Source organism: Physella acuta, unplaced genomic scaffold (assembly GCF_028476545.2).
Source record: "Physella acuta isolate Inbredline_101_S28 unplaced genomic scaffold, ASM2847654v3 ptg000549l, whole genome shotgun sequence".
Taxonomy (NCBI): domain Eukaryota; kingdom Metazoa; phylum Mollusca; class Gastropoda; family Physidae; genus Physella; species Physella acuta.
The window spans coordinates 371,814-515,992 of record NW_026732068.1 but is presented as its reverse complement, the minus strand read 5'-3'; the positions used below and the strand labels follow the sequence as shown (position 1 = coordinate 515,992).

General features: G+C 35.9%; 6 protein-coding genes, 7 long non-coding RNA genes, 1 other non-coding gene and 1 pseudogene across 15 annotated transcripts; 10 read left to right on the top strand and 5 right to left on the bottom strand.

Annotated features, from left to right (window-relative positions):
- The first annotated feature begins 1,067 nt into the window (after nucleotides 1–1,067).
- Nucleotides 1,068–6,576, top strand: LOC131946278 (uncharacterized). Its single transcript, XM_059306969.1, has 3 exons — nucleotides 1,068–1,139; nucleotides 2,458–2,588; nucleotides 4,185–6,576. Exons 1-3 carry the CDS (start codon nucleotides 1,068–1,070, stop codon nucleotides 6,574–6,576), a joined length of 2,595 nt encoding a protein of 864 aa, XP_059162952.1.
- Nucleotides 6,577–15,275: 8,699 nt separating this feature from the next.
- Nucleotides 15,276–26,732, bottom strand: LOC131946282 (proton-coupled zinc antiporter SLC30A9, mitochondrial-like). The gene is made up of 18 exons (XM_059306976.1): nucleotides 26,664–26,732; nucleotides 25,467–25,575; nucleotides 24,369–24,695; nucleotides 23,569–23,671; nucleotides 23,374–23,466; nucleotides 22,980–23,065; nucleotides 22,616–22,737; nucleotides 22,259–22,326; nucleotides 21,750–21,852; nucleotides 21,503–21,558; nucleotides 21,072–21,207; nucleotides 20,748–20,787; nucleotides 20,470–20,541; nucleotides 20,052–20,262; nucleotides 19,256–19,318; nucleotides 18,830–18,956; nucleotides 18,131–18,244; nucleotides 15,276–17,769 (listed from the first exon to the last, which is right to left on the bottom strand). The coding sequence occupies exons 2-18, from the start codon at nucleotides 25,564–25,566 to the stop codon at nucleotides 17,725–17,727; spliced, it is 1,866 nt and encodes a 621-aa protein (XP_059162959.1). The 5' UTR covers nucleotides 25,567–25,575; nucleotides 26,664–26,732; the 3' UTR covers nucleotides 15,276–17,724.
- A 460-nt stretch (nucleotides 26,733–27,192) lies between these two features.
- Trnaf-gaa (transfer RNA phenylalanine (anticodon GAA)) lies at nucleotides 27,193–27,265 on the top strand. Its single transcript has one exon. It is a non-coding gene; the product is annotated as a tRNA-Phe (tRNA).
- A 3,807-nt stretch (nucleotides 27,266–31,072) lies between these two features.
- Nucleotides 31,073–36,771, top strand: LOC131946254 (ATP-dependent (S)-NAD(P)H-hydrate dehydratase-like). The gene is made up of 10 exons (XM_059306959.1): nucleotides 31,073–31,254; nucleotides 33,986–34,133; nucleotides 34,467–34,512; nucleotides 34,655–34,743; nucleotides 34,853–34,961; nucleotides 35,098–35,148; nucleotides 35,275–35,379; nucleotides 35,575–35,695; nucleotides 36,151–36,271; nucleotides 36,474–36,771. The coding sequence occupies exons 1-10, from the start codon at nucleotides 31,212–31,214 to the stop codon at nucleotides 36,634–36,636; spliced, it is 996 nt and encodes a 331-aa protein (XP_059162942.1). The 5' UTR covers nucleotides 31,073–31,211; the 3' UTR covers nucleotides 36,637–36,771.
- A 9,626-nt stretch (nucleotides 36,772–46,397) lies between these two features.
- On the bottom strand, nucleotides 46,398–50,211 carry LOC131946277 (uncharacterized). The gene is made up of 3 exons (XM_059306968.1): nucleotides 49,796–50,211; nucleotides 47,653–47,834; nucleotides 46,398–46,783 (listed from the first exon to the last, which is right to left on the bottom strand). The coding sequence occupies exons 1-3, from the start codon at nucleotides 50,209–50,211 to the stop codon at nucleotides 46,398–46,400; spliced, it is 984 nt and encodes a 327-aa protein (XP_059162951.1).
- A 21,418-nt stretch (nucleotides 50,212–71,629) lies between these two features.
- Nucleotides 71,630–84,663, bottom strand: LOC131946253 (nicotinamidase). The gene is made up of 9 exons (XM_059306958.1): nucleotides 84,503–84,663; nucleotides 82,554–82,683; nucleotides 82,284–82,340; nucleotides 81,406–81,463; nucleotides 80,592–80,773; nucleotides 79,523–79,654; nucleotides 78,806–78,974; nucleotides 76,591–76,733; nucleotides 71,630–75,629 (listed from the first exon to the last, which is right to left on the bottom strand). Exons 1-9 carry the CDS (start codon nucleotides 84,589–84,591, stop codon nucleotides 75,519–75,521), a joined length of 1,071 nt encoding a protein of 356 aa, XP_059162941.1. The 5' UTR covers nucleotides 84,592–84,663; the 3' UTR covers nucleotides 71,630–75,518.
- Nucleotides 84,664–86,610: 1,947 nt separating this feature from the next.
- Nucleotides 86,611–88,101, top strand: LOC131946264 (uncharacterized). Its single transcript, XR_009387681.1, has 3 exons — nucleotides 86,611–86,785; nucleotides 87,603–87,684; nucleotides 87,982–88,101. It is a non-coding gene; the product is annotated as an uncharacterized LOC131946264 (long non-coding RNA).
- A 5,868-nt stretch (nucleotides 88,102–93,969) lies between these two features.
- On the top strand, nucleotides 93,970–96,867 carry LOC131946271 (uncharacterized). 2 transcript variants are annotated; one of them, XR_009387687.1, is made up of 3 exons: nucleotides 93,970–94,129; nucleotides 94,889–94,968; nucleotides 96,762–96,867. It is a non-coding gene; the product is annotated as an uncharacterized LOC131946271 (long non-coding RNA). The 2 variants fall into 2 exon arrangements; XR_009387688.1 differs by lacking the exons at nucleotides 93,970–94,129; nucleotides 94,889–94,968 and adding an exon at nucleotides 96,031–96,088.
- A 3,584-nt stretch (nucleotides 96,868–100,451) lies between these two features.
- Nucleotides 100,452–104,365, top strand: LOC131946263 (uncharacterized). Its single transcript, XR_009387680.1, has 3 exons — nucleotides 100,452–100,631; nucleotides 101,505–101,587; nucleotides 104,278–104,365. It is a non-coding gene; the product is annotated as an uncharacterized LOC131946263 (long non-coding RNA).
- Nucleotides 104,366–107,826: 3,461 nt separating this feature from the next.
- On the top strand, nucleotides 107,827–109,840 carry LOC131946259 (uncharacterized). The gene is made up of 3 exons (XR_009387676.1): nucleotides 107,827–107,976; nucleotides 109,351–109,414; nucleotides 109,762–109,840. It is a non-coding gene; the product is annotated as an uncharacterized LOC131946259 (long non-coding RNA).
- Nucleotides 109,841–114,323: 4,483 nt separating this feature from the next.
- Nucleotides 114,324–117,533, top strand: LOC131946267 (uncharacterized). The gene is made up of 4 exons (XR_009387684.1): nucleotides 114,324–114,450; nucleotides 115,625–115,720; nucleotides 116,758–116,836; nucleotides 117,280–117,533. It is a non-coding gene; the product is annotated as an uncharacterized LOC131946267 (long non-coding RNA).
- A 2,089-nt stretch (nucleotides 117,534–119,622) lies between these two features.
- On the top strand, nucleotides 119,623–120,228 carry LOC131946258 (mediator of RNA polymerase II transcription subunit 18-like). The gene has a single exon (XM_059306961.1). It carries the CDS (start codon nucleotides 119,671–119,673, stop codon nucleotides 119,992–119,994), a length of 324 nt encoding a protein of 107 aa, XP_059162944.1. The 5' UTR covers nucleotides 119,623–119,670; the 3' UTR covers nucleotides 119,995–120,228.
- A 774-nt stretch (nucleotides 120,229–121,002) lies between these two features.
- Nucleotides 121,003–121,487, top strand: LOC131946257 (small ribosomal subunit protein eS17-like; annotated as a pseudogene).
- Nucleotides 121,488–133,563: 12,076 nt separating this feature from the next.
- Nucleotides 133,564–136,116, bottom strand: LOC131946265 (uncharacterized). The gene is made up of 4 exons (XR_009387682.1): nucleotides 136,052–136,116; nucleotides 135,562–135,712; nucleotides 134,476–134,535; nucleotides 133,564–133,698 (listed from the first exon to the last, which is right to left on the bottom strand). It is a non-coding gene; the product is annotated as an uncharacterized LOC131946265 (long non-coding RNA).
- A 4,872-nt stretch (nucleotides 136,117–140,988) lies between these two features.
- Nucleotides 140,989–143,151, bottom strand: LOC131946261 (uncharacterized). Its single transcript, XR_009387678.1, has 3 exons — nucleotides 142,989–143,151; nucleotides 142,483–142,574; nucleotides 140,989–141,135 (listed from the first exon to the last, which is right to left on the bottom strand). It is a non-coding gene; the product is annotated as an uncharacterized LOC131946261 (long non-coding RNA).
- Nucleotides 143,152–144,179: the final 1,028 nt, after the last annotated feature.

Below are 144,179 nucleotides of genomic sequence, written 5' to 3'. Positions count from 1 at the left end.
CATTTTCAAATGGTCGCGGGCCCTAATATAGCGAGATATTTTTAAAATAATTTTTCCAATCCAGATTTTTTGATTATATGAACCAAAAACCTTGTTCACTTACTGTTCCGCCCATTATCCGGCGCAGACGATGAAACGAATGTATCGACATAAAATCTAAAACATGTTATGCGTATCATTTTCATTAAGGGTCAAAAATTTCCAGACACAAATTACGTTTTCCATAACACAATATTTATTTTTCCATCAAATGTATTTTAGCACAAATGTGAGTTATCTTATACATTTTTTCTAGTTATATTGACAAAACAAAAAATATAAACAAATACAAACACGTAATATTATTTCCTATCTATTGATTTACAGCTTTCCTCGCTAATATTCACAAGCAGATGAACGTGTCTAACTGTTTACTTTAGCGTTTCGTGGGTTTTTTCCGGTAGTTTTTTTTTTTTTTACAGGATAAAATTATTATGGTGAGCTTTTCCTTGCTCAAGTAATGATGCAATCAAGGAAATTACATTTATAAATTAATCAATACAGAAAGCTCTTTATCAACTGGCCGTAGTGGGAGGGGTGGCCGCGGTAAGGGTGTTCTATGTGGGGGTGGGAGGGGTGTTCTATGTAGGCCTACATGATAAGCTCGAGATAAACTTCTTTTCTAATTCACGTAATTAACCGGTACACTAAAGATAAAATGCCTATGCTCAGACATTTAGACATGCACAATATACGATATATATAGATACTATATATATATATATATATATATATATATATATATATATATATATATATATATATATATATATATATATATATATATATATATATATATATATATATATATATATACATATATATATATATATATATATATATATATATATATATATATATATATATATATATATATATATATATATATAGTGGATCTTAACCTGGGTTCAATCAAACACCATGAGTTCGGTGAGTCAGTCTCAGGGGTTCGACGAAGGTCAAGACACACACCCGACTTATATGATTCACGATCAGACTTTGTCAGGACGGACGATAGTACTAATAAGATGGGTTATGTGAATGCGGATATTAAACGGGTGGGGTTCGGTACCTCCATGAAGGAGTTAAGAGCCAATGCTGTAATAGCTGTACAAGAAATGCAAATAATAATTGACAGGGAGCTTCAGATTCTGACTAGAGCGAGATGACAATCTTCATATGGAAGAAATATGTGAAACCTACTCCTAGCCAATTGAGGTTATGACATAAATCGTTGAGATAATTGCCTCCTTTTGTATTGTATAATACATTTTTTTTTTTGGGGGGGGGGGGGAATTTTCATACCAGTGTCCGATAATAGAATCTTCTTTCGAAAGGGTTGTTAGGTTACTGATAGTTAAATGAAATACGCAAGCCTTGCTAATATCAATTCTAACGCTAACGCTGACCACAACCCTAACCCTAGTTTTACCATACGCCTAACTCTAATTTCTAACCATAAAACTAGTCGAGATTACAATACTCCTAACAACCTAACACACCTATTTTTGGACGAGTCTATTATCGGACCGGTATCCTCAATCATCCTAAATGTGTATCTAATGCATTAATTATCAAAGAAAAACTAGAGAGGGGGGAAAAAATGAGTAGAGAAAAAGATATGGAGAAATCAGCACGAGCTAAAGGTTAATTCCCGGGCACCAGAAAACCTTTCTACGCCACTGCTTATGACTTATGACACATGCAACTGCGTAGAAACGTCACGTGATCAAGGCTGATACACGCACGAGTTGATGCTGTTGGGTGCTAGGATCACTGTTCCAAACTAACAAGCTCTTTGTAGCCATAGTGTTAGGTATCACCATCTCAAAATTACTACTCCGTAGTTAGAAGCAGGAAAGTAAATTTCAAATTCTAAACCCGTAGTTTAAAGCAGGTTACCAAACCTCAAATTTTAAATTCATTTTGGTAGAAGTAAAAAACCTGAATCCCTGATTATAAATCTTTTCTAGAAGTATCATCCTAATGTAAGACCCCGAAGAAAATATTTAAAGCTATTCGTTGTTTTGGTCTAGGCCTCACGGATATTAAATATCGAAACTAATTCTGTGTCGAACATAAGCTACTCCGTTATCATGCTGACTATATACGTTACAAAGTACAAATTACACTTCGTTATGTCCAATTTAAATGTATAGTGGGTAATTTCCTTTCGTTGTGCGTCATAATCGATTTTTTTCGAGCATCGCTAAAATTACCCTAGCCTATCAAGACATCAAGTATAGTATCGATAATTACTATACTAGATATTCGATTACATGTGTAAGTCCGCAGTAAAAGTACCAAAACAAATTACGATCGATTGATTATGTAATTATGTTACATCTGTAAGTCCGCAGTAAAAGTACCAAAATGAATTACGATTGATTATGTAATTATGTTTTTGTTTAATTAAAGGCCCATGACGTAATGAAAAAAGCTCGTGGTCCCCATGACAACGCACCAGACGACCACGAGCATGTCACCGGGGACATGCTGTCTCCTGCTCTATCGGGACACAACCCTCCCTATGTGAGCAACAGTACGGGGTGAGTACCAAACGTCTGTCCACTTACGTTTTGTGTGCATGTTTTTAATTCAGGACTTTAGGACCTACATTCTGTGTGCATGTTTTATACAGGACATTAGGACCTACATTTTGTGTGCATGCTTTATACAGGACTTAAGGAACCATCTTTTTGTGTGTGTGTGTTTTTTTATTCAGGACATTAGGACCTACATTTTGTGTGCACGTTTTTAATTCACGACATTAGGACCTACATTTTGTGTGCACGTTTTTAATACAGGACATTAGTACCTACATTTTGTGTGTACGTTTTTAATTCAGGACAATAGGACCTACATGTTGTGTGCACGTTTTATACAAGACTTAAGGAACCATCTTTTTGTGTGTGTGTTTTTTAATTCAGGACATATAGGACCTACATTTGTGTGTTTTGTTATTTTTAATTCAGGACAAATAGGACCTACATTTGTGTGTTTGGTTTTTTAAAATACAGGACAATAAGGACCTACATTTGTGTGCACGATTTTTTTAAAATTCAGGACATTTGAACCTACATTTATGTGGGTTTTTTTTAATTCAGGACATTAGGACTTACATTTCTGTGCACGATTCTCTGTGCTTGTTGGCTTCACTAGTTCAGGAAAATTCTATCTTTAGAGATCTATTTTATTTATCGAGATCTAGATCAGATTTTTTTTTTTCAGGCAGTGCCCAAACTCCACCACATCACATTCCCTTTTCCTCCTCCCCTCCCTCCCCCGAGCGCGTCTATCGCCTTGGCAGACGAAATACAAAAAATATTTCATTATATACATTTTTCGAAAATAAATAATCAACCCCCCCCCCCCCACCCCCCAACGAAAAAACGAAAAATATCTGAAAATAACAACATCAATTATTATTTTTAATAGATTTTTCTACTTTTTTGGTGCGTGTTTCTTATATTTTAAAGTATTCTGCTCATATAGTTTGACTTGTACGTGTTTCTTTTAACAAAACAAAAATGGGATCATATTAAATTTTGTTCTATTTTTGTAAAAAAAAATTTCGCGACTTTGTTGTTCTGTTGTTGTTTTTTTTTACCAAAATTGAAAAAGAAATACCTTCCGGACACTGGTTGAGGTAAAGTTCACGTGTTTCAGTCAATTAATCTGTACGATGATCTGGTCGGTCGTTAGAATGCACATCAACTCATATTTTACCACAGTTAAATTTGATTTATTGAAGCTACACAGACATTGATACTTTCGAATAGCTGTACTGCTCGACCACACAGCTCCGTTTTATATTAACTCTATAAGACAATAGTAGACTCATGTATTATATTCTAATTTATACAGTGTAAACTTGAGAATGGTATTTGGCTCAAATGTTTTTAAAATTAAATCGTCAATAGAAGTATAAGGAGCTGATGTATCCAAAATCTCATTTCTTAGTTTTTATAATAACTACATGAGTTTTAATTTGATAACAAGAAATTTAAAAGTACCTTAAAGTAAGTTAAATTATGCGGTTTATGTATGCATAATTGCACACATCAATGTACTGCCCCCAATGTTTGCTCACATCTGTGTATTGCCCCCAATACCTGCTCACACCTGTTCTCTCTACTCCCCAGAACGGTGATCCTCTCCATCAATGGCACGCCCACGCTCCCCCTGGAGCTCAACATAACCGTCGACTCCGGCACCAGCGCAGACAACAGCAGCGTCTCCAACCTTGACCTTGAGCGTGAGTTCTACCGCTCCTACGACCCGGCCATCGGCCTGCACACGGCTGCCGTGCTGGGCGGCATCCTGGTCTGGTTGGTCCTCTACGTCATCTACCGGACCAAGATCCGGAAGTGCGTCATCAGACTGGTGAAAAAGAAACTACTGGTCGAGGAAGACGAGATTAGTAGCAAAAAACTCTCCGACTCCGAGGATAAGGATTCTTCAAGCGGAACAAACCCTAATATGGTTCGACCGTTTATAAACCCTAGTATTATAATCGAGACTACCCCTCCTGAAAGTTTAGCCCAGACGCCGAATGTTTACAACAACACATCCGGCCCGTGTGATTGCATAGGCCCGTACTCTATTCAAAGCGGCTGCGGCAACGACGACGGGACAGTTTTCCAGTTCCCTTACACGGGCGGCCCGCAGGCCAAACTCCACATCTACCACCAACAGTTCTGTCAGGAACAGCAACATGCGTGCACGCAACACGACAACTACTTCCATCAACTGCCAAAATCAGAAATGGATATCCCAACAGCTACAGCGCAGTGGGTTCAGAACATGCCACTTGCCGCAAGAAGTCACCAGGACTTCGCTGGGCTTATGCTTGCCATGCAAAGCCGGGGGCTTCTTGCCATGAACAAGCCCTGCAGCTGCCCTTTAGTATGCCCAAGATCCCCCCAGCCCCTGCCTCTGCTTGACCTCCCCAACACCTGGAACAAAAGCCTGCCCGTCTTGTCTAACTCGCTGTCCAGCCAACTTCTAAGTGCCTACGAGACTGCCACAGGCAGCTACAACAAACACAAAGACATCAAAGACATCATCAACGCCAAACGTAAACTAAACAAGAACAAACAAGAGAAGCAAAACGCCCGGGATTACATAGAGTATACGAAACTAGAAGAAAAATACTCCCCGGAAAAATCAGACTCCAATGTTGGCGAAGCTCAGTCCGGGTTTAGAAATAAAACGAGTAAAAGGTTGAACAAAACACCGCCGAATTTAACGATAAGAATTCCCGACGCCACGGAAAGCTCGGCGTTGTTAAGCGGGACGGATCCTAACAGATCCGCAGTCCCGATCCCCGTGACCCCAACTGTCATGATCCAAAACCCCAACTGTCGACGCCATACCGGCTGTGACAGCAACACTTCCGTTAGTTCCAGTTCTTCGTTGGATTTGAACCCGAGTCAGCGGCATATGACCATACCCAACTACCGGAACATACCCTCGCCGCATCTTCTCTCCCCCGCGTGTGAGAACCGCCGAAAGGGAAGTAACTGTCATTTTTCTTGGAGCCGTGAGGACGTCAACAGATACCGTAGCAGGCACGAGCTCCAGAGGTCAGGGTCAGCCAGCCCGCATTCTCATCTGAGAGATCACAGGCACCAATGCTCTTTTAGTAATTCCGGTCACTCGGACCCAAAGAGCGAATGCTCGAACAAGCGCCACAACAGCTGGACAGGCAGCGACAGCGTGGCCTACGCCGGGGTACAAAACGCCCCGCGCAACACTGCCTGCAAACACCAGAACGCGGAGAACGCCAAGCACCACAAACGGACGTTAAGCGACTACAACCGGTACTACGCCGACCTGATGACCCCCAGCTCCCCATCCCCGACGAACAAACACCGACGAAGTTTGTCAGCCGACGTGGCTTACATGTTAAACCTCCAGCGTGAAGTCTGCAGCCCGACGTATTCCAACGGGAGCAACAAAAACTCTCTGGGCACGTCCTCCTACTCTCATTCCCCCTCCCCGCATTTACTCCAGGTGCCCGATTACAACAATCTCCTGCGGCCGATCACACCGGAAGTCGTCATCACCAACAACAACTGCCAGAGCCCCGTCGACGCCAACGGAAGTCAGAACGCCGTCCGACACTGCGTTCATTCGGATAGCAACATCGCCTATTTCGGCGGGTTGATGTGTCCGGGGTTTCAATCCGTCGAGAACCCGATCGTCCGGCGCCACAGCACGTACGTCCCGACCACCGGGGACCTGACCCTCTCCTGCTGCGCCGAGAACTCCGTGCGGGCCACGTCCTCGTTCGGCTCAGGAAACTCCTACAGCTCCTCGCAGTACCCGCACCAGCACGGCGCGAATCCCCACTCGTCCCACCCGTACCGCCATGAGCCCCACCAACCCCACCACCACCACCACCACCACCACAGCACGGGGACGCTGCCCAACGACGCCCAGAACCGCAGCTACAACGCCCAGTGTCTGCGACACGCCCCGGCCAACTTGAACCGTTCCTACTCGGCCGTTGTCATGGAGACCAAATTATGATTAGAGACGCTGACCTCGAACTTTCAGTATTTGAGTTGTTCATTGCGTACCGTGGAGGATTCGCCATTAGAAGATGTAGGCACCCACTTACGAGCCTTTGTCATTCTTAAATTATTATATGTATTTATTGCTGGAGTAAGAACGACCTATTACATTTTTTGGCATGTTTTGTTAAATCACGTGATCATCGTTGAGGGGTCACCCCGACTGTACCTGGACCTCGAACTAGCTTAATCCTGTATAGATTTTTAAATATTCAGAGGTCAAGCAATCGATGAAGTGCCTTTTTGTGGGTTGTGATCTAGCTTGTGCAGTTGGCTTGTTAGTTGTTTTTTTTTTTGCCATGTGTTTTAGATGGAATTCGGAACGGAACAATGATCGCTGTAGAAAAGCAAAGAGTAGCAGTTGATTGGTCTTTGCTTTTGTGTGTTTTCTAATCGTAATGTCACAAAGATCTACATCGGAAAATAAAGCGTGAGTTATTGTGCAAGTCGTGAAAAAAGTTCAGTATGATAAATGAATCTTAACAAGCCATAAATAAAACAGTGCTTTTGGAAAATTTAATAATGCATTTATCACTACGTGTTATGTAACCTATCAAAAAATTACATGTAATGTGTAAGCCAGTGTATAATATACAATCTGTCTCAAACTGTGTTTATTTAGTTAGACTACTTTGTGAAATTGAAATGTAACTTTCAGTTCGAAAGTGATTAACAGCGTAAATTTGTTTTCCTGTAAAATAATTGTTATACGTTATTTATTCTCTAACTTTGTGTATTGTATAATATTGTTACGGATTCAAGCTCGTTATTTGTTTACTTTAGTACACCTCTACCGGTAAACTGTTGCTGTGGTCTTTAGAACACTTTAGATGAGTGAGCCAATTCATGCAAACAAAATGGGTCTTTTACAGTTGTTTACAATGGAAAATGTTGATATAAGCCCCTCCCTCCTTCCCCATTTGGGCGAATCCTCCTGTTGTATATAACCAGAGTTTCTTTCGGGCATCTCTTCAGTTAGGGGGAGGTATTGCCCCCCCTCCCTCAGTAGCACGTTTACTGCCTCCACCCCCACCCCACCCCTCGATGAAATAGAAAAAATATAACATATAGAAAATATATACGCCTACTGTTCCCTGTGTCCGCCCCCCCCCCCCCTTCCCGAAAGTAGGCTCTCCCAAAGTTTCAAGTGCCCCTCCCCTTCCCGGAGAAAAATATCTGAAAGAAACACCCAATATATAGGCCCTACCTTAAAGTAGCATAGCCCGTGAAGAACCGCCTCCCCCTAGTTACGCCATTTGTTAACTGTGTGCCAATTTCTCATGAATTGTGATAAGGCCTCCACTGTAGTGTTTTGTTAGATAGGAACCAAATGTTTGAATGTAAGAACTCCACGAGTACCCAAGTGATGGTTAGTCTTAGTCAGTAGTAACTTAGTGTCAGTTCTGGTAACTGTAGGAAATTGCCTTCTTTCCACACTCAAGAAAAAGTTAAGATTTGTATCATGTCGTACACAAATAACGTTTTCAACTATTTTAATTTTATTGAGGTAAAAACCAATTTCGATAAACTTATAATCATCATTTAATAATTTGTTTTGTATTATAAAAAGAATTAATACATTATGATTTATCAGCGGTAATATTAATAAAATAAAACTTATACAGAGACACTTTTTTCTCTAGTCGATTGGACACTCATGTTCACATACATCCCCCACCCCCACATCCCTCCACCCCAAAATCAACATGGAACCTAATATAAATAACGCCGTTTTAAAAAATATTGGGTATTATTATGAGCTAATTTATTATTGTGATGTTTTAGATGTTGGATAATAAAATGATAGGTCGTTATGATAAAACTAAATCTAACACAGCGAAATAATTTTGTCACATAGGCCTACTTCATTGACCTATATCAGGCTCATTGTTCGGCTAGTTTTCGATGTTTTCTTTAACAATACACCTGTTGTCCTTTCGTGACGGTTTGTGTCAAAGCAGCTGTGGATAAGTTAACGATTAAATAATTTCAAGATGCCAGTTACTACATCAGATAATAGAATTACTTAAGGCATGGCCCAGACCGATGACATGGATCAAATTAGAACTTGATTATGATCATACATGTTGACATGGATAAGAACATGTTTTTGGATACTTAGTCTTCTGAGTAAGGGGGTCGTCCATAAATTACGTCACACTCGTAGGGGGAGGGGGTCCGTAATTTTTTGAATGTGTGATGAGGGTGAGGGGGAAGATTCAGACGATGTGACGTCACACTTTCGCACTGTAAAAAAAGCAATGTTAGAAAACTAATTTCAGCCGTTATTTCGCGTTATAGTAAACTTTTTAATAGGAATTGATTAAAATACTCTATGTTGACAAGATTTTGGAAAAGTATCGAATTTTAAGAAAAATTCAACTGAAACTTTGAGTGGGGGAGGGGTTGTAGGCTGAGGTGTGCCGTCATTTTAGGGGGGGGGGGGGTGGTCTGACTTTTTGTGACAATGTGTGGGGGAGGTAAAAATCGTACCAAAAAGCGTGACGTCATTTATGGATGACCCTCCTTAACCGTAAACGTCAACAAAAAAATTAAAACTAAAGCTAAACTAAAACCAATGAAGAAATTTTATAAATATTTTTAAAATGCAGAACATTTAAGACCACTTTTCTTTTTAGACTTACAAAAACCTTTGATCAGGACCGCCATTATTTTTATGCTAAATGCTCCCGTGTCTACCACTAAGTAATTAGTTCCGTTGGCATTTGAATGAGCTCGTAGACACATCCTGCTTTCTAATGGTGTAATAACCTACAATTTTTGAAAATTAAAAACTACAAGAATTTTCGGTAATTCTATGTAATTGCTTGTATTGAATTTTATCATGCCCTAGTTAAGCCTTGTTTGTTTACATGCTTTTAGGCGACAAAAAAATTGTTTTGGCTTTTTTTTTTTCAATTTTCTTCTTCCCGAAAATACCAATAACTGGCAACAACACTGAGTGATTTATGAGCAGACAACAAACGCAGGCTTCGTTATTACTAGTTAGTAGTGAACGAGTTTGATTTAAAGTAAAGATCTTTAACAAAATATGAGGTAGTCCACAAACGACGTACCTACAAGGGAGGAGGGGTTCAATCAAACTTTCGTGACGATGTGTGACGAAGGGGCGGTTGGGAGGGAGGTTCAGAAACAGTGTTTCTTCCAGCCTTTTTTCTCCGGCGGGGGGGGGGGGGGGGAGGGGGCACTTGAAATTATCGGGGGGGGGGGGTAGACTTTCTTTTAGGGGGCGGACCCTGTTAAAAGTATATATTTTCTATATAAATTATATAAATTTCATTTCGTTCGGGGGGGGGGGGGGGGGGCGGTAGAATTTTTTCGGGGTGGGGTGGGCTTTGCCCCCCCCCCCCCCCCGAAGAGATAAGAGATGCTGGAAGAAACTCTGTTCAGAAATGGTGTCCGTTATAATTAAATATAAAGAGAGCTATGTAGTTATGTAGAATGAAATGGCAGAAATGGCTTGTAAGGTGGGTAAAGGACTTTTTATTTAGTGGAGGGGTCTGGTTTTTTGTGACTAGTGTTTTTACTTTGTTTTCTTTTCTTTTGACGGATTAAAAGGTTAAACCCTAAAACAGTCAAATTAAAAGAATGTATAGGCTAATCTCTATGCTCTATGCCAACATCTACGTCTCTCTCTCACAGGCACACACATCCATCCTTTCCCACAATCTATTTCAAAATAAAAACCTTTTTTTGAAAGCATCTATTATGATTATATCGGTTTCCTCAATCATCCAAATTTTCTACTCCTAGCATCTGTGATATCAACTTTCATAATCATACTGTTGTAGGCCTATACTAGTATACTACCAGGCCTATCATTAGGGATTAGATCCATCTACTTAGTATTTAGATCCTAGGTTCTAGAATCTAAGTTGATATCATTTTGTTGACATCCAACAATTCAGGCCAGCAGTCATTTAACTTAACTATCTCTACTGAAATTATGTTGCTTTCTAGCCTTTATTTGTGTTCTTGTGATGATAAATATTGTGATAGCAAATTAGCTCGGTTTTCTAATATTAGTAATATATACTATATACAGATAGATCTAATATATTTTTAAAAATTGCGTAATTACTTTTTTTTATTCTGAAACAGCCAATTTAGTCTTCAGTGACTATTTGACTATTTACTATTGTATTAGAATGTTTCTTCCATGGATAAAGTCTTCACTAAAATTCTTTGTATCAGCATTTCTAAGATTTTCTATATTTACAGAGTAATTTCAAGTAGCCTACTTAATCAATTTGCCAAACTGGTTTTGGTCTATATTTTGTATCGATTATGACCATTTGCATTACTAGACACAAAGTGCTCAGACTGAGGGTATATATATATATATATATATATATATATATATATATATATATATATATATATATATATATATATATATATATATATATATATATATATATATATATATATATATATATATATATATATATATATATATATATTATGGTGTCACCCCCTCCCATTGGGTATAATCCTGTGCATCCATTTATTTTTCAATTAAATAAGTTATGTTCAATTGATTTAGCAGATTTTTCACTGCCATTTTTTTTTTGGAGACATAATTCTCCCCCCCCCCCCCCCCCCCCCAGTCAGATGGTGTCACCTTGAACTGTGCACAGATACTGCCCCGCCCACCTTCTGCTGCTACTGACCATAGTCCATTACCTTGTTTGAAACAAAGTTTAAAGATCAATTTGGTAAGCCAGTTATTTCAATAATGTAATGGGATTTTAAAAAAGTCCTTAGCTATTTATTAGAGTTAAATGCCTAATAAAACAAACAGTTGTTCTACATGTTTTAAGGAATAAAGTTATTTCTGTTAATGTTGGTTGATATATTGTATGTTCTTTCAATAAGAAACTTAAACTGCACTTCAATGTATCAAACCCAAAATCTTCTTGTAAGAAATATGATTGCAGATAAGTTGTGAGCCCTAATATATAATCTGATATTGGTTGTCACATTGGAAAGGATTTTTTTTAATGATTTATCTTTAACACTTATTTACAGTATTTTTTTTTTGAGATTGTAGGTATCAAGGTGTTTTTTTTTGTAATCATTAATTTAAGCAGAAAAATATTTGGTTTAACTGGCATAAAACACAAGTTTGGGATTAAAGAGAACTCTTCTATGTTGTAAGTTCACATGTATTGCATCTTGAATCAAGCAGTTCTCTTGTATATTTGTAGTAGATGGGATAGAATTTTGTTACTTTTCCTGTGTGATTTTATTGTATTACTTCTTATACATTGTATATTTGAACATTGTGATAAATGTATATCACAACAACATAGACAAAATGGTTTGAATTTTAACGATGAATTGTTTAATTCTAAAAGGTTACCGAATTAAAGTGGCTACGTAACATAAGCATTTTCATACTTGAAGAAAGACATTTGTTTATTTATTTCTTACATGTTTATAAAAGATGAGTCAATAAGTGAATCAAAACTTATTTCTTTAAGTAAATAAATTTTAATTTGTTAAATATTGATCAAGTGTAAAAGATTAAATTATTATTTATATAAGTAATGGTCTGGCTGAAATGTCTTTAATAACGAGGTCTTGGGTTTTAATTGATTCCATGTATTTTCTGTGTCTGGATTGCTGATTGGTTCCTGGTGAAAACAGTGTTAACTAGGCAAAAACACAATACCTTTATCGGACAAGGTCATTGTAATATGTTATGAGATCGAGCTCTGCTTATTTCACCCTAATCACTGTCTGTGCTGAATCACAATCAATACATGATTTGGCCTCCAGCAGAGAGGAAGTAGAGTTCATCTGTTACTTTGACATATGAAGTGATTGTAAGCTCTTTGGATCAATAAACCTGGAAATGTTTACATTTTTTTAACATAATTTTAGCCTTCAAGGGTTAAAAAAAAACTTACATTACTTTTGTATATAATTGTATTCACTAAATGACATACCAGGACCTTCTGTGTCCTTGAACTTGTTTCCCACAGAGTTCATCTTTTCCAACTGAACATGCATGTTTTTGATATAGATTATTGCCATTTTTTTTTTTTACATAAGTGTGTATCTTGCTGGTTTCTCTACCACAATAATTATATCTGAGAGAAAGATGTTATTTTATGTGCTTGTACTGTTGTTATGGACTTTACTCTTGCAGTGGGCATGTCTAAGATGTACTGAGAATATAACCTGTATCTAAAACAAAAAATATTGATTGTTTTTTGTTGTTATTTTTTGTGTCTATGAATATACATATATATGATACTGATACGTATTGATGGTATTGGGAAATTATCCCCCCCCCCCATCTGAATAAAAATTCCCTTGTACATTACCCCTACACAGAAAACTACAGTAGGATTTTAACTCCCCCCCCCCCCCCCACATTGGGGATACACTTAGGGATATGGTTAAGGACTAATTAGGGATAGGGAAAGTTTGGGGATAAGACTTGGGATATGGTTATATTTATAGAGATGGTTATGTTAAAGGGATAACATATATGATAATGGGTGTGTCAAGTATTCTGCACCAATCAGCTCAGGGTTATAGCTGACCATACAGTTTCATCAAATGCCAGATTTAAAAAAAAGGGTAACCCTACATTTGCCCTCCTGAATCACAAGACCAGAAAGAGGTCATTAGTTTTTAACCCCAGGGTCTTACGATGGTAGCCCTCAAAATCTTGCGATGTGTCTAGAACAAAATTGGTCATCAGCTCAATCATTCTGTAGATCTTCCAGATCCACCAAGCTCTGGTGAGTACTTGGGTGACTAGAGACTATGTTATACCTTCATTTCCCATTACCGTAAAAAGAAGTTAACCCTGGAAAAACTTAGCTGGGAGACTTCATGATTGTTAACCCAAAAGTCCTGATGTAAGACCCCCAGAAGATTATGATTGGTAGCTGGGGACAACAACCCATCTAGATAGAGGGTTGTTAGCTGGGGACAGCAACCCATCTAGGTGAGGGTTGTTAGCTGGGGACAACCCATCTAGGTAGAGGGTTGTTAGCTGGGTACAGCAACCCATCTAGGTATAGGGTTGTAACCTGGAGACAGCAACTCATCTAGGTATAGGGTTGTTAGCTGAGTACAATCCATCTAAATAGAGGGTTGTTGGCTGGGGACAACCCATCTAAGTAGAGGATTGTTAGATAGGGAAAGCAACCCATCAGGTAGATATGTGCCATATGGTGCATAACATGTAAATATGTAATAATTATATTGGAGGAAATCCCCTTCAGTGTACCAATAATTAAACCAACATTATTCACACAACTAATCAACAAATTAAAAAAAAAAGAGTATATTTATCTTTCAAAACTAATGTAAAGTAGAAATATGAACTGAAGTTTTTATTAATCTATAACAAAAATAACAGCTTCATCAACTCATCATGGGTTTAATGATTAAACAATTTGCTGTTATCATTGTACAGTAAAGCTAGTATTACTCAAAGAAGTAAGAAGTTGTTTTATTGTTTACAATATTCCCATTCTGATAAGTGTAACACTACAAACATAATAATTTTAATAAGTTTTCTCAATCGGACATCTCTGATGATATCACCCAAACCAGAGGTCCCTAGAAGATTTTCTGTATAGCCATACCACTTGTATTGTTATGGTGAGATTATAAGGTACCCCAAACCTAAAAACATGTCAGAATGGTTTAGCAAACAATAAATAATCCTTCTTTGATTGTCGCATACTCTTTATTTCAGTAGGCAAGTTAAAAACCATTTAGTACATAACTTTTTCTATAGTTTATCATAGAAATATATTGGTACCTTTACGCCTATACCAGCCACTGACACTTATATTAGCAATTTTGTACCAATCAACAAATTCAAACATTCAGGTTTTCAAAATTTACAATTGTAGGCCTTCAAATGTAAAATAAAAAATAACATTCCAGTCTGTAGTTATAATTATATCATCAAAGGGACATTTGTTGACACAGGTAATTTCACATCACCACCAGGCAACTTTTTGATAAGGAATTATTCATTTTATAAAAATGTATTGTTTTTCACCATACCGCCATCCTGTCTCTTGTGTGTAATAATAGCGCAAAAATATGGCCTAAAGTTTCAAATAGTAATTTATAGGTTTTATAAGGATCTTGTTGAATAACCACACTCACATATTATACAACAATGCTGTACCACTTATGATAAGGAAAAAGGCTAGGGTTGGGGCAGAAATATTGTTATCAATTGTAGTAGCTATTTACATGTGCTTATGGGTACACTTACCAGTTATTTAAAAAGTTATTGAACAACTTCCATATTCAGGGAAAGAATGCTTAGTCATAATCAACAAAATAAATGTGTGGGAAAATTATGTTTTTTAATGTTTCCTGTTATGGCAAAACTAAATTGTATTTACATGTGTCCAAGTATTTGCATGTTTAATTAAATACATAAGCAGAACTGGGCTATTTTCTTTTTACAATGAAGATAAACATGATTGTGTAAAGCATGCACCATTTGTCTTGAAACAATAATTGCAATTATAATTGATTTTAAAAAAATAAAACTGTGTGTGCCTGCCAAGTAAGAAACTTTAAACAAAAAGGAATAACCTGATGTATTTCTTCATAAACCAATAAAAACAAAAAAAATGTAAAAATTATTTTAGAAATCAAACATTTTCACTATTGTAAATTTAAACACAATACTTTTACAGAACAGAGACTCATGTGGCTTTTATCAAGAATAAAAGCAAGGTTATTTGCGCAATACATAGCAAAAGAAACTTATTCTGATAGCAATGTGAAGCACTTATGCTAAACTAGATACGTTACACAAATAGATGTCTCTCACTTTGTAAGCAGGACATTACTAAAAAAATAAACAGCCAATATAGAAGAGCACAGCTCCAAACAACTAGAGTAACACATATCAACCATTAAATAATAATTTAAAAATCATTTCCCTGCATCAAACTAAAGCTTTCATTAAGTGAAACCCTTACTCAAGTCATGCCAACCTCTTATCCGAAAGTTAAATGCTCTGATAAATGATTTTTTTTCCTGAAAAAATTAATTTCTTTTGATAATATATACTGATCAAAACTGAACAGATTAAAAAAAACTACACATCAAACTATAGTAAAATTGTACAGGTTTGTATTTGCTAATTTTAAAACAATATTTGCCATGCAGTTTAAGAAAACCTATATCAAATTATTATTTTATAAACATACAGGCTTATAGTATTAGTATTTCTTTTTATTTTAAAAAAAATTGAACCAATTTCAGTAAGCTCAATTTATTTTTTCGTCATAATGTATCTAAAGCTTGCATTATTTATTATTGTTGAAACATAATAAAGAAATGTTTTTTTAAAAATCCTAAGTAACATTTGTAAAAAATATCCTGTATGATGTCTATTTATATTTTTAATCCAAGTACTTCTACTGGTCTCTACTGACCAAACACACCTAATGATCAGACATTTAATAAGAGGTTGCTGATTTGTAAGGCTTTGATGACATAATGAGAATGGATTATTAGCACAACCCGGATTATATCAGCTACTGAACAGTTGAACTAAAGAATATACTAGCATGAGTTATAAATCAGTGATGGGATAGTTGAGCTAAAGAATATACTAGCATGACTGAGATAATAATCCCAACATTTTATGATGCAGCTAAGGTGGAGTGAATCAGGTCTAGGTGGCAAGTGCCCAACCCTAGGTGGCGAAACATGCAGTTCGTAACTCTGGCTTAAGAACAAAAAATTTTTAATTCATATATGTTTTTGTATAAGCCAAAATAACACAAAAAAACGACCTTAATATTTGTATACTATTAAATATTCACATTAAAGCTAGATCATTGTGACTAGGTAAAAAAAAAAATGAATGTTTGACTTTTTGCATTTTGCTGGCTGCTCTTTGAATATAGTAGCCTGGCAATGATCAATTATTAGGTGCTAATTATAAAATAATAATAAATTACTCTTTGATAGTAAATTATACCAATTATTAAAATGAACAGGAATGTTAAAAAGGATGTTTTGCTGAACTTATTATAATTTATAAATTTTTACACAATATGCTTTCAATATTTCAATATGATTTACGCCAATTTAAAAAATCAATACACACTGATAATTATAACAGACCTTAGAGCTTGCAAACAACAATCTAAAAAGTATCACAACCAATGAAGAATAGGATCTCAATGCCACTAGATAAACCTGGACACAGTTTAAAAAATTTTCTTAAAGGTCTTCCAGTAAAATACAATAATTACTTCAAGTGCTTTTACCTTAGTTTACTTATATGAACAGTTTTGACACATTTTATCATTGGCTAAGAACATATCCTTAAAATATTGCTGTGTATTGCTAAGAGGTAAGTGAAATCCAACTTGAAAAAAAATGTTGAATCATGGTGTAAAGGGAGATAACTGCAAAAAACTGTTTTAAACCAAAATTATTTTTTCAATAAAGGCAATTGCTTAAATGTGCACAAAAAATAAATATATCACTGAATAAATAACTTTCCAAGATTATCAAAAACTAAACATTTTGCTTTTTAAAAACGTTGAAGACAATTGATATTTTAATCTTAGAGTGCAATATTTTAAAAAAAATTACTAAATTTGATTACAATGACATAAAATACAGTGTACACATCTTTATTTACAAAATAAGCTTGGTTTTATCAACAATTGAAATTCTCTAGTTTATAGAACTAAACAATATAAATATGTACATGAAAATGACAGGCAATTCACACGATATACAACAGGCATGAGAGATCTACACCACCCAGTACTTGGATGGTTTGTGCACGTCACATGACACATCACATGATACAAAAATATCCCATGACACTGGTACTTTTACAAGATCAACACTACTACCACACACTGACACAGTCGCCACCAGAAGCAATTACTACCACATGTAACACTCAGAGCTTGTACGTGATATGGATGGAATACAAATGTCAGCCGAGGTTGAAAAAAAAAAGATGATACTCAGCTGATGCTGTCATGTGGAGAGTTGTGGTTGGTGAGGAAAAATTTGACTTGACTTAATTAAAATAAGCTAGAGATAATAATTACAAAGCTTCAAGATCTACATGTCTGATTTCTGGATGCTTGCTCTGAAAAACAAATAAATTTGACATGATTAAAGATGATACACTGTTGTGATAGACTTAAGGACATAAAAACCAAGGTTAAATTTACATGACTGACATTTTTTTTAACAGAACCAGAAAAGCTAATAATACTTTGGATGATACTACACACAACACCAAGAGTTGATATTATTATATTATTGCGAGAAAAATGTTACAAATACCGACAATATATATTTAAGTTTAAAATATTTTAATACATTTATCATGAATAACATATTTTCATACATATTCACAAGTTAAAACTTCTCAAATAGATATTTGTTTTAAACATAACATTTACAATTAAATGCCACACTGCATATCATTAACACACAAATAATACCTTCAAAGATTTTTCTATCCTGTCCACTTCTGCACCCAAAGCATCAATAATTTTCTCACCATGGTTCATCATGAAGACCTCCAGTTCCTCTACAGTTTTCAGTTTCTGAGCTTCCTATGGGCCAATATAACACAATATTTAAGTAAATAAAGCTTCAGTTTCTGAGCTTCCTATGGGCCAATATAACACAATATTTAAGTAAATAAAGCTTCAGTTTCTGAGCTTCCTATGGGCCAATATAAAACAATATTTAAGTAAATAAAGCTTCAAGTTCTAGGCTTCCTGTGGGCCAATATAACACAATATTTAAGTAAATAAAGCTTCAGTTTCTGAGCTTCCTATGGGCCAATATAACACAATATTTAAGTAAATAAAGCTTCAGTTTCTGGGCCAATAAAACAAATGTTAAATTTGCTGATATATTAATCAAAATATAAGAAAATACACTGAGAATTTCTTCACCTATGTTTAATGAAAATACATTTTAAGCCTTTTTAGCAACCGGTTAAAATTGTTTATCACAAAGATAGTGCAGCATCCAAATCTGACTTCTACAGGAAAATTTGTCTAATTACAACCCAGAATGATAGTTTCAAACTATCTCACAAAGCTACCATAAAAGTAAATGCTTATAAAGGTAAGTGCTTTAAATTATACAGTGTATACAAATACAAGACAGTAATTCTGAAACAATCTTACCGCTAACATTAGGTCCAGATCTTGTTTATACAAGTAGGCCCTTGTAATCTCCTTCCCATCAAAGTCAACTTCAGCCTTGTAGCGGACGACTCCCCCCATCTGTGTGGCCTTGATGTCATGTAGTGACCTGCCATAACACAGTTTTAAATCAACAACAGCTTCAATTTTATACACTTAAAACATTTAAGAATCTACTTCAAAAAGATTAACTAGAAATAAGTAAAATATTCTCTAGTTAAATCTGTATTCAAGTAGAGAGTGTTCCGATTTTTAAGGTTCTTTATGAAAAACAAAATGAATTTCATCAAGCTAATATGACAAAATCATCTACTTTTTTATAAATTTCATTTTCTTGCACTAAGTAATAAATTAAGTTCTAAACATGTTTGCACTTGTTTGTTGTAGTAAATGTTGTAAAACAGCAACCTGATCATTCTGTCACGCTCCAGCAGTTGACTGATCTCTTGTCTCTCCTCCTCTGGGATGGATCTAACGATACAATTTATTGGAGAAACTGATAAGATACAACACCGAAATAAAATGTCTTAAACTTATTTAGTCCACTTTGAATCTTCTTCTCTTCTTCGCTTCTTAATTTTAAGTGTTGGAAGGGATCGAGCCTTATCTGCCAGAGGGTTTAAACTCGAGACTTTTTTGAATTTATCAACCATGTGCTTTTGCCGACTCGACCACGCCTCCATCACAATTAAGGATTACATGTCAACTGGTTATGCGCCATTGAGGCCATTGACTCCGATTTCAGCCTGCTTTTCTTTTTGGATTTGCTTCCATAGCCTTTGTCCAACCAAGAACAAACTACAAGGCAGCAGTTGTTTGATTTTGGAGTTGTCTCTCCAAGAAGAGTGACTGTCCCCAGCTAACAAGCCTCATCTGCCCGAGGGTTCGAACTCGAGATTTTTTTGTTTAGCAACCATGAGCTTTACCGACTCGACCACGCCGACCCCTCCACTTTGAATGAAAAAGATTACAAATAATGAAAATTTGTTGACAGCCTTGCTTAGGTTACAGACAAGGTGATATTTCCTCAAGTGTCAGTTAATCAAATTAAAATAAAAAAGGGATTTTAAAAAAAAAAAAAATTCATGATGGGAATATATGCGTTAAGAGTTCTTATGATAAAATTAGGCTAATAGACTGGACCTTTCTGTTTCTGTTATAAGATGCCTGCTGTAAATTTAATTAAACTTATTTATAAATTTACCTCCCGACCAACTGCTGTGTGTTTTGATGGATGATGAAAGCAGCGACGGAACCAAGGAGAGTGCCAATCAGAGCTGAGCCTGCAGCATCAGCAGATGAGGAGCCAGTTATTGCAGAGATGCTAATACAAACACCTGCAATGCCAACTCCCAAGACAGCAGCAAAATCTTCCAGCAGCACTACATTGACATTAGGATCTATTCCACTCATCACTAGAAAAAAAGTATAGAAATATTTTCATTTGCAACTGAAATACTTGTATTATATAAGTAATGTATCGTTCCATAAGAAAAAGGTTCAAGAAATAAATACCAGCAGAATCTTTAAATAGATCTACACTTTTATTTCTATTCGTAAATATTTAATATAAAGAACATATAATAACTTTAAAATTAAAATAACTTTTTAAAATAACCTACAATAGTCTCTAACACCCATTTCATGAGATTTGGCTCCTCTTCTCACTTCTCTGATAGCAATTAAGAGAGTACCTTAAAATACATAACAAGTCAGATTACAAACTAATATAAAAAAATAATAATTATCAGATTCTCTTGTTTATCACAAGAATAAAAGTTGGGGGAAAAATAGAAGATTATTTCAAAACAAAATTTTACAGGAGATATTATTAATACACTGTGTAATTTTTTTTATGTCTTATTTGGAAATGGGAGACTATCACAATTTAAAACATTACCTCCCTCTGAGATGAAGGAACCAATCAATGTCGCTACACACTGAAGAAAAAAAAAACATTAGTAAATAAAAGGTTATTATAAGATGTATAAAAATTGATTTGTTTGTGGTTCATTTGTAAAAATAATCATGAAAAATGTACCCTAACTATTTTTCCCCATTAATCAGCAGTAGAGAAAAATTAAAATGCAACCTATTTTTATTTATTTAAAGATGATCCAAATCCTGCTGTTACTTGTAAAAAGTAATTGACCTATTATTTACTATGTTAAAGTATATAGTAAGTTATAACCAGCACCAAACAATTGTTTCAAACAGATCTCACCCATGTAAGGTTGCCTAACTCTGTTGGATGTAGGAATCCTTGAAGGCTGTGATAATAGGAAAGGCCAGTCCCAAAGAAAAAAATTCCAACTCCACTGATCAACGATGATATGTGACGAAGGTTTCGGTATCCATACCTACAGTTACAGTAACATTACAGAATTTGTTTTTGGTTTATCTACTTTAAGCAGTAAATAGGCCTATTCTTAAAAAAGTGATAATTTTAAAATGACAGCATCATTTTAAAAAACACTATATTAAATTTACCACTAATTAATTAATTGTTGCAAACTGTTCTTAAAATACAATTTTTTAAAAAGCGACAAATATCCATAAAAAAGCTGAAAGGTTGCATCTATACTGAGTATTAGGCTATAATGTAAACAGCTAAATAACATTAAGATTTTGCAAATATCGGCATAAAAAACTTACGGGTGATCTGTGTCTGGTTTCTTAAATGAGTGATACAGACCAAAACCAAGAATAATCTGAAAGGAAAAGAGGTTATTATTAATAGTCACTGTATTAAAAAGCAGTAATTTTTTAGAGTATTTAGAAAAAAAAAATTTTAACTATTCATATTTACAAACAAGTAATCTAATGTAATTTTTTCAGAATTTATTTTAACAAACATTACGTAACATTATTTTTAATCATTAGATTAAGAATTGGACCACACCTGGTTCACAGTGTCAGCAGCGGAGTGGATAAACTCTGAGAACATGCTGTGAGATCCTGTGTACAGCCAGGCAATAAGCTTGAACAGGCTGTTGGCTCCATTGCTGAAAAATATATTTTTAAAGAAATCAATCTTGGTGGAGCAGTATAGCCCACATAGATGAAACATAGGGAAGGTGTACAAAATGTGGAAGATAAGGCAGGGAAGAGGAATGCCTTAGATAAATAGCTTACTATTAATTTTTTAAAGAAACTAAAGATTTTTTTAAAGTTTTATAATTTCAATAAAATTCAAACTGGCTTTAATTTCCAATGAAATAGATTTGAAATTGCTTGATAAAAAACGTCTCCCACAAAAAAAAATAAAAAATGTTGTGGTTTTAACAGTACTATTAATTTGTACACACTATAATGCATTTCTATAAATTGAGTTCTACATGATGCCTAAAAACAATTTTAATCTAAGTTTTAACAACTTACACAAAAATAACAGACACATGTGTAACTTACACAAAAATAGCAGACAGCACAACCTTAGTTGATCCTGAGCTCCAAAATGTCTGTTCTTGGGAGACTTGCTTCAATTTATAACAATTACAAAAAGGAAATATTTAAATTATTATTTTTGTAAAGTTAATTAAAATTCATCAATTAATAATAATGTACTCTTAATTTACAAAATAATACATTGTTTAGTGCTGTTCTGTTGCTTTTGCCTTTGTTCTGTTACAAAAACGTTTTGTTATTTACAAGAAGCTTAACAGGTGTTAGGAGAGTTCATTATTGCAAATTTAATTTACTGTATTACATACATAACTATACAATCAAAAGTATCAAGTGTGAAACTAACATAAAAGAGACTCATACCTTTGGGGTCTGTTGGGATCCTGAACTACCCTCAGCACTCCGGGCATTAGGGTCATCTGGGTTGACAAAACCAGTGGAAGAATGCATTTCACCCAGTAGCATTCTTACATCATTGATGTCATCTGCAACATACAAATAAAGATGTATTGAAAAAGAATAAACTAATTGGTGAACAAATTAGGCACAAAAACTAAAATTACATTTACCCCATTATTTTGACATCAATAAAGTACTACTATTATATATAAATTAACTAAAACATAAAGATATTTATTACTACTTTTAAAAATATGCTGCAACCTTAATAATATTTTAAATTGGTAAAAATTGTCTATACTATTTAATAAATTATAAAAATAATTACAATTTTTTAAGTTGTCAGAGTTTGTATTTCTTAGCCTGGCCTTTTCTTTATTTAACTTGTCAAAATCACCCCATTTTTTCAATGCTCTGAAAGATATTACAGAGTCAAAACTATAACCAAATGTTCAATACATAAGGCTGTCATATATTTCTACACAAATACTTCATAAATCATACAATGGTAAAATTAATAATTGAACAGTAGTAACACAGTAATATTCTAATTATGCTTGTTAAAATGTTGATGAGTGAAAATATAATAATTAGAATACACATGCTATAGAAATGAAACATTTCAAGCAGTAAAATGACATTAGTACTAGCATTATTAAGTTACATTAATCTTATTTCCATTTACATAAAACATCAAAACTATCCAAAAAAACATGTCTTACGCTTCCTCTACATCTGTTCTAAGGTAAAGGGTTATGCGAGTGCCATCATCGTATGGACTTCTTCTGGTGTACTTTGGCAGATCAACAATATCACTACAGGAGAGAAACAAAAATTTTTGTAATAGGAAATTAGACAGTAATAGAAAAACAAAATTTAAAAAAATAAAGGATCTAAAATAAATATGATTAACCCACCTTGGCATAAGAAGGTATTCAACTAAGGCTCGTTTCGGAAGAATATAAATATTACCCGTATAACTATAATCTATTGGATTAGGCTTCCTCATTCTAGGTATAACTGTAAAAGTAGAATTTATAGAAATAAAAAGCATTTTAAACAATATTTTACACAACAAAACAGGTATAGTTTTAAATATTTAATACAATTCAACTCATAGTTGGCTACATAGTAGTATTAAAGATTTAAAAAATGTAAAATAACAATATCATGTTAAAGGGGGTTTATTAGTCAGTAATCGTCTATGTGAATTATGTGGATGAGGTAAGGGACAGATTGTTTCCATATGGATGGCTTTATGTTGTCACAGTTTCTGAAGTTTTCAATAAACCAACTTTCAATAAATCATATAATGGTATGACATTCTCCACATCAGATTTAGGAGCTAACAGGCTAAAAATAAGAACACTTAAACTATAAAGCTAATGTGTTTATTTTTTAGAAAAGCTTCTAGTGCAGTGGTCCTTAACCTTTGGGGGTACAGAACCCCAACAATTTCATATACATATTCACCTTCTTAATAGTTCTATTGTCTGTACTGACAAAATCAGATTGTGAATCATAAGAGTCGTGCGTGTCTTGACTCCCACTAAACCACAGAGAATGGCTCAATGTACCCCCATGGTTCAATTGAACCCCGGTTAAAAACCAATGTTCTATTCACCCCGATAAACCACAGAGAATGGTTCAATGTACCCCCGTGTTTCAATTGAACCCCAGTTAAAAACCAATGTTCTAAACTGTTATAAACATTTACCACTTAAAACTTTGTTCTTTTTCCTCTCTGCATCAGCAGTTTCACCTGTGGTGGCAGCTTCACTCTGGCCAGCAGCTTGCCCTGTTGCTTTGCTCTGATTTTTATCAGGCTGCTTAGAGTCAGCTACATTGTCTGAGGAGCTGCTCTCATTAGCAGGGTTGTTTGTTTTGTCTGGAGTATTTGAAAAACAGCAGCTAACAATGATAGATCCTGAAACATTTTTGTTGGGCCAGAGACAGAAATAACCAGAGAGTACACTTGAAGGTTTAATACTGTGAATGGTGTGTACATTTCTGTATCTTACTGAGCTAAGATGATGATGACAATCTGCAGAGAACAGAAACAAATGAAGGATTTTAATTTTAATTAAAAATGACAAGCACATTCAGGATTTGTTTCCAGACTATTTTTCTGTAATGGTATCACATAGAAGAACCTAACTATCTAACAGTATTTCTGAAGTTTGCTTAAGACAACACTATAAAATATCCCTTCCTGCTTTAAAGAATGCTATTACGTAGATATGGAAGTGTTGGGAAAAAAATTGTTTAAAATGTTATGTAGTTTTGTTCAGTTTTTTAAACTGGTTAGGTTTTTTTTTTCTAAATTTATTGCAACATGACCATTAAATATGGTGTAGCAAGAGATAATTAATGAGAGGCTTAGTTAATATTTTTGAAAAAAAAAACATTTGTTTTACTTTTATTTGATCTCCAACACAAATCAGTAACATGGAAAATGCTTTTTCAAAATAACCTTTTTATTAAATGACTATTAGATCTATGCAGAACTTATGATTCTTTAATATAATGCAACGCTCACCTCAAGTTGCTGTTTTTTTTTAACTAGTTAGACATCTCGTCCATAACAATCATGCACTATCTCCTTGTTGATTTTTTATGTTTAAATAAATGGCTTAGCCTGATGTTGTTTAATTCAGGCTATTAATTTTTCTTCAATCTTCTATTAATAGTATTGAATAAGAAGGAACATTTATCTTCCATTTCCTCAAAATGGTTTGGTAGAATACATAAGCGATGTTATATCATATTTAAAGTGTAAATTTACAAAAATATAATATCTTCTACAAATACTAACCTTGACAGACATATAACGTTGGAAGTGATTTCTTAAGGTTAGCCACTGAACTGATACAAGCTCTCACTTCTGTATATGCTGTCAAAGATGATTTAAACATCTTGACAAACTGTTGGGAAAAAAACATAAATCTAGAAAATGGTTTAAGGTAGGTGGGTCTAATACTTTTCATAAAGTAGATTCTATCTTGTAGCTTAAAATCTAGCTAAGCTAGTTAGAAAATTTAGAAAAGGTTTTTTTAAGCGATGGTGTTTAAAAATAATTTTTTAAAATAAGATATTGCTGGATGGGTCACATTTTTAGAATGTGTTTAGATGATATCATACAAATGGCACTTAACTGGACACCTCAAAGAAAAGAAAACAGAGAAAACACAAAGAGACATGGAGGCAAACACTACACAGAAGAAAAACAACTGATATAAGCAGGACTATCTTGGGGGACTGTTAAGAAAATTGCCAGAGGCCAGCAAAAGTGGAAAGGGTCAATATTTCCAGTCAATCCTTTGTATTATCCCTAGGCCTAACAGAATGAGCCCCCCCCCCCCTTCCACCTCCACAGCATGCCCTCAACCAATCGCTGGGTTTGTTGCATACTGCACATTGAAAGATTAAAAATTCTTTAGGGGATTTTATTTTGCCTAATATAGGACTAGGCTATGTAACTAATTTGCTTTTGAAATTCAGGGAGTAGAATTTAGATTTTCTAGATCTAGTACACAAACAATTAAAATTAAAAACAGGCCCAACTAAGGTAAAAAATATTAAATAAATAACAGACTGAGGTAGGGCCTAACCGCTAACCTAAATTAAAAATAAATTTAGGCCTAAATTAAATAATTAAATTATTTGTCTTAAATCACAATTTAATAGTACACAATACTAGAATACTATAGATCTACAATAAATTCTTTCGATTCACGTAGATCTACACTACAGGCTAAATCTCGGAATCGATCTGATTAAAAAAAAACCTCTAGATCTAGATTCTTAAATCAGATTGAATCAGCTGACTGACCTGCTTACTTAATACTTGCAGCTCCGCTGCTACCTTCTCGACGCCGATCACGACGTCTTAATAGTTCTGTTTTTATTTTCTATAAAATATGCAATGTGTCTATACTTTCTATGTGAATAGTAGATATAATCCGTATGAAATGTCTTGACAAATCTGTTTACAAGATTTTTTAGAACCTACTCTGTCATTGTCTGTTTGCACTTTTACTTAAAAATCTGTTTACATCTCGAAATGAAAGGGAAATGCGTTACCTCCCTTTGATTATTATTAAAAACATTAAGTAACGGCTTAACAAATCAATAAATAATTTGTTAATGTATATGTGATATTTAAACTATACCGTTAGGCCTATTTAATAGCATGTGTGCATTAAAAAACCTTAATAATAATCTAGATCTAATAGTAATTTTAAGTTGCAGGTAACTGATTTAGTTAATTAAAACCGTAAGTTAGGCCTAGGCCTAGCAGCTACTGCTACTCAGTGATTCTGATTCAACTTAGTTACTTGACTTCTAGATTCTAGCTAGATTCTAACAAGCTTAACTAACTAAAGCTAGACTAGCCCTAAGTAAAATAAAATACAGGTTTTTTAATAGATCTAGATCTATATTGAATCTAGATTCTAGATGCCCCACACTAGTCTAAATGGGCTTTTGTATTTATTTTATTGCTTTATGACGACAAAATATATTTTAACCCACATATCGTAGCCGAAATAGCTCAGTTGGGAGAGCGTTAGACTGAAGATCTAAAGGTCCCTGGTTCGATCCCGGGTTTCGGCAGACACTTTTTTTCTTAATCAAACTCTACCCTCTAAAATAAAAGCATTTTTTAGCTCATGAAATCTACACATTTTAGTGACCCATGCTTTTATAAAAGAAAGCAAATATTTAGTTTTATTTTCTTATTTTCAGAGCAATTGATATGGTCAAAAACCGTTAAAATTATTAAGGCTTAATTCACTACAACCATAATTATGTTAAGAAGAGTTAGGAAATTTTAAAAAAAAAGCAAAAAAAAAAAAAACCTTATTAGTTAAGAAGTTCTGTTTTTTTCCAGAGCCTACCCCCGCAATATAATGGATGCAGAGCACATAAGCCTAATATAGCAAGTCGATGTTATTCAAACATCTCTAATTAATTTGCTAAAATGGGAGAAAATTATGTCATTGTATCTGACCTGCCCCGTTTAAATTGTCATCATCATGCAACAGCTGGTAAGGGGCCGTCCATAAATGACGTCACACTCGTAGGGGGGAGGGGGGGGGTCCGTAATTTTGTGACGGTGTGTGATGAGGGGGAGTGGGGTGGTTCAGATGGTGCATTATAAAAAAGCAATGTTAGAAAACGAATTTTAGACGTTATTTTGCGTCTTGCGTTTTAGAAAACTTTTTAATAAATTGAAATAGGAATTGATTAAAATACAGAGTTCAGACAAGATTTGGGGGAAAATGTCGATGTTTAAAAACAAATTCAACTGCAATTGTGATGGGGGGTTGTAGGCTGAGGTGTGACGTCATTTTAGGGGGGGGGGGTGGGTCTGGCTTTTTGTGACGACGTGTGACGGAGGGGAGTAGGGGAGATAAAAATCGTCAAAAAAAGCGTGACGTCATTTATGGATGACTCCTAAGCCACTTCTTTTGCTCTTTGGTTATCAAAGCTCGCAACAACATGAGCTTTGTTATATTATTAACGAGAGTCTGTCAATCGCGCACTTGGGGCTTTGGCTGTACACCTAGATCTAAATGACATGATATCCGTCCATGCTACTACAAATAATGCGTGCGTACGTGCGGCATCAAAACGGCCAGTGACAAAACGGGCCCATCAAAAAGAGCCCTTTCACGTCGACCCCGTCATAAGGGACAGCGACAAATGGACCCCGTTATATGGGTTCTTATCAAATAGACTCCCGACAATTTGGCTCCCAACAAAAAGGCTCGAAACTAAAGGGCTCCCGACAAAAGGGATCCGCAGACAATAAGGTTTTCGTAGAGACTAGTGAATTTGTTAGGAATGAGTCAATTGTGCTTAAGCAGGGCAAGATGAAAAATTCGTATCTTATTAGATGCTTGTTAATATAGCATGAAAATTATTAGGTTAAGCTAGATCTTTAATTAGAATCTGGCGTAGCGAGGTAGGATTCACCCTGTGCGGCACTTAATGGTGTCACCCCCCAGAGGCGTAGCGACCCTTCCCGGGGACAAACTTTCAATTTTCGAGTTGCACCCCTCCTCAAACTTTTGATTTGCCCCCCCCCCCCCAACTTTCGATTTGCACCTCCCCCCTCAAACTTTCGATTTGCACCTCTTAAACACTATTTAACACTCGAATTAATCACTTCATCAAGTGGAATTATCATTTTTCTCTATATATTTTGCTATTTTTAGCCTTGGTGTCACCCCCCTAAATGGTGTCACCCGGTGCGGTCCGCACCCCCCTCCCCACCGCTACGCCTCTGATTATAATATCTTAGTGTTAGTTTGGACCGCCAATATTATGGTAATCCAATTTAATTAGGTGTACGTAATGACGTAATGATATGGTCTGTATGGATTATTGTTTATGAACCACTTATTGATTTATAGCATTGTAACGGGAATTGCCTGTAGTTTCTATGATAAGTTTATTAGAATTTTAGGAGATTGCGGTTTATTGTTATATAGAGTTATTTGGGGTAGGTTAGCACAAAACCAGGGGAAATGTTCACAGGTAAGCGCTAGAATTCGCGCCGAGAGCAAGGTGTCACCGAGACGCTCTGGGATGGGGTAAGCCGGATTAGCCTTAGAGGGGATGGAGAAACGACGGCCGTAGTCTCTAATGTATGCAGAACACGTGTTGGCGCTATAGTCTTCTTAGATGCGCGCTACACAGGCAATTCCTGGTCAAGAAAGATACTGTACTGTTCGCATATAAAGATTTACAGAAGACGACTTATTCTTCAGTTTTAAATCTTATGTGACTTAGAGCAAGAAACTATAGAAGAAAAACATTACACTATAAGTCTCCCGGTGAAACGGCCTCTTTTAATGTGGCCCACGGGCACGCCGTACATTTATCTTCAGTATTCAATAGATTATCAAAACAAAACGCAGTTTATCCTGCGAACATCATGCATATTATACATTTAAACTTCTGTGTTCGCTTTTGTAAAACATAACAATTTTAAAAGTAGTGCACTTACTGTTAATACCTCGATTTTGTATATGTCGCAATAGGTTTTTTAGCGCAATTTCCTTACAGGAATTGCGATTATTATTACTCGTCATTTCTGGATGGATGTGTGTCCGCAGCTTTAGTCCGCAGCTTTAAGTCGTATATCCTCCTAAACGAAGCAATATCGAGGACTAGTTCCAAAAGCAAATATGTTAAGCAAGTTCCGAGGATGATTGTGGGCAAAAAAAATTCCCGGAATTCCTTCCTGGATTTCCTGGAAAAGCCAAAAACCTCGAACAAATGCAGTTTTTGCTCCATATCTCGGCAACCAGACCACTTAGCGACTTGAAACATTTACCAATCGATTCCTGCCATAATTTAGAACAATATTGCCGAAGAAAGTTTTCAAAAATATCCTTTCGTTCGGTCACAAAAAAATAATTAAGGAAATTGCGCTTAAATTGTCACAAGACTTTTTATTAACTTGTTTTTTTTTAATCCAGGCATTTAAAAAAGGTTATTGGAGGTAGAAACTGCGTGTTGTTGTTGGGTTTGATTTAAAAATAGTCTATGGGGTCATCCATAAATGACGTCACGCTTTTTTGGACGATTTTTGCCTCCCCCTTCCCTCCGTCACAAAAAGCCAGACCCCCCCCCCCCTAAAATGACGTCACACCTCAGTCTACAACCCCTCTCAAAATCGCAGGTGAATTTTTCTTAAAACATCGATATTTTTTCCAAAATCTTGTCTGAACTCTGTCAACATATTATAGAGTATCTTAATCAATTCCTATTGCAATTTATTAAAACAGTATTCTAAAACGCGAAATAACGTATACAATTCGTTTTCTAACATTGCTTTTATATTATGCGAAAGTGTGACGTCGCATCATCTGACCCCCCTCATCACACACCGTCACAAAATTACGGACCCCCCCCCCCCTCCCCCCTTAGAGTGTGACGTTATTTATGGACAGACCCCTATGCCAAAAGTGGCCATACGAGTTATTATTATTATTAATAAATAAGTTTAGATTTTGGAGCCAATATGTCGTGATTCAATATGACGGGAGCTAATTGACGGGGGGGGGGGGAGGCAATATGTCGGGGTCTTTTTGTCGGGGCTATTTTGACTGAGTTCTTTTGTCGAGGGCCGATTTATTTTGACGTTTTGGCCATGACTGTGCACCGTTCTCTTCTAGACCTCGACCAATATTGGCGTTTTCAACAAATAAGAGTTCTTTTCCGCTTTTAGCGTCGGGTGAGATTGTTTTACTTTTTTTTACCCCTGCCCTAGAGTAGCCTAGAGGCACATGACGCAACAACATTCAAATTTTACTTTCACCCCTCACTATTGTGTCTATTATGTGACATTCAACTATTTAATAAGATCTAGAATCTAGACTAGATCTATGTAGGATCTAGATTCTAGATCTACATCTATTTATTGTGTTATAAGTCAGATCAGTCAGATGACCACACACACACTGACAGATGAGAAGATGTCAACAATAAATTCAATTTAAATTGTATTAAAGTTAAAGTATTAAATTCAATAGGCCTAAGGATCATAATGAAAATACCGTCTCTTGTCGCTAGATCTACCATATCAAAATGTATGTAGATTCTACACGTTATTGAATTGTGTATTGAGTATTGATTGAGTATTGTTAAAGTTAATTGTAATGTAGGCTAATTTAATATATAATTTATTAAATTTATAAGACATAACATAAGATGATAAGAGTCTATTCTATTATAGTATAGGCCTAGATCTATCAGTAATGGTAATCTATCGTTTTAGGTAGGCCTACGTAAAATCGCCCGCGACTAGTAATGTGAAAAACAGGTGACTCCTTACCTTTTAATAATTATTTCACATTTTGAGGAGGATTTATGTTTTGAAAAATACAAAAATGTTTCCTTGTTTCATTTATGTAGTAGGCCTACCTGTTTTTAAACAATTGAATTAAAACTTTTCAGTAATAAATGAACCCCAGCGATGTTTCCCAACAGATGCAACCATGCTCATTTACTATAGCAGCCATCTCGTTAAAGTTTTATTTTTATAAACTTATTCTGGCCTTTATTGATATATTTAGCCATTGATTTAGGTTAATTATTCATTTATCTATAATATTTGACACAAACATATCACAATATACTTCTATTACAGCCTTGACAATGAGGTAACGTTTTCGTACATTAATAGCTGCGGGCGATTTTACGTACCCAAAACGATAGATTACCGTCTATATAAATATATGTTCTTTTATGTAGGCTCTATAGTATAGTACTCTATACTAATAATATCTATATAGCAGGCCCTATTATACTATTATTTTTACATAGGCCTAGTCTATCTATAGCCTAGCACTACAGACAAGGTATAGAATAGTAATTAGTATAGCTAGATATTAGATAGTGATAGTGTCTCTTTGTAGTAATAAGTATTAAGTAAGTTAACTAAAGTCAAGACAAATAGCTCTCAGTGTCTCAGAAGGATATTCATAGTTCCGTCGCAATTTTTTAGCTGACCAAATTTACTATTGGCTTAGGGCCTATCGTTTAATTAAGGTGCGTAAAATCGGCCGAGGCTAGTAGTGTGTGAAAAAGTTGCCTCATTGTTAAGGCTTTATTAAGAAGTATAGGCCTGTTGTCACATTGTGATATATTTATTTCTAATATTATAGGCCTAAATAACTGAACAATAAACCAAAATCAATTGCTAAATAAATAATAAATATATCAATATAGGCCAGAAATTAACTTTAGACAGCAGTTAATGCTAGCATGATTTGCTATATTAACAGCTGCCATCTGTAAGTTAGAGTGGTTCCCCTGAATCTCTAACTATAATTTTACAAAAAAAAAAGCTTAAACAAGATGGCTACTAAAATAAATGAGCTTGATTGCGTCTGATGAAAACATCGCTAACAAGTTTTAATACAATTGTTTAAAAACAGGTACATTAATGAAACATTTTTGCAACTTTCAAAACATAAATCCTCCTAAAAATGCTAAATAATTACTAAAATCTAATGAGTCACCTTTTTTCACATTGCTAGTCTCGGTCGATTTTACTTACCTAAAACGATAGATTACCATAGCCTATTTAGTTTTAAAATAAATTTATTGTCCTGTGCATGTGTGCATATTTTTTTATGAAGTGACCGCTAGGAAAAACTAAAAGCTTTTTCCCCCAGTGCTATCTGGCTGGCAAAACGCAATAACCTAAATAGCTGTGCAATGGGCTCAAATTAAATATCATTAATAGGTCTAAATAGCTACGTAAATTGGCAATGGACTTATCTTGCATGTACAACATTTCTACATTTTTATTTCCGTTGGGGTGGCAGAGGTGGTAGCGCATTGGATGGTTTGTTTTCATGGCGTGGTTTCCATTCCTTATTGGCTCTGGGATTTTATTTTGCTTTTTTTTTTGTTTTACTTTAGTGTTTGGGGTTTAGGGTTAGGCATTAGGGTAGGTTTAGGATTATGGTTAGGGTTCAGGGTTAGTATTAAGGTTAGATCTACAAAAAATTACTTCTATATAATATAACAGTACATATTGCATAAGTAGAGGAATTTAAGGATCACAGAAAAATGTGTAGCTCTGATTGGTTAGATTATCAATTTCAATATCCTTCTGATGGCTATTTGAAGTGAACTTCTAATAGCCGCAGCCTATGTATATTATATTTTGTTACTCAGTGATGATCCACTGAGTAACTTAATTCTAGTCAGGCAGGTCTACATTACCTTGTTTCATTCATTGTGTTGCAAATTGTGAAATTGTCACTAGAAAATATAGGCTTAGAGTTTAAGTAATGTAAAAATAATCATATTGCCAGATAAAAATGAGTTTCCATTAAAATTTAAAACTATACAAACTTCTAGAGGGGCTACTAAATTAAAAATAAGCATAGTGTCTTAAGTTCTGAACACTACTCACTACCGGTTCTGAAATTTGATGTGTGTGCTTTAAAATTTAAAAAGTAGCCTCAGTAGAGTTTTAGTCAGATAATTACTAATTAGGTCTAATAATAATAAAGACATCCTCTTGAGTCTAGATCTAGGTTAAATTGACAAAAAATTAGGCCTGTAGTTCATGTAATTCTCTAACTAAACAAACTAGAATTTAACTACACAGCTAGTTATCCTGCAGATCCAGGCCTGGGGGTTGCTACTCATGCTTTATGTAGTTTAATTGACTGCTTTTTTTTTCTCAAAATGCCATTTTTTAAATCACGCAGTTATCAATATCATAAAGTGATATTTTAAAATTAAAATATACAAAAGTAACCTTTAGGCCTAATTAACTGTTCTATTGTCTTTGTTATACAGGGTATTTTGGTTACAAATCAATTCACTCAATGGCCAAACTCAGTCATGATGATGTTATGAAAGTGGTCAAATCTGTTGTACCACCACTTGATTACAGTATGCATAAAGGACAAGCAGGCAGAGTAGCTGTTGTTGGTGGCTGTAAGGAGTGAGTTGTTTACATTTACTATTCATTCAGGATGTAAACTATTACTGATAGATCTGGCTATATTTCCTTTATATTTAAGGTTTTTGGCAATAGTTATGAAAATATTCCAGCAAATTATTTTAAAACTTAACCATAACATGTAGCCTACACTATGCTTCTCAGTGTGCTTACAATTTATGCTATCTCAAATCTTACTGATAAAGCAGGATGTCTATATAGACCTAATATGAATGTAGAGCTGCATGATGTGGATGAATACTTTAAAGTCTGTAACCAGGCATGCTGGACAAAATTTCTGGTATTGAACTTAAAAAAATTAACTGTCCTTTACAGATACACTGGTGCCCCATACTTTGCAGCAATTACTGCACTAAAAGTTGTAAGTTGTTTTTAATTATATATTTGATCTCCTTGATTTCCCCTAAGCTAATTTTTTTTTTCTTAAATTCCAATCCATAGCTAAATTTAATATTTTATACTGAATCAAGTTCAATAATTCTCATTATATTTTGGATCATCAGGGAGCAGACCTGTCACATGTATTTTGTGTGTCTGATGCTGCAACAGTGATAAAAAGCTACAGCCCTGAATTAATTGTCCATCCATTATTGTAAGTTAGTTGGCAGTTTATTCATAATTACAATACTGAAATAGAATACCATACACTAACATAGGTCATAGAGGCTTAGAGAACAAAGATTCCTTTATTTTCATAACAGGGACCAGTTAAATGCTGTGTCAAAAATTTCGGAGTGGCTCCCAAGATTTCATTCTCTTGTGGTTGGACCAGGGCTTGGTAGAGATGAGAATATACTAACTGCAGCATCGGTAAGTCGCACATTGCTTCTCATTTATGTTACAAACAACAAGCTAAAAGCTACCTTGGAAAAGGTTTTTACTTAACTGATGTTTGCAAAAATTAAATCCTTTCGCTTCCAAATAACAAGCACTTCTTTTTGATTAGGGGGTTATACAAAAAGCTAAAGAACAGAAAATACCTATAGTGATTGATGCAGTAAGTATGTTTCATTTAAAATAATGAGAATAATTTGCATTTTATTTTAGAGTAAGAAATTCATATAAAAAAAATAAATGTTTGTAAGATGTCATTTTTAATATGGATGTAAATTTCTATTACTAGGATGGCATTTTCTTGGTGACTCAAGATCCTTCTGTAATTGATGGGTACACTGGTGCGGTTTTGACACCTAATGTTGCAGAGTTTGAACGCCTTTATAAAAGAGTTGTAAGTAGATTAACATTTTTGTTTAACAATTTATGCTTTAATTTATAGGGTTTGATTATTTTTACGTGGTTGTAAAAAAGGTTTTATAAAAAATATTTTAAAAATAAAAATACAGAATCTTTAGTTTTATGTAGATAATTAAAATATTTTTAAAAATATCAACTCATAAATATTAACTCTTAATATTATATTTAGCTTCACTGTGACCCTGACCCAAATAAGCCAATGGAAATGACCACTGAACTCTCTAAAAGACTAGGCAATGTAACTATCATCCATAAGGGACATGAAGACATCATTACCAATGGAGAACATGGTAGTACCAATTTAATTTTCTTTAAATGTAAATTATCTCAACAATTAAATTTTGCAACACTTAATGATGACCTAGCGGTAGAGCGCTAGACCACTAACCCGAAAGTCTCAAGTTTGAATCGGGCTCTAGGCAGTAGAATGTCACTGAGTCCACATAGCTCTGATGGGTACCTAACTTGCGTTAAAGATAGTAAAGGCAGCTGGGCATAGTTCTAACCACACTATCCCTTCATATGCCAAGGTCACAGAAATATGTGAACTCTACTTCACTTGCTCCATGGACTGCCAGATTTGAAAAGAAAACTTTACTTTGCTTACACTTTTTAAATATGTTTTATTAAGTCTAATCATCTTTATAATCTTGTTTTGATAAGTATAAATTAGTATTACTTATTTACTGCTTAAACTTAAGTAAACTTCTGTTATTAAAAGTGTGAACACCTTTAATATTGACAGTGATAGCGTGCTCAGAAACAGGAAGTCCAAGGCGATGTGGTGGCCAGGGAGATTTATTGTCAGGCTCGCTGGGCATATTTTTATGTTGGGCTAGACAGTCATGTGATATAATAAATAAAAGGTGGGTCTGAATAATGTTTTATATTCATGACTAAACTAGTAACAGTTGAACTTGCATTTATAATTAAAACGCAAGACATTTCTTTTAGAAGTGTAATAATAAATCACCTCTTTTTGTTTTGAAATATATTTTGAAACAATTTTTCTTCATTCAGCTTGATATGGCTAATTCAAGTGAAGATATTTGGCACTTATTTTTTCAGTGGTGTAATGAAATCAGACTGCTATGGAATGTGCGCCGCTTATGCTGCATGCGTTCTAACACGTGAATGTAACAGAAGGGCTTTCATGGAGCATGGCAGATCTATGACAACTTCAGACATGATTTCTGTGATACACACATCATTTGAGTCTTTGTTTTCATGATATCTGGTTGGTTATTTAGTTTATTAAATTTGATATAATTGAAGATGTATGGTACGCTGCAAACATAATCAGGCAAAATGTGTTCAATGACAATTTCTTATAAATGATATATTAGACATTTTATAATTTTTAGTACATGTCGATGTCAATTGGTTATTAGATATATAAATGGCAGAAGTTTATTATCTTCTGAGGACCCTAAAAGACAGTATTGGTATACAAAAAAATACAGACCACAATTAAAAAACATGGCATTCAAATCTCCAAATCTCAAAAGAAGACATTTGTATGTTGTATGTTAACACTATTCAAGATTGACTTTCTATCACATGTACACCAACAGAACAAAAATATCTAAATAGTCAGAAGTATTTTTTGCTTGATTATCACACATCCATGTTTTGGTTATCTAATCATCCTCTGCTGTTTGTATAACAATATGCAATTTTATGGATGTTGAAACAGACTTACTGGTACTAGTTCAGGCATACTTTGTTGATATTCTGTTCTTTCAGAGGCAACTGCACCAAACGGTTTGACTAAACATTCTTTTTTCTTGGTTGAATTCATTGAAAAAGTTAATTGTGTTATGAGAACCAACAGTTGCTGATGGCTATGCTTTGAGAAGAGATGTCTATTTTATTCTCTTGCCTCACCTTTAGATAATGGTTGTTCTGAAAATGTTTTTCTTACTTAGTTTCTGTATTCAAATTAAAAATAAATCAAACAGGGGTGCCAACTTAGTACTGCGTTATAGAATATAACCAGAACCTAAGACTATTATATCTGGTCTGTGCACAAGAGATAACTCTAAGAGAAACTTGAAACTCAAGACTCCTAATTGCTCCTAAAAGTTGAACTACTGTTGAAGAAGCTTTATCGTGCAAGGTTGACATATTCCAATGCATCAACAGTTGCTTTTTGAAGTTGTACAAAAAAAATTACAGTCTATGTGTACATTTTCTAGCGTGTCCATTAAAACATTTGAAAGTCCTTTATCTTTTAGATCAGTTACACCTATAAACTGTAGGAAACCTTCCCTTATTTTCTTTGTCGTTATCATAGTAACGAAAATTGCTCCATACCAAAATAATTTGCCTGAAGTAATTTTCACAACAATCTTTTGAACAATTAATTTGTTGCACACATTTATCACTTCATTCTGAATTGTGGGACTTAAGTATCTTGCATTTTTTGAAGAATTTTCTAGATGATGTTTAAATGGTACGTCTCCGCCCATTGCTCTGTATTGAGCTAAAAAGAGCTAAAAATTTCTGCCATTTTCATCAGGATTCTCCAACTGAAAATTTCCAATATTTTTTTCCTGATTTTGGGAATTGCTCTTTTATGATATTCACATTGCTGGTGCTCATTAAACTTGTCTCTTGCCTTTTTCCAGTTTGAAAATTGAATTTTTGAAAGCTTACCCCAAAGGCTGACTACCTACACCACCTAATTCAAACTAAACGCAACACAATATTTGCAAAATGCGCTATCATTTGGAGTAAGCCAACCAGTTCCACCTAAATAGCCACAAATATTGAAACTTTAAATTTCTTTGTCCACTTGCTGGAAATTTAAAAAGTTCATTAGGATGTCAGATGTTTTCTAACAAATACAAAAGTATATTATCTGTTGTAACTCCTTTTATAAAATTGCCAATATCGTTTGCGTAAGAAACAGTAGGTGGTGTTGAATTTATGGAAATTTCTTGATATAATGTACTTTAAGAAGTACAAAATTCATCCCTCCCTCATCCTCTTCCATACCTGTTAACTGATCTAACCTTAATCAACTTTCCCTTCGCCTAATGATTGTTGTTTAAGCACTAAATGATAGCATCTGCCATCTTTATCATTATCAGTAATACTTATCTTTTTAAAGAAATAAGGTAATGAAGTAGTTTTCAGTTTCCATGTTCTATCTGCCATCAGTGAAATGAATTTCAAATGGTTTGAAGTTGAAAAAAACATACATTTTATAAAACCAATATGGGAATAATAAAATCGCTCCTTAATCAATTCATTTGTTTTTAATTTTCTAGACGCTTTCCGTTTGCGCTACATATTAAAAATAAAGAGCTACCCACGTAGCCCACCCCTGCCCTTCAACACTCCTTAAGGTGGCACATACGGCCAGAACGTGGTGTCCTTACTAAATCTGACAAGGTCATAGCTAACATGTTCTTACAAAAGATAATGTGGAATAGTCAGTATATCTAATGAGTAAAGCCTTGAAAAATATTTTTGACAAAAATGAGTACTTCTGGAAATAAAAAAATGACACAAACTGTAGGACTAATCTAAGCCCAAATATCAAATACACAGCTATAATACTTTACATACATTTAAAAAGTATGTATGGCTATAGTTTGAACCACTCTAATATTACTAATCAAAATGGTTTGCCCAGGGTATTGAATAAAAAATAGGCTAAAATTTTGAGTTAACGGCAGAACATGAACACATATATCTAAAAAAGTATAACACTTAGTTAAGACCTGCATATGGGAGTGAGTGTGCAAAATTTCAAGACAATTGAGTAATAATTGTGGAAAATAACTGGAAGACGATTTGCAAACTTGTCGTTTTTCGCAAACTTTTGTATAGAAAAAAATTACACTTTTCTTGCCTGAAAATATTCAATGCCCTCCAGCTAGGAATGGATGGCCTTCTCTTTCAGCTGCTTTTTCATCAGCAACTAGTCTGCTGCGCCTTCTGGCCTGGCGGAGAGCTTTGGAAGCTAAAAGTGTTTGTCTCTGAGCATTTTTAACACGTACAATATCGGCGTTTTTGCAATATGTCCGACATAATTGTCCTGGGTGTATGACCATCATCCTAAGCATGGCCATCAGACTAGTGCAACCATCATTAAAGATGGCTACAGCCACTGCTACAGCAGTCTCCACAGTTTTCATACCATGATTTTTTTTCTTGGGACACTGCTTCCAGATCATATTATTTAGGGACTCGTTCTGGTTTTGAGTATATCCACCGAGACATTTTGTTAGCAGTTCTGTCTTTGCAAGATCTTTCCAGACAAGTCTATTGGTTTCCATGACTGCAGTAAGGAGGTAATGATGAGATGTATGCTTGTATTCTTTGCCTTCTATGATAGCCTTCAAATAAGGACACCAAACAGGGTTACAAAAGTTGTGTACATGTTTCTCACAGATGATACCTTATAGAAAAATACTGCCCAAACAGCTGCCCTCATCTTCACAATATCATTCTTATTTTCTCTGATTGCATTTCCATAATAAGATTGCAATTTATCAATAGAGGCATCAGTTAATCTTCCCATAATAAGATTGTAATTTATCAATAGAGGCATCAGTTAATCTTCCCATAATAAGATTGTAATTTATCAATAGAGGCATCAGTCAGTCTACCCTTCCCACCTAGCCTCTTTCCATCAGGCAACACTTCTTTTGTGTTCTTTTTTAGGTTTCGGAGTCTGGTTCCAACTCTCTTCTGCACGTGACCGACACATTCCAGTTTTTCAATCAACTTCTCACCATAAGGTTTACTGTCACATACATTCTTATATGTGTTAGTATCCCCATCTCCAATAAAACCTGTATATCTAAATTTGTACTGCTCAACTGATCTTCCAAACATATTGCATGTACCACTCGCTTCCATGGATCCGCTAGAACCCTCATGCGTCAATGTGCAGTCTGCACCATGGTTGGCTTCCCATTGTGTATATTTGTCTGTACTATGGTCCTGTTGTTTCCAAAAGTCACATGATTTGCATATTTTACTCTTGTGTATCAAGGACCTTTCCATTGGTCATGCCAATAGCTGTCACTACACCTATTTTGGATGAGTGGCCTAATGTCATCCAAGTCCCATCACACGAAACATTAATATCTCTAACCTCCTCATCTTCTATCTCCTCTGACTGACCATATTCCAGTGCAGCAGCTGACTGCATACTAATCTTTTGTACATATGTACAGGCTGCATGCAAGGTTTTCTTTATGGTTACATAGCTACTCTCAGCCACTGGTTTTGGCAAGTCCATTACACAGCAGAAAATCTCTAGCTCTGCCCTGTCTGCGCCAATGCTTCGCATGGCAAATGCAGTTCGTCGGCTTACTGCATTTACAATAGAGTTGCCTACAGCTATCTGTGGTAATGAGGAGAAAGCAGGCTGACTGTTACAGTTCTTATTGCTACAATTAAATAGCAATGTGCTGGCTACTCCCTTACGTTCTTTTTCAATCAGCCTTACAGTTGATTGGCAATAGCGACAAATCAAATGTGATGAGATCATTGCACTAAGTATTGCTATATCTACAATTCTATTTCCTTCTGGAATTTCTAAATCATCAATATCTAGTACTACACAATCTTCTACTTCTATATTTTTACATTCATTTGTACAATTTAATTTCTCTTCTGTCTCCTCCTCTGCACTAGAGTCAAACATCACTGAATAGACATCTTGTATTTTTTGTTCTGATCTAGATCTAGTAGGTGTGTCAAACTCTTGTTTACATTCAACCTCTACTGAGTCTGCTTCTATGGGAAAGGAATCAGCCAAATCCTTGTGACCTACCTTTACCTTATCATTTTTAACAGATTTATTCCTATTAGCTTCAGTATATTTGTCACAGGCCTTTTCCCTACCTTATATAATACACACACAAAAACCACAAGTCAAGCCTTGTTCCCGTTGTTTTTCATATTTTATTTTGGTTCATACAGGCATTGTGTTCATTATCAGACTACGCCATCTTCTTCCTCGCCTTCTCTCCTCGTTCCTTCCTCTCGCGCATGGGCACAGTCACCCTGTCTCCCTGATCCAATATCGCCTTTCAACACACACACACCCAACATACATTCCATTAACATTTCACTGTTACATATGCCCTTTCTACCCTTTAAAAAATTAATTCATTAATTTTTTCTTATATACATCACATTCACTATAAAATCCTCATTATACATGTAACAGTTAAATGAAAATCATATTGAAAAAGAAACTTGCTAATGAACATCCTAAATTATTTTATATGTACTGTAACGAACACCAATCTATCAGCCAGATAGTTGGCGAACGCTCCCGGGTTCGTTTAAATGATTATACACAGATGGCGACAAGCCTAAATAAAAGAAAGCTAACACAGCAGTTCACTAGGACTCGTACTTGATGTCTAGGGGAAACACTAGAGAAACTACTGATGCCAACAATACATTTAATCTGCATATAACTTTTAATGAGTGTACAAAGTCGTGGCAGAACACTAGATTTATACAGGATAAAATAGATTTACAGAATGAACAAAACCCAACTTACAATTTGTGGGGAAAAATAATATGATACACTATCACAGCTTTTAACACTTCAGAAAAATCACCACAGTTTACACAACGCTGCTATAAGCATAAAGAATTACTTAACCACAAGTAATATAAGAATATGCTGCTTAAACTACTTAGTACTACACGGCGACACACAGGGCTTATTATCTCTCAAAGATGTCTGGTCAAGTAACTGCCTAGATAAAGGTGTGCGCGGTCTATTTATCGACTTGGGCAACATGGAAGGTCACCTTCAAATCATAAGGCTATTGGTTGAGGTATCACCTGGTCCGAATCAACCAATCGTCTCATAATGGAAAAATACTGAGTCTAAGACTTTCTTAAGACAGTGGAAAAAACCAGTGATTACACCACAGACCATATATGGTATAGTAACAAATGTAAAAATAAAATTTACCAGACCTAAGTAGGTCACAGTACACTTACCAAATTAAAACAATGATATACTTAAAATACATGGCAAAATGCAAAGATTCACTTATCTAATAAGTATCGCCATTAAGGAAAATTGTAACTAAGGTAAACCTTATTAGTTTGCATTATTTAAAACATGATCTATCAGGTTAAGTTCAATAATTGCTTCAGGCTTCTTTACATCTATTTCTGCCAATTCTAGCCTTGTATTCATGCATTTGCGAATATCAAAAATGATCTGGTTTATGTCACCAGTGTTGTTAATTCTAGCTTCTCTTATGGTCTTTCTCTAATAGTCTTCTGTCTTTCCAAAATGTTTCATCAATCTTTCTTTTACTAGGTCATAGTCTTCTTTTTCAGCCTCAGTCATACTTGCTATTATGTCAATAGTCTCTCTTGTCAAATTAGTCAATAAAGCCTGTGCCTTCCCAGCAGATGAATAATTAAAACTCCTACATGTCTGTTCAAAGAGTATTAAGTAAGTTTCCACACTTTCTTCCTGTGGTTTAAATGTTCTGAATTTAGGCTTCCAATTGTCCATTTTGTTAACCTTACTGTCTTGAGATTGGTTACTTTTAATTTTTTCTAATTCTAACTCATGCTGTCTCTGTTTTTCTCTATTTTCTAAATGTCTCTGTTTTTCTCTATCTTCTAATTGTCTTTGTTTTTCTTTGTCTTCGGCCTCCTTTTTAACTTTTTCCATCTCAGCCTCCATTTTAACTCTTTCCTTCTCAGCCTCCATTTTAACTTTTTCCTTCTCAGCCTCTACCTTAGCTAGATCTAGTTCCCTATCAGCCTCTATTTTAGCCCTAGCTAATTCCCTCTCCAAAGCTCTGTCCTCCCTTTCAATTGCATCAGCTATCTTCTTTTCTACCCAATTTGCCTTCTCTGCCCCAGTGTATCCTAACGAATCAGCCAACTCAATGTATTTGGCGTAGTCCTCCATCGTAATGATGCAAGAAAAGTTATTCAGTTACAATACTAAATCTAGATTCAGCAATTCATTTAATTTTGGGTCCTCAGTTTCCGGGAATGTATATGATCGGCCATCCTCTTTCTTCACCTCGGCCGTCACATTGACCGACCTAATTGTTACTTCATTACTGCTGGTATTGATCAGTTCGATGCACTGTGCCGACTTTTTTACCTCGATGTTCTGTGGTACTCCTACCAGAGTGTTAGGCGGTACAAAAATTTCCTCATCCAATACATTTGCCACTAACCCTAGGACCAGTCCATTTTCCGCAGATGTGTATGTCCGCAGTAACATGACGCCTGCCCTCAGTGCGGCGCCACATGGTTCTATCATCACATCACCATTCACGCTTCTATCCCCAATTTGTAGTGTGATTGCCTTGACCGTGTTTGCCGGGATTGATGTCCTTCCTCTGGTCTTAGCAAACCTGGCCAACTTGGATCCCCGACCTGGTGTGGGCGATCCGACAACTTTTGTAAGAAATTCTGGCAACTGGCCAAGGATGTTCATGCCCAACAGGCAAGGTATATTTGACACATTTGTCTCTAGGTTGTGTTTCGTAACGAACACCCCAACCTGCTTCAACCTGTATCCCGCCACCACCACATCTGCCAGAAAATAGCCACAGTATGGAATGGTTAATCCATTAGCTGCCGTTAGGCGCATGCATGTGTCAGACCTTAAACTATGGTCTTTTCCTTTTATCCATTTGGTGTAAAATTGTTCCGTAATTGTCGTCACCTGGGAGCCTGTATCAACAATTGCCTTGACCGCGATGTCCCCGATCGTGATCATCATCTCGGGACAGACTCCAATCATTTTGTTCCTTAGGCCATAACCTCGCCCCTCTGTAGCCTGGCCCTGCCTAACAGAGGACGACCGTTTCCCTGACAGTACCGTGCCATATGTCCGGGTTGTGAGCAGGACAGGCAGATTGGTCGACCGTCAGCTGTCCACTGGAGTGATGGATTGGCAGGTCGCGGCTGTCTAACCTGTCTATGTTTTGTCCAGTTTTTGCCCTGATTCTCTGCTGTTGACCTGCTTTCTAACCTCTCCAACCGTTGGTCAACCTTATCCAGGTGAGCCAACAGTTGAGCCATCATGGTTTCCATCGTGCCGGTCCCTGTGGGTGGTGATTGTTTCTGTTCCGGCCCAGAGACTTTGTCTACCGAGCAGTTCGATTCGTCCTCATACTCGGACCTGCGGATCGCTGAGTTCCTGACCTGAAGGAAGGTCAACTGTGGGTCTTTGTACACCTCTTCCTTCAAATCTCTCCTTAAGATAGGGGTTGCTAGCCCTTCGATGAAATGGTCCCTCAGCAGGCGCACATCAATGTCGGGTGTTTTGCCTTTTACAGCGTCAAAGGCCCTGTTCATTCGGTGTGAATATTCCATCACACTCTCCGCCAGTCTCTGCTTTAAGCCTACGAACCCCGATAGCAGTTGCGATCCCGACCGTCTCTCCCCAAAGGTCTCCACAATTAGATCTAGCACCTTATCTGGATCTGTTTGGAGGGCTTTATCGTGGCATTTGACCTCCGCCCTAACCGTCTCCCCTATACTGCTCATCAACAACCTTAATCTTTCCTCTGGTGACATGTATCTCGAGGCCCAGGCAGCTTTGACCTCTTCACTGAACCTGTTGGTTAAGGTTGGATCACCGTCCCCGTAAAATTTGTTGATGTGGGACTCTCTGGGCAGGACCACAATATGGGTCGGCTTTTCGTCCAGATTAGACATTCTAATTTTAATTCTTTGAGTAAAAAAAGACCTTTCCTACCGTTTATGTAAGAATACTTTTCCCTGTTCCTGATTGTCCGAATTCACACACGAAACACAGTTATTAACTAGGTTGACAATGGGTGCCGCTAGCGGTTGGTCTAGTTGAATTCCACTGCCGACAGCGCCAAATGTTACCGAGTCTATTTACTTGTAGTGCCAAATGTTACCGAAGGTATTTACTCGTGCTATCTTTGACCAGCACACAACATCGACCACAATACAGATACTCGGAAGTGCAGGTTTACATTGATCTCTTTATTACATGAATCAATAGAAATGCTCCACATAACAATGCATCAATGTTCCACAAGAATACAATGAACCAACTGACCCCCACTGTCCTCACTAGTCCTCACATATCAGAATGCACGTGTCCATCGTTCCTATTCTCACAAATCACAACACGTCCACACAGTTCAGTCTTCAACTCGGTCCTGCGCCTTCTCCAAAATACGCCGTCTTATTATATCCCCTCGTATTCGTAATCCTTTCCATTCGTTGCATCAGACTATGAACTACGCAGTTCTGTCGTATCGCTTCCCAAACTACGCAATGGCTTTGTGTTCGTTATCAGTCCACACCCCCTGTATCAGTTGCATCAGCCCAGTTTGGCCTTGATCGTGTCTTTAGTTGACAGACTGTATTGTGTTCTTATCGTCTTTAGTAACTACACTAGTTACATAATGAATGTGGATAATTGTTTGCCTGTAGTCGCCTGTGTATGGCATGTAAATTGTCAATGTATACGTTTTGTAGTTCTCTGGTTAGGTTATAAATTGTGTCAATTTCAGTAAGTCTATTTTGTTTACGTCCTCTAAAAATAAGTCTACCACATCTCCCCTTAGGCTAGGTCATCTGTGTCTAAATTAAGGTTACTGTCATTGTGAAGCGTCTTTGCCCATTTGTTGTTTGTTATGTCGTCATACGTCCTTTGTCTCTTTAATGGAATAGGTGTATTGTTGGTAGAGGTATGGTCTGTTTGTTTGTCAGTCTCCAATGTGGGTTGTCCGGTTTGTCTGTCGGTCACTGATGAGGTGTCGGCTGGTGTTGTTTGGTTGTTGTGTGCTACCCTATAGCGTCTCCTTAAATTATCTAGTCTTGTGAATACTTTCCCGCATGCTATACAGTGATGTCTATATATGTCTACCACATCTCTCCTTAGGTCATCTACAGGTATAACATCTGTGTCTAAATTAAGGTTACTGCCATTGTAGAGTCTCCTTAAATTATCTAGTCTTGTAAATACTTTCCCGCAGGCTATACAGGGATGTCTTTGCAAAAGTTGTGAACATGTTTCTCATCAGATGAGCCCTTATAGAAAAATACTGCCCAGACAGCTGCCCTCATCTTCACAATATCATTCTTATTTTCTCTGATTGCATTCCCATAATAAGATTGTAATTTATCAATAGAAGCATCAGTCAGTCTACCCTTCCCACCTAGCCTCTTTCCATCAGGCAACATTTCTTTTGTGTTGTTTTTTAGGTTTCGGAGTCTGGTTCCAACTCTCTTCTGCACGTGACCAACACATTCCAGTTTTTCAATCAACTTCTCACCATAAGGTTTACTGTCACATACTTTCTTATATGTGTTAGTATCCCCATCTCCAACAAAGCCAGTATATCTTGTACTGCTCAACTGATCTTCCAAACATATTGCATGTACCACTTGCTTCAATGGATCCGCTTGAGCCCTCAAGCGTTAATGTGCAGTCTGCACCATGGTTGGCTACCCATTCTGTATATTTTTCTGTATTATGGTCCTATTGTTTCCAATAGTCACATGATTTGCATATTTTTCTCTTTACTTGTGTATCAAGGACCTTTCCATTTGTCATGCCAATTTTGTATGAGTGGCATACTGTCATTCATGTACCATCACAAGAAACATTGATTTCCCAAATCTCCTCACTGTGGTGGGGGGAATTGACTTCTCTTCTTATTCTATTAATTTCCTTCTTACATACGAACATATATTTAATACTGGGACGAGGACGAGAATACTCTTGATTCCGTGCATTAAATAAGACAACTCGAAGATCAGTTTGATTCACAACATTTAATTATTACACATCTGATGCTTGAATATAATAGGCTTAACACAATATATACTTCTTGTCTACACCTACTGTTCAATGTTTCCTACACTATTGTCACTACACTGTTTCCTAACTCTACACTTGTATACGTCCTCTCACTATAAAGTCTCAACCCCGACTGCCTAGCTTCTACTGTCTCCTAACCCTCATCGTCCTCACTTTTTTGTCTTGTCCATCCGGTCTAACCTAATTTGCATGTCGCCACAGTTCTGGAGTACCTGATTAAAATGTCAAACCCTGCTAATAAACTACCCCCATTACGGTCACCCAGGCCAACTAGATACGTGTCTGCTACACCTACCCCCCACAATGATGTCGCCCGTAATTACCATCTAATTCTAACCCATGCTTCGTCGATCGTCTCCGTTACGTACATTGTCTATCCTACACCTGCATCTACGCCATCACACTCACCTTCTATCTCCTTTGACTGCTCATATTCCAATGCAGCAGCTGATTCCACGCTAATCTTTTGTACAGTGGTACAAGCTGCATGCACTGTTTTATTTATAATTATATAGCTACTTTTAGCCACAGGTTTTGGCAAGTCCATTACACCACAGAAAGTCTCTTGCTCTGCCCCATCTGCGTCAATGCTTCACATCGCAAATGCAGTTCATCAGTTTTTTACATTTACAAATGAGTTGCCTACAGCTATCTGTGGTGATGAGGTTAAAGCAGGCTGACTGTTAAAGTTCTTATTGCTACAATTAAATAACAATGTGCTGGATAGTACTTTTCTTTCTTTTCAATCAGCTTTATGGTGGAGTGACAATAGCAACAAACTAAATGCAATGAGATCATACGACTAAGTATTGCTATATCTACAATTCTATTTCCTTCTGGAATTTCTAAATCATTAATATTTACAGTCTTCTACTTCTTCTTTATCAAATTCATTTGTACTACTTAACCCTTTATCTACTGACGGTACTTATAAGTACCACTTTAATTAAGTGCCTGTATTATTTTTAATTTAATACAAATTTTACAAATTATTAATGTAATTAATAGTATAATCTCCCCTGAGTCGCAGGTAGTCGGAGATATCAATGTTTTTTTTTAATTAATGGTGTGGCGCTTGTTCAATGTCTTGCTATATCGGTAGTTCACAATTTTTCTGTACATTTCTCACACACGTTCCTGATTTCCCTTTGTTTTACCTTATTTTTCAAGTTTTCAACCCCAAATATTTTTTATTGGCACCTTCAATAGTCATGCAAACGCGTTTAACTTCTAGCTATACAATTTTAATCAAATTGCCTTTGTATTAGATCGATGTTTACAAGTGGACTTATAAGTACCGTCAGGGCACACGGTCATTTTTTTTAGGATTTTTAGAAAATGGCATATTTGTTAGGTGGAGTAACATAAATATTGTCTTGATAATTAATTATCGAAATGTACTCAAAAAATGATATTTACACATTTATAAGAAGGTTTGCATATGGTTTACCTAAGAAATATTGTAATTACATGTTAATTTCTAGAAGTAAAAAAATAACAAGAATAAAGGTATCAGTTGCAGGCTCGTTTACAAGGTTAAGTATATTTCATTTGTATAACAAAGCCTAGTTATAGTTGTAAGATTAAATTTGTTAATTATATTTACTGCAATAAACTGTCTTGCCTACAACAACTAGCAATTACATAATGTATACCTGTAGACTAGTAATAGTCCATACTTCTGCTTAGTCCATACTTCTGCATATAGTATAGATCTATAAGGTAAATTTTAATCAGTAAACAGAAAAGAGTAATCCACTACGGCTATCCTAAACACATTGAGTTCACTTCTATTTATGAACTTTGCACTGTAGTGTAGACTTGTCATAACACTCTAGTAGGCTACAATTATACTAGTATTACTAATAGTTGTGTGCTGAATGACTAGGCTTTTGTTTGTTTATGCGGCTCATTGTACTAGTTGTTGGAAGCTTCCAGCAAAAGCATATTCATTCCGGCAACCGTTGCTACACCAGAAAGACCACAGACAAGATTGAGGGAGCATGACATGTCAACTACTTTTGCTGTGTTTGAGGTCCAAGATGTGTTCCGATAGGAAAATCCAGTAAAAATCGTACTCAAAATATACTTTTGTGCTGTATTTATGTGTAAAAATTACAAAAAGTGATTGTTATAATGATTGCCATGTTATTAGTTAATAAATAGTATCGTTTGTTCCTGTTTTGTAAAAAAAAATTTTTTGATAAAAAATGTCCTAGATTACTGACGGTACTTATAAGTACCAATATCTGTTTGGGCCATTAAAAATGTATGAAACGAAATTTCCTTCGACATATGCTTTGAATGTGCAAAAAGCAATATAGTAACACATTGTTTAAGTAAAAATCTCATTCAGAACATAATTCCGTAAATAAAGGGTTTATTCATGAAACTTGCGTTTTTTAGGCTTAGAGGGCCAATACTTTCTATCAGAAGGCATAGTTTTGGTACAAAATGTTAGATAACAACAATGCTCACTGTATTTTTCTGAATAGGTGAATAAAAATTGTCACTATTGCAATGAAGATGTGTTCTGGCGAACACATTTTACCATCCTTCATGCACGGAGATGTTGATATCGGGAATCTCTGCTGATATTATTTCGTCAATTTTGTCGGGTGTAATTTTGTTAAACAACCAAACCAAAATATGCGAATGAGGCAAGCCTCTTATCTGCCATTCAATTGAATATATCCAGCAGCGTGTCTCCCCAAAAACATGATGCTTCACGATGAAATCCATCAAAGATTTTAATTTTTGTTTGAAGACATGTGCGATAATGTCATGACGATCCACAGGTGACTGTCCAGGTAAAAGAAGTTCTTTGATTTCATCCCACTTGCGATGGCACGTAAACGTGATGAATAGATCGGGATGGCCGTAGTTGCGAACATAGGTCATCGCATCCTGCGCGTACTCGTGTAAGCGCCTAGTGCTTCCTGTGAATGTAGCTGGCAAAATGACCATTTTCCCAATATTATTGGGATTGGCATCGGTAGTAATTGCGTCACGCAGATGGATGTATTCTTCTGAGCGCAGTTTGGCTTAATTCAGTCGAATAAACAGAAGTCGTTCTCTCTCAATTTTAGCGTACATGTCCACAATGTAGGCCCTACTGATGGAACAGTTGCCGACATTTTAAAATGTGATTCTCTTGATTTTCACGAATCATCAGTCGATAAGCATAGTACTTCATAGCACTAACTTTTTTATTCATCTCCTCATTTGTTTCTGGATTTATCTTTTAGATATTGAAATGATACCCATCTTCTCCTTGCCAAAATATTTTAAAATGTGATGCTCTTGATTTTCACGAATCATCAGTCGATAAGCATAGTACTTCATAGCACTAACTTTTTTATTTATCTCCTCATTTGTTTCTGGATTTATCCTTTTGATATTGAAATGATACCAATCTTCTCCTTGCCAAAATATTTTAAAATGTGATTCTCTTGATTTTCACGAATCATCAGTCGATAAGCATAGTACTTCACAGCACTAACTTTTTTATTCATCTGCTCATTTGTTTCTGGATTTATCTTTTAGATATTGAAATGATACCCATCTTCTCCTTGCCAAAATATTTTAAAATGTGATGCTCTTGATTTTCACGAATCATCAGTCGATAAGCATAGTACTTCATAGCACTAACTTTTTTATTTATCTCCTCATTTGTTTCTGGATTTATCCTTTTGATATTGAAATGATACCCATCTTCTCCTTGCCAAAATATTATGGGGTATTGTAAAGCATCATAAGACCGATGCGTTTCACAGACTCGCTGAACATTACCATTTCTGCAATGAAGAATAATATCACGCGAGTTGAACTCTTCGCCGGCTAAGACAATCGCGACTTCGTTTAAAGTTGGTGCATTATATTGTCTTTCATGCTGGCCGACTGGTGTTTTGTCAGCTCTAATTACAACAGCATATTCATCAGCTGGCACACATTCAAGCGCCGCCCTGAATAGCCGAACCAGTTCGTTGTTTTGATCAAACATAGCTTGTAGAGCAGCTATTATTTCTTGGTTAGTACTGGTATTGAATAGACAACGCTTTTTAACTTGCTCAGCAGGGCTTCCCATGAAGTAAATTTTGAGACATTTGTGATCTGCTTCTGCTAGTGGTAAAAATGATCCGACCCGATGATATATTTGGCCTTGAATTTTTAAGGTTGGCATGTAATTGTCACGAATGATTGCTGATGCTCCGAATGACGTCATCTGGAAAGATGAATTGTACCTACGTATGTATTCCAAGAAATGTTTCGATTGGCTTGTTTCACCTGATACCAAAGTTGATAACGGTTCGGGTTGTAAATGCAGTTCTGGTAATTTCACTTTTCCACTTGCGCAGCACATTCCAGGCGTTTCATTCTTAAATTTCAACACATGGTAAAGTTCGCACACTTTGTCCATTTTTCCGATACCTACACCTCGATGAAGACTGTAATCATAATCAGGATCATAACTGAATGCAGAGAGGTTCAGATCTGCATGTAGTGTCCGTCTGGTTTGAAATTTTATGTTCTCGATTGATTCCCAGTCTTTCTCTCCGTTGATCTCCTGTTTCATTTGAGCCGGCTTGAGCAGTGCGTAATCGATCTGTTTCTTATCTTGATTGACTTTGCTCTTCTGTTTCATTTGATCGGGCTTGAGCAGCACGTAATCGAACTGTTTCTAATCTTGAGTCTCGATGTTCATCTGTTTCTGAAGCTCGCATTGCCCTTCTTTTTCTTGTTTGATCGACCAATAGATTTCCGTTTGGGAGGCATACCTGTAGCAAAATAAATAAATGGAAAAATTCACTATCCATATTAAAATATGAAAATGTGCTGATTAAAATTAATCGTGTAAGTGTATTTAACACCATCCTGTAATGTATGGGGATTTGAAGCATGGTGTACTATGGCATAAAGGACAAATAGACGACAGACACATTAGAGAAATTATTTTCACTTTCTAGATTTACAAACTAAAGAGCTTAAAAATATTTGTGTGGTGAGTTTTTTAAAAACCAGTTAAAACCTGAAAATTATTGCATTCTAGATGGTGTTTTTATTATTAAGGCTCCCCCCCCCCCCCCCCCCCCCCCCCAATGCGATATTAATTTCAACCGCTTATCTCGCTTTCGCCATTTGCATGCATTATAGTTTAGATGTCAGAAGCACCAACAAATACAATTATTTTGGCTCCAATCTCGCGTGAACGCCGCGGTGTATTATGTAGCCTACTTCTTGGTTATATTAAGTTAACTTTTTATAGTATCACCAAATTTTGCGTTGTTGCTTCTACAAAGATTTATTAGTAGGATCCTGTTTCTAAAATTTCACTACATGAATTTTCTCGATTATTTCTACATGTCATCACGTATCTACTAATGGAGTTGGGAGGGGGGTGGGTATTTGCAGGAAGAAAATAGAAATGTCTTTAAGTGTTTCATAACTTGCTTTCATAACTGATACAACTTTGGGGATTCAATTTCATGACTCACTTTTAAAAAAAGACACCCATGTATATATAAAAGAATGACAAAACAAATAACAATAATGGAGATTTAATTGTTTCTCTATCGCGGTTTTAAGGTACACTAAAAAAAAATTGGTGGAAAAATCTTTGTAACTATGACAATGGTGGCCATCTTGAAAAATTAACCCCTTCGTAGGTTTTCCACCATACATAAAATACATAAAATATTTTTTTATATTTTAAGCCTAATAAACAATGAATTCATAATCTTCCATATTTTGAGTAGATTGGTGAGTGACTCGGCAATGATGGAGAGATTTTTACTAAATTTTCTGTAAAACCCCCGCCATTCCTAGAAACCTCCTCAGCTGCTTTGTGTCTATGGGCGGAGGCAACCCAACCTTTGTCCTCCACCTTTGTCCCAACAGGTCTAACACTAACCCCACCTATTGCCCTAGGGTGGCATGACAAAATTCACTCTTCTGTAAATTCACAGTTAGATTAGCCGAGGCTAACTTGGTAAACAATTGATATAACTGGTTAATGTGTTACTGAAAAGTTTTACTATAAATAACAGCATCATCTATGTAAGCATCACAATTATCTATCTCAGTGATTAGTGAGTTGATCATACGTTGGAAAGTACTAGGGGCATTCTTCAAACCAAAGGGCATACGTTTGTATTGATATAGGCCATCTGGAGTGACAAAGGCTGAAATTTCTTTTGCCCTTTGTGTCAGGGATACCTACCAGTATCCAGACAGGAGGTCCATGTTTGTTATGAGCCTCGCCTGTCCAACTTTTGATAGAGTTAATATGAAACAACCATTTTGTATTCTTGCGGCCAGGAGTGTTAATCACATAATTCACTTCACTAACTTTGGAATCTGCCATATATGGACCGAAAAACTTGGCCCTGAGTGGTTGGCCTGGGACAGGAAGAAACGCTACGACCTGGTCGCCAGGTTGGAAGCTACAAGCCTTAGTCTTACTAACTTGTCCTTCATCTCCCTCAGGGCATGGGTTAGGTTCACCCTTGCCAACATCTTCGGTCTCATTGCTGTGTCTGCTGTTGTCTGATTGGGTGATGCTGTACTTGTCTCTGGTGTCGGTCTCTGCTTCTGTCGACTGTACTGGCCATGAATACTTGTGTCATTTCTGTATTGTCATATTTCTTGCTTACTGGGTTGGTCGGATGAGCCGCTATAAATTTCTGGGTAATTTCTGTGGCAATCTTTATGTCCCTAGGTTTCCTTTCTTGTAAGAAGGAGTACAAATCATATTTCTTGCTTACTGGGTTGGTCGGATGAGCCGCTATAAATTTCTGGGTAATTTCTGTGGCAGTCTTTATGTCCCTAGGTTTCCTTTCTTGTAAGAAGGAGTATAAATCATATTTCTTGCTTACTGGGTTGGTCGGATGAGCCGCTATAAATTTCTGGGTAATTTCTGTGTCAATCTTTATGTCCCTAGGTTTCCTTTCTTGTAAGAAGGAGTACAAATCATATTTCTTGCCTACTGGGTTGGTCAGATGAGCCGCTATAAATTTCTGGGTAATTTCTGTCGCAGTCTTTATGTCCCTAGGTTTCCTTTCTTGTAAGGGGTACAAATCATATTTCTTGCTTACTGGGTTGGTCGGATGAGCCGCTATAAATTTTTGGGTAGTTTCTGTGCCAGTCTTTATGTCCCTAGGTTTCCTTTCTTGTAAGGAGTACAAATCGCTGTGCACTGAATTCAATATCTTATCGACCTTGACGCACTGAAATAAATCTTCATATGTTTTGTTTATTGATGCTGCCTCAATCCATTTTTCAAGTGTCAGTTTTAGGTTATTAGTAAATACTTAGCCATCTTCATCTTTTCTAGGTTGTAGTTTGTGGAATTTTTGTCGAAAAATTTCTTCCGTCAGGTGATAAAACTCTAATAAGGTCTGTTTCACTGTTCTGTGGTTTTTGATTTCTTCGTCCGTCTGTGGCAGGCGTCGGGTCCTCTTCCACCAATCAGGGTGAGCAAGTGTTGGCTCATCATGTTGTCGGATATGTATTCAGACTTGTCGATCGTTTCAAACCGTCAAATCAAGGCTTCAATATTGTCTTTATTGTCCTCAAATTTAGACATTTTATATAACATGCTTCTTGACTGATTTGTTGATGGTACAGTATTCTGCTCTGCTGGTGTATTTTGGTAGCTGATTTCCAAACTAAATTCTCTTCGCTAAACTTCAGAACACTAGACTGTTATGAAGTGAGTTTTTTAGCTTTACTCTCTAACTCGAGTTCCTTTAGTTTAACAACTTCAGAGGTAGGATCACTCTGTACAATGCTGTCCAGACACTCCTCTTCTAACAACCCAAGGTTCACTAGCTCTCTTACAATCTCATCACGTTCTACCAGATTTTTAGATGCAGATTTAAAAGAGATATTTAACTTGCGAGCTGGCCACTAATTCTATACGTTTACAATTATCTAACACCTCCAATGTTGTACGCCTTATAAAATTCATTATGTCCATTGTTAAGAACTAGTCCAGTTAAACAGTGGCGATTAACTTTAAAAAAAAAGTCTTACTCTCACAACTAAAACACTAAAAGTATGGCTTTCACCTTTGACACTTCATTGGTCAACATCAGCTATACAGGGTTAACCAAACTAAAATATCCAGCTACACTGGACTACAAACTAATACTGGGAATTGACCCTCCAGCAAAACTGAGCAAACCTTAAAACCCCAGTTCCACTGGGCCACACAAAATCATTCAAGTATACTGGACATTAATCCCTCCAGTTATTCTGAATAAAAATAAAATTCCAGCTATGCTGGACAAACAAAAAAAACAACCTCTTATGAATAACATCAGTGTCAACACAAAGGTGATAAGTATATATATTGCTACGACCACCACTTAAAAAGTATGGCTATCACCTTTGACACTTCAATTCGTCAACACCAGCTATGCTGGGTAAACCAAACTAAAATATCCAGCTACACTGGACTACAAACTATTTATTAACGTATACTGGGAATTTACCTTCCAGCAATACTGAGCAAACCTTAAAACCCCAGTTCCACTGGGCCACACAAAATCATTCAAGTATACTGGACATTAATCCTTCCAGCTATTCTGAATAAAAATAAAATTCCAGTTATACTGGACAAACAAAGAAAAAAAACTCTTATGAATAAAATCAGTGTCAACACAAAGATGATAAGTATATTTATTGTTACGACCACCACTTGTAGTTTTACCTGTTGACCGAAGTTGTAATCGTTGTAGGTCATTGTGTAAATATTTTTTTCTCCGAAATATACATCACAGTATAAAATATTTGAATTTAAATTAAAAATGAGATTTAGTTTAAGTTTGATCGAATAACTGGTGTTTCATTTTTTATATTAAAAATATTTCCACTTGATGTGATTATTTTAAAATAGGCAGTTGACAATAGATGTATTTTATTTTTTTGTGATTAAAATGTTTCTAGAATACATTTATTGAGTTACTAAATCTAAGTATCATGTTACTGCCTGGTTAGTTTCAACTCCATAACGACTCGTGTTTACGTTTATTTGGTCTCAAATATTCACATTCCAGAGTAAACCTCATCCTAACCGCTACCAACTAACCCGCTGACGTCCCACAATTGTTTACTCACGATTTTATACCCGCATTCGACCTTGGTTAAGGTTGGATCACCGTCCCCGTAAAATTTGTTGATGTGGGACTCTCTGGGCAGGACCACAATATGGGTCGGCTTTTCGTCCAGATTAGACATTCTAATTTTAATTCTTTGAGTAAAAAAAGACCTTTCCTACCGTTTATGTAAGAATACTTTTCCCTGTTCCTGAATGTCCGAATTCACACACGAAACACAGTTATTAACTAGGTTGACAATTGTTGCCGCTAGCGGCTGGTCTAGTTGAATTCCACTGCCGACAGCGCCAAATGTTACCGAGTCTATTTACTTGTAGTGCCAAATGTTACCGAAGGTATTTACTTGTGCTATCTTTGACCAGCACACAACATCGACCACAATACAGATACTCGGAAGTGCAGGTTATTACATGAATCAATAGAAATGCTCCACATAACAATGCATCAATGTTCCACAAGAATACAATGAACCAACTGACCCCCACTGTCCTCACTAGTCCTCACATATCAGAATGCACGTGTCCATCGTTCCTATTCTCACAAATCACAACACGTCCACACAGTTCAGTCTTCAACTCGGTTCTGCGCCTTCTCCAAAATACGCCGTCTTATTATATCCCCTCGTATTCGTAATCCTTTCCATTCGTTGCATCAGACTATGAACTACGCAGTTCTGTCGTATCGCTTCCCAAACTACGCAATGGCTTTGTGTTCGTTATCAGTCCACACCCCCTGTATCAGTTGCATCAGCCCAGTTTGGCCTTGATCGCGTCTTTAGTTGACAGACTGTATTGCGTTCTTATCGTCTTTAGTAACTACACTAGTTACATAATGAATGTGGATAATTGTTTGCCTGTAGTCGCCTGTGTATGGCATGCAAATTGTCAATGTATATGTAGTTCTCTGGTTAGGTTATAAATTGTGTTAATTTCAGTAAGTCTATTTTGTTTACGTCCTCTAAAAATAAGTCTACCACATCTCCCCTTAGGTCATCTGTGTCTAAATTAAGGTTACTGTCATTGTGAAGCGTCTTTGCCCATTTGTTGTTTGTTATGTCGTCATACGTCCTTTGTCTCTTTAATGGAATAGGTGTATTGTTGGTAGAGGTATGGTCTGTTTGTTTGTCAGTCGCCAATGTGGGTTGTCCGGTTTGTCTGTCGGTCACTGATGAGGTGTCGGCTGGTGTTGTTTGGTTGTTGTGTGCTACCCTATAGCGTCTCCTTAAATTATCTAGTCTTGTGAATACTTTCCCGCATGCTATACAGTGATGTCTATATATGTCTACCACATCTCTCCTTAGGTCATCTACAGGTATAACATCTGTGTCTAAATTAAGGTTACTGCCATTGTAGAGTCTCCTTAAATTATCTAGTCTTGTAAATACTTTCCCACAGGCTATACAGGGATGTCTTTGCAAAAGTTGTGAACATGTTTCTCATCAGATGAGCCCTTATAGAAAAATACTGCCCAGACAGCTGCCCTCATCTTCACAATATCATTCTTATTTTCTCTGATTGCATTCCCATAATAAGATTGTAATTTATCAATAGAAGCATCAGTCAGTCTACCCTTCCCACCTAGCCTCTTTCCATCAGGCAACATTTCTTTTGTGTTGTTTTTTAGGTTTCGGAGTCTGGTTCCAACTCTCTTCTGCACGTGACAGACACATTCCAGCTTTTCGATTAACTTTTCACCATAAGGTTTACTCTCACATACATTCTTATATGTGTTAGTATCCCCATCTCTAATAAAGCCAGTATATCTTGTACTGCTCAACTGATCTTCCAAACATATTGCATGTACCATTTGCTTCAATGGATCCGCTTGAGCCCTCAAGCATTAATGTGCAGTCTGCACCATGGTTGGCTACCCATTCTGTATATTTTTCTGTATTATGGTCCTATTGTTTCCAATAGTCACATGATTTGCATATTTTACTCTTTACTTGTGTATCAAGGACCTTTCCATTTGTCATGCCAATAGCAGTCACTAGACCTATTTTGGATGAGTGGCATTCTGTCGGTCATCCATGTCCCATCACAAAAAATGTTGATTTGTCAAATCTCCTCACCTTCTATCTTCTCTGACTGCTCATATTCCAATGCAGCAGCTCATTGCATGCTAATCTTTTGTACAGTTGTACAAGCTGCATGCACTGTTTTATGTTTAATTATATAGCTACTTTTAGCCACAGGTTTTGGCAAGTCCATTACACCACAGAAAGTCTCTTGCTCTGCCCCATCTGCGTCAATGCTTCGCATCGCAAAAGCAGTTCGTCGGTTTTTTTCATTTACAAATGAGTTGCCTACAGCTATCTGTGGTGATGAGGAGAAAGCAGGCTGACTGTTACAGTTCTTATTGCTACAATTAAATAACAATGTGCTGGATAGTACTTTTCTTTCTTTTCAATCAGCTTTACGGTGGAGTGACAATAGCAACAAACTAAATGCGATGAGATCATACAACTAGGTATTGCTATATCTACAATTCTATTTCCTTCTGGAGTTTCTAAATCATTAATATTTACACAGTCTTCTACTTCTTCTTTATCAAATTCATTTGTACTACTTAATTCATGAAACTTGCGTTTTTTAGGCTTAGAGGGCCAATACTTTCTATCAGAAGGCATAGTTTTGGTACAAAATGTTAGATAACAACAATGCTCACGGTATTAAACCACATACTTACAGGGATTGGCCTTGCGCTTTATAGTCATGTCAAAAGCCAGACGTACTGGAAATTGTAAGCGTTTAAAATCAAACGGCATGTCTGTTGCTATCATTGGAATACGTGGCAACAATACATGTTCACCCTTGAATTTTCCAGTCAATATAGTTGCCTCAATGATATTGTGCATCATTTTTTTGACTGCAAGTCTTGTACCGTTGCACAGTCATGGTGGATTTATATTTCTAAGGAGAATGATAGGCGCACCAAGTTTAAGACTTAATATATGCGTTGGCATACCTGGCAAATCCAATGAATTTAAGAATTCTGTCGGATAACTGACAACTTCATCTTAATTTATCACAGTGTCTATTGACTTGTATGTTGTCTCTTCTCCTGGTATTCTCTTTTGAATGGTTGACATCGCTGTTTGTAGCAGCTAATATGGCACGTTCACTAAGCAACTGATGGTTTTCAAACTTCTGATGAAGATATCATTCAATTTCATCAATTGGTGCAGACTGATTTCCCACTCCGAAAACGGCCATATCACTTCCTTTGTTTACATATTTACAAATATACTTGATAGATTTCACTGAATTGTAATACATCTACATTGATGTGAGCTTTGAATGTCTTTGATAGTAACGGTGAATATGGAACAATCCAACGATTATCAATGTCATTGTTGTGCAATTTTAGAACGATACGTTGCCACCATCCTCAGTTGCTCGTCGACGGTATTTTGGATAGCCATCATTTCCGGTGATAGTCTCGGCGTGTAAGTCTCTAGGATATCGTTTTGTGCACTTACCATCCTTCATGCACGGAGCAGTGTTGTTGATTGCGCCACATGGACCATGGATCATGTTGTTTGAAACAACTTCAAACAAACCGGGATCGATGTTGATATCGGGAATCTCTGCTGATATTATTTCGTCAATTTTGTCGGGTGTAATTTTGTCACACAACCAAACCAAAATAATCAAGCCTCTTTTCTGCCATTCAATTGAATACATCCAGCAGCGTGTCTCCCCAAAAACATGATGCTTCACGATGAAATCCATCAAAGATTATAATTTTTGTTTGAAGACACGTGCAATGATGTCATGACGATCCACAGGTGACTGTTCAGGTAAAAAAAGTTCTTTGATTTCATCCCACTTGCGATTGCACGTAAACGTGATGAATAGATTGGGACGGCCGTAGTTGCGAACATAGGTCATCGCATCCTGCGCGTACTCGTGTAAGTGACGAGGGCTTCCTGTGAATGTAGCTGGCAAAATGACCATTTTCCCAATATCATTGGGATTGGCATCGGTAGTGATTGCATCATGCAGATGGATGTACTCTTCTGAGCGCAGTTTGGCTTGATTCAGTCGAATAAACAGAAGTCGTTTGCTCTCAATTTTAGCGTTGGAACAGTTGCCAACATTTTAAAATGTGATTCTCTTGATTTTCACGAATCATCACTTGATAAGCATAGTACTTCATAGCACTAACTTTTTTATTTATCTCCTCATTTGTTTCTGGATTTATCATTTAGATATTGAAATGATACCCATCTTCTCCTTGCCAAAATATTATGCAGTATTGTAAAGCATCATAAGACCGATGCGTTTCACAGACTCACTGAACATTACCATTTCTGCGATGAAGAATAATATCAAGTGAGTTGAACTCTTCGCCGGCTAAGACAATCGCTACTTCATTTAAAGTTGGCGCATTATATTGTCTTTCATGCTGGCCGACTGGTGTTTTGTCAGCTCTAATTACAACAGCATAATCATCAGCTGGCATTCGGCCAAGCGCCGTCCTGAATAGCCGAACCAGTTCGTTGTGTAGATCAAAAATAGCTTGTAGAGCAGCTATTATTTCTTGGTTAGTACTGGTATTGAATAGACAATGCTTTTTAACTTGCTCAGCAGGGCTTCCCATGAAGTAAATTTGGAGAAATTTGTGATCTGCATCCGCTAGTGGTAAAAGTGATCCGACCTGATGATATATTTGGCCTTGAATTTTGAAGGTTGGCATGTAATTGTCATGAATGATTTCTGATGCACAGAATGACGTCATCTGGAAAGATTAATTGTACCTACGTATAACACAGGCCTTTCTCCTACCTTTTATATTACACATACAAAATCAAAAGACAAGCCTTCTTTTGCAGTTTTTCATATTTATTTTGTTTTCACACAGGCAGCGTGTTCACCTAAGCTGCGCCATCTTCTTGCCTCCTTTCTCTCCGTTCCTCCCTCTCGCGCATGCGCACAGTCCTTGTCTCTCTGATGCAATCTCGCCTCCCTCAACACACACACACTCCCAACATACAATCCACCAACATTTCACTGTTATAGTGGTAAATGCAGTTCTGGTAGTTTCACTTTTCCACTTGTGCAACACATTCCAGGCGTTTCATTCTTAAATTTCAACGCATAGCAAAACTTGCACACTTTATCCATTTTTCCGATAGCAACACCTCGAAGACTGTAATCAGGATCATAACTGAATGCAGAGAGGTTCAGATCTGCATGTAGTGTCCGTCTGGTTTGAAAATTACATTCTCGATTGATTCCCAGTCTTTCTCTCCGTTGCTCTTCTGTTTCATTTGATCGGGCTTGAGCAGCACATAATCGATCTGTTTCTTATCTTGATTGACATTGCTCTTCTGTTTCATTTGATCTGGCTTGAGCAGCACGAAATCTGTTTCTAATCTTGATTGACGTTGCTCTTCTGTTTCATTTGATCTGGCTTGAGCAGCACGTAATCGATCTGTTTCTAATCTTGATTGACGTTGCTCTTCTGTTTCATTTGATCTGGCTTGAGCAGCACGTAATCGATCTGTTTCTAATCTTGATTGACGTTGCTCTTCTGTTTCATTTGAGCGGGCTTGAGCAGCACGTGATCGAACTGTTTCTAATCTTGATTGACGTTGCTCTTCTGTTTCATTTGAGCGGGCTTGAGCAGCACGTAATCGAACTGTTTCTAATCTTGATTCACGTTGCTCTTCTGTTTCATTTGAGCGGGCTTGAGCAGCACGTAATCGAACTGTTTCTAATCTTGATTCTCGATGTTCGTCTGTTTCTGAAGCTCGCATTGCCCTTCTTTTTCTTGTTTCTGATGTAGATCGACCAATAGATTTCCGTTTGGGAGGCATTCCTGTAGCAAAAAAAAAAAAAATTAATGGAAAAATTCATTATCCATATTAAAAAATGAAAATGTGCTGATAAAAATTTTTTTCACAGCTTGTTGTAACTTTTCCTCTGTTTTTTCGACGTTCTGACGGTCTACCCCTACCCTCTTTAGATGCTAATAGCTAAAAACTAACACAACTCTAGCCAAATTGGTGCACACTGACACAGAGAAATGATTTCTGAATAAAGTAACATTCCAAATTTATCGATATTTGAAAAAAACATATAATGATATTTCTGGGTGTACCTGCCCCCCTTAATGCCTAGCTCCATCGCTAGTTCTTGATATTTTGCCAGACCTGACATGTTGATCTGTTACAATACTTACCGTTTAAAATATAAAGTTAAATAATCATTAGTTAACAATGTGTACGGTAATTTATATAACAATACCCTTTCTTGTTTTGTAGCTTGTCAGACATTTGAAAGATGGTAATCCATGAAAATGCTTATAATATGTATATGTCCTAAAGAATGGTAACGTTCACTTTGTTAATACACGTTAAATTGTTGAAAAAAAATTCCAGATAGTTCCAGTAAAGTTGTACTGTAAAATTTCTACATCCAGTTTTAGATATAAATATTATAAACTTTATCAATCAGGAAACAGTTATAAATGGTAAATTTTAACTGCTAAATCCATTTACAGAAAAACAGTTTTCTTGAAAACTTGATCAGCTAAATCCAATTAGAATACTTGATCAACTAAATCCAATTAGAATAACACATTTGAAGATGTAACAAATACATGTTACAAACTTTATTCGACATTGATAAGAACAATGTCGAAATGTACTTGTGATTATAACAATAGTTGATACTTCTGTCTTGGATGTAAATCTCAATAAATTCACTACTTGCTTGTTAAAACATTCTTGATTGTTTGGATGAACAGTATACAGACGGCATAACGGGTCAGAATAATATAAATTCAGATGTCCTTCAACTGGTTTTCAATCATTGGCCAGTGCCTCATTATACATGATTGGTGTGAATTGCATGTTCGGATTTGTAGCTGGCAAATGATGTAGGATGTCTTCACTCATGCAATCGTTGTTTTTCCCAAAGATCTTTCGGATTGGAAGGGAAACATTTTATCAATATTATCTTAAATAAAGTGCGTATTTGCTGCGGTTGAGCAGTATTTGATGCGTCAGTGAGTGATATGTCCCAATGCGCATCGTTTTCAAGATGTAATTTTTGGCAAGCTTCTCGATAGGTTGCACATATTGCTCCACTTACTGTTTTCAGTTCTTGGAATTATTTAGGCCCACATACCTTAACTAACAGTAATCACAAGTTAAAACATTCTTGATTGTTTGGATGAACAGTATACAGACAGCATAACGGGTCAGACGAATATAAATTCGGATGTCCTTCAACTGGTTTGCCTTGTGTACGACGTTGAAACTTTTTTGCTGATACATTCCAAGTGAAGTATTTTGACACTTCTGATTATAGTTGCGTTCTGGCAAACATATCTTCCTTGCACAATGAAAGGAATGCAATTAAAGTGTTTGCGGTGGCGACAATGCTCTTGCATGTACATTTTCCTTGTAAAACACACTCTTTCCATCTCCAAGATACACTGCCAAGTGACACCAGGTGGCTGACGCTCATGAATTGGAAATAAGAAAATTATCCAAACAGTCCGCTAACGACAGTTAAGCGGGTGAAAAAATCTTGGTGACTATGACAATGTTGGCCATCTTGACCCCCTTCGTCGGCTTTCCACCATACATAAAATATTATTTTATATTTTAAGCCCAATAAACAATTAATTCATAATCTTCTTCCATATTTTGAGTAGGTTGGTTAGTGACTCGGCAATGATGGAGAGTTTTTTACAAAATTTTCTGTAAAACCCCGCCATTCCTAGAAACCTCCTCAGCTGCTTTTGGTCTGTGGTCGGGGGCAACTCAGCAATAGCCTCCACCTTTGTTCCAAAAGGTCTAACCCTACCTCATGTCCTAGATATGTGAGGGTGGCATGACAAAACTCACTTTCTTTAAATTCACAGTTAGATTAGCCGAGGCTAACTTGGTAAACAATTGATATAACTGGTTAATGTGTTACTGAAAAGTTTGACTACAAATAACATCATCATCTATGTAAGCATCACAATTATCTATCTCAGTGATTAGTGAGTTGATCAAAGGTTGGAAAGTGCTAGGGGCATTCTTCAAACCAAAAGGCATATGTTTGTATTTATATAGGCCATCTGGAGTGACAGGCTGAAATTTCTTTTGCCCTTTGTGTCAGTATCCAGACAGGAGGTCTATGTTTGTTATGAGCCTTGCCTGTCCAACTTTTAATAGAGATAATATGAAACAACACATAATTCACTTCACTAACTTTGGAATCTACCATATATGGACCAAAAAACTTGGCCCTGAGTGGCTGGCCTGGGACAGGAAGAAACGCCAGGACCTGGTCTCCAGGTTGGAAGCTACAAGCCTTAGTCTTACTAACTTGTCCTTCATCTCCCTCTGGGCATGGGTTAGGTTCACCCTTGCCAACATCTTCGGTCTCATTGCTGTGTCTGCTGTTGTCTGATTGGGTGATGCTGTACTTGTCTCTGGTGTCGGTCTCTGCTTCTGTCGACTGTACTGGCCATGAATACTTGTGTCATTTCTGTATTGTCATATTTCTTGCTTACTGGGCTGGTCGGATGAGCCGCTATAAATTTCTGGGTAATTTCTGTGCCAGTCTTTATGTCCCTAGGTTTCCTTTCTTGTAAGAAGGAGTACAAATCATATTTCTTGCTTACTGGGTTGGTCAGATGAGCCGCTATAAATTTCTGGGTAATTTCTGTGCCAGTCTTTATGTCCCTAGGTTTCCTTTCTTGTAAGAAGGAGTACAAATCATATTTCTTGCTAACTGGGTTGGTCGGATGAGCCGCTATAAATTTCTGGGTAATTTCTGTGCCAGTCTTTATGTCCCTAGGTTTCCTTTCTTGTAAGAAGGAGTACAAATCATATTTCTTGCTTACTGGGCTGGTGGGATGAGCCGCTATAAATTTCTGGGTAATTTCTGTGCCAGTCTTTATGTCCCTAGGTTTCCTTTCTTGTAAGAAAGATAACAAATCATATTTCTTGCTAACTGGGTTGGTCGGATGAGCTGCTATAAATTTCTGGGTAATTTCTGTGCCAGTCTTTTTGTCCCTAGGTTTCCTTTCTTGTAAGAAGGAGTACAAATCATATTTCTTGCTTACTGGGTTGGTCGGATGAGCCGCTATAAATTTCTGGGTAATTTCTGTGCCAGTCTTTATGTCCCTAGGTTTCCTTTCTTGTAAGAAGGAGTACAAATCATATTTCTTGCTTACTGGGTTGGTCGGATGAGCCGCTATAAATTTCTGGGTAATTTCTGTGCCAGTCTTTATGTCCCTAGGTTTCCTTTCTTGTAAGAAGGAGTACAAATCATATTTCTTGCTTACTGGGTTGGTCGGATGAGCCGCTATAAATTTCTGGGTAATTTCTGTGCCAGTCTTTATGTTCTTAGGTTTCCTTTCTTGTAAGAAGGAGTACAAATCATATTTCTTGCTTACTGGGTTGGTCGGATGAGCCGCTATAAATTTCTGGGTAATTTCTGTGCCAGTCTTTTTGTCCCTAGGTTTCCTTTCTTGTAAGAAGGAGTACAAATCGCTGTGCACTGAATTCAATATCTTATCGACCTTGACGCACTGAAATAAATCTTCATATGCTTTGTTTATTGATGCTGCCTCAATCCATTTTTCAAGTGTCAGTTTTAGGTTATTAGTAAATACTTTGACATCTTCATCTTTTCTAGGTTGTAGTTTGTGGAATTTTTGTCGATAAGTTTCTTCCGTCAGGTGATAAAACTCTTATAAGGTATGTTTCACTGTTCTGTGGTCTTTGATTCCTGCGTCTGTGGGAGGTGTGGGGTCCTATTCCACCAATCAGGGTGAGCAAGTGTTGTCGGATATGTATTCGGACTTGTCGATCGTTTCAAACCGTCAAATAAAAGCTTCAATATCGTCTTTGTTGTCTTCAAATTTAGACATTTTATACAACATACTTCTTGACTGATTTGTTGTTGATGGTACTGTATTCTGCTCTGCTGGTGTGTTTTGGTAGCTGATTTCCAAACTAAATTCTCTTCGCTAAACTTCAGAACACTAGACTGTTATGAAGTGAGTTTTTTAGCTTTACTTTCTAACTCAAGTTCCTTTCGTTTAACAGCTTCAGAGGTAGGATCACTCTGTACAATGGTGTCCAGACACTCCTCTTCTAACAACCCAAGGTTCACTAGCTCTACCACAATATCATCACGTACTACCCGATTTTTAGATGCAGATTTAAAAGAGATTAACTTGCGCGCTGGCCACTAATTCTACACGTTTACAATTATCTAACACCTCCAATGTTGTACGCCTTATAAAATTCATTATGTCCATTGTTAAGAACTAGTCCAGTTAAACAGTGGCGGTTAACTTAAAAAAAAAAGTCTTACTCTCACAACTAAAACACTAAAAGTAGGGCTATCACCTTAGACACTTCAATTGGCCAACACCAACTATACTGGGTAAACCAAACTAAAATATCCAGCTACAAACTATTACTGGGAATTGACCCTCCAGCTATACTGAGCAAACCTTAAAACCCCAGTTCTACTGGGCCACACAAAAACATTCAAGTATACTGGACATTAATCCTTCCAGCTATTCTGAATAAATATAAAATTCCAGCTATACTGGACAAAAAAAAACAACCTCTTATGAATAAAATCAGTGTCAACACAAAGGTGATAAGTATATTTATTGATACGACCACCACTTGTAGTTCTAACTGTTGACCGGAGTTGTAATCGTTGTAGGTCATTGTGTAAATATTTTTTTCTCAGAAATATTGTCCTAATAACATCAAAGTATAAAATATTTGAATTTAAATTAAAAATGAGATTTAGTTTAAGTTTGATTGAATAACTGGTGTTTCGTTGTTTATATTAAAATATTTCCACTTGATGTGATTATTTTAAAATAGGCAGTTGACAATAGAAGTATTTTACTTTTTTGTGATTAAAATGTTTCTATAATGAAATTATTGAGTTACTAAATCTAAGTATCATGTTACGGCCTGGTTAGTTTCAACTCCATAACGACTTTACGTTTATTTGGTCTCAAATATTCACATTCCAGAGTAATACCAACTAACGCGCTGACCTTCCACAATCATTCACTCACAATTTTATACCATTCGACCTTGGGATCACTATACATAAACACACTTGGGTTACTATACAGTAGGGTGAACTCAACTCACACATTCACTCTCCCCTGAGTTCTAGAGTATTCTAACCTATTCTAATCTGACCTCGCAATGACCCATAACATATCATAATCATGAACTTTATTTACCAGAAAGAAAGGTTTATTAGTTCTGTGTTTTTAATCCTTGCCAATACCTGTACTTTTTTTTTCTGTGTTAACCTATAGACCAAAATGTTGTCAATACTTGAGTACACAAATATTAAGAATAAAACTCAATAAACAAAAACTAATCCCACATCAAAAGATAAAGGGGTTTTTTTATTCTCAAATTTTTATTGACAAAATTAGTTATAAATTGTAAAGGCATTTGATTGTAGCTTGAGCCAGTTATCATTTTTTCCAGGAAACATTTTTTTTTTTACTTTCATCTGATATTGCACAAAGTGCAGTCTTGAATGCAACCTTCATTAGCGGACACATTTTATTTCATGTTTTGTTGATAGTCTTGATTAAGATTAAGTCTTGATTAGTCTTGATTATCTAGAAAGTTGTGTAGGGTGCCTTCTTCTGTGTTTACTAAAGGTCTATGTGCAGTGATTAAATTCAGGTTATCTGGAAAAATAAATGGACACAAAATGCTTATACCCAGAATTCTCTCTTATAATCTCAATAGTATAAATAAATGTTGCAAAAAATTGTAGCCAGTAAATCTGTAACTACATTTTGTACTTATTGATAAAACAAAATTTAACACTGATGCGACATGACACATATTCTATTAAAAATTACCAACCCTACTGACTCTGACCATTTGATTAATTTTTATACTCTATTAATTCAATAATATATAGTATTATTTAGGCCTTTAGTATTTTCAGTCCCTAGTCTTAGACTACTTAAATGACCCTGCATGTCTAATACATGATCTGGTTTTTTACAATACTACAAACAAGTAGACTACTACTTAACTAAACTTAAAATCTACATCTTAGATCTGGATTTATTAGTATTAGTAGCTATTAGTCAGTTGAGTAGCGTAACTGTAACGTCCCCTAGGTAAAACATTAGGAAAACACGATTTATTTTTTGTATTGTATTTTTGTTTTAGCAAATGAATAAAAATTAATGAAAACAACAATCAGGCTGACTGAAATGCTACACGATTTATTTATTTTTATTTTGTTTTAACAAATGAATAAAAACAACAAAGAGACTGGCTGAAATGCTTTGTTTGTTGGTTACAAAAAATAGAAATGCACAATTTGTACAAATAAGTGTTCAATTTCAACTAAACTGAATGAAAGGCATAATAATAATTAATAATGCTGCCGGAAGGGGGGGGGGTAATTTTGTGATGATGTGTGACGGGGAGGGGGGGGAGGTAAAAAAAAAACATACATGATAATTAAACCAAAATATTGGGAAGGATGGTTCTATGAATGTAAATAACGTAAACTATACAGTATAAATATTTTTCAGTTTTTTTGTAAAACTGTCAAATAAAAATGAACACAAAGTTTGTACATTTAAATGAAATACAAAAATCATGAAAAATGTACTCATACAGAAACATACTTGATAATTATATCAAAATATTGGAAATGATAGTTCTATGAATTTAAATAACATAGTAAGATATAGCATAAATACAATACAAAACTATAATAAAGAATAATTAACAGTGTATCAGTTTCACCAGGAGACAAATGCCTTTTTTTTTTAAAAAGTAGGCCTACACAAAATAACTTGTGACAGGTTACTAAGCGTGACGACACACGTTTATGCAACAGAAATAGTTCAGCAATTCAAGTAGGAAGCCATTGGTCACTAGGTAGAAATCAGTAGAAAGATGTATAGCCTAACCAAAGAGAAAGTAGAACACTTAGATAGCAGTTGAAGTTTAAAACCGATAGATTTTTTATTAGGTTTTAGAAAGTAGTATTGAAGAATAGTGGATGATAGTAGAGTTAGACTGGATACAATTCAGCCAGCACCAAAAGGAATGAGCTGAAAACATTCCCCCCTACAACGGAACACCGATATTCAAATTCTTTTAAGTACGATGGAAACAGAATTCGGCTGGTTCCGAATTGTCGTTTTAGCTTCCTTTTGGCCCTCATCCACAGATTTTCTATATTCTGAGTGTGGATGTCGGCATCGTCAGGGTCCACAAAATGTGGCGCTCATGGACCACCACTGAATGCGTATATATACCGTTCCCCAAATTGCCAATGTTATTGTATGAGGCCCAACCATCAGATATTATGTGACTTCCAGGGAGGATATGGTCTAATATGATTGGCTCCAGAGTGGCAGCTGTCCGGTCCGGAACCTCTATCAAAAAACACTTGCCCAATCCTCTTTCTACCCCTCCAAAAAACCAATGGCCCTCATGCCATGCACCGCTATGATATTTTCTATGAAAATATTTGGACTCGTCTATCTCCACAATTATTGGATTTCCATGCTCGTCCATGCCTCCAATCTCAGTTGGCCGCCGCTCCAAAAATCTCGCCGAATCTTCCCGGCAAAAGTTAAACCAATCAATCACAGTTTTTTCATTCTCAATTTGCGCCTCATGTCTGCTAAGACTTTGCGGCATATCCTGCGCAAAGCAGTAAATCATCATTATTATCTGTTTCAAGGTCAAGTGGCTTTTTGTGAAGAATGAACCTTCACAGACACTTTTCCTAAATCCGCATGGTTGACACGCCCACCTCTTCTCATCTATTCCTTGGCGATATGTCATTAGTTTGCATAGTTCTTTGCAACTATCACAAATCATAGTATTGCGTAGCAACCTACGCTTGGCTAGCCATATCAAGGCAGACTCTGTCTCATTTAGGATTAGTGCCAGTGATGGGATGCACCAGATTTCATGTTCAACGAATGCGGCATCTAAAATTTCGGCAGGATCTACAATGGAAGTACGTTCTACTTTTGGTCTTCCTGCCATGTTGCATAGTTTATAACAATTAAATAAATTATAAACAGAACTGATACGAAAATCAACCACAAATGTTAATATATATATATTTTTAAATACAGCACTTTTTGGATTTTTGAATAAGATTGGAACACTAAACAAAAATTAACCGGAAGTTACCGGGAGATCGGGAGCATGGAAAAATATATTTTGCCAACCCATTTGGGGTTTGACGTAACTGGATTCTACATGGCGAAGATGCAGATATATAACAATTTGAAATTAAAATCATCATTTTATATTTATTTATTTTTTGTTAAAAGAATATTATTACTATTACTTTTTGCATTGAATTGAATTTGTGTGACTACCTTTTTTATTATTTGTAACCAACAAACAAAGCATTTCAGTCAGTCTCTTTGTGGTTTACATTCATTTTTATTCATTTATTAAAACAAAAAATACAATACAAATAAATAAGTCGTGTTTTTTAAATATTCATTTTTAATAATTTGTTAAAACAAAAATACAATACAAATAATTAAATCGTGTTTTCCTAATGTTTTGATCGTGTTTTCCTAATGTTTTGGTGTGTTTCGGTTATTATAATAAAATACGCTCATCTGGAGGTAACCAAGAAGCGGAGAATAAAATACGCTAAAATGGAGTTTTACCCGTCCCCTAGCTTCCTTACTCTAACTGTAAACAAATTAACAAATCCATATAGATCTACTCACCACCACAAAACTTTAATATTCAGCACATATATTTGTTCCCAGCCATAAGTACAAAATAGCCTAGAAAGTTTTTACAATTGTTGCATTTTCTGGAACGTTTGATGATTTTTAAATCTTGGAGCAGGACCTACTAACAAATAGCCGCCATGTTTTTTGTTATCAATAGGCATCACATTCACAACAATTGATTTAGTTAGAAAAATTGTACCTCTCCCTGGCTAACAAAACTTGAATTTAAGTGAGAGATAACAATAACTTACAAGTCCTATTTGAAAATGACATACAACCACTTATTTTAAGGACTGGTAATTTGGAAATAAAATTATGTTCTTAAGTGATTATAATGTTCTTTGCATTTTGTTTGTATTGACATGTGTAATGCTGTTTTTATAATAATCAACAATTCTTGTGAAATTAGTTACTATTTAAGAATGTGATTAAAATAATTATTGATTCAAATAAATATGTAGATCTAGGTCTTAATTTTTTTTCTACACTTTATTCAATATTATTTCTGTATCTGTTAGCTATTTGTTATATTACTGTTAGTAGAATTTATGGAAGCAGTTTGGTGAAATACTGATCACAGTGAATGATCTGGAACTTGTCTACTTACATGTTGTTTATGTATAGAAATGCTTGACATTAGTTTTACTTTCTCTTTGTAAAAAAGCATACATAAAAATGATCATCTGCATTTGATTTATTGATATTTAAATTTCATATTTTCCACTGCATTAATATACTTAATAAAGCTAAATAATTCTTATAAATAATCTTTATTCAAAAAGTATTGAGGAACACACAGTTCTTAGATTATATTTTCTACACGTGGTACCTAAACAATATATAAGCATAAAATGTATCAATATCTCAGATCTCGAATCATTTTATTTTTCATTGGAAATTAAAAAGATCCCAATTACAGTAATAGCTTTACTACAAATTAGAAAACTATTACCTGTTTTGTAGGATAAAAAGTTTTTTCTTTAAAGAATTCATAGCAAAGGCAATTGCAAAACATTTCATCACATTTAAAAAATGAAAACATTTGCATATTGAATACAAAGTGTGCACTTATAAAACATAGTAGTAAATGATACAACAACAATAATTATGGTGGAAACATTTTGGAATATATATGGGTAAAAGAAAGTACAAGTACAATTATCATCTATTTAAATGTGGTGCAAGATTTATTTTAAAAAATTTTCTCAAATTAATTACCAATAGTATTGGTAAGTAAAAAAAAAAGTTAATTTGACTAAATTTTAGGTAAAAATTTTAGTACTGAAGCATGCAATAGTTCTGATTTACATTAATCTGTGTAGTATGCCAGACTTAGGATGCCTGCTAATGAAGGCCTGGTGAAATGACTATGTTGTCAGACACTTTTCACATGAAATTGTTGTTAAGCATCAAGTATTTATATCTACCCCTGCATTAACATGAGGTTAGAGGATTGTTGTCATGCTCTTAACCAGGCAATTATCATGGTCTGTGTTAGTTGGCTACAATCAGAATGTCAACTTGAGGGTAAGCAGGTGGAAACCTTTCCTAACAGATTGTATAAGGGAGTGAGAAAAACATTTTTTTTTTCTAATAAAAATATGAGAAATAAATTAACATCTGTTTTAAAGAGTAAAAGCTTTATGTGACTAGTCTTATTTTGGTTATTTGTAAAAGAACATTAACGTATTTAAAGTAAAATGCAAACATAGGGATTTAATGATGTGTGTATTAAACATGGTGAAATAAAAGCAAGTGTACTGAACTATGCTAAAAAAATTGAAAATGAACATTGCCTCAATAAAAAAACAAGTTGTTTGGCTGTTTGACCATCAAAAAAATAAGTGGCAAATTATTATGTACTTTCAGAACATCATTTGAACCTTAAAACTGATTAGATCACTATATGAAATAAACCAATAGATAATGTAAAAATACTTTTGATTATGTTATAAAATATGAATTAAAGAAATCGATCTTGAGGCATCATTTCCATTTACAAATATTAACATTTTAAAAAAAATATATATCTATGCTTGTATAAACTTTTTGCAGGGACTAGAGATAAAATCACAATGTTTACAGTAAAAATTGATAAACAACATTCAGGTATTTTTTTTTTTTTAGATATGACACAACATCTCAAATTTTACAAAAATAGAATGACATCTAAGAGTTTCCTTGTTATTTGGTTGATTTTGGAATGATTTTGATTCAATATTTTAAAATACGTAACATCAAAATAATAAATTTTATACTTAAAGTACAGCAACAAGTAAATATATTTCAGGTTCAAAAGTTGAATATAGGGAATCAAGTACTTGTTAAAGCAAGATATATTTGCTTCATGGTTATTATTATTACCACTTTTACAAAAATTCTGTCACAAAAGTGAATCTGTATAACATAAAATTTACAACAGCCAATAAAAAAGATTTCCTTGGTAATTTTCTTTTGTCAGCTAGAATGTTATATGTGTGCAGTATTTGAGAGGGCTAAGAATCTGCCACACTACATAATATGATTCAGGCTTACTTTGGGACACACCACATATATGTTTATCTTTACGTTGGGCACATCGCTATATAATGATAACAATGATTAACTTACTTTGGGCCACTATGATTAAGCTTTATTCTGGGCCACACCACCAAAAAATGATATGATTGGGCCACACCACCACATAATGATATGATTGGGCCACACCACTCCAAATGATATGATTGGGCCACACCACTAGATAATGATAGGATTGGGCCACACCACCACAAAATGATATGATTGGGCCACACCACTCCAAATGATATGATTGGGCCACACCACAAGTTAATGATAGGATTGGGCCACACCACTACATAATGATATGGTTGGGCCACACCACTAAATAATGATATGATTGGGCCACACCACTACATAATGATAGGATTGGGCCACACCCCTACATAATGATATGATCAAGCCCTACTATGGACCACACTCCTACATAATGATATGATCAAGCCCTACTTTGAGCCACACAACATAATGATATGATCAAGCCCTACTATGGACCACACTCCTACATAATGATATGATCAAGCCCTACTTTGGGCCACCCCACCACATAATGATATGATTAAGCCCTACTTTGAGCCACACAACATGATATGATTAAGCCCTACTTTGGGCCACCCCACTACATAATGATATGATCAAGCTGTACTTTGGTATTGCTCTACTGAGGCAGCAGCAGTTGTATTACAAAATATTAAGCAGTCCAGTAGGAAAATTAATTCAAGCTTTACAGCTACAACAGATGTATTTTAAAATAATTACCAGGTATATCATAACATTATTAAAACGAAACAAAAAATACAACAAATGTTGTAACCAGAAAATTATCATTCGATCACAGCCAATTTAGTTAGTTTCCATTGTTTTCTTTATAATGAAAACAAATAAAAGCATAACAATTTATTTTTTGACTTCTCTATTAATAAAAAAATTAATCTTTTACTGATTTAAGTTTTACGAAATGTAAAATGTTATGGTTAAAGAATTCTAATTTTGCTAAATGGTTCATTATAAAATAAATGAAGTTTTAAAGTTTTATCAAGTGGATAGGGGAAAAAAAGCTATTAAAAGTAATCCCCTCTTATGAAATTAAATACTAATGACACAATAATTCTGTTTTTAACATTCACTGTCTCATTTTGACCAAAACTGAATGGCATCACTTTGTGTTGTAATTATAAGACTAAACCTCTCGTGAAACGAATGCATCCAGTAACTACTGATTGCTTCTTGTTGGGGTAAAAAAAAATTTGAATAAATTTATTAACAGGCGTCAAAAAAGAAAAAGCAGTTGTGATTATATATTGTGAACCTTATTTCTTGTGAAAAAATAATAGCTGCTCTAAGACATTAACATTTAATGTAAATATTTTGAAAATAAAACAAAGCGTAAATAATATCTCTTACATGAAAGAAAAAACAATTTTTAAGTACCATCATTAGTATTGCTTAAGTTTAGTTATCAGCAACTTCTCTTTTAAAATGCCCATAATGTTAAAGCAGGTTGTGATATTAAATTAGATACTACACATCAACAAAATTAGCACTTATAAAATATGCTAAGTTCTGTTAGTCAGAATAATCAAATGCTTCTGCTGCCATGTTAGGAAATGTATCCTCATTCCTCTTTCAAAATATCAAGGCAGATTCAGTGTTGTTCAATTACTCCAAAATGCAACTCTTCCGCATTTTCTTAAATCAGTCTACATATTTAACTCTTTTTTTTTATTATCTCTGGTTAAAATTTTCTTCTGTTGTAAAAACAAATCACGGAAACAAAAAGAAAATGATTCTGTTTGAGGTAAATCACATGGCATTTAAAGTGTACCAGCTGCTCATCTATGCAAGAGATGAGTTTTCTTGAACAATGCTCCAGGCTTGCCGGTAGTTGAAGGCTGCTTGGTTAGCCAGACACGCTGGACGTAGCTCAGCTTTCACAAGCCTTGGTACCTACAAGAGTAAGAAATATTATTTCTATTAGTTATTCAGCTTTCACTAGTCTAGGTCAGAGGTCGGCAACCTGCGGCTCGCGAGCCGCATGCGGCTCTTTTCATTCAAGATGCGGCTCTCCAGCTCCTTGAACGAATACTAATAATCTTAATAAAAAAATAAAATATTTGAAATTAAAAAAATGTTAGTGGCTCTTTAAAACCAGGGAAATTTTGAAAATTGTAACTTTTGGCTCTTCCGCTTCAAAAGGTTGCCGACCCCTGGTCTAGGTACCTACAACAGCAAGAATATTATTTTTATTAACTATTTTACTTTCACAAGCCTAGGTATCTACAATAGCAGGACTATTATTTCTATCAGCCATTCAACTTTCACAAGCCTAGGTACCTACAATAGCAGGACTATTATTTCAATCAGCCATTCAACTTTCACAAGCCTAGATACCTACAACAGCAGGAAATATTATTTCTATCAGCTATCCAACATACATGATAGGAAATAAATAAGCTGAATGTGTGCTGTAAAGGTCAAAGTGTGGCTCAGTGGTCTTTTACAAATTTTAGTTAAAAGAAGTGTCCAACTATTATACTTATAGATTATATAGATAAACAAAATACTAAATTGACACATTGAAAGTGCTTGTGAAATATTAGATATTTACAACTATGCAAATCCTCTCCTTTATAATGACATCTAATGTTATCTTCAGTTTTCCAACCACAACTAATAAAAGGATTTTGGTTATGAAAACTAATGCCAGTGCCAGACAAATTTCAAAATTAATCCCAGAATGTATTTTAAGTATTAACAAAGTTACACTAACAAACAGAAAGTTGAAGACACTTATAAATGGCATTCTTCCCCTGACCACCACTTTAAGCGCTGCTAGCCTGTATAAATCATAAATGGCATTCTTCCACTGACCACCACTTTAAGCACTGCTAGCCTGTAATTAATTTACCTGGTCTGTTTCTGCTGTAAAAATGCCTTTGGTAGAGAGCTTGGTTTTTGTTTTACAAATACCATCTAAGGTGACTCCTCTTGCAGCATCTTCTATCACAACAGTCCTGAAGCCATGTTTGATTGCATGCCGGGCTGTAAAACCTGAAACAATTTTATCATTTTAGTTTTTTTCTGATGTGTCATCTCTGTATGAACTAAGAAAGTAAAAGCTGATACAATTTTATTGGTTTAGTTGTTTTTTTGTCATCTCTGTATGAACTAAAAAGTAAAGGTCACATTCTAGAACCTAACAATTCATAGCACAGAGGAAGTAGTAGTTATGTTTTTTGACCTCGGCATATGAAGAGATGGTGGGGTCAGCACTGGGCCCAGCTGAGTTTACTTTCCCCAATGCAAGTCAGGTACCATTTTGAGCTGGGGAAACTGAAGGATGTGCTGCAGTTACAAGTCCAGACCTAGATCTGGGTGTCCGGTCAAAAACCCCCTGGACATAAACCCCCCGCGACATAAACCCCCCGCGATATAAACCCCCCGGATAATAACCCCCGGACTGAGGTTTATATAAAGAAAAAATAACGATGATGTGAACCAAGAAATTTAAAAAAAATTACATTAAATTAATTTAATTTTTTACGACTAAGAAAATAGTTTCTACCTAAAAAAATGCTTTTCGAAATCAAGGAGTGACCTTAGTTGTATTTGATCAAAGATCGGGCACCGACAACACCTTAGATATAGGTCATCCACATGTGGGAGCCGTGTGGGAGCTTCTGTTCGATTCCGGTGCCAAATCAAAAGGTAGGATGTTTTTGTTTGGAACCAAGGACAACCTTAGGTTATTGGAGGTTAATCAGCACTGGTTTATGGATGGTACATTCAAAACAGCTCCTGCATTGTTTTCACAACTGTACACAGTCCATGCATTGGTCAATGGACGCACTGTTCCATGTGTTTATGCCTTGCTTCAAAACAAAACACAGGAAACATACACAGCACTCTTACAGCAGCTAACGGTCTTAAACACAAACCTGCAACCAATTTCTATTATGATTGACTTTGAAATGGCTGTGATAAAAAGTGTTGAAAGGGTATTTCCAGAGTGTGAGGTAAAAGGATGTTTCTTCCATCTTAGCCAAAATATATACAGAAAAATTCAGGACTCTGGCCTTCAACAACTCTATCAAGTTGATAGCGAATTTGCTCTCAAGCTGAGAATGCTACCTGCGTTGGCCTTTGTTCCCATCGAACACATGAGTTATGCCTTTTAAAAATTATTGGAAATTTTCCCCCAAGAAGCAATGCCGATTGCAGACTACTTTGAGGACTACTATATTGGCAGACCACAACGTCGAGGTCGAAGACAACCTATGTTTCCACTTGACATTTGGAACATGCACACACGTGCAGAAGACCATATGCCAAAAACAAACAACTCAGTTGAAGGCTGGCACAGAAGTTTTCAGTCGCATATGGGATGTTGCCAACCAAATATTTGGAAATTTATTGACTTTATTAAAAAGGAACAATCTCTCCAAGAGGTTTATTGTACACAGATTAATTCAGGTCACTGTTTACCAAAACAGAAAAAAAAATATATTGATAGCAGCTCTCGAATTTTAACTGTTGTTAAAAATTTTAATGAGTCCACCATTATTGAGTATTTGCAAGGCATCGCTCACAATCTGTCTTTTTAAAGTTATAATAAAAATAAAAGTTTTTTCCTAATGTTTGTTTTGTATTTTTATATTAATTTTGTTTCTCGTCATCTTTGGTTTTTCCTTATATAAACCTCAATTGGGGGGTTTTTGTCCAGGGGGTTTATATCGCGGGGGGTTTTTGTCCAGGGGGTTTATATCACGGGGGTTTTTGTCCAGGGGGTTTATGTCGGGGGGGTTTATGTCCAGGGGGTTTTTGACCGGGAGCCCTAGATCTGAACTCAAAACCCTCAGGCTAGCAGTCAAGCTGTAGACCATGCTGCTTTCTGCATGAACTAAAAAAGCATTTTTTTAAAATCATAAATATCTAGAAGTAGCCTGACCAGCTAACACATACAACATGTACATTGCAATCTGAAACAAGTATTATAATCATATGCAAGCCTACATCCAATCTGTCAAATGAAATATGCAAGCCCCAATCAAACCAACATTTTTCAAGCCCAGGAGCTTACAAAAACAAGCCCACATATAGGCAAGCCCACATTGCAAACCTACCAACACAAACATCATATGCAAGCCCACAAACATAAGCATCAGTAACACCGTGCTGCTTGAGTATGTTGACTAAGTCTGTCTGGGAGAGTTTTTGATTGTCCCAAAAGGCGGAGTAGCTGTCCACATCTGGGTTAACCCCCTTGTAGATGTGGTAGGCGTTTTCAACAACCTGATTACATATCACAAGGAAGAGAAAAAAACTTACATCTAAAAATGTTCATGTGATACCAGTTGAGGAAGAATTGCAGCATATTTTTTAAATAACAATCTAAAACAAAAATAATAAAATTAAACAAAAGAAACATTTTTGAAATGTAAATATACAACCATTATCAATAGTCACAGAAAAAAAAAAATTCCAATCCACTGTACTAAAATTTATAAGTATATTTAAGTTAATTGTAAATTAAAAAAACTTGTAACAACCAATAATTTAATCTATTTACACCTGTCAACAAAATGTTAATAAATTTCAAAGATATTAAATTAGTCAATAAACTTAATTTAATCAAATATTTGAATTTGATAAACAGACATTTTTGGGCACAGTTTAAAAAAATAATTTTTATAGTTAAGAAAAAAAAATTGCTTTACCAATAAAAACGTATGAGCATTAGTAAATCTATGGCTGAAAGTTTTTTAATCTTTAACTTAATTAGTTTAATTAAGAACAACTGCCATTATAATTAATTATTTCCAGAATCAAACAGACATCACCTTCAGGTCAGGGTGGAGCTCTGCGCCCCAACTGTTCTGTAAACAATGTTTTGGCCACAGTATCTGCTCTCTGGCTGTTCCATCAACCTCAAACACAACCTTGTCCTGGATTTTGGCATCTTCAGCTGTTATCTGACAAGAACAATAAATCTGGATATATCATCTCAGTTTTAGAGGCCACCTAAAAGATTAAACATATGGGATGGTGTGACCAACAGTGGAGCACTAGACTGCTAACCCGATAGTTTTGAGTTTAAAATCCGAGTTCAAGTTATTGGAACATCCCTGAGTCCACCCAACTCTGATGGGTACCTAACTTGCGTTAGGGAAAGTAAAGGTGGCTGGGCATAGTGCTGACCACATTATCCCTTTATATGCCGAGGTCAAGAATCAAATGAACTCCACTTCATCTGCCCAATGGATCGTTAGGTGTAAAAAAGGAATCTTTACTTTTACTTTACTTTAAAAGATAAAACATAACATGGTGCTGTCAGTTGGTAGAGCATGTGGTTGTTAACCCAAAAGTCACAAGTTCAGATCACAGGCTTGAGTCTTTAGGACATCCCTGAGTCCGCCCAGCTCTTATAGGTACCTGACTCACATTAGGGATAGTAAAGGCAACTGGGAATTGAACAAAGCACACTATCCCTTAATATGCTGAGTTCATAGAAACAGGCAAACTCTATCAACTAAATTAACCATCAGGTTTGAAAATATACTAAAGAAAAAATAAGAACATAACTTATCCATTTCCACACAGGGGCTTAAAGATCAATTTGCTTTAATTAAAAAAAAAATTGTGAGTGGATAGCTATGAAAGCTATTTTTAGTTACTTTTAATTGGCTCCTGGCCACATCTGCTTCTATTGTATCCAGCTGCCACTAGTAACATTTTAGTAAATTTAACATAAAAGCACATCCAATATCAGTTGCACACAATGTATTTTTGTTTCTATTCTATATTTTTAAACTCCCCCTGACTGAGAAATAAACAGATTATGTGAACCATTATCTAGGATAAAATCTTGTTAAAATACTTGGATTAACAAAAGATGTGGGTTTAGCCTACCTTAGACGAGGGGTGAATAGCCCTCTTCCCAACATTCTCTATAAAAGATATGTGGTTGTCTGGATGCCAGTCGTAGGTGTAGACAACAACATCAAACAGATTCTGTTCTAGGAGGGTGTTAATTTTTGGTATCACAGCAGTGGCATCTTGACTGGCTGGACAGTTACGCAAGGATAAGGATCCTGATGGTAAAAAAAAACAACACACAAATCAATGGCTACAGAATATAACAATATAAGAGAAAAGTTGTAGTTTAGGGGTCATCTATAAACACCACATTCTTATGGGGGTTCAGACTTTTGTGATGATGAGTGACAGGGAATTTAAAAAAGAAATGTTAGAAAGTACTGAATTTTAGCAGTTATTTTGAATTTTTCAAAGAAGTTTTTGGTAAATTGCAATACTTTTGATCAGTTTACTCAATGTTGACTGAGCAGAGTAAAATTTTTTAAATGCAATAGTTGTTTTAAAAAAAATTGCAGTTTGGGGGAGTGGAGTAGGGTGATAGTCTGAGGTATGCAATTTTAGGGTAGGAAGGGGGGCGCCTGGCTTTTTAAAAACTTTTAAGTGGTAATTGTGAATGGAGGAGGTAAAAATCTTTTTAAAATGCATAACCATTCATTTTTACGATCCTTGACATTTACATGTTAATGTTGATTCAGTGGTATTCACATCCTGTGTCAAATTGTTAAATATTTTTGTATGAGAATATCTACTGTGCTTTTGAGTTACACACCCCCCCCCCTCTCAAATCATCAATTCATGACCTCTAAGAATGTTGATAGTATTACCACAAAGAAACAACTGCAATTACCTGTGATGAAATCATTCTGTACATCAATTATTAATAAAGCCTTCACAGGACTTAAAATCTGAAACATGAAAATAGTTAATCAGTGTACATTGATACTTTTGAATTTTAAAGATAAATAATATTTCATAACTGGCTTTAAGTTAAAACAAAACAATCAATTCTCTATTGCTTTAAACCTTGTAACAGGTCCTATTGAATGTTATGTATTGTATTATTGAGTGTACTAAGTACATAAGCAGAAAGTCTGGCCACTGGTCTGAATGAAAAGTTAAAATTAGATTTTAAAGAGGAGTTCACTGACAAAGGGAGAGACAGAGGAGGAAGTAATAAAAGAGCAACTGCTATAGGATAGTGCAACCAGTGTTTTTTTCAGGGGGGTGGGGAGAAAGAGGGGCAACGCCACACTGGTTGAAGTGTATATAGACAAATTTCAAGAGAACACTGCCCTCCTCAAAGAGATGCCTGAAAGAGACTCTGAGTGAGCCATCACTTCCGCGGAACCAGACTGCTCGAGATTTAAATCTATAACCAGCTATGTTCGAAATCAACCGAGGCATCATGTCAAAAATAAAAAAATGTGAGGTTGTACCTCTCAAAATTATTACAATTATTGCACGGCAGTTCCATTTGAACAAATGCTTTATATAGAAATTTCAAGTAAAACTAAATTCTAAACCTTTGATGTGAACATTATTAAAAACTGGCGTTGGAACAGACTGGTTCTGTGACTAATTATGAACATTACTGAATGCACTTATGCTGTGTAAGTTTTACCGTATTGTGTAGTTCCAACATAACAAAATAGTTTGAAGTGCTGTTGGACCACCTTGATTGTGTACTGACACAAACAACAGTTAAATATACCAGGTGTTACAGACCTGTTTAATCCAGTATAGCCAGGCACACCGAAACTCTTCAACACTTAGATGGTCATCCTGTAAATTGATGTTTGCATTTTACTACAATATGATAAAACAATTTTAAAAGCTATTGTAAAGTTCAAATCTAGATAAATCAGGCATTATGCTGAATAAATAATTAAATTTAACAGTATTTCACTACTCAGTAAAAACAATTTTAAAAACTATTGACCAGTTTAAAGTCTAGATAAATTGGGCATTATGCGCTGAATAAATAATTAAACTTACATGATTAAGATCTAAAATTGAAAACAAAGAACTGACATCAGCTTCTGACAATGACTGTTGACAGTCATCGTTGTTATTTAACAGCTCCTCTAGTAAAACACCAAACTCTTCCAGATCCAGAAAACCATCCCTTCAATACAAAAGATTGAGGATGATTATTTTACTGACACTTTTTATAACAGCAATGGGTAACATAATATTGATTTGTAAAATCATCTAAGATTCAGTGTAACAAGTCCCCAAAACATTTGAGTGTGGGCGTAATTCTATGATCATGGCTAGGCGTATATATTTATAGCATGGCATGTTGCCACAGTAGATATTGTTTTATTGCCAGTAGGCCTATTGTTTTTTGTAGTGAGTTTACATTTTAGAATTATACAGGCTGAGGGTGGGGGTAGCAAAGAAAGGGGGAAAAAAACATAGAGAAGAGAACAGTACAGTCATCACTCTCAATATTATGGTGAGGGCAAAATAAAATAAACCTGGGTCTGATTTTGCAAATTTTGTATTAAAACATTGATTTTAAAAAATAATAATATTAAACTTATCAATTATTTTCGGGCTTTAATTTTTTATTTTTTTTTACTGACGTTTTGATGTCAGAATCTAAAAAAAAATATATTTTTTTTGTTTTTTTTTATCCTTGTCATTGTCAACAATATAAATAACGTCAATAATAATAATAATGAAGGATTCTACTAATTCTAGTCAACTTGGTCACACACACAGTAGGCCTAATTTAATAGTATTAATTATTTAATCATAGCCTAATTAAATTATTATTTATATAAATAAATTAAATTATATTTTATATAAATAGGCCTAACTATTAATCTATTTAAATCTATTATTAAAATTTGGGTAATCTATCATTTTAGGTGCGTAAAATCAGCCGAGGATAGTAATATGCAAAAACGTTGCCTCACATTGTTAAAGCTTTATAGAAGTATATTGTTATATATTTGTGTCAAATAGTATAGATAACTGAAAAATAAAACAAAAGCATGGCTAAATATATCAATAGAGGCAATAAATTAACTTTCATGAATTGTTTAAAAACAGGTACTTTAATGATTATGAAGTTAATGAAACTTAGCAAACATGTTTTGTAACAATAAAAACATAAATCCTCCTGAAAATGTGAAATAATTACTAAAATCTAATGATTCACCTTCTTTCACATTACTAGTCTTGGCCAATTTTATGAATGCTACCTAAAGAAACAATAGATTAATGATTAAGCCTACCAAAATTTGGTAATCTATCGTTTTAGGTACGTAAAATCTGCTGAGGCTAGTAATGTGCGAGAAAGGTGGCTCATTAATATGGCTTTAATACAAGTATATTATTATATTTTTGTGTCAAATATAATACATAATAATAAACCAAAAGCAATGTTTAAATATATCAAAGGCCAGAAATTGACTTTAAACAGCCCTGTCCTTGTTTTCGAAGCAAGATTTGGTATATAAACAGTGGCCATCTGTAAATTAGAGTGGTTTCCCTTGAATCTCTACCTAAATGTTACAAAAAACTTAAACAAGATGGCTTCTAAAGTAAATGAGCTTGGTTGCGTCTGATGAAAACATTGCTAATCTTTATTTAATATTTATTATGAAAAGTTTTAATACAATTGTTCAAAAACAGGTAAGCCTACATGAATGAAGTGTTTGAACATTTCTGTAAAACTTTTACAACATAAATCTTTCTAAAAATGTGAAATAATTACAGAAATTTGATGAGTCACCCTTTTTTCACATTACTAGCCTCGGCCGATTTTACGTACCTAAAACGATAGATTACCCAAAATTTATTTAGTCAACTCTTAATCTGCTACTAGATTTAGATCTACAAGTGACGTCTAAGTCTACAAGTCTACAAAGTACAAGACAAAGAAGATTTAATTTTTTAAAATAGTTAGGCCGATCTAGAGTCTAGAATTCTACCTGTTTGAGTCGAAATGTGCAAAAATAGAATTATACGTATCAGCACTCTCAGAAAAGTTTTTCCCTGTGTATTTATCAAAAACGCTCATCTTTTCTTCTTTCTTTTTGTGATGGTACAGCTGACTAAATCCGTCTCCAAACAAGCTTTGTTTGTAAACAACTCAAAGCGGAGCCGGAAATACGATTGTGAAGTGGCTATCTCGTAATTACTATTTTTAGAAACAATTAAACGGGAGTGAACTCCCCTAAACTTTGATAAGTTTTGATGAATCTGCATTTATAATTTTTGCCCGATTAAAATAAGTCCACTATACTTAGTATAAATGTACTGAAGTACTGAGGTGGAAAATGATGAAAACTGTCACAATTGCATGTGATTTTTGTTCACGATTACAATACTTCCTCTATACTCTGTATACGAGAAAGTAAAAAAGTTAAAGTAGAGTTTACCTTTCTGTGACCTCCTCGGCATATCATTATCAAGGGAAAGTGTGGTCCGCATTATACCCAGCCTCTACTTTCCCTAGCGTGAGTCAGGTACCCATTAGAGCTGGATGGACTCAAAGACGTTCTGCTGACTTGAACACGAATTCGAACTCGTGACATTGTGTGCTGTTCATTTGGTGTGCTATTCTTTTTTCTACAAGATTCTATTCTATTTTTAAAAAGTTTAAGTAATTAAAAATTGATTTAAAATCATGACTAGATCTATATCCCCAGTTGACATCCCCCGTCGTGTTATATAAGAATATACGAGAAAGTTTAGGGGAGATCACTCCTGCTTTATTTTTCTCATTGACTAAATTCATACGTTCTATTTTTTCCCTATATGTAGGCGAAAACTGTAGGCCAAGTTGGTGTTTGAGTATGTGTGCTGCACAACCGTGTCCAAAAACTCAGTTTTGTTTGTAAGTTAACACTCACACACACACACACATACATACATACACTAACAAAAACATTCGCACGCCTACACACTCGCTCTCAAGCATAACGCCACTCACACACATACACGCACGCACAAAAATAAAGCCATGCTCGCTCTTTCTCTCAGTCGCCCATACACACAAGAACGCTGACAATAAATAAACTCATAAATTCTATGTCTTGTAACATTTTGATTGTATTTTCAACGCAGATTTGTTTTTATTTCAGTTCATGTGGCTGCAGTTACAGATGTATCAAGTCAGAGTTTCTTCCAGGCATAGCCCCCCCCCCCCAAAAAAAAATTCTACCGCCCCCCCCCCCCCCCCCCCCCCGAACGAAATGAAATTTATATAATTTATATAGAAAATATATACTTTTAACAGAGTCCGCCCCCCCCCCCCCGAAGAAAATCTACCGCCCCCCCCCCCCCAAATTTCAAGTGCCCCCTCCCCCCCCCCCCCGGAGAAAAAAAGTCTGGAAGAAACACTGTATCAAGTAATCGCATACATGTAGTTTGCCGTGAGAATACTACCTACCTACACACAAAAAAATAATTGATGTAGTTTTTTTTTTTTTCCAAAGAGACGCCTGTTGTTTCAAAACGTTCACTAGTAATATAAAACCTTAAATTAAAAAAAAAGATGCTAATACGTGTATTTGCTTTTCTTTTGTATAAGTTGTGCATTTATTTAGAATGAAAACAAATAACTATTAAGTATTACGTGTTTGTCTATCCTTTTATCAAATTAATTTTTAAAAAATTGACTATATTTTCAAATGTTGTCATGTTGCAGTAACCCTTGTTTACTTTTAGACCTTTGCATTTAGAGATTTCCTATTACTAAGTATTAGTCAGTTAAACAAACACCATTGCCGGTAGTCATTTACATTTGTTTGCTATCGTCCTGGTGTTTGCAAAGTTTTTTTTTTTTTTTTTTTTTTTCGTTTTTCTTTGTTTCACTTGCCATTAATTTAAACTCTTTAAAATGTCAATACTTTCACCTTAGTCAACGCGCACTACCTGACTGACATAGAAAATAAGTCGTTGGATCGTTAAGATTTCCTAATTGAAGAAACTGTGTTTTTCGGTTTAGCCTAGTCTTCTATCAAACTCCGGCCTACAGTAGATAATAAACAAAAACTGATAAGAAAATTAACGCATTTATAGATTAAAATAGAATCTTCATTTAAAAAAAAAAGATTCACGACTATAGAATTCTGAACAGCTATAAAACGTTTCAGTTCGTAGCTGCAATTGTTGAATTTATTAAGACATTAAAACCGACAAGATGAAAGCCATCATCACCGCTGCTGTAGCTGTAGCCACAATCTGCTACTTCTTTGTTGTCGCGAGTGGTAAGTCATTTTGGAAGTCATGCACGAGAATGTCACACATTTTAGATGTCATAAAAATTAAATGTCACAAAATTTAGGAGACATGCGTTAAATGTCACACATTTTAGGCCTCAAAAAATAAAATGTCACAAATTTTGAAAGGCATACACGTAAAATGACGCACATTTTAGATGTCGTAAAAATTAAGTGTAACACATTTTTAAAAGTCATACACGTTAAATGTTACACATTTTAAAAGTCATACAAGTCATACCGACATTTATGGCATTAATGTATTTTCAAATCACTAATGTTCTCCAAATTTTAAAAATAAAAACAATCACAAATGCTTCATTACATTTTCTAATCTATCAACAATATGCGTGAATCAAATCTCATGAATCATCCATGATCTTACATTGATTTTAACTTACATAAAATGTTTCAGACTTTAAAAAAAATGACCTATAACTTTGTTAAGATGTTATCAAATCACAAACAACTTTGTAATAATGTTACCACACAACTGATATCTCTCAACAGTTTCAAATCAAGATCGCTAACGTATTGACTAACATTAAATGCAGTTAATGATCTTTTGGTTTTACCCGTCCCTAGCCAGTCTCGTATGCCATAATTTTAATGCTTTTCGGTGGCAACCAAAATGCCATTAAATTTTTATATTGAATCTTCGGAAACCCACGTTAAAAATCAACACTCAATATCCAATGCTATAATATTATCACATTCACCTAAAACTAGCGACTGTCATATTTTGTCTTTGGCTATTTTCAACAATGATATCATAAATTATTCTTGACATTTCCCCGTTCAACAGCCAATCCCTTGTGTGTCAATATTTGTATCATTGACCCGTGTCCATGCTTTGGTTAGCTGAGTTCATGTTAAAGAAATCAAAGGTAAATTTTTTTGTTGTTGACGTGTGGTGTTTGTGATAGACCTACTACATAAGCTTTACCACGGAACTATGCGTGAGAATAACTTGGTGATATATATTATATAGGTTTCTAAATTTGAAAGGTTGAGAAGTATACTTCTTTCTATTAGCATACTTAAGTATAAACTCAGGTATAGAAATTATGCTTCCATACCGGTATATAAATATATAAATATATAAATATAAAAATATATAATATATAAATATATATAAATAATTTTATATAATATATTTTATTTTTATCTTCATTTATCTACAGGTATAATGAAAAGGAAATAATGTTGACATAACAAACAGTTCGTATGCCACATACATGTCTAGTGTTTGTAAATGCAACTGTTAATCAATGTTTTACAAAACAAAGTGAGCTAAGCGTGAACATTGTTGTTGACTTTTTATTTTGTTCTGCGTTTAGTCTCCTAATTAACACAAAATTTTTAAAGACACTTTCTTGATGAGTCATGAACTGATATACGTAAGTCATCAGGTAAAAGGTTTGTAAACAGCAGCTTCACAGCTAACAAAGTGTAAATGTAAAAAGTGTAAAATACATTTCATAATGTTCAGGTAGGCCCTTATCTGTTCAGCGTATACTTATTTATTTAGTCATCCTTATCTTTTGTGGAGCATAGGGCCTCAACCATAACATTTGTTGCTGTTGATTTTCCAATCTCCCAAGACACCCCTGTTGTCTTAAGTTCTTCAAGAAGACTCCCCCCCCCCCCGAGGACTGTCTTGGGCGCCCTCTCTGGGAGTTCCACTCCAGCGCCTGGTGTATCACATTAGAGTGAGCCCTTCGTAGTGTGTTCCCCCACCCAGTGCGACTCCATCCTTCTTATTTGCACTGTCATGTGTTCCTGGCTTGTCCACAGGTCTATGTTTGACACTTTGTCCTGCCATCTCAATTTCAGAATCTGTCAGAGACATTGCTGACAGGGGCGGAACTACAGTGCCTCCAGACCCCGCAATGCGGGGGGGGGGGGGCCACGCCATTTAGGGGCCCACGGCCGACCATAAAAAATTGTTATAGTTAAAAAAAAAATCTTGCATTTTTGACTTAATGTTTGTTTTGTAAAAAAGATTACCGTAGCTGCGGTTGGATTATCTTTATTCTATAGACACCACCCCACGCTCATTTTTCCTTCGTTTTTAAACCACTGTGAAAGCCGAGTCCTCTTTCTCCTACAAACTTATCAAAGATAAGCAAACGTTCAAACCACTTCCATGACTTATTTCCCTTTTTTGAATAGTCAAATAGTGATGCTCATAAGCCTTGTTTTAATAGATTTGTACTAAACAAATTAAAAAGCAATTACTTCTCTTTCTTATTATTTGTTTATAAATTACATACTAAAGAATGACACTGTATAAAAAAATACAAAAAAACATAAAAATAAACATGACACGAGACACCATTATTTACAGAAAGCTTTCATGTTTTATATCCTTTTGACCAATAAGAGGTTAAAGGTGATACGGCTAAGATAATATAAAACTGATTTTCACAAAACAGACTAGTGCACTTACACACATGACATGATGTTGTAATTTGTTTTAATTTAAAAAAAAAACACGTATTTCTCATAACACGAGCAGGCCAGCAATAAGTATCCTATATTCGTATTTTGTGTTTGAGTATATGTATACATACATATATAGGCTACATATATGGACCCATATATTTATATGGGGGGGGGGGGGGGCTAAAAAAAATTTTGCGGGGTGGCCCCTTTTTTCTAGTTCCGCCACTGATTGCTGAATGAAGTTTAGCGTATACACATATCTTCTGATAGTGTTTACCAAAAACACTTGGAAAAAAACAACAGATGATTTTTGTAATAATAATGATGGTAACATTTTCATAGACTTTTGAATTGTTTAAACAGTCTAACAAAAATGTATCTAAACAGTAGAGATTGTCACTGATCAAAATGTGAACAACATACACACCATCAAGTCATTTGACAGTACTGCATGAAGTATTTGATACATCTCTCTAGTCAGGTACACTGTAAAGTAACAGCAGTAGTGGGTGGTAGATAATTGAAAGAAGACTAACAGGAATGATGTTGTCAAGACTACCTTGTCTTTCAAACGTTCAGTCTGATCAAAACCAGTGTTTCTTCCAGACTTTTTTTCTCCGGGGGGGGGGGGGGGGGGGCACTTGAAATTTTCGGGGGGGGGGGGGGGGGTGGGCGGTAGACTTTCTTCGGGGGGGAGATGCCTGGAAGAAACTCTGATCAAAACACCCATTGAAACACTGTTTGAATACGCCGATAACAACAATCAGATTTTGCGTTTATTAAATTTAACATCTCTCTATGTACTCACGCACACATCAAAAGCTCTTACACACTGTTCAACTGTTTTCTGTACGGATGTGTATATTAGTATCCTGTTGTCGCGTTGTACAAAACAGCCATCACTTTATCGAGGGCTGGGGTGTTTAAGCAAGATTGTTCAGTACAACAATATGTACATACCTGTTTATATCAACAACAGGTACATATCAACAAAAAACATGCAACAGGTTACACAATTCCTTTGCTGATCCCAGTTGACGATAACTAACGAATAATCTAACCGTGCATTTAAATTATTCAAGATTTAAACGTAAATGTATACGTATAAAGAAAAGGGTCAACCTAACAAGATCTCTCTTACCTTTCTACCCCGACGTAAGAAAGAGAGAATCAAACAGCTGGCACATGGAACAAGCAAGAAAGTACAGATATACGTCTACAAAAATCCTAGACATGAATGTAAACCCAGAACAATGTTGTTCAAAACTAAGACAGGCCTGCTAAACCCAAAAGACAACTCAGTTAATACCAAAAACGTATATGCTAAAACCGAAAAAAGGTATTCAATGAAAAAGAAAGTTTTCTTCAAAATATCAAGCTGTCCGTTTCAGTCACACAAAGCAAAGTAGCCTTTCGAACTTGACGGTCCATTTGGCAAGTGAAGTAGAGTTCACCTGTTTCTGTTACCTCGGCATATGAAGGGGTAGTGTGGTTAGCATTATGCCCAATCGCCTTTACTTTCCCTAACGTGAGTTGGGTACCCATCAGAGCTGAGTGGAATAAGGGACTTGAACCCGGATTCAAACTCAAGACTTTCGGGTTCACAGTCTAGCTAAGCCAAAACGTACATGCCAGTCACTCATGCTTATATTAAATTTATATAACATAAAATAACAGCCAATCAATCTCCGTCTAAAAAATAGATAAAAATCTATATTCTGATTGATAACAAACACACCGTGGAAACACATAACTGTCTAGCATCCTTTTCTACTCCGATCCACTATTTTAAAATTTTAAAAAGTTTATTTCGGCAGCTTACGCCAATAACAGTCTACTAATTATCTAATCTAATCGCAGGTGCTACCGACCGTTTGTTTAATTAATGAGCTCAACGGCCCAACCTGTTTCGTTTGACTGACTGACTTCTTCCTTATAGTGAAGTAGGTAATTAAAATTTTAAAACAATATATTTTTACAAAAAATAAAGTACCTCAACCGGTATAAAAACCGAGGCTAATTTGAAGTCATTTTTTAGCGCAATTTCCATTCTGGAGAATTGCGTTTATTAACCCGTCATTTCTGGATGGATGTATGAATGTGTGTCCGCAGCTTTAAGTCGTATCTCCTCCTCAACGAAGCAATATCGAGGACTAGTTCCAAAGCAATTATGTTAAGCAAGTTACGAGGATGAACATAGGCCATAAAAATTCCGGGTTTCTTTCATGGATTTCCCGGAAAAGCCAAAAAACCTCGAAAAAAATGCAGTTTTTTGCCCATATCTCGGCAACCAGACGACTTAGCGACTTGAAACATGTACCAATCGATTCCTGCCATAATTTAGAACAATATTGCCGAAGAAAGTTTTCAAAAATATCATTTCGTTCGGTCACAAAAATTTTTTTGAATTAATTAAAATTTGGACCGAATTAGTAGGCATTTTTATCCAACCACACCACACGCGTCATCACGTTCAATAGCTGCGCCATCACGTTCAATGGCTGCGTCATCACGTTCAGTAGCTAGGCGCGCAATGGTTTTTAGTCATGTAACTCTATTGTAAATAAAACATGTATTTTAACCAATGGTTTTACTAACCCTGCTCTTGATTTACGCTACGACAGAGCTATTTTTAGATAACATAAGGAAATTGCGCTTAAATGTCACTAGACTTTTTAATTAACTTGTTTTTCATTGAAATCTCATTAATTCTCTAGGCCTAGAAACAACTGTCAAAAGTAGACATTATACTAAGTCATAAAGGCTTATATTAAATAATGTTAAAAAATAATTTTATTTTTACAAGAACAAACAAAAATTAAACACAAAAAAAAACCCCAACAAAAGACGTCTTGTACAATAAGGATAAATAATTAAAAACATGCATTAACATAATGCATGTTACGTCGCTTAGCAATGCTTCTCATCAAGAAAGTGTGACTTATGGTCAAGTCACAGTCAAGTGTATAGGTTTGTATTTATTTTATATTAGTGTGTGTGCGTTTGCATGTGCGTGTGTGGGTGTTGGTATGGGTGTGTGTGTGGGTGTGCGTGTTTGTCTTCGGATGCGTGTGTGTGCGTGTGTGTTTGCGTGTGTGTGTGGGTGTGAGTGGATGGGTGTGTATGTGTGGGTGGGTGTGGGGTGGGTGTGTAGGTGGATGGTGTTTGTGCGTGTGTGTGTATGTGTGTTTATGCGTGTGCTTGTGGGTCTGTATGTGGGAGTGCACGTGTGTGGGGGTGAGTGGGTGTGGGTTGGTGAGGGGGTGGGTTGGTGTTTGTGTGTGTGTGCGTGTGTGTGGGACGAAAAAAGTAAAAGTAGAGTTCACCTGTTTCTGTGACCTCGGCATATGAAGACATAGTGTGATCCACATTATACCCAGCCTTTACTTTCCTTAGCGAGAGTCAGGTACCCATCAAAGCTGGGTGGACTCATGCTCGTTCTACTGACTTGAACCCGGATTCGAACTCGAGACTCTCGGGTCTTGAGCTCCACCGCTACGCCACGCCGTCCCATCATGACGATAAAACATCTCATTAGCAATCCCAACATAAATATTGTTATTGTTTTTTTCCCTCATTGACTAAATTCATCCGTTCTATTTTCCCTATATGTTGGGGAACACTGTAGGCCTCAATTGTGTTTAGACATGTGTAATTTACGACCGTGTCCAAAAACTTAGTTATGCTTGTAAGTAAACACACACATAAACACACGAACGCACGCACACATACATACACCCAGATACACATGTACACACCTATACACTCGCTCTCATGCTTAAAGCCACTCACATACATACACGCACACACAAAAGTATTGCCATGCTCGCTCTTTCTTTCATTCGTCCATGCAAGAACGCTGACAATAAATAAACTCCTAAATATTCTATTTCTTGTACCATTATGATTGTATTTTTAACGAAGATTGGTTTTTTTTATTTCAGACCATGTGGCTGCAGTTATAGTTGCATCTAGTAACCACATACTCATTACCCGTAGTTTGCCGTGAGAATACAACCTAACTACAACAACAAAAAATATTGATGTAGGTTTCTTATTTTTTTTTTTATTTTTTTTTTTTTGTAAAGGTGACGCTTGTTGTTTTAAAACGCTCACTAGTAAAATAAAACCTTAAATTTAAAAAAAAAATTATACTGATATGTGTATTTACTTTTCTCTATTTGTGTTTGTATATAAGTTGGACAATTATTGAGAATGAAAAACAATGAACTATTATGTGAAAGAATGTTTGTCTATCCTTTTATCAAACTGATGTTTTAAAAATTGTCTACATTTTCAAATGCCGTCACTTTGCACTCTACACATAGGCCTACTAGTTTACATTTAGAGTTTGCATTTAGAGTTTTCCAATTAATCAGTTAAACTAACTATATAGCCGACATTCATTTACGTTTGTTTGTAATCCTCCTGACGCTTGCATCGTTTTTTGTTTGTTTGTTTGTTTGTTTGTTTGTTTTGTCGTTTTCCGTTTTTTCCTCTTGCCGTTTAGTTAAACACCTCAAAGTTAAATGTCAATACTTTCGCCTCAGTCAACATACACCACTAGTCATAAAAAAAGGTCGTTGGATCGTTATGATTTCCTAATTAGAGAAATTATGTTTTTCGGTGTAGCCTATCAAACTCCAGCCTTCACATTAGAAAAAAAAAACTGTTAAGAAAATTAGCGCATGTATAGATTAAAATAAAAATCTTCATTTAAAAGAAAGAGTCACGACTTTAGAAAACCTGAACAGTTATAAAACGCTTCAGATCGTAGCTGCAATTGTTGACTCTATTAAGACATTAAAACCGACAAGATGAAAGCCATCATCACCGCTGTTGTTGTTGTAGCCACTATCTGCTACTTCTTTGTTGCCGCGAGTGGTAAGTCATTTTGGAAGTCATACGTGAAATATCACACATGGAGAAGTAATACAAATTAAATGTCACACATTTTAGATGTCATAAAAATTAAATGTCACAAATTTTGTAAGGCATACAAGTCATACACATAGTTTTGACATTACACATTTTCACATCACAAACATTTTCCAATTTTTAAAATAAATTTCACAAAAACTTTGTTAATTTTTTTTTATTTTTCAACAATGAATATGTATACATTTTCATGAATCATTCAAGGCTTTCCCTTTAATCTTAACAAATAGAAAATCACTTTGTTTTACAGGCTTTAAAGAATGACATATAACTTTGTTAAGATGTTAGCAAATCACAAACGACTTTGAAATAATATTAAGAAACAACTGACATCTCAACAGTTTCAAATCAAGATCATTAAACTAATAGTTATGTCTCAAATTCAATGCAGTTTAATGATATTTTGTTTTTTGTTTTATCATAAATTTATTGTATTTCTATGGCATTCAAATGCCAACAATTGTTTACATAGAATCTTTGGGAACTCATGTTTAAATATATATATATATATATATATATATATATATATATATATATATATATATATATATATATATACGTGACAATAAAAGAAATACTCAATTATCCCTTGCTACAATATGATTACACTGTCATCCCCTAAATGGACACTGTCCTAGTTTGTTCTTTATCTATTTTAAAAATTGATGTCATTAACTGTTCTTTACATTTTGTTCCTCCTAACAGCCAATCCCATAGGCTTATGTAATATTGTTTGTATCACCAACCCATGTTGTTAGTTGTGTTCAAGTAGGAGGAAATCAAAGGTAAATGGTTTTTATTGTTTGTATCACTAACTTATGTTGTTAGTTGTGTTCAAGTAGGAGGAAATCAAAGGTAAATGGTTTTTATTGTTTGTATCACTAACTTATGTTGTTAGTTGTGTTCAAGTAGGAGGAAATCAAAGGTAAATGGTTTTTATTGTTTGTATCACTAACTTATGTTGTTAGTTGTGTCAAGTAGGAGGAAATCAAAGGTAAATGGTTTTTATTGTTTGTATCACTAACTTATGTTGTTAGTTGTGTTCAAGTAGGAGGAAATCAAAGGTAAATGGTTTTTATTGTTTGTATCACTAACTTATGTTGTTAGTTGTGTTCAAGTAGGAGGAAATCAAAGGTAAATGGTTTATATTGTTTGTATCACTAACTTATGTTGTTTGTTGTGTTCAAGTAGGAGGAAATCAAAGGTAAATGGTTTATATTGTTTGTATCACTAACTTATGTTGTTAGTTGTGTTCAAGTAGGAGGAAATCAAAGGTAAATGGTTTTTATTGTTTGTATCACTAACTTATGTTGTTAGTTGTGTTCAAGTAGGAGGAAATCAAAGGTAAATGGTTTTTATTGTTTGTATCACTAACTTATGTTGTTAGTTGTGTTCAAGTAGGAGGAAATCAAAGGTAAATGGTTTTTATTGTTTGTATCACTAACTTATGTTGTTAGTTGTGTCAAGTAGGAGGAAATCAAAGGTAAATGGTTTATATTGTTTGTATCACTAACTTATGTTGTTAGTTGTGTTCAAGTAGGAGGAAATCAAAGGTAAATGGTTTATATTGTTTGTATCACTAACTTATGTTGTTAGTTGTGTTCAAGTAGGAGGAAATCAAAGGTAAATGTTTTTAGTTTGTTTGTATCACTAACTTATGTTGTTAGTTGTGTTCAAGTAGGAGGAAATCAAAGGTAAATGTTTTTAGTTTGTTTGTATCACTAACTTATGTTGTTAGTTGTGTTCAAGTAGGAGAAAATCAAAGGTAAATGGTTTTTATTGTTTGTATCACTAACTTATGTTGTTAGTTGTGTTCAAGTAGGAGGAAATCAAAGGTAAATGGTTTTTATTGTTTGTATCACTAACTTATGTTGTTAGTTGTGTTCAAGTAGGAGGAAATCAAAGGTAAATGGTTTTTATTGTTGACATGTAGACTGACTGGGACAACACAAAATACGGGGTGAGAATAGCTCTGTATTCGGTCGTTTGTCTTGTCTTCAGATAACCGGTCTATTGTACCACACTGAGGTTAAATACATGATAAAACGTATAGGCTACTCGGTAATATTACAGTTTATTTACCACTTGATGTAACAATAATTTGAAATAACAAAGAATGGGAAGATATTGATGTACAATTGAAAAATCAACACATAGATATGCATTTTAAAAATGTAACACTACAATTACGTTCGATTTCACGGGTGCAATTTTCAGCCTGGGTAAATCTACTTTGTTTTTAGTGGAATGGGGGGGGGGGGGGGGAGGGAGAACTGGACGGGTATAAAAACAGCCGATCCAAGCACCTTGTTGACTGATGTTGACTATCCATAATACTTTATTAATTATCACAAACATCAGAAAAGTGGTAGAAAACTTCATTAACAACCACGACATAGTTTCTACTGCTTTTCTAATTTTTTGTGCGTCACTGAATGTTTGTTAAATAAGGCGTTTGTTCTAGGAGCTACCAATATATATATATATATATATATATATATATATATATATATATATATATATATATATATACATATATATATATATATATATATATATGCTTTACCTTTATCTACAGGTATGATGGAACGGAAGTAATGTTGTCATATCAACTAACATAACATGTCAACTCAAGATGTAGTGTTTTCACGTGAATGTTAAACAAAACAAAATAGCTAAGCCTGTACGTTGTTGCTGACTTATTAATTTGTCATGTGATTAGTTTAACACCTCCTACATAATTCCCATAATTGTTTAGTGGTGAGCTTATATAAGGCTTGAGATTTGAGTATTATAAGCTTCAGTATCCCACTGATTATTCATAAGAAGAGAACGAAGATCGCTAAGCCTACATAAAAAAAATAATTAAGTTAGGCTTACCTGTTTACAGCATACACTTATCTACTAATAGCGTGGATGCAAAACACGTTTTAATAAAACAAAACGATTGGTTTGTTTTATTACGATGCCAGCATTTTCTAAGACTTTTGAGTTGTTTAAACATTCGAAAACAAATGTTCCGCAGTAAAAAAATAGTTACTGAACACCAATCAACATTTGAACATAATGCACACCAACAGTTCTCTTGACAGTACTCGTACATCTCTTACCATGTGTACTGAAATACGCAGTAGTGAGTGTAAATAAGTGAAACAAGAACCAAACATGGATTGTGTTGTCAAGAATACGTTGTAAAGCTATTACATCAGAGGCGTAGCTATGAGAAGACGGGTGGGGTGCCGACATTGGGAGGTCGCCAAACGCGTCGGAACAATAATTTAAAAGCTCATTTTGACCTGCATTGCAAAATTACAAAATTACACACAATCGAAGTTTTCAATATCGACTGCTAATGGGGATAGCAAAATTGATAGTTCGTCTCGGGCGTCAAAATTGGTCGCTATGCCGCGTTGTTCATACCCTTTCAATGCCTCATCTTTCAAACATTTAATCTGATCAAAACACAAATTGAAACACGATAAGAATACACCAATGACAACAAAAACAGTTTTGCGTTCATTAAACTTAACCTCTCTCTATGTACTCCAGTACACATCAAAACCTCTTACACACGGTTCAACCGTTTTCTGTACGAATGTGTACACGTATATCCTGTTGTCGCGTTGCACACATCAGCCGTCACTTTACCGAGGGCTGGGGTGTACAACCAAGGTCGTTCAGTGCAACAACAGGTACACACCTGTTTAAATAAAAATAAAAATGCAACAGGATACATGTCGTTTTCTTAACACTGTTGACGTTGTCTAACTAATGAAAATCCTGACAGTGCATGTAATTTATTCAAGATTTAAACGTAACTGTATCCGTCTAAACACAAGGGTCAACCTAACATGGCTTCTCGTTCCTTTTTTTACCCGGACCTAATAAAGAAAGAATCAAACAGCTGGCACATGGAACAAGAAAGAAAGTACAAACATACGTCTACAGAAATCCTAGACATGGATGTAAACCCAGAACAGTGTTGTTCAAAACTAAGACAGGCCTGCTAAACCCAAAGACATTTCAGTTAATACCAAAAACATATCAGCTAAAATCGAAGATAGGTATTCAATTAAAAAAAAGAAAGACACTTCTGCAAAATATCAAGCTGTCCGATTCAGTCACACAAAGCAAAGTACCCTTTCGAACTTGAAGGTCCATTGGGGCAAGTGAAGTAGAGTTCACCTGTTTCTGTGACTTCGGTATATGAAGGGATAGTGTGGTTAGCATTATGCCCAGCCGCCTTTACTTTCCCTAACGTGAGTTAGGTACCCATCAGAGCTGAGTGGAATCAAGGACTTGAACCCGGATTCGTACTCGAGACTTTCGGGTTAACAGTCTGGCTAAGCCACAACGTCCATATCAGTCACTATTAAATGTATATAACATAAAATAACAGCCAAACAATCCCACCTACCTAACAGTGAAGTATCAACTTAAAATTTTCGAACTATATTTTCACGAAATATAGAGTACGCCATCAATTATAAAAACCTAAGCTAATTTGAAATATATTTTTTTTACATTGAAACAACTGTCAATTGTACACTTATTATAATTTTAATTAATCGACAGTAAAACCATAAATGGTTCATGGAGGCTTACACTAAATAATATTTTAAAAATTATATTTACAAGAACAAAAAAAAATTGAACAAAAATAAAACCAACAAAAAACGTCTTTTACAATAAGGATGAATAATTAAAAGACACATTAACATAATGCATGTTACGTCGCCAATGCTTCTCGTCAAAGAAGTTATGGTCAAGTGTATGGGTTTTGTATTTATTTTATATGTGTGTGTGTGCGTGCGTTTGCGTGTGCGTATGGATGCGGATATGGGTGTATGTGTAGGTGGGTGAGTTTGGGTGTGTGTGTGTGTGCGTGTGTGGATGTGTGTGGATGTGTGTGGATGTGTGTGTGTGGGTGTGTGAGACGAACAAAGTAAAAGTAGAGTTCACCAGTTTCTGTGACCTCGGCATATAAAGACATAGTGTGATCCACATTATACCCAGCCTTTACTTTCTTTAGCGCGAGTCAGGTACCCATCCAAGCCGAGTGGACTCAGGCAAGTTCTACTGACTTGAACCCGGATTCGAACTCGAGACTTCTCGTGTCTTTTGCTCCACCGCTACGCCACGCCGTCCCATCATTACGATAAAACATCTCATTAGCAATCCCAACATAAATAACCCTGAGTAATTGTTATTTTTCTCATTGACAAAATTCATCCGTTCTATTTTTCCTAATATGTTGGTGAACACTGCAGGCCTCAATTGTGTTTAAACATGTGTAATAATGTACGACCGTGTGCGAAAACTTAGTTATGCTTGTAAGTAAACACACACATAAACATACGAACGCACGCACACATACATACACCCAGATACACATGTACAAGCCTACACACTCGCTCTCATGCTTAAAGCCACTCACACACGCATTTGTCGATGATATAATTTGTCCTGATATATTTTGTTCTGGTATCTTTTGTCCGTGAGATCATTTGTCCTGAGATCATTTGTCCTCAGATAATTTGTCCGTGAGATATTTTGTCTGAGTTATTTTGTCTGAGATCATTTGCCCTGAGATCATTTGTCATGGAACCCATACTCATTACCTGTAGTTTGCCGTGAGAATACTACCTAACTACAACTAAAAAAAAAATTTTTTTTGTGTAAAGGAGACGCTTGTTGTTTTAAAACGCCCACTAGTAAAATAAAACCTTAAATTTTTAAAAAAGTATGCTAATATGTGTATTTGATTTTCTTTTTGTGTGTGTGTGTATGTATAAGTTGGGCAATTATTTAAAATGAAAGACAATGACCTATTTTGTGAAAGAATGTTTGTCTATCCTTTAATCAAACTGATTTTTAAAAAAATTGTCTACATTTTCAAATGTAATCAAACTAGGTTACATTTAGTCCTTTGCATTTAGAGTTTTCCAATTAATCAGTTAAACTAACTATATAGCCAATAGTCATTTACGTTTGTTTGTAATCGTCCTGACGCTTGCATCTTTTTTGTTTGTTTGTTTGTTTTGTCGTTTTTCTTTTTTCCTCTTGCCGTTTAGTTAAACACCTCAAAGTTAAATGTCAATACTTTCGCCTCAGTCAACATACACCACTAGTCATAAAAAATAGGTCGTTGGATCGTTATGATTTCCTAATTAGAGAAATTGTGTTTTTCGGTGTAGCCTATCAAACTCCAGCCTTCACATTAGAAAAAAAAACTGTTAAGAAAATTAGCGCATGTATAGATTAAAATAAAGATCTTCATTTAAAAGAAAGAGTCACGACTTTAGAAAACCTGAACAGTTATAAAACGCTTCAGATCGTAGCTGCAATTGTTGAATTTATTAAGACATTAAAACCGACAGGATGAAAGCCATTATCACCGCTGCTGTAGCTGTAGCCACAATCTGCTACTTCTTTGTTGCCGTGAGTGGTGAGTCATTTTGGAAGTCATGCACGAGAAATGTCACACATTTTAGATGTCATGAAAATTAAACGTCAAAAATTTTAGAAGTCATATTCGTGAAATGTCACAAATTTTGGAAATCATAAAAATTACATGTCACAGATTTTGGAAGTCATTCACATGAAATGTCACACATTTTCGATGTCGTAAAAATTAATTGTCACAAATTGTGGAAGTCATACAAGTCATACACATATTTTTGATATTTTCACATCGCAAACATTCTCCAATTTAAAAAAAAAATATTCCCAAATGCTTTGTTACAATTTTCATTTTTTTAAAACGACAAATAATTACACGTTTTCATGAATCATTCAAGGCTTTCCCTTTGATCTTAACAAATAGAAAATCACTTTGTTTTACGGGCTTTAAAGAATGACATATAACTTTGTTACGATGTTAGCAAATCACAAACGACTTTGAAACAAACAACTGACATCTCAACATTTTCGTATCAAGATCATTAAAGTTATGTCTGAAATTCAATGCAGTTAATGATATTTTATTTTTTACTTGTGTCATAAATTCATTGTATTTAAATGGCATTCAAATGCCAACAATTTTTTTCTATAGAATCTTCGGGAACTCATGTTTTATATATATATATATATATATATATATATATATATATATATATATATATATATATATATATATATATATATATATATATATATACATATATGTATATATATATATATATATATATATATATATATATATATCTATATATATATATATATATATATATCCACTTAATGGAGACTGACCGAGTTTGTGCTTTATCTTATTTAAAATTGATGTCATTAACTATTATTTACATTTTTTTCCTCTCAACAGCCAATCCCATAGTAGGCATATGTACAATTATTTGTATCGTTGACCCATGTTGTTAGTTGTGTTCAAGTAGGAGGAAATCAAAGGTAAATGGTTTTTATTGTTTGAATCACTAACTTATGTTGTTAGTTGTGTTCAAGTAGGAGGAAATCAAAGGTAAATTGTTTTTATTGTTTGTATCACCAACCCATGTTGTTAGTTGTGTTCAAGTAGGAGAAAATCAAAGGTAAATGGTTTTTATTGTTTGTATCACTAACTTATGTTGTTAGTTGTGTTCAAGTAGGAGGAAATCAAAGGTAAATGGTTTTATTTGTTTGTATCACTAACTTATGTTGTTAGTTGTGTTCAAGTAGGAGGAAATCAAAGGTAAATGGTTTTTATTGTTTGAATCACTAACTTATGTTGTTAGTTGTGTTCAAGTAGGAGGAAATCAAAGGTAAATGGTTTTTATTGTTTGTATCACTAACTTATGTTGTTAGTTGTGTTCAAGTAGGAGGAAATCAAAGGTAAATGGTTTTTATTGTTTGTATCACTAACTTATGTTGTTAGTTGTGTTCAAGTAGGAGGAAATCAAAGGTAAATGGTTTTTATTGTTTGTATCACTAACTTATGTTGTTAGTTGTGTTCAAGTAGGAGAAAATCAAAGGTAAATGGTTTTTATTGTTTGAATCACTAACTTATGTTGTTAGTTGTGTTCAAGTAGGAGGAAATCAAAGGTAAATGGTTTATATTGTTTGTATCACTAACTTATGTTGTTAGTTGTGTTCAAGTAGGAGGAAATCAAAGGTAAATGGTTTTATTTGTTTGTATCACTAACTTATGTTGTTAGTTGTGTTCAAGTAGGAGGAAATCAAAGGTAAATGGTTTTTATTGTTTGTATCACTAACTTATGTTGTTAGTTGTGTTCAAGTAGGAGGAAATCAAAGGTAAATGGTTTATATTGTTTGTATCACTAACTTATGTTGTTAGTTGTGTTCAAGTAGGAGGAAATCAAAGGTAAATGTTTTTAGTTTGTTTGTATCACTAACTTATGTTGTTAGTTGTGTTCAAGTAGGAGGAAATCAAAGGTAAATGGTTTTATTTGTTTGTATCACTAACTTATGTTGTTAGTTGTGTTCAAGTAGGAGGAAATCAAAGGTAAATGGTTTTTATTGTTGACATGTAGACTGACTGGGACAACACAAAATACGGGGTGAGAATAGCTCTGTATTCGGTCGTTTGTCTTGTCTTCAGATAACCGGTCTATTGTACCACACTGAGGTTAAATACATGATAAAACGTATAGGCTACTCGGTAATATTACAGTTTATTTACCACTTGATGTAACAATAATTAGAAATAACAAAGAATGGAAATATATTGATGTACAATTGAAAAATAAACACATAGATATGCATTTTAAAAATGTAACACTACAATTACGTTCGATTTCACGGGTGCAATTTTCAGCCTGGGTAAATCTACTTTGTTTTTAGTGGAATGGGGGGGGGGGGGGAGGGAGGGAGAACGGGGGGGGGGGGAGGGAGGGAGAACTGGGCGGGTATAAAAACAGCCAATCCAAGCACCTTGTTGACTGATGTTGACTATCCATAACGAGCCGACCCGCAGCGTATCATACGCCGCTATTTAGTTGTTTTATTTTCTACTTTTCAGTAATTCATAATTTGTAAATTCGACAGTACCAATGCTGCCACTGAAAATATTTGCTTTAAAACACTAACCCCCCCCCTTTCCCCTAACCCCGATACTACACCCCCCCCCCCCCGTGAAAGCAGCCTCCTCTTAGTTATTTCTTAGTTACCTCCTGTAAGTTTAAAATCGAACTAAATTATCTGCCCATAATAGAAACCCGGCTGTACGGCTCTACGATTTGTAAACATTTAGCTTTGTAAAAATTTAGAGTGAACACCGCTCACCAGACAATGTTGGGGTGGGTTGGGGTGGCAGTGATAGTGATAGAGAGAAAGAGAGGGGACTGCAAGGAGGCGCTTGCAGCTTGTTTTCTAACTGATCCCAGAAGAGAATTATATATACGAGCCGGCCCGCGGCATAACATACGCCGCTATTTAGTTTTTTTTTTCTACTTTTCAGTAATTCAAAATTTGTGAATTCGACAGTACCAACGCTGCCACTGAAAATATTTCTTTAAAACACTATAAGTAGCTCGTTAAGGACCATAACCCCCCCCCCCCCTTTCCTTCCCCCTCCCCCTCCCCTCCCCCCCCCCCCCCCCCCTACGTTTAAAATCGTTGGCTCTGCTTGTATACATTTAGAGTGAACACAGCTCACTAAAACCTTGTAGGGGTGGGGAGGTAGGGAGCGCGTTTACAGCTTGTTTTCTAGGCGCGTTTGCAGCTTGTTTTCTAGCGACTCCCAGAAGAGAATTATATATATAGATAGAAGATACTTTATTAATTATCACAAACATCAGAAAAGTGGTAGAAAACTTCATTAACAACCACGACATAGTTTCTACTGCTTTTCAAATTTTTTGTGCGTCACTGAATGTTTGTTAAATAAGGCGTTTGTTCTAGGAGCTACCTATATATATATATATATATATATATATATATATATATATATATATATATATATATATATATATATATATATATATATATATATATATATATATATATATATATATATATATATATATATATATATATATATATATATATATATATATATATATATATATATATATATATATATATTTATATATATATATATATATATATATATATATATATATATATATATGCTTTATCTACAGGTATGATGGAACGGAAGTAATGTCAGAACAACTAACATAACATGTCAACTTAAGATGTAGTGTTTTCATGTGAATGTTAAACAAAACAAAATAGCTAAGCCTCTGCGTTGTTGCTGACTTATTAATTTGTCATAGGGTTAGTTTATCACCTCCTACATAATTCCCAAAGATACTCAAAAACTCTGAATGTAATTGATGAGTGGTGAGCTTATATAAGGCATGAGATTTGAGTATTATGAGCTTCAGCACCCCACTGATTATTCATAAGAAGAGAACGAAGATCGCTAAGGCTACATTTAAAAAAAAAAAATTAAGGTAGGCCTATCTCTTTAGAACATACACTTATCTACTAATAGCGTGTTTGCAAAACACGTTTTAATAAAAAGCGATTCTTTTGTTTTAGTACGATGCCAACATTGTCGTAGTCTTTTGAGTTGTTTATACATTCGAACACAAATGTTCAACAGTAGAAATAGTTACTGAACACAGTGGCGTAGCTAGGATTTTTGGGCCCCTATGCAAAAAGTGTTAGTGGGCCCCTCAGAGGCGTAGCGACCCTTCCGGCGACCGGGGACAAACTTTCGATCTGCACCCCCCCCCCTCAAACTTTCGATTTGCACCCCCCCTCAGACTTTAGATTTGCACCCCCCCCCCTCAAACTTTCGAAACAGGGCCCCCTATTTGCCTTGGGACCCTACGCCTTGATTACGCTAGCTTTACGGTAGCTATGCCACTGACTGAACACCAATCAACATTTGAACATAATGCAGTTATCTTGGCAGTACTCGTATATCTCTTGCCATGTGTACTGAAAGGCGCAGCAGTCGGTGTAAATAAGTGAAACAAGAACCAAACATTGGATTGTGTTGTCAAGAATACGTTGCTAAGCTACTACATCAGAGGCGTAGCTAGGAGAAGGCGGGTGGGGCGCTGACATTGAGAGGTCGCGAAACGCGACTGAACAAAAGTTTAACAGCTCATTTTAACCTGCATTGAAATATTACAAAATTACCCACAAAATTTCACACAATCGAAGTTTTCAATATCGACTGCTAAAGGGGGATCGCAAAATTGATAGTTCGTCCAGGGCGTCAAAATTGGTCGCTATGCCGCGTTGTTCATACCCTTTCAATGCCTCATCTTTCAAACATTCAATCTGAAAAAAAAATAATTGAAACACGATTTGAAAACGCCGATGGCAACCACCAATTTTCACACTAATTAAAATTAACCCTTTCTCTGTGTACTCCAGTACACATCAAAAGCTCGTACACACGGTTCAACCGTTTTCTGTACGAATGTGTACACGTATATCCTGTTGTTGTCGCGTTGTACACATCAGCCGTCACTTTACTGAGGGCTGGTGTGTTTAACCAAGGTCGTTCAGTACAACAACAGGTACACACCTGTTTAAATCAAAATAAAAATGCAACTGGGTACATGTCGTTTTCTTAACACTGTTGGCGTTGTCTAACTAATGAAAAACCTAACAGTATCTGTAATTTATTTAAGATTTTAACGTAAATGTATCCGTATAAACATGGTTTCTCATTCCTGTTTTACCCCGACCTAACAAAGAAGGAATAAAACAGCTGGCACATAAAACAAGAAAGAAAGTACAAAAACACGCCTACAGAAATCCTAGACATAAATGTAAACACAGAACAGTGTTGTTAAAAACTAAGACAGACCTGATAAACCCAAAGACATTGCAGTTAATACCAAATACATATCAGCTAAAATCGAAGATAGGTATTCAGTTAAAAAAAAAAGAAAGACACTTCTGCAAAATATCAAGCTGTCCGTTTCAGTCACACAATGTAAAGTAATCTTTCAAACTTGATGGCCCATGGGGCAAGTGAAGTAGAGTTCACCTGTTTCTGAGACTTCGGCATATGAAGGGATAATATTGTCAGCACTGTGCCAAGCCGCCTTTACTTTCCCTAAATTGAGTTGGGTACCCATCAGAGCTGGGTGGAATCAGGGAGATTCTAATGACTTGAACCCGGATTCGAACTCGAGACTTACTGGTTAGCAGTCTAGCTGAGCCACAACGTCATGCTCATGTTAATTTTATAGTACATAAAATAACAGCCAAACAATCTCCGTCTAAAAATAGACAAACATCTATATTCTGATTGATAACAAACACACCAAGGAAATACAAAATTATCTATCATAATTTTATTTTTTAATCCACTGTTTCAAAAAGTTAATTTCAGCAGCTTACGCCAATAACCGTCTACTAATTATCTAATCTAATCACAGGTGTTACCGACCGTTTGTTTAATTAATGAGTTCAACGGTCCAACCTGCTTCGTTTGTCTGGCTGACTTCTACCTTACAGTGAAGTAGTTCATTAAAATTTTGAACTAGATCTATATTTTTTTACAAAATATAAAGTACTGCAACCCTTATAAAAACCTAAGCTAATTTGAAGTAGATTTTTTTACATTTAAAGATCATCAATTCTCTATGCCTGGCGACAACAGTCAAATGTACACGTATTGTAATTGTAATTAGTCGACAGTAAAAAAATAATGTTTCATGAAGGCTTAGACTAAATAATTTCAAAAATAAATTGTGTATTTACAAGAACAAATAAAAACCAAATGATCAAAAATAAAACCAACAAAAGACGTCTTGTACAATTATGATGAATAATAAAAAAAAAAACATAAACATTATGCAGATTACATCTCATACCAATGCTTCTCATCAAGGAAGTGTAAGTTACGGTCAAGTGTATTGGTTTTGCATTTATAACAATACAAAAAATATTAGATAGTAGATAGTCCTATAATCAAATAGCCTGCAATTGTGTGACAACTCGAGTGTTAATACCACACCATAGAGTCTAATAGAGTAGCTTCCCCTGATCAATATACCAATATATCTACTCGTACGGTAACAAATCGATGAAACAATCGATCTACTTGTTTGACGACAAAGTTAAAAACAACAGTGGAGCCACCAGGTAGACACCAAACTGATACAGCAACATCTAATGTAATAGTATAAACTTAGCACACTCTGTGTACAACTGAGATGGTGCGAAAATTGCTCTGTAATGTATATATTTCAAACCTTTTTTTTAAATATTACCTGGACTATTTATAAACTATGAGGAAGCGTACGGGATTATTTCCCCCTGGATCAATAATGACATCGAGACGATATCAGGAAATGGACAGGATGACACCGGAATGGGAATATATATATTTTACAAGTTTTTGTTTAAAATTTTAATATCATCAAACAAATGCCAAGTTAACGTGACTTGAAATTAAAATAAAAAACATTTTCAAAATAAATTTTCACATGAAATATGTAGTGCCTGGTGGTGTAAACTAAAATAAGATCGATACAACAAACATATGTCAATTGCAGTTTTTTCTATTTCAAAACTGTCACGATTTTCACTCAAATGGCCGTGATATTAGTTAAAAACCAGGTCAGTTTAAATACCGGCAATTAACACACCACAACAAGCAGATAAGAAAAGTGTGGCAGTTAAAAAAAACAGGTGTAGATTTTCCCATGTCAATCCTTTAAAAAAAAATAAACTGGCAACAGTATAAGAAGGTCGAAATCTAATTGAAGGCTAAAACCATCAAATTTGTAACCGAAAGATGAAGGCCATTATCACCGCCGTTGTTGTTGTCGCCACCGTATGCTACTTCATCGTAGCCGCCACCGGTGAGTTGTCCATAAGTAATGTGCTACAAAAGTTTATAAGTAATGTACTACACAAGGTTATAAGTAATGTAGTACAAAAGTTTATAAGTAATGTACTACAAAAGTTTATAAGTAATGTACTACAAACGTTTATAAGTAATGTACTACAAAAGTTTATAAGTAATGTACTACAAAAGTTTATAAGTAATGTACTACAAACGTTTATAAGTAATGTACTACAAAAGTTTGTAATTAATGTGCTACAAAAGTTTATAAGTAATGTGCTACATAATTTTATATACACCATGCATCGGTTTAGATGCTCTGTTCAAATGATACTCATATTATTTGTATTTAAATTTTTGATTTTTTCTTTGTATTGTGAAAAAAATTGTCTCGAAAAAAAGAAGCTGTTAAGTTTTCATTTTTTTATAACTTCAAGTCAAACAGTTCTTCAACAGTAGGTTTTTATAACTTCAGCTTTTAGTATTAAAACATCTGTTCAGGTGTATGTTTTCCATCAGCAAATCTTCTTCACAGAGCTTATATAACATTCACATTTAAAATACGTACATTTCATGTGTTAAGTGTAAGAGACTGGACCAGCCCTACGGGTAACTCTTGTATGTTTGGAGACTACCAGCTTTACTGGTCCAAGATTAAATACTTTGGCGTTAAAAGTCGTGGTTTTGTATTGGCCACGATCTGTAACATTACCAGAGTTACATCTGCACCACTACGTCATAACAGGCTCATTTTTAAAGTTATTTTTTAAAAAATATTTTTTTTTAAAGATTCGGTGCATGTGACAAGATAATAATAAATTCTATTTAAAATATTTACATGTAATAGATGTAATATTACAAGCGTTTCTTAAGTACTAGAGGTGTAGCTTCTTATAATTAAGTAAATGTTATAATAATAATCTTAGCTAATGATATGATGTCCTTAATAGCTTTTGTCGTGTCCTAGCGGTAGAGTGCTAGACTGCTCGACAGCTAACCCGAATCCGGGTTCACGTCAGTAGACCGTCCAAGAGTCCACCCAGCTCTGATGGGTACCCAACTCACGTTAAGGAAAACAAAGGCGGCTGGGCATATTGTTGACCTCGCTATCCTTTCATATGCCGAGGTCCCTAAAACAGATGAACTCTACTTCATCTGACCCATGTGTCTTGGGCACGAATGGGAAAAGATGATGACTATCTTTTGTCATGAAATAATTTTGTCTATGAGATTTTTTCATGAGATATTTTGTCTCTGAGATCTTCTATGATGTACTTTATATTGAGATATTTTGTGTAAGATAAATTACCCTCATATCACTTCTGTAATAAATCTTTATAGTTAACTAATCATTTATCATTTCAACATGGCTAATTTAATATTTCTCCAGCTAATCCCCTCCTTGGTGGCATTGGGTGTATTTGTGTGACCGCGCCATGCCCATGTTAATAATGGTAAGACAAGTGTTGTGTGTCACTAATCGTAAAAATACATTAAAATTATAGTCCAAATGTCTTCAGTGGAGCTCTTTGAAACAGCGGCCACATTACGTAAGGGGGAAGTAAAAGTTATATTCCTTTAATAAAGTAAAGTGGTTTAGTGAATCTTACAGGATCTCCGGGCAGAAATAACTTGTAAAGTTTGCGCTATTTAATCGAGTTCATTTTCGTAAATAATAAGAAAATAGCAGTAATTCAGGTTGATCATTCAATGCAACATTTTTAAGTATGAAACTAAAACCCAACATTGGTTATTAATTAATGTCTCTTGTTAACTATGGTTTTAACTCATTTTTCCACAGAGAGCGCCAATTCTGAGACCCAACTGTATCATACAAAATTATCTCCCTTTCAACTGCAAATGAAATAAAAATACTTTTTTTTAATTCACTGTTCGTTGATTTTTAAACTTTAATTAGTCTAAGTTACTGTCTCTCTCTATCATATATATATATATATATATATATATATATATATATATATATATATATATATATATATATATATATATATATATATATATATATATATATATATATATATATATATATATATATATATATATATATATATATATATATATATATATATATATATATATATATATATATATATATATATATATATATATATATATATATATATATATATATATATATATATATATATATATATATATATATATATATATATATATATATATATATATATATATATATATATATATATAATATATATATATATATATATATATATATATATATATATATATATATATTGCTTTTCCAAGTCACTTGTGATTATTAATCCCTGCGTATCTCAATAAAGTCGGCCTTGCCAATCATGTCGAGTTGTCAGAAAAACAACAGATGTTGCCGTCAACTATTTCATCTAACCCTTGTTGCTGGTCTGTGCAACATCATTATCTCTTACGCACCGATGAGCAACATCATTATCTCTTACGCACCGATGAGCAACATCATTATCTCTGACGCACCGCTGTGCAACACCTTGGTGGAACGACCCACAGTTGGATGAACACTCCTGACTAAAACCTCGGATGGTAATTGCTGGTGTAGACGTGTTGGGAACATGATCTAGTTCTATTTTCTAGCCACATGTACTAGCCATCTGCCCTAGCCTCACGACCTAGCCGACTGTTCTAATCATTAATGTTCGTTAATGTATATTGTATCATCATGGGATTATATATATATATATATATATATATATATATATATATATATATATATATATATATATATATATATATATATACATATATATATATATATATATATATATATATATATATATATATATATATATATATATATATATATATATATAACCTCCCCGGTCTCTCACCAAAAAAAAAATATAGAACAATCAACTGAAAGGCCAGACCCCCCCCCCCCCCCTTTTGTTCCACACAAACACTGTCGGGTTACGAAAATTGCAAATTTCTTCAATGAAATCAATCACGTGGGGTCATTAGGTTCAAGTATTGCAATGTTCGGCTAATCCTTATGTTACATGCTTAACGTCGTTACGTAAATGTGTGTGTGTCTGTGTTCTCGTGTGTCGGTGTAAAACGTTTTTTTTTATTCAGAGTTCACGCTCCTGATTAAAATCAAGTGGCTAAGAACTCTAGTGCAACGTATTTGATTCTGGTTATGCTATTGAATTCTATCGGATTTGAATTGTTTCTGTACATTACTTCAACAAAAAAAAAGGAAAGGGAAAGGGAAAAAAAGAGAAAGCTAAAAGGGAAACATACTGAAGAATGTTTATTAAAATAAAATAAACCGGTAGTGATCTCCCCTAAACTTTCTCGAATATTTTTATATAAAATAACAGGGGATGGGAACTCGGGCTATAGACATGATTTTTAATCCATTTTAAATACTTAAAGTTTTAAAAATAGAATAAAATCTCGTAGACAAATTAATTGCACACCAAGTGAACGCGAAATAAAAAAGCGCATAATAGTGCGCAATATTATTAGTACTTTTAAAATTTACATTAGTTTTTTGAGAAATCGGAAGTAGCGTAAATTACTACTTCCTGTCAACGGAAATTACTCAAAATTTAATAGAAGGTAGAGAATTAGATCTTTTACTTACATGTGAAATTTCATTTATCTGAAATAGTACTCAAGTTATAGGCTTTAAAAAAATTCAAAGTAGGAAAAGTACCACTTCCGGTTATCGGAAATCGCTCAAAAGTTGATACGGATCTACGATTTTGATAAAATACTTATATATGAAATTTCATCAATCTAGCTGTAACGGTACTCAAGTTATCGTGTTTACACACGGACAGACACACACACGGACAGACACACACACACACAGACATACGGACAAGATTGCAAAATTATGTTTTTCCGTATCAGTGAGGTGTAAAACGTCGAGATTTGTAAAAATCTCGATTTTTTTTTTTTTGCACGATTACAATACTTTCTCTATACTACGTATATACGAGAAAGTAAAAACAAGGTTAAGTCATAATGAAGGCAAAAACGAGTTTTAATTTAACAAAAGTAATACTTTGCCCTCAGGACCCTTGACATTTTTGTGTAGGCAACAAGAATACAGAAGAACAAGACGGCAGAGAAGTTTTTGTTAAGAATTATGTATGTAGATTACGAAAAAGTAGTTTTAAAATTATCAACGGTTTCTGCTAGTGACCGCGAGTGAAATTCTCTTTATATGAGCTCTATTACGAAAAAAAATTTCCTCCGACGACCCCCCTTGAAATTTTGTGAGGTGGTAGGAGAACGCCTTGGGGTGTCACAAAAAACTCGCCATGTCCGGGAAAATTCGTTAAATGGGTCAAAACTGACCAGTCGTATTTCCCTATATAATCTTTGTATTTTATGGGAAAAACAGAGGGTGATTTCAAAACGGATTTGAGGGCACTTACCGTCTTTACATATGGCTAATTTCTTGCATGCTCTTAGGTAAATGGCTTGACCTTTAGGGGAAACTGTCGGTTTCACTCAAAGCCCTCGACGAGGGCTAAAAAGTGACCGCGAGTGAAATTCTCTTTATATGAGCTCTATTACGAAAAAAAATAATTTCCTCCGACGACCCCCCTTCAAATTTTGTGAGGTGGTAGGAGAACGCCTTGGGGTGTCCCAAAAAACTCGCCATGTCCGGGAAAATTCGTTAAATGGGTCAAAACTGACCAGTCGTATTTCCCTATATAATCTTTGTATTTTATGGGAAAAACAGAGGGTGATTTCAAAACGGATTTTAGGGCACTTACCATCTTTACATCTGGCTAATTTTTTGCATGCTCTAAGGTAAATGGCTTGACCTTTAGGGGAAACTGTCGGTTTCACTCAAAGCCCTCGACGAGGGCTAAAAAGTGACCGCGAGTGAAATTCTCTTTATATGAGCTCTATTACGAAAAAAAATTTCCCCCGACGACCCCCCTTGAAATTTTGTGAGGTGTTAGGAGAACGCCTTGGGGTGTCCCAAAAAACTCGCCATGTCCGAGAAAATTCGTTAAATGGGTCAAAACTGACCAGTCGTATTTCCCTATATAATCTTTGTATTTTATGGGAAAAACAGAGGGTGATTTCAAAACGGATTTTAAGGCACTTACCGTCTTTACATCTGGCTAATGTTTTGCATGCTCTTAGGTAAATGGCTTGACCTTTAGGGAAAACTGTCGGTTTCACTCAAAGCCCTCGACGAGGGCTAAAAAGTGACCGCGAGTGAAATTCTCTTTATATGAGCTCTATTACGAAAAAAAATTTCCTCCGACGACCCCCCTTGAAATTTTGTGAGGTGGTAGGAGAACGCCTTGGGGTGTCCCAAAAAACTCGCCATGTCCGGGAAAATTCGTTAAATGGGTCAAAACTGACCAGTCGTATTTCCCTATATAATCTTTGTATTTTATAGAAAAAACAGAGGGTGATTTCAAAACGGATTTGAGGGCACTTACCGTCTTTACATCTGACTAATTTTTTGTATACACCTCAAAAGCTGACTACGCCGTATGGAAAACTGTTGGTCAGACTTATAGCCTTCTTAGAGGGCTAAAAATGACCGCGAGTGAAATTCTCATTATACAAGATTTGGTCATTTGGTCTTTGAACAGGGGAGGTAACTTTTTAATGTAATAATTTTTAAATATTTTGTATACTCTTTTAAGAAAAAAACAAAAATCATAAAGTATAGCATTGTTTTAAATAAATTTTTTGTTACGAATTAAGTTTTGCATTGAACTGTAATTGTATAAATTAATTGCGAAAGTAATTTATTATAATATTTGATTGATAATATTAAGAAAACCCTTGCAGTTCTAATAACCGTACAAGTAATAAGTTTGCGAATATTCCAACGATTATTTCAGTGACATTAAAATACTCCACTGTAAAAATATAGGCCCTAAGCATTTAAGATAGCAGCCAATCACCTATTAATTAATCATTCAATTCCCCAACTTTTTTGAAAACCTAAGCGAAGCTAGGCAGTATGCCTAGTATATATATATATATATATATGTGTGTGTGTGTGTGTGTGTGTGTGTGTTTGTGTTTAAGTGTTACCTTATTGTTGTCGCCCTTCACTTCCACAGGTAGGCGTCCAGCTGTGCCTAATGATGTTTACCAGCTAATTCCTGGCTGGATTATAATAATCTCGCCTTTGTTTTATTGAAAAGTTCATAATATTGATTAGAAATCACTACTATCTTCTAAATGTAAATAATAAAACCCATCAACACATTGTCTTATGCCTTTAACACCAAGGATGGTAAGTAAAATGACATTTTTTAAAAATGGAGCTGAGACATTCACAACATTCTAACTGGTCACTCTCATGTTAATTAATTAGCTCAAAAATGGTCGCTTATCTCATTTTCTAGCGAGGCTTGAAAAACAACAACATCGATTTGAGTTAAAGTACAAAAGTAAGTTGAGATAAAAGTAAAAATTACAACAGCTCTTGGAATTAGACGCTTTTTCCTGTGCAAGTGTAAGTATAGAAGATGTTAGCTTATACATAACGTAAATATAGTAATTGGCGATGCCTTTGTTTTAGGCCTACACTAATTGTGTCACGAAAGCATAATTTTCGCATGTGTTCATTTCAATTGAATCCAAATCTTGAAATAATTTTGTTAATTATACTTTCTTGCTTTGAAAAGTTGTATAGTTTTTACTTGTTAATTATAATTAGCATAACAAGTTTTGAAACAAAAGCGTAGGCCATATACACATAAATAAATAAATATATATAAGCCTATATATATGTATATATATATATATATATATATATATATATATATATATATATATATATATATATATATATATATATATATATATATATATATATATATATATATATATTGGGAAGCGTGTTCAGAGTTTAGATCCCTGATTCGGGTTTGCATGACGTGACGGAGTGGAGGGTAACGTTACTGAAAGTAAACGCACCTGGACTTAGGACTGACACACTACCCTTCATGTAATCTCTTTTACAGAAAAGGATGAACTCTACTTCATCTTCCCTGTTGACTATCTGCTCCGAAGAAGGAAATATAGGCTATTAATGTTTCGTATAGGGGTGGGGTGGGGGTAGGGAGTATGAGCGGTCGGGTCGCTTAAACTCGTGACTTTTTTTATGAAAGACTTTAAATGAATTATCTATATATATAATTCTCTACGTATGGACCATGCGAGACACCACCGCGTAAGGGCTTAGCCGTTCCTATCCCGCTCTCTAGTCATATCCCTCCCACCCCCCACCAGTCTGGTGAGCTGTGGTTCACGCCAAATGTTTACAATCGTAGAGCCGGGTCGAATTAGTGACGGCTATTAGGGGCAGGTAATTTAGTTTTTAAACGATTAGAAACTTAGGGGAGGTAACTAAGAGGAGGCTGCTTTCACGGGGGGGGGGGGGGGTGGAGTGGGGGATGAGGGGTGTTTATCGTCCTTCACAAGCTACTGATAGTGTTTTAAAGCAAAATATTTTCAGTCGCTGTATTGGTAGTGTCGAATTCACACTATGAATTACTGAAAAGTAGAAAATAAAACAACTAAATAGCGGCGAATGCTACGCCCTGGGTCAACTCGTAGAAATGGTTTAAACTCTATACAAGACACCTGGATATTGTTTATCCCCTCCCTCTCCTTTTTCCCTACAGGTAAAACAAAAGTTGAAGCTACCATCACGATGAGAGCCTCGGTTATTGCCCTTGTTTTAGGCCTTATGTTGGTCACGTGTCTTGTGACACTGTCAGGTAATTTGTTTGCTTTTTTAATTACAGGCTTTTACTTGGTTCGCAACGTCTGTTTGTTTGTGGGTTTGTGGCAAATATTCGGTCACTAAAATATGTAAGAGATCGCATGAGCCCCATAGCTGTTTTTTTTTTTAAATAAGAAATCAAATCTGATTTATTTTCTTATTTTCACTGCATTAAAAAACTTATTAATACAATTTTTTATTTGTTTTAATATTTAAAAAGATTGATTATTTTTTTACTTTTTCGTAAATGGAGAATAAGGGACTATTGCATCTGTGTTAAAAATTGAAATCAACTTTTTTTTACTAAATTTCAAAAACAATAACGAGTTATTGGGCTGAATTGCTTACATACGTGGGTTTCTGTCAACTTGTGAACGATTTTCGGCAACCGGAAATTTTACTTTACTTTATTCTTTTTCCGGTTTCTCAAAAACTTTAGATTCGATTAATTTTTAAAATCATATTTTCATTAAGCATCGTATTTTAAGAACTTTTTGTCTTTATTTCATTCAGTTGCTGAGATCTGTTTTAACATCGTGTTTATATCTTTCAACTGCCGTTTTAACACTGTTTATTGTTTCAGTGGCTGAGATCTGTTTTAACACTATGTTTATTTCTTTCAGTTGCTGAGATCTGTTTTAACATCGTGTTTATATCTTTCAACTGCCGTTTTAACACTGTTTATTGTTTCAGTGGCTGAGATCTGTTTTAACACTATGTTTATTTCTTTCAGTTGCTGAGATCTGTTTTAACATCGTGTTTATATCTTTCAATTTCTGTTTTAACACTATGTTTATTTCTTTCAGTGGCTGAGATCTGTTTTAACATCGTGTTCATATCTTTCAACTGCTGTTTTAACACTGTGTTTATTTCTGTCAGTGGCTGAGATCTGTTTTAACACTATGTTTATTTCTTTCAGTTGCTGAGATCTGTTTTAACATCGTGTTTATATCTTTCAACGGCCTTTTTAACACTGTGTTTATTTCTTTCAGTGGCTGAGATCTGTTTTAACACTGTGTTTATTTCTTTCAGTTGCTGAGATCTGTTTTAACACTATGCCCTGCCCAAACCCTTGTATGATCAACCCATGCTCCGACACCGAGCGCTGTGTGTAAGTTCAAAGTTCAAAGTTCAGACACTCTTGTCTGTTGGATTTTAAACTTTACCACCATCAATAACGTTTGAGTCTATTAATAACTCAGATTTAAAAAAAAATAATAATTTAAAATGTAGTAAATTAATAAAACCTGGTTGACAATATGGGCAGGTGAAGTAGAATTTTTCTGATTTTGTTACCTCGGGAATCGAAGTTTGCGGGCAGTCGCCGTTGCTCTCCCCGATTCATCCCGGGTACTCATAATTACTGAGAAAACCCAAGAACTCGATACAACCTGGTAACAGTGCCACTTCCAACGACAATGTTAATTATATTGTAATTGATTTAAACTCACCGTTTTGATCCAGCTATTTTTGGCTTTTAATGAAATCACTTATTTAAATTTTAGCTTGAGATTTACTTGCATAAATTCTTTAAAAAAACTTTCGTTCTTTCAGGCCGTGTAGCTGTAATGCCAAATGTGTTCCAATATAAAACAGACTCCTAGATCCAACTTTTTCAAAACCTAGACTCTATTTGTTCAACAGGTAGTGACTACAAATCAAAAATACAAATTTGAAAATTGATTTTTTTTCTTTAAAATAAATTCTAAAGGATTTTTAAAATTATTTTTTACCTAAAATTTGTGACAATTTTGACTATGAATTAAATGTGTGACGTTGTTGATTTAAATTAAAATGTGTGACATTTACATTTGCCTTACTGTGTTCTTGATTTTTGTTTTATTAGTACACAGCACTTTGAATGTTCTCCAATAACACAATAGATTACAGGAGTAGTGTGCAGAATAAATAGTGCCGCAAAGGGGAAGTAATGTTTCCAGCTCAATATTTCTACACAAACAATCTCACCCCCCCCCCTCTCTCTCACTCATATATATATATATATATATATATATATATATATATATATATATATATATATATATATATATATATATATATATATATATATATATATATATATATATATATATATATACTAGCTGCATCCCGTGCTCCGCCACGGTAAATCTTTTTTAAATGTACCAACTTGGGAACAGAACAAAACTAAACACAACACAAACGAACGCAAAAAAAAAAACACAAACGAAAAAACAAACACAACACTCATAACATAAACACAATTTAAATGCAATCATAAAGGCATATTGCTCACAGTTTGTCCGTAGCGCCAAATCGCGCCCTTTCCGGTGATTTGCACCCCCCTAAAACTTTCGATTTCCACCCCCCCCCCCCTCGCAAATTTTTTCCAACCCAATTTGGCGCCCCCTAAGGTCGGCACCCGGGGACATATGCCCTCCCCTCGCTACGCCTCTCCTATAAAACCCCTAGCTTGTCCTCAAACCGAAAGATAGAATAATAATTAGTAAACAGTATAAATAATAGGCAGTATTTAAAATATCCGTGTTTTACCTACAATATTTCACTTTATCCATTCACGCATTTTTTTTCCAGTACTTTAAATTTTACAAATTTACAATATAGTTTCATAACTAAAACCAATGCGCACCTAATGAACGTGATGACGCGTCTATAATAGTGCTGAATAGTTGATTAAAAATTATAAGTAATAAACAGTAGGGCCTACATTCAGTGAATAAAATAAATAAAAGATTGCCTTTTATCAATCCATGCTAATTATAATTTTCTAACAATAATTTTCTCTTACACATCCGAATAATTTGCATTCACATTTTGCTAATTATATTATTGCAACACTAATTCCTTCTATGACGAACGTATATTTGCATTCACATTTTTTATTAGCGTGAGTTTAATGTATTTTTAAATTACCTCCTTTGTCAAAATTAGAAAAGAGTTAAATTAATTTGATTTTTCTACCGTACTGTTATTATGTTATTGAAATGTATCCACTTTTTCTGGGAATCTAAACGAAAATGATATTTGACATTGATTCGTTTAATATGTTTTAGCAATGTGCGTGTATTTAATATTTTTTTTAAGTTATGCAAAAGAGTAAACACAGTGGCAATTATAAAATAGCTCTATGTCGTTATATAAACAAACCCTACTCTAATACTTATAAAAATACACTGCGGTGCACTGAGAAGCACAGCATGGTGCGATGTTTACTTTTATGGTTCCAAAAGCTATAGCGATGACAGAAGGAAGGAAGGAAGGACTGACACACTCTCAGCCCGCTTATATTATAGATATATATATATATATATATATATATGATACCGGAATAGGATAAAGAAGGATAAAGAATCTAACATTTCTTTCACAATTGACAATGAAACGTGTCTATTAAATCGGGTCTCTTTGTCTGATCTATGAGAACAAATTCAGATGTTTACAAGTAGATTATTAAAATAATGAGCTTTCTGTATCGGTCGTTACATAAAAAATAGCCTTAGTTCCGATTTCGTTTGCTACTTATTTCCCTTGTAAGTAGAAAATTTTTATTAGGGGAAACAACTTCAGACTAATGTACCATCAACAATATGTGTAAACATAATGCTTTTAAAATTAATTAAAACGTTGATATTTTAAAATTACAATTTTGCATAAGAGTTATTCCAATAATACGTTAATTGCATTTTCTTTTTATAAAAATCAATATAATATGTTTATAAAATGTAAAAACATTGAACTGTAAACTTACTTTAATATTATCTTTACAAATAAATTTTCATTTCATTATAAGTTGCTTGAAAAAACACATATTTCCATTGTTTAGCTCTTATAAAACTCGTCATGGCATAGTGCTGATATGTCTTACTTATCTTTCTAAATGTTTCAGAAAAAAAAAAAAATAAAACTCGAAAACTGCAAATAAATGCTCATTATTGGATTTATGAAATGGAAACAGCCTCACTAGCACCTTCTCTAAAAAATATAGCTCCTCAACAGGAGTATTTGTTACAGGGCAGTATTTTTGACAACCACAGAGATGTATTACTTCGTAGATTAAGGGGACTTTGTGACAATGCTGAGAGCAATTTTGAACATTTCCATGATTATGAGGCTGTTTACATGTTGAGAAATTCTACCACCACCCAACAGAATCAGTTTGTATTGTTTCGTGTGCGTCATGCACTTGATCATCCTGATGCTCCTGACTGGTCCAGCCTGGCAAGACTGATGTCCAAAACCTTGAAGCACTTGGTCAGTCCCACCTTGTAGAGTTGAGTGTAGTTGCACCATTGGGACAAGAACAGATTGGGGAAGATATGAAAAACTTTGCAGAGCAGCTGAAACCATTGGTAGTGTTGGAAAAATTTGACCACAGAAGAATACAGTGAAGTCACTATATAAACAAGCTTGACTTATTGTGAATTTTTAGTTTTATACTCTTGTATATTATTTTTCACTCTTGTTTTTTGATAAAGACAAATTGTATTAAAATTTACTGATATTGAAAAAAAAAACCTAACACAAAAAAAAAAAAACATTCGGAATAACAGCCTACATTTAACTAAATATCGGTGTTTTTGTACAGATCAAATATTTAAAAAAAAAAAAAATTAACCTAACACAACCATCCTTTGCAATTTTTTTATAATCAAATACATGACATCATGTAAATATTCATTATGTACATTTGCAAAGCCTTTCGTTTTCATTTGGTGTTCAAAATTATGTTAAAAAATTTGATGTTGATGTACTTGTTTTAATTGCAAATAAAAGTATTAAAAAAAAACCCTAACACAACCACGGACGAATTTAATCAAATAAAAACAGAGTTTACTGAAAATTGAAATTTTGGTAATTTTAAAATTGAAGCATTTGTTTTGGTTTTTTTTTTAATTAAGAAATTTAAAAATGAGTAAAATTTACACAGCATCTAAATACAAAGGTGAATGTTTCTTATTGTAAAATGTTATTTTTTAATTTATTTTTATCATTTTATAATTGTTACTTATAACTTACTATGATCAACTAAAATTTGTTTGATATAAGAATTTTTAAAAATTAAGGGACCAGGACTTTAAAAATCCTGAATCATTGATTGAAGCGTTACAATCCCTGACTCTACGTATAGTCAAATTTATTTAAAACTCAATTGTTCTAGGTTTAAACTTGTACCTATCAACTGGTGCGGTTTGCTTTATTCAGAAGTGAACCAGGATTTCAAATTTTTTTCATAAATAAATGTGTACTGTGCTTAAAAAAAAACCGAACACAACCAAAATGGCTAGTGTGAGGACCAAAACAGTGAAAAGGGCTGCCTGAGTGATTATTGAAAAAATATTACACCAGGCTCACTGCTGACTTTCACACCAACAAGAGAGTACGTGAAGAAATTGCCATTATACCAAGCAAAAAGCTCAGGAACACGATGGCTGGGTTTGTTACACATTTGATGAAGAGGATCCAGAAAGGCCCAGTTCGCAACATCTCTATTAAACTTCAAGAAAAAGAAAGAGGGAGAAGAGATAACTATGTCCATGAGGTATGAGCCCTGAAACTTGACTTAATTGAGATTGATCCAGTTACAAAGGAGATGTCAAAGGCTCTTAACTTTGCCAACCTCCCTCATCTACAAGTGACACAGCCAACTCCTACCTTTGCTGGTAGAGCACCGCCTGCTGGTCTGAGAACTTAAATTATAGCTTTGTAATAAAGTAAATAAATGATCGAACTCTTTAAAAAAATTAATAAATAAAAGAAAAGAATTTCACGAACGTAGTATTCTAAATCATAGATCTACATTTAAATTGTAAATCCCAAGATTTAAGCGATCATGGCAAGTTAATTAACATCTTCCCTAAACTGTCTTGAATATTCTTATAGAACACTGCGGGGAATAGCAAGTCGGGATATTGACATGATTTTTAATCTATTTTTAAATACTTAAACTTTAAAAAAATAGAATTGAATCTCATAGAAAAACGAATTGCACACCAAATGAACAGGTCTGTATAACAGTGCGGAAAATTAGTAGTTTATAAATTCATATTCGTTTTTGAGAAATCGGAAATAGCGTTAAGTACAACTTCCGATCACCGGAAATTACTCAAAATTTGACAGAAAACAAAATTAGATCTTTTACTTATGTCTTCTTCTTCTTTACTTATGTAAAACTTCATCTATCAATCAGAAACAGTACTCAACTTATTTCCGTTTATCTGAAATCGCTGAAAAGTTGCTACAGAACTACAAATTCGATGTAATACTTATTTATGAAATTTCCTCAACCCAGCTTTCGTATTACCGCAGCCCATTTGTGTTCAGATGACTGCAGCCTGTTCGTGTTCGGATGACCGCAGCCTGTTCGTGTTCGGATGACCGCAGCCCGTTCGTGTTCGGATGACCGCAGCCCGTTCGTGTTCGGATGACCGCAGCCCGTTATTGTCAGGATGACCGCAGCCCGTTCGTGTTAGGATGACCTAGAATGACCGCAGCCCGTTCGTGTTCGGATGACCGCAGCCCGTTCGTGTTAGGATGACCTAGAATGACCGCAGCCCGTTCGTGTTCGGATGACCGCAGCCCGTTCGTGTTAGGATGACCTAGAATGACCGCAGCCCGTTCGTGTTAGGATGACCGCAGTCCTTTGTGCTAGGATGACCGCAGCCTATTTGTGTTCAGATGACCGCAGCCCGTTCGTGTTAGGATGACCGCAGCCCGTTCGTGTTAGGATGACCTAGAATGACCGCAGCCTGTTCGTGTTCTGATGACCGCAGCCCGTTCGTGTTAGGATGACCGCAGCCCGTTCGTGTTAGGATAACCGCAGCCCGTTCGTGTTAGGATGACCTAGAATGACCGCAGCCTGTTCGTGTTCTGATGACCGCAGCCCGTTCGTGTTAGGATGACCGCAGCCCGTTCGTGTTAGGATGACCGCAGCCCGTTCGTATTCGGATGACCGCAGCCCGTTCGTGTTAGAATGACCGCAGCCCGTTCGTGTTAGGATGAACTAGAATGACCGCAGCCCGTTCGTGTTGGGATGACCGCAGCCCGTTCGTGTTGGGATGACCGCAGCCCGTTCGTGTTAGAATGACCGCAGCCCGTTCGTGTTAGAATGACCGCAGCCCGTTCGTGTTAGGATAACCGCAGCCCGTTCGTGTTGGGATGAACTAGAATGACCGCAGCCCGTTCGTGTTGGGATGACCGCAGCCCGTTCGTGTTAGAATGACCGCAGCCCGTTCGTGTTCGGATGACCGCAGCCCGTTCGTGTTAGGATGACCTAGAATGACCGCAGCCCGTTCGTGTTCGATGACCGCAGCCCGTTCGTGTTCGATGACCGCAGCCCGTTCGTGTTAGGATGACCTAGAATGACCGCAGCCCGTTCGTGTTAGGATGACCTAGAATGACCGCAGCCCGTTCGTGTTCGGATGACCGCAGACCATTAGAATTAGGATGACTTCAGCCCAGAATTATTTGTTTAAACTGGTCCCGTTCGTCGGTTGAATACTGACCCCAAGCCTTGTCGTTTTGTTTGTGTGTGTGTGTGTGAGAGAGAGAGAGAGAGTGTATGTGTGTGTATGTATGTGTGTGTGTGTGTGTGTGTGTGGTCAGGGTAAGGGTACACCAAACTAAATTTATTTAGGGGGGGGGGGGGGGTCGAAGGCTATAGAAACAAATCCAGAAACAAAAGTAGGCTGAAATCGGAGTCAACAGCGTCGGCGTGGTCGAGTTTGTAAAGCTCGTGGTCGCTAAACCGAAAAGTCTTGAGTTCGAACCCACGGGCAGTGTGAGGGTGGGGATTTTTTTAAGAAGGCGTAACGAATGAATCCAACAACACGCAGTTCAAGTTCAACTATAATTGTTCTTTATTAAAATGATATATATGTTCAAGTTTCTACCTAACTGATCTACACTGTACTATTTACTTCTACTACTGACTGTTCACTATACTACTAACTCCCACGACCAATCCTAACACTATCTACATTCTACAACCTAACACCTTCTCTACTCTTCGCTATCTAATCATGATCTCCTAACTATCTACATTCTCGGCCGTCTCTGACCGCTACCTAACACCGTCCTCGCCTATCGCTCTCCTGCCCCACGCCTCAGTGGTCAGCTGACCGTCCCACGTGACCGGTCAGCCCTGTGCGCCCATTGGCCTCTCTACCCAACCAACTAGGCCTATCGTCTGTTTCTGCTAACCTATATCTGCTAAACATGTCTGACGTAATCTTGCGTCATCACATATCTCCCTCCCTTTCTGTAGCTGACAAATTATATTTTTCAGCGTCTGCTACTAATCTAATACATCAACAACTATCTATCTTACTACTCTATTCTATCCCTAACATCAATCATATAAATCAAATACAAAATGGGACAGCACAGTTTACAAAAACATAAATCTTGTGTCTGTGTTCCTGAAAAAAAATGTCATTGTTCTAGTTCTCGTGCAAGTATCCTGACGTCTGTGGTGTCTCTGCTTGATAATGTATGTCTATGTTTCATGGTATGTGTGAATCCAATCATGTGCAACTCAGTTCTGGCTAGGTTGTCGTGTACTGGCCTTGAGTGAATGTAGTGGTAATGTGTAACTGGTTGAACGGGCTCTGCGAGCAGTGTAAGTGTGTGTGTGTGTAAGTGTTATGTAATTATTGGCGTTCATCTGTGGTGGGTGGGTTGTGGCGTTGGTCTACGTAAGTTCCCGTGAGGCGGGTGTAGGCGTAACTTTCGTTGGTCAATGTGATGACGCAACAAACTCAACGCTGGTTGAGACGTCCACGTAGAGTGGTTATACGATGAACTGGAGCTGTCTGATGCGCTGGTGAACAATGACGTAACATTCCGACGCTGGGAACTTGGACGATGGGTCTTCTACCCTTTGTATGTGCCGACGTAGGTGTACGTAGCTGGCGGTCTGTTATTCAACTCCAGTGCGGGGGCGAAGCGGTGGCGATGCGTCCGTTGTCTTGACCAGGGCAATTCTCCGTTCGGCAGGGCTGTTCGCTGTCCAGGTAATTCAACGTAATCAGGGTTTCAGGTGGCGGCACTCTTTGAAGTGTCGGCTTCATCTCGTCTCATTCTGAATAGCGCTGGTGGGTCTGAAATTGTATTACGAGACCATGAGCAATGGTTTTACGTGACTATCTTAGTGCCCGCGCAGACAAGTATTCAGACAGAGGTACCTTCCATTAAAAAAAACCTCAATCCCAAATTTATACGTGCTGAACATTTGTCTGGCGGCATAACAACATATAAAAATAACATTACAACATAACCAAATAAAAAAAAATCAGTACACTCTAATCTAACAACAATCCGTAAAGCCTAATAAACTCAATAGACGTAAACACTACTAGAGCTTAGAAATAGCTTCACAAAAAGAATAGACATGTGAGTGTATATAATAATCGTGCCGTTTCAAATAACATTTGAACACGTAATCATATAGTGGAGCAGCTCTCACTATCTGACTTCTGACAAAAACTGGCTGGCTTGACTTAATGACTGACTTCACTTTTGACTTCAGTAACTTGACTTATTTCACTTTTACTGACTTCAGTAACTTCACTGACTTCAATTTACGACTTATTTCCCATTCACGATTAACTTTACTTCGACGATTCCATTTGCCGACTAACTTGACCTAGACGACAGATTTCACTGACTGACTTCAATTCAACTTAAAAGGCTTCACTGACTGACTTAAACTTCGACGACTTAAACGTCTTCACTTTGATTTCAATGACTTTTCCTTGACTTCAACGACTTCAATATGACTTCAAATACTTCACTTTGACTTCAACAACTTCAATATGACTTCAAAGACTTTTCTTTGACTGCAACATGACTTCAACAACGTCACTATGACCTCAACGACTTTAACAACATTGACTGACTTGACTGACTTCAAATAACTTCTTTGACTTCAGTTCTGACTTATACTTCACGCCGATTTCTCGGCGACTTAATTCCTAACATTCTTGATGACCAGAGTTGTATGACCTATGTTCTAGTTGCGTGACAGCGTGTCGGCCAACACGTTTTGTGTGCCGGGGACAGGAACAATGTCAAATTGATAATCTTGTAAGCTCAGTGCCCAGCGTACCAGTCTTGCGTTTGACAGCTTCTTTGTTTTTAGTGCTTGTAGGGGCGCGTGGTCGGTCTGTAAAGTGAAGTGTGCACCGGCCAGGTATCTGGCAAACTTGTTTATGGCCCAGACTATGGCCAGACATTCTTTCTCAATGACTGCGTAGTTTTTCTCAGCTGACGACAATTTTCGGCTAATGTATTGGACTGGGTGGAGTTCATTGTTAAATTCTTGTAACAGACATGCACCTATACCGACCGAAGAGGCATCCGTGCAGAGGATAAAGGGTTGATCTGTATTTGGTAATCTGAGAATAGGTTCCGATGCGAATGCTTGTTTTACCCTGTTTAGTGCTGTTTCACATTTTTCTGTCCACAGTAGTTTCTTATTCTTTTTGTCCGTTTTTGTTAAATTCGTTAGTGGCTCTATGATGGTGGCGAAATTGGGTATAAACTTCCTATAGTAGTTACACAGACCGATCAAGCTACGGACCTCTTTAATTGATGTCGGCACGTTTATGTTCAGTATTTTATTCACTGTAGGTTGGAGTGGCTTTTGTTGACCTTGTGAAATGGAGTGACCTAAAAATTCTATCTCTTCCATTCCTATTTCTATTTTGCTAGGTTTAGCAGTTAGTCCATGCTGCTTTAATATTTCCAGCAGCGTTTCCAGTCCTCTCACATGCTCTTGCCAGGTGTTGTGGAACAGACATATGTCATCTAAGTAGGATATGAGATCGTCTCGACCCTGTAGTATTTTTCGCATGAGTCTGTTGAAGGTAGCCGGTGCGTTCATTAGCCCGAAACTCATGTACTTCCACTGGAACAAGCCAAATGGTGTTATAAAGGCTGTTAGGTGTCTCACATCTTCTTTTATTGGTATCTGCCAATAACCCCTGGATAAGTCAAGCTTTGTAAAGTATTTAGCCTGTTTAAGTTTAGCAAATAAGTCTTCTGGATTTGGCATTGGTTCTGCGTCTGGTATTGTAATGCTGTTCAGTTGTCTGTAATCAATACACAGTCTAAGGTCGTGGGATTTTTTCTTTACTAATACAATAGGAGCAGCATATGAAGAGTCGGAATGTTCTATTATTCCAGCTTGTAATAAGTCTTGGATTTGGTTTTGTACGTTTTCTCTGTGATGTATGGGAATGTTGTATGCGGGCATTTTGGTTGCTCTAAGTGAAGTCAACTTAATATCATGGACGATTGTATCTGTTTTACCAGGTTGTGGGGATAGCACCTCTTTAAATTTTTCTAATATTTCCTTGATTTCTTTTTCGATTTCTGGCGGCATTCTGCCGATTTTGATATCTTGCCATGTTTCCTTGCTAGTAGGTAATGTGTATATTTTGCCGATCGAGTCTGTGTCATCTTCGTGTAACTCTGCGCAGTTTATTGTTGCCGTTTGTTTAATTTCAAGCTCTTCTGGTCTTAAGGTGTAAGGGCTCAATATATTTGTGTGAAACGTTTTTTTCTTCCCTTTTATTTCGACTTGGTAATCTACATTTGAAATTTTGGCTGTGATTGTGAATGGACCCTGCCATGCAAGCTGTAATTTGTTGTGCTTAGAAGGTAACAGTATTCTGACCTGTTCCCCTACTGTGAACTGGCGTAGCTTTCTATTCCTGTTCACCCTGTGTCTTGCTATTTCTCCCTTTTCTTGTAGCGCGAGCTTTGCTTCCTGGCATGCATTGATTATATTTTCTCTAAGATTGACAATGGCTTCATATGTTGTTCTGGTTTCTTGTTCTATGTTCTGTTTGTAGAGAAGTGTCCTAAGTATATCCATGGGGCCCTTGGGGTTGGCGCCGTAGACGAGTTCGAATGGAGAAAATCCAGTAGAAGAATGAGGTATTTCTCGGTAGGCGAATAGGATACATGGTAGCATGGTATCCCAGTTTTCTGGGTTGTCTTTAGAGACTTTGTCTAATAGCGATTTAATGGTGCCGTTTAGTCGTTCACACACGCCATTGCTTTGAGGGTGATAGGGTGTCGTGAATGCTTGCTTAAGGATACAAGATACCCATGTTTTCGATAAAAAAATAATTTTGCCCCCCCAAAATTTTTATTTCTTAATTCGGTACTAATACCTTTTATCTATCTAACCCGAACATTTCGGACTTCTACGCCTTACGGTTATCCGTTTATTGCCATGTGAAACATGGTACCCCCCGGCAAGTTTTCACACTACTACGTGGACAGCGGCTATCTTCGAGCGAGTATTACATCATTTTTTGCCCGCGAGGCACCATAAACTTTACAGCAATCTAAGGGCCAAGCACTCGTGTACCCGCTGGTGTAGTGACTTTTTCTTTTGTTCTACAAATAAGTGGGATAAACGTTGTTTTCTACCAAGTAAAATTTGATGTCAAAGTCCATATATGGGCATGTGCGTAAAAATTATGAATGGGAAGAGATTCATTGATACGTTTGACCAATCATACAATAGTACAGTAAATCAAAATAATCTGCGATAGGTTGCAACTAACCACGTGTGCTAGGCAGCCATCTTGTTTCTAGATAAACAAAACAATCACCTGTCTTGTTTGTTTACATCATTAGCGTATACTCTTCTATTTGTTGTTTTAAAGTTATAGAACAACATTAAGTTTAATAATTGAAACTTTACCAACAAATGTTCTGTTGATTGTCACTGGAACACTATTAAAACACTGTTTCGTACGCTTTATTATACTAAGCTGAAAAAATGCGTCATGGACATGTCTATCAGTTTGAAGAATGTACTAAGTCCATCCCCTTTATCCCCCTCATCCCCTTCTCGCCATTCCACCAACGGCTGTTTTATAATCTTGTTACGGCATGCTGTGATAGGCTTGAACGCGTTCATCAGGCTTTACACCGCACTGTATACGACACATGTGTTAATGTGTATGCCCGCCCATCTCTCCGTACAGGGTTTGCTAGCAACGAATGGAAATACTAGATGGGATAGCTGATAAGCATTCACTTAGGTCTTGTACTTGACCCTATCTACACAGACGTGTTATTCACGGTTGAATGAACATTGGTAATCTATGGCTCATCGGTTCTTCACGCACTATCCAGCGGTGGGGTGGGGTGAAGGGGCGTGTCTAACCTCAAGCGTTGTACCTAGCGTTGTGTAGTAGGCTATTATCATAAGGCAATAAACTTGTGTAAGCTACAATAGACATTCTATTGACGTGAGAAGACCGGCTAACAAACAAAACTTAATCTGGTTTGATGATAGCTGTTCTGAGAATAACAATCAAATGATAGGATGTTTAAGACTTAACAGTCATTAATTTATTATCTGTTGTATGCATATTTTCTGCTTACGCAGAAAAATCTATCTAAAACTTACAACATGAATCAACGCGTATTTTATTAGCCAAATGGTTCTTCCACACATAACAAGAAGTCATTTTATGTTTGCTAAAAGAGGAAACGCACAGTGCCTTTTTCTGCCTTTCTTTTCACGTTTTCTCAACTTTGCATTTTTACTCAAAATGCAACATTCAAATCGCTAAGGCTTTGGAACCCTTAGTCTTACAGCACTGAAACATTCCACATGCATTTAGCATTATACCATCTACAAAACTACGTTTGTACATTAAGTTTACTACAATACTTTAGAAAATATCAATACTTATGTTATACCACCCCCTAATTTTTGTACTTAAATTTACGTAAAAATTTGTAATAAAAATTGAGTACAAGCTATCGCAATGAACAAACGTAGAAATGTATAGTTTGGTTTCGTAAATCTAAATCTTTCATCCGCTTTACAAAATTGCTTATGGGAACAAAGCCTTAGCGATTTGTAAAGGTGTTAGTTTTCACACCTTTTCGCGGTTCCCATGGCAACCAGTACTGCTATTGACGGCCACATATTAATTTTGTCAATAGTTTAACAACTACTAACATATGTACTTATTAAATACCCAGAAATGTGTTAAATTAAAAAAAAAATTCTATCCGTGGTGTCTACCCTTAATCCCCAGCACACTCGTGAGTTGTCTCGTTAAGTCGGAGGTAAATTGTGTGCCCCGATCTGACAGTATGGTGTCCGGGAACCCGGTTCTTGAGAAGAACGTGAGTAGAGCGCCTGCTATATCCTCAGATGTTATCGTCTTTAGTGGGAAGGCTTCTGGCCAACGTGTTGCAAAGTCGACTATTGTGAGGATGTATCGGTGACCACGTTTTGATGGGGTAGGCAGTGGTCCTATGATATCTATCGCTATTTTTTCGAATGGTCTGTTAGCTAAATCGGTGGTTTGTAATGGGGCTTGGGGTGGTCTAGTGGTATCTCTATTCCTGCATGTCTGACATGACTTCACGTACTGTGAGATGTCTTTGTCCATGCCCGGCCAGTAGAAGGTAGTTTCAATTCTTTGTTTTGTTTTCTTTCTTCCCATGTGTCCTGCAAGTGTAAGGTCGTGTGCATGGTGTAGAATTTGTCCTCTGTATTTCTGTGGGATTACTAATTGGTTTATTTCTTGTCCTTTGCTTTTATATTTTCTTTGAAGCGTGTTATTCTTAATAAAGAAAGAGTGTTCTGATGACCTCGATGTAGTAATTGAGTGTTTACGGGCGAGTCTAAATATCTTTTCTAGTGACGGGTCTTCTTGTTGTGCTAGCTGAAATTTTTCTGGTTCCCAAATGTTTTTGGTCTCAGTATTATCCATGGCATTGTTCTGTTGGCCTTCTGCTTGATGACTACTTAGGTCGACGGGTGGTTCATGACTTTTGTTGCTTTCTCTTGCTTTTCTTGCTTGTTCTCTTGTTTCGACCATCTGAATTATTTCCCTTTGTACCCAATCGTCGATTTCCACTCGGGAAATAGTTTCGTTGTTCACTATGTTTCCGATGATCAGATCATATGATCCATTGTCAGTGACCACAGCAATTACACGACCAGTTAGATATGGGGTTTGAATATTGATCAATGCCGTTTTGTATTCTGCGATTATACCGCCAAATAATTCCACATTTACATATCGGCCTGTATATTGGCATGTTTTAACGAATTTGGCTTTTACTGCCATTGTCGAACAACCCGTGTCTCGAATTGCGTTTACTATCTGTCCGTTTACTTTAGACTTAAATGTTGGTAACGAGCTTGATGTGTTTAGTAGGTGGATTCTTTCAACTGGTTGGTTATGGTTTTGTGAAGGGTTGTTTCTCTGTGGTCTCTGGTAAGGTTCGTTCCTTGAAGATGAGCGTTGTTGGCTTAGTTGTTCTAAGTAGTTCACTCGAGTTTCAACTCTAAATTGTTTCACACCTCTAATATTTCCTAATATCACATCGTATGGCCCGTTTTTAAAAACAGCTGCTTCAACTGTTTTACACGCTGAGGGTGTGGCTATGGTGACTATAGCTGTTGGCCAAACATATGTGCTGCCTCTTGAGCTGTGAACACGTTGTGTTCTGCCTGTGTATTGGTGGTGTTGTACGAATGTGTTACGTACTGCCACTGTTGAGCAGTGTGTGTCCCTAATTGCTGTGGCGTATCTGCTATTAATTTTTGACGTAAATGTGTCTGTTCTTTTACTGGCTTCTGTAAACGATGATATGAATGCCATTCTATTAATCTGTCTATATTTTGGTCTGTTGCGTTGTGCATCTTGTTGGCGTATATCATAATATCGTATTCTGCAATTTATTTGTTTGTGGCCTGTTCTATTACAATAGTAGCATCTGACACTGTAATTGTGTTTTTGTTGACTGTAGTTAATCTGAATGTTGTGATTTGCGCTATTATGTTTTTGGAGTGTATGTGGTGTTTCACTTTTTGTAGTAGGTATTTCGCTTGCTTCACTGAACGTGTCATCTGAATCTGAATCGTAGGAATAGTAAAATGTTGTTTCAGCTGTCTGGTTGTTATTATTAGTATCTAAACTTTGCACCGTTTCTTGTTTGGCTTGGCAAAGTTCTCTCAATTTTTCTCTTTCTTTACGAATTCTTTCTGTTTCTTCTTTAAGTCCGGCAATATATGTTTCTGCTTCTCTTTGTTTCTCTGCTAACTCGGCATCTATCTTTGCATCATATTCTTCTTCAGTCAACAAGGAATCTGGATCTCCGAATACCTTGTAATCTACGATTCTATTGATCAAATCTTCCATAGCATCTGGATCATCTAGAGTTTTTACGTCAAATTCTTTAACAGTTAATAACCAGTCTCGATTTTCTGTTGTCGTGTATTGTCCAAGCCTAATAATCAATTCATCCAGAATATCTGGATCCTCAATAGTTCTTGAATTGCTTTTCACTTTGACTGTATTCTGAACATTTATATCTAGTAACGAGTTATCAATTCTACCTGACTCTTCTAGGCCTGACTTAAGCTCAGTTTTAGTGCCCACTTCGTACAATGGAGGCATTTTTAAGGGTAGTGTGGTTGAAGAAACAGATAAGAAAGAGGCAGAAAAACCGCTGGCACCAAATATCCAGCACAAGTCTAAACCCAAACGTTTAAAAAATTTTTGGAAGGTACTTATCTTTTTGGACATGTTGACTGTTTCCTTGTGTTGTTAATCCAAACTCGTTCCGGTTGAAGAAACCCGCTGTTGTGTTGAGTTGAAGAAAGCTGTACACCAGTCATACTCCGTCATGAATAGCTGATATACGTTCTTTCCCTTACTCGACCCGCGCTCCACCAGATGTGAGGGTGGGGATTTTTTTTAAGAAGGCGTAACGAATGAATCCAACAACACGCAGTTCAAGTTCAACTATAATTGTTCTTTATTAAAATGATATATATGTTCAAGTTTCTACCTAACTGATCTACACTGTACTATTTACTTCTACTACTGACTGTTCACTATACTACTAACTCCCACGACCAATCCTAACACTATCTACATTCTACAACCTAACACCTTCTCTACTCTTCGCTATCTAATCATGATCTCCTAACTATCTACATTCTCGGCCGTCTCTGACCGCTACCTAACACCGTCCTCGCCTATCGCTCTCCTGCCCCACGCCTCAGTGGTCAGCTGACCGTCCCACGTGACCGGTCAGCCCTGTGCGCCCATTGGCCTCTCTACCCAACCAACTAGGCCTATCGTCTGTTTCTGCTAACCTATATCTGCTAAACATGTCTGACGTAATCTTGCGTCATCACAGGCAGATAAGGCTCAATAGCTGGGTACATCTACTCTTCTAGGAGAGGCAACTCAAAATTCAAACAACTGCTGACTTGTAGTTTGTTCTTGGTTGGACAAAGGCTATGGAAGCAAATCCAAAGGAAAAGCAGCGGAAATCGAAGTCAACAGCACAGTGGCGTAGCCAGGAACGTCTCATGGAAGGGGGGGGGTTCAAATTTTTCCCCGCATTATAAATGTATATCAGAGGCGAAGCGTCCCTCCCCGGCCCCCAAGGACAAACTTTTGATTTGCACCCCCCCCCCTCAAACATTCGATTTTGCACCCCCGCTCAACCTTTATGTATCTACCGAGGGGTCTATGGGGGGGGGGGGTTCTAGCCCCCTCCCCCAGCCTACGCCACTGCAACTGCATATACTGCGCATAACAAGTTGAAACATAATACTGTATTGTGTTAAAGGGAATCGCTACCAACAGTAAGAACGAAGAAGTGGAAAAGGAAAGAGTCAATGTGGACACATAACGAATAGGAAGAATTTGAACCCAAGGTGAAAATTACAACGGAGCACGTCAGAACAAAACTACGATGATAGGGACATGTTTATTAGAGATTGCAACCGATTCATCTTACATTATAAGATCACGTTTTTATTTTTTTAAATTAAATGATGTCACGTTCAAGAACATGTCACATTCCAGATCATGTCACGATGCAAGACAGGCTTCATGGCAAGCAAGCAAGGTCGTGTCACGTTTCAATTTTAGGAGAAGACGGATCACGGTTTTCACAGTTAAGCTGGAAATAGAAAAATTACATGTTATAGTGTTGGAAAGTATATAAATCGAAGCACAATGTATATACGCTATCATTTATTAAAAAGTCGAAAGCAGAGGCGTAGCGACCTTTCCCGGCGCCCGGGGACAAACTTTCAATTTGGTGCCCCCTCCCCCCCCCCCCCAAGTATTTTTTTATATTTATAATGCATAACTGCAGCTAAAATAAGCTTTTAATTTGTTTTCCAACCTATTTTAGCGCCCACTAGGGTCGGCGCCCGGGGACATAGGTACCCCCCCCCCCTCGCCTCTAGTCGAAAGTAGTCGATACAGTTGTGAAGAGGTAGTGTGAGTGTGAAAACATTCAAGGGAGACGATTTGTATCTTGCGGGGAGAGAATCTAAAAGAAGTGAGAAAATTAATATGGCTGATTTTGATGTTAATATTGCCGAGCCTGTTATAAAAAGGTGGGTTTGCGTGGTCAAATGGTAGAGCTTATGACTTCTAACCCAAAAGTTTCGAGGTCGGAGCCTGCGTTCACAGGGAAACAAAAGCGAGGTCATTGAAACAGTTGAGCCTGTGTTCACTTAGCTCTAATGGGTACCTGAGTTCACCCAGCTCTAATGGGTACCTGACACAAGGCTAGGAAAATATAGACGCGTGAGCATTATGTTGATCATACTATATTTTCATAGTCTGAGGTTAGAGAAACAGAGTCTGCAAATCATTACAGCCCTCCCTCCCTCACTCCCCCCCCCCCCCCCCATACACCTCACGTCCCCCTAATCTTCGAACTTACCCGACAAACAGGGACAGTTCATACCGAGCAGACAAAAACAGTCTCCAATGATTGGACTCGCTGAGAGGTGAAAAAATAGAAAACATCATGCTATTAAACAAGGAAACAAAGATCAGACCTTACACAGTAGAAAAAACTATTCGTATTGTTAAGTGTCAATATTAGGATAAAACTGTACGCTCAGAAAGTAGTGATATCCATAATCAGTGGTTGGCGTATTATGCATCTTTGTTGTGATTTACTAAACAGTTGTGGTGAAATGTGTTTTTGTAAAGATACACTATGGCTTCGGATGGACTTTTGTAAGCATCTAATTTAATGTGAATCCAATATTGTATATTGTCGCTTGACCTACTTTTTAAAGCTGTTGCTTTGGTAATGATGGCTTCCGTAAAAGACTAATCCACCTTTTCGTTTTTTTTTTACAACATTCAGCGGTCATGTCACTCTTAGGCGACACCCTAAATATTCTGTCACTATAGCAGAGTTTCTTTCAGGCATCTATTCTAAGCGCGTCTATCAACCTCCCCCCCCTCCCCCAACCCCGAACGAAATAGAATTTGTATACAATCCGGGTTCAAATCAGTGGAACGTCCCTGAGTCCAACCAGCTCTGATGGGTAACTAACTCACGTTAGGGAAAACAAAGGCGGCTGGGCATAGTGTTGACCACACTATCTCTTCATATGCCGAGGTCTCTGAAACAGCTGAACTCTACTTCATCTGCCCCATGTGTGTATTGGGCACGAACGAAACAATTATGAGGATACAAAATAAATACTTTAATCCCCCCCAGGTAATTTAAGCCCCCCCCCCCCCCCCCCCCATGGAAAATGTTCAAGTTCCATCCAAGGTATGTATGAAAGAAGCACTATAATAAGGTAACAGATAAAAATTGCCGTATTCAGAAACCATAAATTGAAAAGTCTGAAAGGCGAATAGGGCTGGAAAGTAGGTCAACAACCAGTTCTATGGCTCATGCAGGTTTTACTGAGCCGTAGAACTGGTTGGTGACCTACTTACCAGCCCTATTGATGTCGTATAACATTTGTGAACAAATTTTTTCTAAAGATGAAAAATATCTTACCGCTGGCTGCAGCCATAAAGTAGCAGACGGTAGCGACGACAACAATGGCGCTGATGATGGCTTTCATCTTGTCGGTGTTGTTGTGGGGGGTGGTGATGCTGTGATTACCTGTGACGACGTACTGGAGTTGTCAGACAACTTTATAAGTGACCTCAGTGGCGTAGGCAGGGGGGGGTTAGGGGGGGTCATAACCCCCCCCCCCCCCCATAGACCCCTCGGTATATATAAAAAGTATGAGGGGGGGTGCAAATCGAAAGTTTGAGGGGGGGTGCAAATCGAAAGTTTGAGGGGGGGGGTGCAAATCGAAAGTTTGAGGGGGGGGGGGGTGCAAATCGAAAGTTTGAGGGGGGGGGGGGTGCAAATCGAAAGTTTGAGGGGGGGGGGGTGCAAATCGAAAGTTTGAGGGGGGGGGGTGCAAATCGAAAGTTTGTCCCCGGGTAAAAATTGGAACCCCCCCCTTGAGACGATCCTGGCTACGCCACTGAGTGACCTACACAAGACGTCAGGACAGAAATGTGACATCTGGTGTTTGACCTCTTCACTTAAGTAATCAGAGACTTTTATCTTTGCAAGCCTTGAACATTTTTCAGAAGAAATGCTATTATACACTGTCGACCTCGTACAAACAGTTAATGTATCTAAATATACTTTGGTATATTGAGAAAAAAACTTTTTTTTTAAATATTGATAGAGATTCATTCTTTTATTTTTATTATAAGACGTTGTGTCTGATTGTTTGTGGGATGTAGCAAATCTTGTAATATAGTTTGATCCACTTCTTATGCAGTGATTTAGTTTTTAACTTTCCAGATACATTCGTCTTCGGTGACAATACAAACATATCTTTTTTTTAAAAATCATATTAGTCATTGAGTTACTCATTAAAGTTTAATTTAAAAATTACTAAAATTCATTCTTCTTATTCTTCTGCTTTAGCTTTAGAAGAGATTCCCTCCAACATAATTAAATATACGTGTCAACATGTTATGCACCTTTGACTCCGATTTCAGCCTGCTTTTCTTTTTTGTTTTGCTTCCATAGCCTTTGTCCAACTAAGAACAAATTACAAGGAAACAGTTGTTTGATTTTGGAGTTGTCTCTCCTAGAAGAGTGGCTGTCCCTAGCTAACGAGCTTCATCTGCCCGAGTGTTCGAACTCGAAACTTTACCATGAGCTTTACCAACTCGACCATGCCGACCCCTTAAAATTCATTATTAAAAGGGAGATAAAAAATATTTCCTTTTTCGAACCTGAAGGTCTATGTGGCAGGTGAAGTAGTGTTCACCTGTTTCTGTGACCTCGGCAATTGAAAGAATAGAACGGTAAGCGCTAAGCCAAGAACAGGGGAGATAACAGGATTAAAATCTAGAGATCGCTCTATCTCCACGCCATCGACGGTGAACTGTTTTTTTTCACGGCTGAGTGATTTTTTTTTTTTGCCTGAACATAGAGTATCATCCACTGACTAAGAGGTGTTGGCCTACATAATTGTCTCTTAGTGATTGTAAAATGAACGTAAACGTTTTTATGGTGTTAATTACTCAACAGGAGGAAAATACAGTCGATATACAAACTTTTGTAATAATAAGCTTTTGAATTAACCGACGATAAGAAATTAATCAAACTCGCATTCTTTAATAAAAGTACCAGATGCTCAGAACATCTTTGTTTTAGGGACCAATGAATTTTTTGGAAAAAAAAAAGGTTTTTTTTTTTGTTTTTTGTTGTTGTTATTTTCAGTTCGTTTAAAAGCTTAAAAGGTTCTTTATGGTAATTTTATTTATTTGTCAAGTACAAGTATGATGACAGTTAAATGAGTACAAGTATGATGACAGTTCAATGAGTACAAGTATGATGACCATCTATGAGTACAAGTATGATGACAGTTAAATGAGTACAAGTATGATGAAAGTTAAATGAGTACAAGTATGATGAAAGTTAAATGAGTACAAGTATGATGACAGTTCAATGAGTACAAGTATGATGACAGTTCAATGAGTACCAGTATGATGACAGTTCAATGAGTACAAGTATGATGACCATCTATGAGTACAAGTATGATGACAGTTCAATGAGTACAAGTATGATGAAAGTTAAATGAGTACAAGTATGATGACCATCTATGAGTACAAGTATGATGACAGTTCAATAAGTACAAGTATGATGAAAGTTAATTGAGTACAAGTATGATGACCATCTATGAGTACAAGTATGATGACAGTTTAATGAGTACAAGTATGATGACAGTTCAATGAGTACAAGTATGATGACAGTTCAATGAGTACAAGTATGATGAAAGTTAAATGAGTACAAGTATGATGAAAGTTAAATGAGTACAAGTATGATGACAGTTAAATGAGTACAAGTATGATGACAGTTCAATGAGTACAAGTATGATGACAGTTCTATGAGTACAAGTATGATGACCATCAATGAGTACAAGTATGATGACAGTTCAATGAGTACAAGTATGATGACCATCAATGAGTACAAGCATGATGACCATCAATGAGTACAAGTATGATGACCATCAATGAGTACAAGTATGATGACATCAATGAGTACAAGTATGATGACAGTTCAATGAGTACAAGTATGATGACATCAATGAGTACAAGTATGATGACAGTTCAATGAGTACAAGTATGATGACATCAATGAGTACAAGTATGATGACCATCAATGAGTACAAGTATGATGACCATCAATGAGTACAAGTATGATGACAGTTCAATGAGTACAAGTATGATGACAGTTCAATGAGTACAAGTATGATGACAGTTCAATGAGTACAAGTATGGTGATCATCAATGAGTGCAAGTATGATGACAGTTCAATGAGTACAAGTATGATGACCATCAATGAGTACAAGTATGATGACAGTTCAATGAGTACAAGTATGATGACATCAATGAGTACAAGTATGATGACAGTTCAATGAGTACAAGTATGATGACCATCAATGAGTACAAGTATGATGAACATCAATGAGTACAAGTATGATGACAGTTCAATGAGTACAAGTATGAATATTGCACTAATAGTTTGTTTCAACATGCGACTAAAACTAACACAACCAGCCTTGTGGACGTTAACATAAAACCGCCTTATTCAGAACCGCGGGTCGATCTTTGTGGGCTCGTGTCGGCATATGGTGGCCATGATATGGTGGCCAGGGTCATAGTTTTCAGAACTTACAATTTTTTTTAAACTGAAAATGCAAATGTGTTACTAAATAACGATTCAAGGGATTTTTTCTCCATCGATAATTCTTAAAAATTCAAATAACAGTACGCTTCCAGGTCACTAATCAAAAAGTAATTGAAGAAGGAACCATGTGCTTTATTAAAAAATAAATATGTAGTAAGGTTAACGTTTTTCCATTTTAAACTAGAATTAATTTTTTATTTAAAAATATATCCAACTCAATATTTATAACAACATTATAACTTTAACTTATTTCTTAAAATTGTTTTTGTATTAATAAACAGATATTTGAAATTCATTCTTATAAATATTTTTATATATCAGATTTTGCAAACTGCTTAACTGTTGCCTCCCTTGTAACAAGAAGAGCGTCATCAACACAATTTAAATAAAGAAAACTGGTGGTAGTTTCTTAATTTTAGTTCATTTAAAAGCTTAGTATTAATACGTTTACTGTTATATTTGCTTTATTTTTAGTATCAAATGTTGGGTAGTTGCCTCCAGTGCCTTTTTTTTTTGTAAAAAAAAAATTTAAAAAAATAAAATAAAAGTAGGTGCCGGTACTCAGTGATGGATTGCCTAACTTTTAACTACCAGTTCGCACCTCGATGCAAGGTAAATGACAACGGCAAAGATACTAAATTAACAATTATAATAAACGAGCCGACCCGCGGCATATCATACGCCGCTATTTAGTTGTTGTTTTTTCTATTTTTCAGTAATTCATAATTTGTGAATTCGACACTACCAACGTTGCCACTGAAAATATTTCTTTAAAACACTATAAGTAGCTCGTTAAGGATGATAACCCTCCCCTCCTCCCCCCCCTCCGTTAAAGTAAACTCCACTTAGTCCCGTCCCCCCCCCCCCCTACGTTTAAAATCGTTTCAAACTAAATTATCCGCCCCTAATAGTCGTCACTAAACCCTGCTCTGCTTGTAAACATTTAGCGTGAACCATAGCTCACCAGACCATGTAGGGGTGGGGGTGGTAGGGAGCGAGCTTACAGCTTGTTTTCTAGCGTCTCCCAGAAGAGAATTATATATATAGATTATAATAAAATATTATAATAAATTAATAATAAATGTTAAAATACATAAAAATTAATAATCCTGTTTGTACCTGCTACCCTATTCCGTTCGTCCCTGTTCAGTTCTCGTGCTGTGAGTTGTTATAGTCCAGTTGGTACCAGTTTATGAAAGTGTATATAACGTGTATGAAAACGTGTGTGATTGTCGCCTCAGTTTCTTCCAGATCTCCAAGGTTAGTATAGGTTAGGTCTATACTAGTATTTAGCCGCTGTAGTACTAGCTTGTGTATTTTTGTGTTTAGAATAGACTGTGTTAGTTGTAGATAGTGTAGATATGATTAAATTCTTTTAGTTTTAACGAGCCTTCGTTTTCATTCAGTCTTGTTTTGTAACCCGGTTGTGGTTGTTTGTCGCTATGCATCAGATCACCCGTAAGGCGTGTCCGTGTGTTCACAACAATAGCCGACACACGGTCGAAATTAGGCTTGATAAGGCCCTAGGCTATTTTCAATATGGGTTGGGGGCTGGGGGGAGGGGATTTATAAGTCCAGACAGTGGCGTAGCGAGGGGGGGGGGCGTGGGGTGCGGACCGCACCGGGTGACACCATTTTGTGGGGTGACACCAAGGCAAAAAATAGCATAATACATAGAGAAAAATGATAATTACACTTAATTAAGTGATTAATTTGAGTGCAGATCGAAAGTTTGAAGGGGGGGGGGGGGGGGGTGCAAATCGAAAGTTTGAGGGGGGTGGGTGCAAATCGAAAATTGAAAGTTTGTCCCCGGGAAGGGTTGCTACGCCTCTGGGGGGGGGGGGGGGGGCGGGGTGACATCAGTAAGTGCCGCACCGGGTGACACCCGACCTCGCTACGCCACTGAGTCCAGATATTTGTCAGGGCCAAATATTTACTGTTTTTTAAAAAAAAGTTTGGTGACAAGAAGTTTTTTTTTTACAGGAGTCGTCCATAAATGATGTCACACTTTTACTTTTAGGGGAGGGGGCGTAGTTTTGTGACGATGTGTGAAAACAGCCCCAACCCCGTTACCGCTATTTGTGTTCATGTATTGGTTAAAATATAAACAGTAGTGTGTGCGTATGCGTTGCAGAGATTAGCAACAATAAAACTATTATGGCTGAAATATTGGAAAATATCAGCATAATATAAAAAAGTGCATAACAAATTATATAACCAACTGATGCCTTTATTTCTTCTGTGTACATTAATGTACAAAATATAATATCGACATATAATCAACATTTTTCACATATATATATGTCGACATATTTGACACGCCATAGGTCTTTGAATGATGGATGTTTACTACAGTGCTGAGTACTGTGAAGGAAGAAATATTAATTATAATTAATATTTTTTGTTGATGCTCTAATATCTACATGCTACTCAACATCTTGTGTGCCTGTAAACTAAATATATTACAACCACATACCCTTGATCATTTTTGTTGATTCTCTAATATCTACCTGCTACTCAACATCTTGTGTGCCTGTAAACTAAATATATTTCAACCACATACCCTGGATCATTTTTGTTGATGCTCTAATATCTACCTGCTACTTAACATCTTGTGTGCCTGTAAACTAAATATATTACAACCACATACCCTTGATCATTTTGGTTGATGCTCTAATATCTACCTGCTACTTAACATCTTGTGTGCCTCTAACTAAACTAAATATATTACAACCACATACCCTTGATCGTTTTTGTTGATGCTCTAATATCTACCTGCTACTTAACATCTTGTGTGCCTGTAAACTAAATATATTACAACCACATACCCTTGATCATTTTTGTTGATTCTCTAATATCTACCTGCTACTCAACATCTTGTGTGCCTGTAAACTAAATATATTTCAACCACATACCCTGGATCATTTTTGTTGATGCTCTAATATCTACCTGCTACTTAACATCTTGTGTGCCTGTAAACTAAATATATTACAACCACATACCCTTGATCATTTTGGTTGATGCTCTAATATCTACCTGCTACTTAACATCTTGTGTGCCTCTAACTAAACTAAATATATTACAACCACATACCCTTGATCATTTTTGTTGATGCTCTAATATCTACCTGCTACTTAACATCTTGTGTGCCTGTAAACTAAATATATTACAACCACATACCCTTGATCATTTTGGATGATGCTCTAGTATCTACCTGCTACTTAACATCTTGTGTGCCTCTAACTAAACTAAATATATTACAACCACATACCCTTGATCGTTTTTGTTGATGCTCTAATATCTACCTGCTACTTAACATCTTGTGTGCCTGTAAACTAAATATATTACAACCACATACCCTGGATCATTTTTGTTGATGCTCTAATATCTACCTGCTACTTAACATCTTGTGTGCCTGTAAACTAAATATATTACAACCACATACCCTTGATCATTTTGGTTGATGCTCTAATATCTACCTGCTACTTAACATCTTGTGTGCCTCTAACTAAACTAAATATATTACAACCACATACCCTTGATCGTTTTTGTTGATGCTCTAATATCTACCTGCTACTTAACATCTTGTGTGCCTGTAAACTAAATATATTACAACCACATACCCTTGATCATTTTGGATGATGCTCTAGTATCTACCTGCTACTTAACATCTTGTGTGCCTCTAACTAAACTAATATTACAACCACATACCTTCGATCCATCGCAGGGGCAAGGGGAAGTAACACACACACAACCAACGAAGCGACGATCGAACTCGGATGTGATTGCTGGGATCAGAAAACCTATATAAAAATATTACATTGTTTTTTAGCGATAAAACATAATCAAAGCCATTAAACAATAACATATTCCTTTAATGATTCTTATATAAAATAAAGTAAAGATTCCTCTTTAGACCTAGAAATCTATTGGGCAGATAAAGACAAGTACATTATGCTTATTGACCTCGGCTTATCATGAAGAGATAATGTGGTCAGTGCTTTGCCAAACCGCCTTTACTTTCCCTAACATCAGTTAGACGTTCTACTAGCTTGGCACCTTTTCGAACTCGAGACTTTCGGATTAGTAGCCTAGCGCTCTACCTTTTGGCCCACGCCGTCCCAAAATAAATAATATACCGTCCTTTTAATTGTTATTTCAACTAAACTCCAAAAATCTAAAAAAAAAATTGAATTTCCCTGTTTTGAAAATCTTACCCGTGGCCACTGCGATGAAATAGCAAACAACGACGACAAAAACGATGGCGGTGATCATGTAATTCATCTTCTCAATGATTATAACAAACGAACCTCTCAGTTGGAAGAGACTGAAGCAATGCGGAATTTCGACGTAATCATGCAGCTAAAAGTAAAATTATTTTGTTCGTCCCCAGCGAAGGGACGTGCGTGTGTCGCAACCAGCTGTCACATTGGACATCGGACCAAGGTGTTTCATTATACAACAAAAGATAAAAAAATATCCTAGGTGTTTTTCGTGCAGGCTTTCTATGGTAGGTCTCTCAGTCATTCAAAATAAAGTGATTCGCTAGATAAAAGCAGTTAAGTTGTTTAAAAAAAAAGTAAAGCTGCAAGCTATGTTGTTAAAAGATCAAATATTTTATAAGACGTAATTTATTTTTGAAAATCATTTTTTTTCCTAGGCATGTCATCTCTCGACCCCCCCCCATACATACACTATCTTCTCACCTATTGATAGAGATCCCCCATACATACACCATCTTCTCACCTATTGTGTGAGGCCCCCCCCCATACATACACCATCTTCTCACCTATTGTGTGAAGTCCCCCCCCCATACATACACCATCTTCTCACCTATTGATAGAGGCCCCCCATACTTACACCATCTTCTCACCTATTGATAGAGGCCCCCCCTCCCATACATACACCATCTTCTCATCTATTGTGTGAGGTCCCCCCCCCCCCCATACATACACCATCTTCTCACCTATTGTGTGAGGTCCCCCCCCATACATACACCATCTTCTCACCTATTGATAGAGATTCCCCCCCCCCCCATACATACACTATCTTCTCACCTATTGATAGAGATCCCCCATACATACACCATCTTCTCACCTATTGTGTGAGCCCCCCCCATACATACACCATCTTATCACCTATTGTGTGAGCCCCCCCCCCCCCATACATACACCATCTTCTCACCTATTGATAGAGGCCCCTCCCCCATACATACACTATCTTCTCACCTATTGTGTGAGCCCCCCCCCCCCCATACATACACCATCTTCTCACCTATTGATAGAGGCCCCTCCCCCATACATACACCATCTTCTCACCTATTGTGTGAGCCCCCCCCCCCATACATACACTATCTTCTCACCTATTGATAGAGATCCCCCATACATACACCATCTTCTCACCTATTG

Coding starts and splice junctions, on each gene's coding strand:
- LOC131946254 (XM_059306959.1), top strand. CDS start 31,212: ATGAAAATACCGTCTCTTGTCGCTAGATCTACCATATCAAAAT. Junction 34,134..34,466: donor GTTGTTGGTGGCTGTAAGGA/GTGAGTTGTTTA, acceptor TGTCCTTTACAG/ATACACTGGTGCCCCATACT. Junction 35,149..35,274: donor TACCTATAGTGATTGATGCA/GTAAGTATGTTT, acceptor TTCTATTACTAG/GATGGCATTTTCTTGGTGAC.
- LOC131946282 (XM_059306976.1), bottom strand. CDS start 25,566: ATGTTTAAATCATCTTTGACAGCATATACAGAAGTGAGAGCTTGTATC. Junction 24,696..25,466: donor AACGTTATATGTCTGTCAAG/GTTAGTATTTGT, acceptor TGTTCTCTGCAG/ATTGTCATCATCATCTTAGC. Junction 20,788..21,071: donor AGTTAGGCAACCTTACATGG/GTGAGATCTGTT, acceptor TTTTTTCTTCAG/TGTGTAGCGACATTGATTGG.
- LOC131946258 (XM_059306961.1), top strand. CDS start 119,671: ATGGAAACAGCCTCACTAGCACCTTCTCTAAAAAATATAGCTCCTCAA.
- LOC131946278 (XM_059306969.1), top strand. CDS start 1,068: ATGGGTTATGTGAATGCGGATATTAAACGGGTGGGGTTCGGTACCTCC. Junction 1,140..2,457: donor AGGAGTTAAGAGCCAATGCT/GTAATAGCTGTA, acceptor GTTTAATTAAAG/GCCCATGACGTAATGAAAAA. Junction 2,589..4,184: donor TATGTGAGCAACAGTACGGG/GTGAGTACCAAA, acceptor TCTACTCCCCAG/AACGGTGATCCTCTCCATCA.
- LOC131946277 (XM_059306968.1), bottom strand. CDS start 50,211: ATGGTCATTTTGCCAGCTACATTCACAGGAAGCACTAGGCGCTTACAC. Junction 47,835..49,795: donor ATCTCCGTGCATGAAGGATG/GTAAAATGTGTT, acceptor TGCGATGTGAAG/CATTGACGCAGATGGGGCAG. Junction 46,784..47,652: donor GCAGTCAAAGGAGATAGAAG/GTGAGTGTGATG, acceptor TATGTTTGGAAG/ATCAGTTGAGCAGTACAAGA.
- LOC131946253 (XM_059306958.1), bottom strand. CDS start 84,591: ATGAGCGTTTTTGATAAATACACAGGGAAAAACTTTTCTGAGAGTGCT. Junction 78,975..79,522: donor AGCTCCACCCTGACCTGAAG/GTGATGTCTGTT, acceptor ATATGTAATCAG/GTTGTTGAAAACGCCTACCA. Junction 75,630..76,590: donor TTACAGCAGAAACAGACCAG/GTAAATTAATTA, acceptor TTACTCTTGTAG/GTACCAAGGCTTGTGAAAGC.